Below are 144,179 nucleotides of genomic sequence, written 5' to 3' on the forward strand. Positions count from 1 at the left end.
AGCATGATGTTTAATATTCCGGGTGCTGCATCAAGAAAATAGAAGGTAAAGACCTGTTCGGGAACTGAAAAAGCAGTAATGCCTATAGTATTTCAAGCTGATATTGGTTGGACACAATGTATTTCAGAGAATTGACATCACTTCTACGAGTCCCTCGGTGCAACGTGCGCATGCACTAGGGCCAACTACCACATGCATGCACATCTGACTGAGCCACAGCATTGCAGAAGTGTGGTTGTAGCTATGATGGGAATGCATGAGAGACACAAATCATATTGGGTTGCAACTGCATCCCGTCTGAAGATAGTGTTTATGTTGTTGCTGATGCCAATGGATGTCCTCCCACCTCCACAAGCAAAGAGGCACCAAGCTGCTTGTCCCGATCATGCATAGGCTGGCCCTGTGCGATACTCCAGGATCTCCTGGAAGGGGTCTGGTTTGTCTGCATTTATTACTTCACGACTGCTTGATGTAGGCAGCTACTTACCTGGACTGCTGGCTGTTGCTCCGACTATGCCAACCTCAAAATAGGCCAATTAGGGCCATAGAGTGGACCCAATTGCCGCCTAAGCCTGTATGAATGCTACTGATGTGGCCACTTGCCACATGGCATGCTGCGAGTGCTGCTGCTCATTCATTCTTTTTGGCAACCCTTGGCTGTCCCTTGGGTGTGGCCCATGATATGGGGCCTAAAAACTGGGAGTGTACCCTAGTCTAGCTACATCGTTCAATGCCACCATTTAGCAAGAGGGTGCATGTGACATCCCCTTGTGCTAAAATTGATGAGCGTCAGAGCAACATGTCCTATGTTCTCTTTGGTCATCTAGCCCGAGTACCTAAGCAATTGTCTTGTTCTTTTGAGCTGTTGGCAGCAGTGGGTCTAGAATCCTTGAGGTATCGAGAAATTATCCAGGATCATTTGCTTATTATTAACTCTAGCTATATCATGGAGAACTCCCAGCGTGTCCTAACTGCATAGTAGTAGCCACCATCACGGTTCTAAGTCTATTGCATTTTGCATTTCTGCCAAAGGTTTGGTTCTTTTGTAATATGATTGGGTGAATTGGATAGTGTCAAAATGGTACTCAATTGTTCAGAGAGCTGGTTGCATTAGCCTAGCAAGATGGCTACAGCCAAGTGGTTGATTTTCCTGCCATCCTAATGGTCCCCATCTTCATAAAAGTGTGTCTTCCAATCGGTGAAGGCCTTGTGGTGGTCATGCCAAGGCGCTCCTACTGCAACCTCAGCCACCACCCATAGAGGAACCATGTTGTAAAGGTATTCAGATTAATCCTTCTGAAGTGCTTTGCAAAGCATTTTCTTAAACATTGAGCCAAGGTGCACTGTAGGTCATGAAACAATTCTAGTGGTCTTGGCTGCTACCTTCTCTATAATGATGTCCTTGTAACTTTTTTCAACAAACATTATTGAAATTTTTTGGCTGTCCATGCATGTACGAAGAAAGACTAATATTTACGGGGCATCCTCCTCGATGTTGACCATTGTCATCGCTATAGAAATGTGTGTAGGGCCTCTCTCTCTCTCTCTCTCTCTCTCTCTCTCTCTCTTTCTGCCTTACATTATGGAGTTTGAGGATTAGAGATTTCTGAGTCTCTTCTTGCTAGAGATTTAGTCGATCGGTGGAGTCGACCTTGGTCAACAAACCTGCTCCACCCAGCCATAGATCTATCATTGATTTCTTCAGAGTAGTCCCTCGATCGGTTATCGTGCCACCTACACCAGCAGTAAAGCCTCTGCACCAAAATCCCCCTTAGTCGCCAGCAACCATCATCCTCTTCAGGCGGGATCACTTTGGATAGAGCACTTGCACACAGTCGGACACGGCGTCCTCAACTACTCGAGCCACACCCTAGGCGTCCTTTGCATGGACAGATTCGGGCCATCATTGTGACATCAAAAGCGTCTGTCGAGATGTGCTAATCTCTTTTGTCTACATAGCATCATGATGGATCTACTGGGATGAGAGGGAGAGAGCAGTATCTCAGATAGTTTGTTTTTCTCTTCATTTCATTTTTACCCCTCGTTAGAATAGAGTTAATTTTCAGTATTGCCTTTTTCTCTTTCATTGATGAGACTTCATCGATGTATTGGTTTTGGTCTCATAGGCCATTGTGGCCTCTCGTAGACACTTTAAGATACCTCTCTCTCTCTCTCTCTCTCTCTCTCTCTCCATCCAAATAATCACCAAAACTCACAAAAACTAGTACTAGTCGTATTCTTTTTCTATCGTGGACCATTGTGGTTTTTTAGTCCATTGTTGTCATTGGAGTTGGTCACCATCTAGTGTAATTGAGCATTGTCTAGCATAATTGAGTTCTCTGCATTGTGTGATCCCATTCAACCTTGCCTTAAGCATCCTCCATGTCTTAGGTTGGCGAGTAAACATGTCCCACAATGGAGCAAAATGAAAAAATGATGGGTGCATGTCTATACCTCAACACATGGACAGAAGAACATGAAGCCTAAGGACTTGACCAGTGGGGCGTGGTGTAGTGGAACAACCAAACGACTGGCCTGCTCCAAGGGTCGTGTTTGGCTAACATTGCGCATAATGGGTATTGGTATCAGAATAAAGGGAGAATTGGGACTTGGTAATGGATTGGACGTGAGGTGCCATGACTTGGGGACTAAGTCCAAAATGCTGGCACCTTACACTTTGGCCATAGTATTTACAAAATTTGACATTTGTACGCTTTTTAGTGAATTTCTATTGACATCGTTATGAAGTCCTAGCAATGCCTCTACTTGGGATAAATATTTTTTATACTAATGCATCTCTCTCTCTCTCTCTCTCTCTCACACACACACACACACACAAACGCACGCACGCATGCCTCGCTCTGATATTTGTTGGAGTATTGGGATAAGATGTTTTATATTTCACCTCGCTCCATTTATTGAGAACTGGGATAAGATTCCTACTTTAATCTTCCTTGACCATGGAGCACTAATATAAATAAAAGAGTACATTAAGAGGTATATGATACTTTGATTTCTTTTGGGTTTACACTTTAATGCTTTTCCATTATGATGAATGGTTAGATCAATGTTTGGGGTTCACAATTCAAGGGCATATGTAATACCATACTATATATGGGCTTGCTCTATATTGAACTTTATACATGTTGAATTTATCATTCCATAAGGAAAAACTAATTATTATATGGGAAATTGTCCTATGGACCACCATCACCATAATGTCTTACATGGCTTATATGGGCTTATACACATTTTCTTGTTGAACTTTATACATGCTGAATTTGGCATTCCATAGAAAAAAGTAATTATTTTATGGGCATTTCTCCTATGGAACACCATCACCATATTGTCTTTACGTGGCTTATACTTGATTATATGCTAGCTTTTAGTTACTGTAGCATTTCTACAATATTATAGGATTTTAATAGAATAATTCAACGTTGGCTAGTATTTTGATGTGCTGAACATATTTGGTCCTAGATATGGTCAAAAAGATATTTACCAACATAAAACAAGTATATGCTTAAAAGAATCATGGATCATTTATATACACACAAGTACTTAGCCCCTTGTCTTGATCTCCATATATTGGGACATGAGACATTAACGTTTATTTATGATCCCTTGATACCAGGATTGGATATTAGCTGGCTTGACATCCTTGTAAACCATTGTGGAGGGAGATATTATTACATACTTTATTAATAACAGTCATGGAGGATCGTATGATCCGTGTGGAAAGTTTTTGGAGTGGCATGAAGACATTAATAGTGGAAAAACTAATACATATGGAAAGGGATCTACCATTGGATCATTTTAGTACTCAACCCAAAGAGCTATCTATGCTTACAACCATTACAAGTCCTGAAGCATAGTGTAACATTCTCGACAAGGAATTTTAGGGAGCTATGTGCAACCAAGCGAGTTGCTATGAGAGACACAACATATACCGAAGTACTTGTGCTCTAAGTACTTTTGTGCATGACTAGCTCAATTATTTTGCAACGACTTCTATTTCAACATCACACAAGACTATATTGTGGATTTCTCTTCACACTTGAATTTTATTGTGTTGAACTGAAGTACTCCAAAAAAGAGGAATGATTGTAGTTTTTGGGGTTTATATTTGTCATTTCATTTAGTATGCGTTGTTTATAAGTGAATAATACTTGTAGATTCAAGTTTGCCTATCCTTTTATGATTCAAGTTGCAGGGTTGAATATGCCAGACATTGATTGACTTGTGGGGCGCATGTATAATTTCACAAGTCCTCCTTTCTATTACGCTTGTAAACCGTGTTTATTATGCCTTGGATAAGAAAGTGGGAGGGCAACACATTGGATGACCTATTTTGGAATTATCCCTTGCTAGAATCAATCATGAGAGAAAAATATGACTTGAGTTAATCTAATAAGGCTTATGAGTGCTTATATATTTGAAGTTGGAATGTGGAGGGGATAACCTTTGAGAAGAGATGATCCATGTTTTCATAGACATTTTCCACATTTTTTAATACACATTTTTCACATTATTTTAATACATTATAAATTTGTATGGAGCTATAAAAGTGGGATAAAAAAGGAAAATTTGCCCTTAGAAAACGATATATTTTGTACCAGTCCTTATTTCTTTCTCTATTTATATTTCCAAAATTTTTAATATGTTTCTATTTTAAGCTAAGACCAATGTGAAAATTTGTTCATATCTTGTTATGGTTTCGTTCATATGTTGTTATTCTTTTGTGCAAATGGATATAGGGGAAAGTACAACTCCTCCCTCTAAGACAAGGGGGAGAGGAAAAGACAAAGTATCATTACTTTCAAAGAAAAGAGGGGGAAAGAGGAAGCCACCTATGTCTATATCAGTGATTGAATTTTTTGAAGGCATTGAAGACACATCTATAGATTTACATGATTTGAATGGGGGGGGGAGATGAGACTGACTCTTTTGTTGATGACATTACATTGGATCTTATTGGTGGGTGTGACATCTTTTCTAGGTGTAGGCTACTTACTTGGCGAGTGCCCTAGGATCCCCTTGTGTAAAATTATAACATATGCTAGAGCTAGGGAATTAAGAAGGGATGTCACTACACTTAAGAGTGCATTTTAGTACAAGGAATACCTCCGAAATAAGGGTGCATTTATAGTTTTTATCTGTATTGGAGTGGAGAAGAGACTGAGGTTACACCAGTAATGAGGCAAGCTTGCTCAACAATGTGGAGGGAGATTGATGACAACTAGGGGATACATGGAAATTGAAGTTGTTCTCCTTGAATTTTGAGACTGCAAAAAAGTTATCACTCTTTAGAAAATGAAGTGTGTTGCACTTAATCCCCTTAAAGTAAAGAAGAAAATTCAATATATGTCTTTATCAAAGGCTAGCACAATAATTCAAGATATGTATCACACGCCTCATGCAGATATTCCATACAAAGAGTGAACTATAGACTTATTTTGCATTTGGTATGATTGTTTTGCATTAAAAATGTTGATTGTGTTAAATCCATTGTACTTATTCATTTGTTTGCTGTAAAATAAATATGGTTTTCCCAAGATATATTTTTGAGGAAGATAGAAAACCATGCCATTTCTATGCCTGAGAGGAGCTCAAGATTGTGGCAAATATTCGGCGGCTATTTGCAATTCCTAATGACTATACTCTAAGTCCATATTTTGATGCCATTGACTTGGAGGGAAGAAAGCTCATTTTCACATATCTAAAGATAAGAGATTCAAATGAATGAAAAGGTGTTGAAAAGGGAGAAAATGTGGGTGCCTAAAAGACAGAACTTGATCAAGTAGCTCATCGGGTTGTTTTTAGGTAAATGCTTCATTTGATTCTTTGTGGTAATGTTGCTTTATGTTCTACTTGTAGATCATTAATTTGTAGATAAAAAGTAATAGCTTCTTTAATTGATGATGATTAAGGTATGTGACCTATTTAAAGAATGAAGGCAAGGTAGATGAGATCCCATGACATTGCAAAGCATGGATAGACATTGCTGCAACTACAACATCAATGTATCCTATGTCTATGCATGGCCGCCCAAACACTACAAGGCATAGGCCCTTTTCTGATGAAAATACCAATGTTTTTTACACTCAATTTTTTTTAAAAACGGATGCAAAGGTCGTTATTTACGTCATTATAAGCATAAAAAAAGAACGGTTGCTATATAAGCATCGCTATATAGCGACGCTAATAAATGTCGCTATATAGTGACACTGGTAAACGTCGCTATATAGCGACGATTAACAGAACTTAAAAAAAAGCATTAGTGGGCCACAACAAGCCCTGCTTAGCCCCACTAGTGTTTTTTTTATAGTAATTACAAAAAAAAATTATTACCAAATTTCCCTTGTGAAAAGGGTGATACAAAGTCGCTCAAATGAACCGATCGAGCAGCAGAAGCATATACATGTCGAAGATATACAACATTGTTTGTTACAAAATTACCCTTTTGAAAAGGGTGATACAAAATCGCTCAAGTGAGCCGATATACAAAAGGATATACATGGTGAAGTATATGCAAAGTACTACTACTACTACTCATTCAAATCGTCATCATCCTCCTCGTCCTCGTCTTGCTAGCCTGTGATCCTTGGCCCTCATGAGCTGCACCTAATCCTTGGCCCTCGTGAGCTACGCCTAATCCCTGGCCCTCGTCATCACTCGCCTCTGATGATGGGACACTCGAGCTTTGACTCTAAGAGTGAAACCATATTAATTGAAAATTAGATTGAAACTTAAAGAATAAAACAATTTAAAAAGTGAGATTACAAGTAGGAGTACACTTATACCGTGCGAGCAGCCACCTCATCCCAATCGACCGTCGCTCCCATTGCCTCTTGCTCAATAAACCACGACTTTGTTCCTACGCCAGATGCACGTCACGTCTCTGCATCCTTAGGAAGGCGACCCATCCCAGCTTGCTGTGGATCCAATTTATGAGAGTTAGATAAAGTGCATGTAATATGTAGTAAAACAAATAGAACAATACATTAAATGAGAAGAAGTAGACTTACCATGGTTGCCTCGAACGCCAACTATCCGCCTGTACCAAAGTGCGAAGTACCTACGGCATCCAGCTGTCTCCTTGCAGCCCTCCTCTAACCCTCAAACATTTCAAGATGGTCCCTCTTCCGCTTCTTAAAAAACTTCCAATTAGCTTTGTCTGCCCAGCTGGGTTTAGCCCTCCCCTTTGCGATGAAAGTATGCAAGGTTGATCTACGATGCTTCAAGACCAAACCCATGCGCTCTCACATGTAATTCTCATTGAACTCCCAATTTGGGGGACTAGGGTATTTTTCATTTAATTCATCGATGACCGCCTGATTCTTTTGGTCATCTTGATACCGCCAATCAGTAGCAATGCCGCTCTTGAAGTGATGGCTCATCAACCGCCTCATGGTGGCCATCACTGTTGTGCCTCTTTTATCTTCTATTATCTCTCTAGCAGCCGTGATTTGATAGGAAAGGTCCTCGGCTAGGTAAGGAGGACTCATGGTAGTGGCAGAGTCAGAGCGAGTGGTGTTTGTGCGAGCGCTTTCGGAGCAAGGAGTAACAGTGGGAGTAGGAGAGGACAAGGGACCTGACTGGTATTGGGTCTCGGGACCAAGTGGAGACCTGTAGGGATGTGAGTATGCTGACTCATCTACATCTCCTGAGTCAGCAAACATAAGCGATCCCTCCTACTCTTCCTTCCCTTACGATGGGCACGCCCAGGTGATGATCCCTTAGTCGAAGGGGCATGAGGGGACGGCTGGGCAGTAGGTCCAACCATCGGTGTAGGAGAGGGAGTTGTTGAGGTCCTCTGGGATAGCAGAGAGAAGAATCTCACTGCCTCCTCATCGGTCATTTGTGCCACAAACTCGTCGAGACTCTCGACAAAGCCATGGGCTGCTAGCAAAGGAGTTCCCCAAGGGATAGTTGCAGTGCTACACCCGAAAGGAGTTGGGCCAGGGGTAGTCACAGGGGTAGGCCCCTAAGGTATCGCCTGAGGGGAATCAAAGTACTTTGGAGAATAGAGATCATGATGTCTCTTCCTACGAGGGTTTTCGTACTCGTCGAATGTGTGACATGATCCCATGTCTAACGTAGACACAAACACGAAAATAAAAAACAAAAAACAAGAGAATACATCGAGAAAGCATATGAGAATACATTGACAAAGCATAAGAGAATACATTGAGAAAGCACATGCTTATGCTTATGCATAAGCATAGGCATAGGCATAGGCATATGCTTATGAAAAGAAGAGAAAAAGCGAGGAAAAAAGAAGAGAAAGAAAGGAGAAGGAGAAGGAGAAGGAGGACATGCATAGGTATAGGCATAGGCATAGGCATAGGCATATGCTTATGAAAAGAAGAGAAAAAGAGAGGAAAAAAGAAGAGAAAGAAAGGGGAAGGATATGCATAGGCATATGCTTATGAAAGAAGAGAAAAAGCGAGGAAAAAAGAAGAGAAGAAAAGGAGAGGGAGAAGGAGAAGAAGAGAGGAAAAGAGGAAAAGGAGACATATGTTCATGCATAAGCATAAGCATAAGCATAAGAGAAGGCAGAGGGAAACAGAGCATAAGCATAAGAGAAAAGGAAGGAAAGGATATGCTTATTCTTATGCATGAGCATATGAGCATAAAAGAAAAAGAGAGAAAGCTTAAGCATAGGCAAATACATATGCTTATGAAAAGAGATCGAAAGAGGGGAAAGAGGGGAAAGAGGGGGAGAAAGAGAGAGGAAAAGAGGAAAAGAGGAGAAGGAGAAAGAGAAGGAGACATTCATGCATAAGAGAAAAGGAAAGAAAGGATATGCTTATTCTTATGCATGAGCATATGAGCATAAAAGAAAAAGAGAGAAAGCTTAAGCATAGGCAAATACATATGCTTATGAAAAGAGATCGAAAGAGGGGAAAGAAGGGGAGAAAGAGAGAGAAAAAGAGGAAAAGAGAAGGAGATATTCATGCATAAGAGAAAAGGAAAGAAAGGATATGCTTATTCTTATGCATGAACATATGAGCATAAAATAAAAAGAGAGAAAGCTTAAGCATAGGCAAATACATATGCTTATGAAAAGAGAAAGCATAAGTATAAGCATAAGAGAAGGAAGAGGGAAAAAGAGCATAAGCATAAGAGAAAAGAAAAGAAAGGATACGCTTATTCTTATGCATGAGCATATGAGCATAAAAGAAAAAGAGAGAAAGCTTAAGCATAGGCAAATACATATGCTTATGAAAAGAGATCGAAAGAGAGGAAAGAGGGGGAGAAAGAGAGAGGAAAAGAGGAAAAGAGGAGAAGGAGAAAGAGAAGGAGACATTCATGCATAAGAGAAAAGAAAAGAAAGAATATGCTTATTCTTATGCATGAGCATATGAGCATAAAAGAAAAAGAGAGAAAGCTTAAGCATAGGCAAATACATATGCTTATGAAAAGAGAAAGCATAAGCATAAGCACAAGAGAAGGAAGAGAGGGAAGAGAGCATAAGCATAAGAGAAAAGGAAAGAAAAGATATGCTTATTCTTATGCATGAGCATATGAGCATAAAAGAAAAAGAGAGAAAGCTTAAGCATAGGCAAATACAGATGCTAATGAAAAGACATTGAGAGAGGGGAAAGAGAGGGAGAAAGAGAGAGGAAAAGAGATTGAAAGAGAGGATGAAAGAGGGAAAAAAGAAGAGGGAAAAAGAACATAAACATAAGAGAAGGAAGAGGGGAAAAGAGATTGAAAGAGGGGATGAAAGAGGGAAAAAAGAAGAGGAAAAAAGGGCATAAACATAAGAGAAGGAAGAGGGGAAAAGAGATTGAAAGAGGGGAAAAAGAAGAGAAGGAAAGGAGGAAGAGGGGAAAAAGAGATTAAAAGAGGGGATAAAGAAGAGGAAAAAGGAAGAGAAGGAAGAGAGGAAGAGAGGAAAAGAAGAGGGAATAGGGGAAGAGGGGAAGAGAGGGTTCCTATGCCCATCACTGTAGCTAGCGCCTTATAGCTGCAAGCCAATGCAAATAACAAAAATAACAAAAGGAAAAAAGAGGAAGGACTTTCTTACCTAGAATATTTTTATCCTAATCTGAAGTGTCCACTACATCTTATCGGTTCTGATGCTGCTGAAATCTATTTTAGTAAAGTTGGAGGCATGATTGGGCAAGAAAGAGCATTAGATCTTGGAGATCTTCTACATAGCATTGGTAGCTTGAATAAAATTGCCATGCATGAGTGTGCTCAAAATGGTCTAACTTTCTCATAAAAAGCAAGAGCATGTATGGACACATTTGAACAAACAAGAAGGGATGATTGAAGAAAAACTGCAGACTACGAGTCACTGCACGGAAGACGCACACTGCGGATTGAATGGTGCGCACACTGTGGGCTGACTGCGCACGATTGAGCGCACGTCACGAGGCACAGGGAGCTCAGGGCCAGACGGGGCAGTAATTCCAAGGGTGGTGTGAGTAAATGCGAGGGCACGTAGGGCCAGTTTAATGATGTGACGTGAAGGAAGGTTTTGTCCATCATCTCCACGAGTCGCTGCGCACCACGGGAGTCCATGCGTTTGTGGACAGATACGATCTTCAAGTACACTTGGGAGACAAGAGTCACCGGTATTTGTCACTCGTAGATCCATGTACCGATCTTTCCCCCCTCAACGAGCTTTGTGAGATGTTATATACCCAGGTCTATGCTGTAAAACGTGAGGATCTTTGGGCTTGACCAAAACCCCAGCTGCTATGGTTCCTCCTCCGCCCAACACCGGAACAAGGACCCAATGGTTGAAGAGAAATGGAAGAGAGCCCTCGAAACAACGTCAATCCGCCCTAGCTAGAGATGATGGTGAGATATCTCTCCACCTACACATGAAAGTCGCTTCTTTTACTTTCAGTAGCGGGGGCTATTTTCTGTGGTTTTTTTATCCAAAATCAATTTCCCTCCACTCACCATGGAGTCTCTACTTTCTTAGGCTGGTTTCACACACATCCCCCGCCAAAAACACATTTGGGCATTGTGGTGTTTCACACATTGGCGGACATCAGAGCAAATTCCACGAATGGGATTGGATGAGAGAGAAGATGGGCCCTAAAACACAGAGTGCTTTTTGGTTGTCTGCACCTTGGGCGGCTTGCCTAGGCCACATGGAAAAAAATCCAACAGACAAAAAATTTCCACCAATGACCTTCATGTTGCCTTGTCCGCCCGTGTGTGAAACTAGCCCCATATAGGCCCCCACGATCACTTTTATTCATGCATTACTATCACGAGTGAGTGGCAGAATGCTCGATTGCTAGTAGCTGTAGCTACGGATGTAGAGGCTGTGGATGGAACTGGGGCTGAAACTGAAACGGAGGCTGATGTCATCATTCACACATCCCCTATTATCGTGCCACATCATCTTCGACCCCCACTCCATGTCATCTGTTGTATTGCCACGTCATGCCATGTTAGCTAGTACTACGCCTTTGCTCTTTGGGACTGCTCCCTTTTGCTCTGTTCTCGGTGCTGCAGTGCAGCAAAGATGTCGATTTCAGAAACCTCTTCAGCCCCTTCTCTCACTTCCTCATCCCCCAGATTTCTTTCTTTCACTATGAGTGGAGAATAGAGAGGAGGTAACCGAGGCCGTCAAATATAAGGTGAGAGGAGAGATTTTTTCTTTTCTTGCAATAGAGATGCTAAAGAAAGCATCGTGGCATGGGGTTTTGGGTTTATCCCCACAACATCACTATATAGCAATGCTAGTCAGTCGCTATATAGCGACGCTGGTCAGTCACTATATAGCGACACTGGTAACAAAAAGCGTCGCTATATAGCGACGGAACAGAGCATAACCAAAGAATGAAAAAGAAATCAAGTTAAATGGACAAAGTGACAGTTATGAATATAAACAAATTTTTTCAAGAAGGTGAGTCTCTTTAAGAAATGTAGGTTCGTTTTTTGTGAGATTTCATTTTGTGAGTGTTGAAGCATGTTTCTCCTTGTATTGCTAAGGCTATGTGCTAGTTTTCATGCTTGATTTTTAAGGGTTAAAGACAAAAAACGAGATTTTGTGAAAGAAAGAAGACTCACCTCTTCTGGTCTTTTTGGTATTCCTCTTCCTCCTCTTTCTCCTTGTTTGTAGGCTTATGCTTTCTCCTTGTTTGTAGTCTTATGCTTGTCTCCTCAATCCAATCCCTTTGAGAAGTTGCTTCTCTAAACTCCTCCTTCCTCTAACTAGTTATTTGAAAAATGGTATATTTCCTCTCTTTTGTAAGGCCAGTCCACAAAACACCGAGCGGGAGATCTAAGGAACTCACCAAAGAGATCCTAGAACTCCCACGTACAAAAATCTATTCACATGAGATCTAAGAAACTCAACAAGGAGATCTTAGAACTCCCACAAACAAATTTCATAGACACAAAAACAAGCCGATTTATCACAAGAGATATAAGGAATTCACCAAAGAGATCCTAGAACTCCATGTACAAAAATTTATTCACATAAGATCTAAGAAATGGCAGTATAACCTTTTCGTAAGCCACTTCGTGCTCCCGAGCGTTGGCGCATCATCGGACGAGCTTCCACTCGTCCCTTCCATCTACACTTATAAAATCACAACATAAGCATGAGGAGGACATATTGACAATTATAAAAAAGCATGTTTGAGCTTCTCTTGATGCCACATCAAAAAAATGACAATAAGCGTCGCTATATAGTGACGCTTTCCTCCGTCGCTATATAGCAATGCTGTGGGTTAAAACCCGAAACGCCGAAACGCGCGGCGTTTCACTCATTCCATTCCCTAATCTCTCAAGTAAGCAACCCAAAATCTCCTCCCACCTATTTTCGACGACCTCCCACCTATTCCAAGCAACCTCCCACTCTATTTTCCACTCCTCACCCTTCTCCTACCTCTTGTACTCCCTCTCTATCTTTTTCCCTCTTTGGTTTCTTGAAAGAAAGTTCTTTAAGAGGTGAGTTTATTTCAACAATGTAGGTTGTTTGTTTGTTAGCTTTAGTTTTGTGAGTGTTTCTTCTTGTATTGCTAAACCTGTAAACTAGTTTTCATGCTTGTTTTGAAAGGATTGAAACAAAAAACGAGATTTCAAGAAAGAAAGAAAACTCACCTCTTTTTTCTATATTTCTCTTCAAACTAATTTAATAATTTCATAGACACGAAAACAAGCCCATTTCTCACAAGACACGAAAACAAGCCCATTTCTCACAAGAGATCTAAGGAACTCAACAAGGAGATCCTAAACTCCCACATACAAAAATCTATTCACATGAGATCTAAGAAACTCAACAAGGAGATTCTATAACTCCCACAAACAAATTTCATAGACACAAAAACAAGCCCATTTATCAACTATGAGAGTGTTTCTTCTGATGAAAAGATGATTGATGCATTGAAGGAGGGCTTACAACAAGCTCACATAGTATGCGAGTCTTTGGATTTGAAACCTAGTAAGGCTGAAGACTTGAAATGGTGGTTTCAACCTTGGACGCAGGTCTACATGGTGTAAGCTATATGCTGAAATGGGAGAAGCTGATGAGAATGATGACTTTGTGGAGCCATGTGGTGAAGAAGAATCTATGGATGAGAATAGCAATGAAAGTGAAGAGGTTATTGCACTTAGTGAGATTAGACATGAAATTGATGACATTTTGAAGGAAACAAGAAACACGCCCCATAAGAAAAACATTAGCCCCATTGTAGAGGTGGATGGAAAGTTAATTTTCAAGTCAACATTGGTGAGCCAACTCAATGGATGTCCAACCTTGTCAAAAGATAGACTCACAAGGGTAAAGCAAGGTGTATACTTCAACCATGAAGCAAAAGCACAATCATCAAATGGAAATTTATTTGGCATAGGTTGTGATTGTGCTGTATACTTTCATGATGACACAAAAGGATAAGTAAATCAACACATGAAAAGAAATGGCAAAGCTACAATCATGAGGAAGATGGATGCAACTCATGGTACATGGTACTTAGGAAGGGTTCAAAAGATGAGGAAGAAATTCGGAGGGAGGTACGTGGATTATAAGCGTGGCTTTGATTTAGCAGATAGGCCCCAAGGTTTGGAAGTTCAGCTTGGATGGTATCAAAGGGCAAAAGGAGCACAAATGTTTACTTAGGATTTGACAGACTTAAACATGGTGGACATTGAAACAATTATTGCATTAGCAAATTTGACATATATTGTAAGAACAGACAAGTACCAGCTAGATGAGAATGACTACAAAGTTTTTAATGACTTCTTGAAAAGTGCTAGGTAAGTTTACTTTGCATTTTTCATGCAAGGTGAAACTTTCCAAAATGTCTTATAATGAGCTAGATCATCTAAGGATCATCCTTGGCTAATTTTGGTTTCAGATAATGATACGTCACATGTATCGCATAAGGAGTTGAGCTAGTTCTTGAGGCAAAATTCTACATTTTTTGTAAATCAAATACCTTAAGATAAACTGGAATACAAACTTTTCTTGAGATATAATTCTATATTTTTTGTAAGTCAAAAGTAATTAAAATAAACTTGAGTGCAAACGTTTTCTAGCTTTATCTAACATTAATCATGAAAAATTATTGATTCTTATTGGTGAATAAACAAGGAAATACTAGATGGAGGGTCAAATTTGGAATCCAAGTGGCCTGTTATGGGGCCCTCCCTTTGCTATAATCTTTACACTATAAACAAGACAATTCCACATCCTCCATGTTATCCAACTAAGGTCATTCAAGGATCCATCAATGAGGAGGAGAAGTCTGTGTAACAACCTTTAGTCTAGCTATCTCTAATTAATTTTTTGCCACGTCTAAGTCTAAGGTTTTGATTAAACTCTTGATGACAAGTCTTGGTTGTAACTTGTATCTATTTTTAGATATCAATATGCTTGTACTTTGGATTCAACTCTACCTTTTCATTTAGTACTTTTGATGAAATTTGGCTATAGCTTGTGACCCTCGTTGTGTGCTAGAGCCTAAATATCAAATTGAGCATCTACAAAATAGAATTTATCTACCAAATTGTGCAATCAATGCAAGTGTGATATGGATCTCATCGAAGCTTGAAACATCCCAAATCTCTAACTAAACCTTCGTGTGAAATTCCATATTGTGCAGCAAAAGATGGATTATAAAACTCTAAAGGACTACTAAACGAAGAATAGACTATGTCTAAAATACTATGCATCCAATGTGTAGGTGGTCTATGGCTTCCCTTAAAGATCCACGCATTCTAATTCTATCTGCCAAAATAGCTCATTATTTTATTTACATATGGTCTCAAAATTGTGAGGGGAGCATGGGTCCTTCAAAAGTTTGAATTGAAATATAGTAGAAATGGAATAAAGGGTGCTTTCCAAACTGAAAAATTGTCAGATGCATTAATAATTAAGATCTAAATTCAATAAAGAAGCTATAATATTTCACCATTCTACAAAATTTTCTTTTATATCATATGCATCTAGCATATGTTTTGGAAGTTAGGATATTCAAAAATTTAGAAAAAAGCGATGCAAATACATAAATATGAAAGCATGTAACTTAAAGAAAAGTAAAGCGACATAAATTGAGAATTGAGTGATAATAAGCTTAATAACTTTGTGCACTTAACATGATTAAGTTGCATGCCTTTATGATGAGATGATAAACACTATCTTTTCCTAATATAGAGAGTGGCATATAGGCAACATGATGCTAGTGCATGCATCATATTGAATATAAACACTTGCACTACATCAACATATTGCTACTACATGCATCATATTTAATATAAAAACTCCCATTAGATTAACACAAGGTTAAAGTTCAAGCCATCTTCTTATAAGTTTGTGCCATTTTATTCATAGTTCAATTCAAGTTACTTCATGCAAATCTCTAGTAGGTAGTGATAGTTTGGGAGTATGCAAGGGAAACAAAATTGGATAAGGTGGAGTAAATACAAGAGAAATTGAGAATTGAAGAGATCAAAAGTTGAAAATACGTTCTATTAGGTACTAGTACGGATGTAAAGCGTGCATCTCGGCAACATACAATTTAAATGGTTTTATTCAATTATACATCAATTATACAATACAATTTCTCAAAAATAGCGTCTGTTTCAACTTATACTGAAATGTACAAGAGGAGGGCAAAAAATAGGCTTCTCAAAATTTTAATTTATTGAAGGGATATAATTATTGATCCAATAATTCATAGTAGGGGTATATAAATAGATAAAATGTAGTTACAAAGGGGTTTTTTAAATACTTTTCGAATGCACGTTGTATAGCTGGCTTATGTAAGGTGGACCCCCTGAGAAAATAGGCTAAAAAGTCCCCCCAAATAGGGTACATGCATGCCTACCCCCTCATGCACCATGCCTACTCTTTGAACATTTCTCACTTAGGTTTATCTAGATATCTCTCTAATATGTATATATCTATCTAAACATTTATTCCCCATATCTTCCTATGTATATTTAGATATCTATATATACATATATAGATATCTAAATATATCTACATACAAATCCCTACTGTGTATATAACAACCTACATATATCTTCAAATATCTATATTCTTCCCACATATCTACCCATCTCCTTAAACCACCCATGTCTAAAACTGAATAAAGATATAAATATGTTTATTTTTCAAAGCATTTTGCAAAATTTACCTCATATTGTATTGGAGATTGCATAAAATATGAAAACGGAGCACTTTTCAAACTTCATGCCCTCTACAATTAGGTAGGTATGTATCAATATAAATGTAATATGATATATGACCATGGTATGGGAGGAGAGATGTGGGTAACAAGTTTGGTATCTTGGAGGGCAAGATGTACCTTAAAAAGGGACACTTTCAAGCCCATTTTAAAGCCTAAATGTATTAGAAAAAAAGGGCTTCCATGGCATATATTTGAATACAAATCAAAACTTATGTAGGATAAATCAAGCATGAGGAAGCCCAACATCTGCCCTCCAACACCTATAAATCTGCATCACTTGTATGTTTGCAAGCTTTTTCAAGCACCTTAGATTATCTCTATTATCAGTGCTCATCATAGAGCTTTGAATAATGGTTAAAAATGCCTCTGAAGTCTGCTCACTGAACTAATGAACATCAGGTTTCAGGTAATGTGATGATGTGACCCAAAACTAGGATTGGACTAGATCCAATTGAGAGATCAAACCAGACTTGATTAAACCCAGGTTGATGGATTCATACTTGTCTATTAAAGTGAGGCTTAGCTGGGAGCCTCCTATTTTGTGATCAAACCACATCTAGGACATGCATTAGGCCAAGATCCAAAGTAGGTTGGCACCTAGACTAGACTATACCAACATCTAGAAGAATACCATACGATGAACTCAAATCTAGAAGAATCGAGACCTAGATCATGAATAGAATGGCCGAGATCATGATGAAATTAAACCCAAATGTAGAACCAGCAAAAACCAAGCTGGATGCAAATCTATGTTGAAACCTCTTATGTATTATATGCAAGACCTTTGACATGTATGTGTTTGTGGGTTTGGCAAAGCATAACCAACAAAATGTAGGTAAACATGGAGTTGGGGATAAATACCCTAATGTTTTTATATAAGTTTGAGTCACACATCTCAAGTGTGATAGAGAATGGAATTCCAATTTTGTAGTTGGATAAGGTCTTGTCTCTCCCTCTCTTATATTAATCTTTCTACCCATGAGTAGTTGCTATCTTGCCATTGTATTGCTATCAAAACAACCCCATTTTTGTTTCTCAAGGTGTTGGAGCTATTTTGTGGTATTGGAACCCTAGTTTATGTCTTTTTCTGGCTGGCAAGAAGAGCATTCCCACGCGTTGTGATCCTTCTCCTTGGAGAGAAAATAGGAGATCTGTTTACGTTTCTTGGAGGACTCCACATGGATCTGTGCATTTGAAGGATTGCCTATTTTTAAGAAACACCACGCTTTTGGGCAATGTTTTGCATCATCTCCACCTTAAGATGTGAGCTGTGAACTCGAGCTTGCCACAATATATGTCAAAATCTTGGGGAGGACCCTAGTCAGACTTGCTCCCATGCTTGATCCTATTTTCCATTGGGGAAACGCTCCATAAAGATTTCAAGGAGCAACTTGTGAAGGGAGCTTTGAATCCCTACTTCTAGCAATGAATCAGTTCTCTTACTCTATTTTCTACTCGGGGGGGTCACTATGTATAAACCCTCTATATCACGTGCGTTCAAGGCCTATATTTAAAATCCCTTATCTGTAAAAGATTTTGTTAATAAAATGTATCCCTTTTTAATACAAATCTGTAAATTTTTCCCAAAACTATTTTAAATAGTCCCTTATGTATATTTATTTCTGTAAATTTTAGAAATAAAAAATATCCTTCTGTTGAACTCACGTGATAGGGTTACATATGATGAGTGACCCCCCCGAGATTTTCTAGTTGGTTTCCTAGCTGCAATGCCAACATATTTCTCTACTTTGTAAACTTAAAGTGGTGGCTAAGGTTCCTAAGGTCTTCTAACTTTGTGACACATGGAAACTATTCTTTTAGCCCTATTGGCTAAGATCTTTTGGGCCAGTCAACCTTTTGGGTTGACTATGTTATTACAGCCTTTTGTGGTCTTGTTGGCAACTTAAATTTTTTTTTTTCTTGGTTCCATGTATTGGTTGTCTCTCTTCTATTTCTTATACATTTGCCATTAAAGCAACTCCAAATCATGAGACTGTGTAAAGCATGTCAACAAAGGCGCTTTTGATAATAAGCAACATCAAGCTGTTTGATGGAAAAGGCATTCATACTTGGCAGATGCAAACCAAGTATTTCTTAATGTATAAGGGATTATGTCCTTATGGGAAAAGCACTAAGGAAGTTGACATTGTTGACTTTATTGACCTCAACTTGTACCCCAAGCTCATTCACTTGGTTTTTGCAAGATTTATGTCCTCAAAGATGGCATGGGATAAGTTGGAGTGTCTATATGGAGTGAGATCCAAGCTCTCTTGAATTTCTCTCAAGGTCAACTTGCTAGTCTATTATTTTATGAAGTGGAGAAGCTTTGTGATTTCATAAACGAGCTAATAGTATCACCACCCAGTTGTACTAGTCATATGAGAGCTTGGTGACTAGCATCATCTACATCTACTCAAGGGCAGCCCTAGCCATGGGTCATTTATAATACTAATATCTTAAGTTCTTTTAAGTGTAACTATTGTAAGAAGAAGGGTAGATGAAGCTCATTACTTCTTAAAATATCCATGATTTGGGATGTTTTGGAGAGATTGGTCATCTTGTATGGTATTCAAGAAGCCCCGAGAGGCAAGCAATTATGAAAGCAGTCCACATAATAATGTGGGTGGACTTCTCTAACAGAAAGAGGAGTATGTATGCATGAAGCATTGGGTCTTTGATAGTTTCTCTCTATACATGTACTGTAGCCTTATATGCATTGAATATGAGTGTTCAATTCTCATCATGGTGTGCCATATATTGGTATTGAGAGGTCATGTTAAAACCTCTTGCATATTGTAAGCAAGACCTTTGACATGTATGTGTCCATGGATTTGGCTAAGCATGTGAAGCCTAACCAATGAAATGTGGGTAAGTGTGATAAAGGTCCCTAACCCTTTTTGTATAAGTTTGATTCACATACAAGTGAAGTGTGATAATGGAAATCCAAATGTGTAGCTGGAGAAGGTCTTCTTTCTCCATCTCCCACGTTGAGCTGTCTCTTGCATTGAGCACTCTATCCTAGTTTTCAACCATCTAGACTAGGGATTCAATTCAAATGTGACCTAAATTCAATACTGAGTGGATACAGAACTTGGATCTAGAATAGATAAAAAGAGATCAAATGTGCATCAAGTGGCTGAGAGAGAGAGAGAGAGAGAGAGAGAGAGAGAGAGAGAGAGAGAGGGAGGATTAGGGTGGATGTGATTTACTATTGTTGGCATTTGTAATGAAGTAGGGAAAAGAAGAAAAGGACTATGGTGGTTGGAACCGGATGTATGGGTCACAACTTCTAACATGTACCACCTCTGACTGTTCTTAGTTAAATATATGAAAATGTACAATAGTCATGTATTTTCTTTTTTGGTATCTAAGGTATGTGGCTCACAATTACCCACCTGTTTCACCTCATTAAAAACTGTCCCTATCAAATATGTGATTGGCAAAGGCTAATCTAGATCATCTTAATTTTGTATTGTTGTTTCTTGTTACAGTTCTTATTTAGCTCGTGTTGTTAGATGAGTATTTTTTTAAAAAAGGCCATATTTAGTTATCATCAAAACTAATAATCAAAATGTCTTTGGACAACCCCAAATCAGGACAAGAGGGTTGAATGAAATTAAACCTGGATCAAGAAGAAATCAAACTTGGATGCATTAAAGGGAGGGTTAGCTAGGGATCCACCTGTTCTATGACTAGACCAAACTGGATCTAAGACTCTACAGTATATCAGGATAGAACATACTAAACTAAGATCTATAATAGGCCTGACTCACAAACTAGACCCATATCATGCAAAAGACTACTAGACTAAGATCATGATCAAACTAGACCATGACCTAGAACAAGGCAAGGACATTGCTTTTTCCTTCAAGTAGCCTCAATCCTACGTAATTTATGCAACTAATGTTGCAACTTACTTTTATACACTTATACATGCTTAAAGACATTCTCCAATCCAAGCTTATTATATTATATTAATGATGTTCCTGTCAAGCTGCTTTCAAATGAATTCTGCAAAATGAAAATTCTGTCATTTGTATATAAAGTTCTTAAGCATAACCGCTAATTTTCTTAGCCGTGGTATGAATCAAGGTATCTGATATCACTTCCCTGTTCAAGTATTACATGGATTATAGTAGATATACCAAACCCCATCCAAGTACATCCACCAGGGGGCTTTCCAAAATGTTATCAAGGGGTGTCAAAATGTAATAAATAGCCGGCTCTATATGATAACCATTCCTACCTTCAGGAATATCATACAGTGAACCAATCTTGTAGGTACAGTCATTATCCTCCTTTCATTTCAACCAAAAAGCTGAGATAGGTAGCTGGACTCACCTGCATCCATCCATAAGCACCGCATGTTAGGACATGACTACTATAATGCAATGTGGGACTGCACGCTTCAAAGCCCAGCCACGGTTGTTATCCCTATCAAACTCAACATTTTCCTTTAAGAATGAAACATTATAATGACTTCTAGGGGTCACCAAGGTGATAGTGAAGAAATGATGATGTCACATGAAATGAGTCTTGTCCAATAGAGTTGTAGTGAGCTCATTAGACATATTAATCCTCAAAAATCCATTTAAGAACTAAAGCTATCATAAAATGTTCATAGCTAAAAACATTTCTTATGAGAGTACACTATTAATAATAAACCAAGAGAATTCAGCAGGTGTATCCTCTATAAGTGAGGCCACTTCTTTTGTGTATTCACGGTAAATAGATCCATATAGCTTGTCTAAGAGCTTGGAGAAATCCAACATACACAATAGTGTTTTTTCACTGCTTCCCATCATTTTAAGAAACTCCTTATCTACAGCCAACTTGGGAAACAAGAGAAACTTCCCACCAAATTTGGACTAAGTCCCAGTCAACCGAGGGTGGGTATAGCCCAATTAGTTCTCCTACAATGCATATATCCATTCATACAACGACCTAATAAGTATCGAAAGGGTTCTCTCAAGTTTTTCCAATGTGTGTAGATTCGTATCTATTGTATCAAGCAAATCACTGGCAAAAGATGCAGAGCGAGGACGATACGTGGGTATCAAATGGTGATAACTCCGCATGGGACTAATCGATGGCGACATGGGCTTCGGGATGCTACTGGGATCTCTTAGTCATCTTCTTTTGTGTGGCTTCCCTATACTAAACGTAGTACTCAGCTCTCTTCTAGAGCACGGGCTTATATGTGAACTCCGGACCATCTTGGGGAGAGAGAATCGAGGCTAAGGGCTTAAAGTCTGAGTATAACGAACAACCGTCGCTCTTTGTTCTTCGAAGTATATGGAGGAACAGCTGTGGGCCGAATTTGTCTAGCTTCTCTAATCCGAGAAGAAAATCATTACGTAGTGGGAGCTTACGTGTGATAACCATCTCGTGGCCTTACTGCCAGTCCTTGATGATGATCTCCCGCATGCATTCTCTGAGGGATCGGGGGCTTCCTGCTTCATCGGTGCGTGGCTGTGGCGCTTTGTTCTTCTCATAGTCCTCGGCGGCTCATCGTGTATACGCTTCGCAGAGGACTCTGTGCACGTTATCCTTCGTCGACGGTGCAGTGTCGCATACACATAATACGTCGCATGCAGACTCAGGCGATACGTGGGTGGGTCTTCCATACCTGTGAGTGAGAGGGTTCACTCTGGCCTGTTAGCATTCTACAAATTGATGTTGTAGAGCTCTGTGGCCGACGAAGTGTTCCTACTCCACGATCGTTAGGAAAACCAGCGTTAATCACGCAGTCCATGAGCAAGTAAGCTGGTTCTACAGCTTAAGGAACCTCCGGGGTCCCATCCTTTACAATAACGCTAACCAAATAGCCAAGCCTAGGAGAGCGGTGGGCTCCGACTGACAATGCATGCAAACCTTCTGGGCAAGGGATACCAAGAGGGGCTTCCTACATGCGCTTCTACTCGGCGGCTTCCCTGGGCTCGTCCATGCCCTCTGCTTTTGCAAGTAGGAGGTTAGCGCGTCGTTTCTCCTAATCTCTACCGGATCAATGCACTTTCAGGGGGCTTCCCAGTGCTCCGTTGAGCACTCAGCCGCCTGTAGCTCCCAACTAGCTACCTCCGTCATGCGGTACTACGACTGAGGGCCTTGCAGGACCGGGGCTCCATATTAGAGGTGGGAGCATGTAATACGGGAGGCGAGAGTCGTCCGTTGGCACATTTCATGCTGCGCGCAGCAACATAAGCGTTCTCCATTACTGACCTGGGTGCCTTTCATGGTCTTGCAGGGTCGGTGGCGTGAGCAGGTGGATGCAAGTCGTCCCTTCCGAGCAGTTCCTCGGTATCCCTGCTCTCTCCTCGTTTTCTGTGTATCCTTTCCAAGAGCTCTTCTACTCCACAGGGTATCTTGGATACTTTTCTCACGCCTCGTGTTTCTTGGTACCTGTGGACTCAACTCCCGAGTACTTAGATGGAGCGGGGTAGAAGGATTACTTGCCTCTCCTTGGAGTGTGTTTCTCTATTGGCAGGGTTCTTTTGCATTGAGTGTGCACATCCACCACCACCATCCATGCAGTCGTGTGAGTATTCCCTGGTTGTGATGGCGGGGGGCTTGATGCCATGCCCTTTTTGCATTTGCATATCTATAGGGGTTTCGTCCAAAGTATGTACATATATACATACTTCTTTATTTTAAGGGGGTTAGTCTCCCTTTTCGGATTTCTTTTTTCTATCTATGTAACGATATTTCCATCTCTGTGAATTATTTGGGCGAATTTTTCACCCTTTATTCATCATTTTCCTATGAGTCCAAATATCCTTCCAACCATGTAGGGCTCCATCATAATGCATATGTCCACCTCTAGGGACTTATATTCGGTCTGTTATTCAAGCATATAGGTTTTGTGGTCCCTGTAAGTGTGGGGTGTATACTATATCATCTCATTTGGAGTATTACATGTCTTAGCTTATATTTGGGTTTCAATCTAAGGGTCCCCTCGGTTACTTTATTATTTCCTCTTCCGGAGCAAGGGGAGGGTGTGTGTGTGTGTGTGTGTGTGTGTATGTATATGTATATGTATATGTATAGTAGATAGATAGATAGATAGATAGATAGATAGATTGAGAGAGAGAGAGAGAGAGAGAGAGAGAGAGAGAGACAAAGAATCTTAAAGTCTTCGAAAGATAGTGGGGCTGTGAGAAACCCTATACAAGCAAGTTAAAAGGGTCGAGCTACTAACGAGCATCAACACCCATGCAGAAAACAAAAGATAAATGCTACATAGTCATATTAGAAAAATAGTGATCTCCATCGTCACTATCATCATAATCACATTCAGATGATCTATCATCTAAATACAAAGTAAAATATGCTCCAATGTCACAACGACTGTGTTCCACTTTGTCCCCCTTTGTCAAGGGTGGGGGAGCGAGAGCATTAAACCAAAGATAGAATGCTATCGACTGCCTGTCGGCGTAGTCCTGCGCTGTCTCCTAGTCCCAGCTCTATGTCTAGCAAGCACATTAGTGACCTCTATCGACGGTCGCGATTCGACTTTTAACAAGCAAGGAATGTCCCCAAGCATAATTTGTGCATCACCCCTCTACCTGATCTGTCGTGTCACTGGTTCTGGATCTCGATCATGTCTAGGGCCTGTGGAGTGGGAGCCTGTATGGTCTAACTGGAAGAACTCCTCTCATAAGATTCTACCAGGGTGCTCCTATCTCTGTAATTGAGTTAGACTGAGTTAGACGCTCACGATGTGTGACTGCCTCATGAATAAACGCGACCAAGCATCTGTGATCTGGAAAAGAGAGGAACCAGAATAACAATCTGGAGCTATCTCTAAATAGTCAATAGAAGCATCCCCAAATCTCATAGTACACTGGGCATCTAAAAATGGAATGAGACTCAATCTCTTATAGACCACATAAGGTGCATATACGTCTCTCCCTGCGTAAACCCTCTCCTTGGCCACTCTCAATACTGAGTCTATGTGAAGAGACTCGAAACTGCCCAATAGAGATTTTCAGTAAATGGGGTAATTGAATCCGCATATATCCTAGTGGGTCAATAAACCCCTCATCTGAGATATGTAGGCAATGATCTCTGTAGAAGTTGAGCTTCACTAGGATCTCATTTGCTTCCAACCAAGTATGGAATGTGTGCCTACGGAAGATCCTCACATATGACCTACTTGACCTCATAATACCGTAGTGGAAAGAATGACACATCGATGTTGTACTAGAAGGAAGGGTTTCTGTCCATGTATAGCCCAAGTCGCTCAAAGCACCTTATTGTATGTGCAAACTAGCACCTCTAGTCACTTGCATTTGATAGATCCATAGAAGAGGACAATGCTAGCCATGATAATATGCTGCCTCCAAATGTGCAATCCCCATATGCCCTGACTTGATATATATGTAGGTGATGACATGAAATGCTTCATTGAGCTACAATGGAGATGGTCCAAACTCATCCTGGATGATTTGGTGAGGAACTAACGACTTATTGCGAAGCATCCATGATAACATGAGTACCTGTAGTCGCTCCACGCGAGCCCATTCAATATCTCACAGATCTGGCTCCCAACAAGGGCTGCCATACATCCCCGCTGGTCGGACCAAGGAGTTAAAAAGTAAGCACTTGGTTCGAGGGTCCTCAAAGTATGAGCGAAAGCACTAACTCTCTAGTCTAGCCAATGAGACATGCCCTCTGCTCAAGTGAGCCTGCATCGTCGGTCTCATGGTGGTGAAAATAGGTTTGGAAAAGATAACGTCCAAGTATGTGTACGACAAGACAATCTTCCGGTGACCCATCAAAGGTAAACTTCTCCTAATGCATAGCGACCTGAGATGTATTGAAGATCATAACCTTGGGTTTACCAAGGTTGACCTTCAAATCATGCGACTCACAAAAAGAATGTATCGCATCTAAGTGCCCTCTGCTAAGGATGATAAGAGTTCCACATCATCTGCATATAGCAAGATCTAAATCAGAGTGCCAGCAAGAGAGCAACGAGCCCCCTTGAGTGTCTACATAACTATCTCAAGCTCATCAATGTAGAGGCCAAACAAGGTTGGTGATAGAGGACACCCTTTTTTGACCCCAATAGTACTCAAAATCTCGTCCGTCCATCCAGACCCTATCCAAACTCTGCCAGAGACTCTCTCTTAAAGTGCCATGACAACCCAAATAATCTCTTGATCATAACCCAAATCTTGCAAGCGCCTGATGAGGCGGGCTCACCAAACTGTATCAACGGCTTTGCGGAAGTGCACCAAGCAATAATAGACCCTCTACTTCCGTGGCATTGACTCCTGAATAATGCATTTGAGTGTGAGCATGTGATCCATGGTCCCATGATCATGTCGAAATCCAGACTCTCTATATGCTCTAAGCCCCTACATCTGCGAATTGACTGATCTCTGCATCAAGCAATGATGCTGAAATCTTGGACATGACATGCCCGACATGATAGTTCTATAGTTCCCTAGGCTCACGGGATCCCCTACCTTATCGATGGGCGAGATAGTATTAATAGTCCAGGTACGTGGGAAGCCAAGGCAAGTAGCTTCATTGAAGAGCTTTGCTAGGATTGGGTCTAGGGTATTAAAACCATATGCAATGAACTTAGTGCATAGACCCTCATGATCTTTCACTCAGCCATTGTGAAGCTTCATCACAGGATCCATAACACCCCCTTTAGTAAAGAGTGTATAAGAAGTGGGGCAAGGTATGTGAGAGAACAAGAGCTGGCTGATTTGGGATGTTGTATAGTGTGCGTGCATAATCATACCAGACTTTAGTGAGAGAGAGAGAGAGAGAGAGAGAGAGAGAGAGATGGTTCAGTGTGTGACTCGCTAGTATTGGATTGTAGAGGTCTAATATTTATATTATACATGCTCCATCTAAAGTTCTCTCCAGAGATTTAATATGCTAGTCTAGAGCCCTTATATTTAGAATTACATTCTTGTATGTACGATGGTACACTCATCTTCCTCGCATCAAATTTCCATAGTTTGTTGTTTGATAACCTTTCTTTGTCATAGACACAACGCAAAGGCTAATCAACAAGGAGAGAGAGGAAGAAAGAGAGCGTGGTGATTGCAGCTAGATATATGGTTTGCAATTGGCAATTTAGTCTACTTGAGATTGATCTTAGTTAAACATATGAGAATATAAAAAGTTGGGGGTTTACACAATTAATATTGGAGTATGTTGCTTGCAATTACGAGTATATATCATCTTGATAACAATCCTTCTAATTAAATCTACAATCGACAAATGCTAATGTAGGTCATCTCATTTCATGTTCTTATTTCATGCTATAGTTTTGTTTTAGCTTGTGTTTTTGTTTCATGCTACAATTCCATTTTGCTAGTATTGTCAAATGTGTGTTGGAAAAAAGAGGCATGTTACTTGTATTGCTCTTATTTTATATTGAGTTATTGCATGGCTCTATGAAGCAAATGAGACTTATAAGGTTTTTATCATAACTGTTGACTTGGATATTACGAATCTGGCACATAAGGCAATATGGATAACAAAGCTATCAATGCTTGTTGATGAGCATACCTTACTAAATATTACAAATATGAGCAAGGAAGATATTTGAAAGACTATGCATATACAACAAGCTGTCATTCATGAGAGAAGCCACGGAAAGCAAAAGTCAAGGTGGTTGATACAAACCTTTGAATTTTCTTAGAATTCACTTGACATATGAATTGTCTGTCAAGGTGGTTGATACAAACCTTTGAATTTTCTTAGAATTCACTTGACATATGAATTGTCTTTAAGTTGCTCTGTGGTACATTGTGATTCACCTTTGGATTGTCAATATGTGCCATTTGCATCCAAGATATTGCAGCTCCATAATGGGCACATTTGACATTTGAAGGACCTCAAGTCCTAACATGGACCTCTGAATTGTTATATTTACAATGCATAGTTTTGTGCTATGTTCATTGAGTCTCAAATGAGAAGTACAATTGCTCTCTTTTAATAAGAAATGGTAAACGAATGATTTTCTCTTCCTCGTTATGCATATTGCAGCATGAATTATGCATAAATCACCTTGAAAATATGTTGTACTTATGCATTGCAATTTTCTATGTTACACTCTTTCCAAAGACGAGATGAAATTCTTCATTAATTACCAAGTGTAAAACTACAGCCTTCATGATAAATAGGCCATCCTGAATCTTTTGTTAAAAAGTTACAAATTTGCATTATATGATGGGCCTTACCCTTCACCATGAATGACATGACTAACATCTCATGAAAGTTTGCATATCCCAAAAAAGGGTTTGCACTTCACAATGAATGACACGACTAACATCTCATGTAAGTTTGCGTATTCCTTAAAGGTTCACCTTGAACCTTTGGATTTTACCAAGAGCACGCAAGACATTGCCAAAAACATTTTAATCACCTAAAATGACGTATAAACTATTTACTTTCAACTGTTTGATTCTTGGCTTTGTATTTCATTCTCCAAAATAAGGACACTTGAAATTCAGCTTAGCCCATAATGTGCCTCAACACTAATAGACATACAGCCATAGCCACGTTATTAGTATCAACACTATTGATTATAAAATTTGATGTTTACTTTTTATTTGTCTCACCCACATATCATACACAGTCATGGAAAAATGCAAAGGAGGATTAGTAGCTGAATGGTACATGGATCAATAACCTGTTCATAGTAGCTCAAGTGTTTCATATCAAAGCTCTAATCAATTCAGTGCAACTGTGCCCCCGATTTTGAAAATGGCCTTGGTGCAATCTCAAAGGTTTGGACTGTGTAGAGCCATTGTTTTCTTCACCATTGCTTCAATAGCACTGCTATGACAACCTCAGTAAAAATGGGCCGAGAACCAACCGAAACTCATATAGCTTTGCATTGAGCAGTGACAGAGAATACTAACTGAAAGGAGTTAGGTAAGTATAGCTTTTGTTAGCGCATTGAGATATAATGGAATGATCATCGGCACATTGATGAAGCTCCGCAAAAGAATAATCTCCTTCGGTTAGTTCTACCATCATTACGTTTGCTTAAGGTACACCAACTCTGACATTGGCAGGCTTCAAGCAGGACAAACCTACGAGTGGTCTTTGGCTCCTCCTAATCTGTTCACATCAAGTGGGAAGAAGTGGTTCTCGTTCGATCCTCAAATTTATCTTGTGGGACACCTGCATCATGTTGTAAACCCTGATTATTGTACCCAAAAATAAAGCCTAGCAAATTCTCTAATGTTTTTTGTTACAAACTTATTGACAGCAGCTTACTTCTTCTGAGGCACCTGCAGCCATGTTTAAAAGAGATAACTCCTTTGACCTGCAGTGAGTCAAAAGTAATGCATGCTCCTTAGAAACTACCTTCTCAAAAAGAGAAAAATCAATATTCCACACTCTTTAATCTGAGACGTGCATTGATTGTACATCAAAATGAGCACTTACAGGAACAACAGAATCATACCACCTATCAATGAAAAATTACCTCTAGAAACATGAAAAAAGCATAAAAGGAGACTCCGGGACATGGGCAGGGGGAAAGAAAGAGAAAGAGCTGATGGGCAGCCAGGGAAGAGTAGAACTATCTCTATGACCTCAAAACCGTGTATGAAACAATACTATTATTTCACACTTGAGGCTTGTGCTAGAGCCTCTCTGAAAGAAGATAGGCTGTTAAATTCCTCTTTTTAAGAAAGGAACATCAAGCAAATGTGCTGATCTTACAATGCTGAAGTCTAACCCGACCATGACATTCAGTGAGAGAATCTATCTATTCACACAAAAAACACAACGCTAGTCTTATCAGTATAAACAAGGATTGCACAGTTGCGACTGGAAAATGGCAGCTTGTTTACAAAGATAATGTTTTAATAAGCGTGGCTGACCGCCCTGCGTTTCTTCAAGTTGCACAATTGACTGCCACCTTGGAATGTGATTGTCCCCCTAAATACACCTAGCTAATTTCTTTTATGATATGCATCTCATACTGATTATTTTGACTTGTCAGCACCTGCAACGCTCGTTGCTTATATACTATGCGCAAGCACTGTCATCTCATAATAACTTGTACCAATTTGCACGAACTTCTCACATACCAGAGAGTTGTATCTACTTGCAATGGGGCTCTCTCTCCTTCCTCTCTCCCTCTCTCATCCCTCTCCATCACTCTCTCACACACACCTGCAATCACAGTCACAGTCACAGTCCCCCTCACCCCCCCCCCCCAAAAAAAAGCAAACACACACACACTTTTTTTTTTTGTTAAGCCATTGACTATATTATTAACATGAGATCAATATACATGACATTAGACTCAAAAAGGGAGCCTAATGGAAAAACTCAAAAACAGTCAGAAAACACTTCAAGGCTAGTAGCATCCAAGTCCCTCGCAGCATAACTATCATATAAAGATTGCTTGAGGGACATTCTAAGAAAGCATATGCCTGAGGAAACTGTTGTCCCATCCTAGAATGCAATCTCTGTGTCCACACACACACACACACACACTTTTTTTTTGGTAAAATCCAGTGCAGTGTATTTATATTGTCATAACTTTACAAGAGGGAAAGTCTCCAAAAAATGGAGAGTATCCCACAGATCAGAAGCATAAAAAGAAAAGCTCAATGCAAGATGCATGCAGATCACCCTCATGGCAGGCATCATATAAAGATTGCCGCAATGAGGCTCTAAAAGATTCATATGACTTTTGAAACTGGCGGCCCAAGTATGCCAAATTGTGCTCTTCCCAGATTGTCCAAAGCGCCCAATATCTCACCCATGAGAGAAAGAGGGAGTATTGAGATAAAGGCCTTCTAAATCTGCCAAGCCTGACATGAAGTGGCCAAGTAGAAATTTTCCAATATTCCAATTTGTGTTGAAGTCTTTGGAATATCCATTTTAGCTGCTGTTTTCTGGTGATATGCCATCCTATAGGATATCCCAAATGCCTGACTACATCTTTGGAATGCACAATCTGACCAGGCCAGAGAATAGAATGCCAGTCACATTGTTTCAGGGGAAGCAATTTGGATTTGTCAAAGTTGACATGCAATCCCGCTGCTAATCCATAAAAAGATAATGTGTCCACACACACACACACACACACACACCCACCCCCACCAACAGTCCTTCCATATCTCATCTCTTTAACATGAATTTCCACCATTCGACTGCACCTCTGAAAAGAAAAAATGTGAAACATGGAATATGCCGTGACTAGACAAATGATGTCCCCTCCATCTCAAATGCTGATTAATATTACAAAAAAGGAAAAGCCATCCTTCATGGCCATTGTATGTCAAAATGAAAGAGAAGAAGATTAGAAATAAATTTCCTTTATAATAAATTTGTTCTAATTCTCTTTCCAACTTCTCCCCTCTGAGTCCATGACCCCCTCCCTCATTACATATCTCATCGCCCCATCTGCTTGTCCTCATCCTTTGCTGACGTCCACTAACCTCACCACTGCCTTCTTTCAGCACCCAATCATTGCCCTATATACGCACCCTTCCCAGTCCTAACCAATGCCCACAAAACCCCCATTACCCCCCCCCCCCCCAAAAAAAAAAAAAAACTGCCCTGCCAAAAAAGAAAAGAAAAGAAGAACCAACCTCAAGAACAATAAAGATGAAAAGAGGGGAGCCACATGTACCCATGTGAATGCACATGCACATACGAGTGCTCTGCCCAGCAAGGACAAATGGGGGAGCGAGAGAGAGAGAGAGAGAGAGAGAGAGAGAGAGAGAGAGAGAGGACCCTGAATCAATTTGGCCATCCAGCCGATCATAATTTTCACGATGACCCTCTTTTGTCTTCGAGAGCGAGGAGAAAAACTGCATACCAACATTGTAATGTTTGTTTCAGAAAATGATAAAAATTCTAAGCTACACAATACATGATCGAAAGCTACAAACCAGCAATTCTGATTCTGTCAGAACAGCACAAACAGGGAAAGACATTACAATAATTAGTTAAAATCCCCTTTCGAGAGGTCACTGTTTAATACTTTCTTTTTCAAAATTTCTCCCTTTACTGTCCAACGTATCTCTGGACTTCCTTGCATTACTAGCATATGGAAAAAAAAGATCATGTCCAATCTTCTCTAGGAGAAAAGAATAACATAAATGTGCATCATCCCAAGTAAAGATTAGCTTTTCTTACCTGATGCATAGAAATGAAGACAATTGAAACACCAAGAATGAAGTTGATTGTCAAAGTGTGACCGAACAGAGCAGCAGAAGCCAACCCAGTAAAGATTGTTGCCACGGTCGAAGAGTACTTTTTCAGAATTGTATCTGTGATCCCCAAAGCAAAGAAAAGCAGGAAAGCCATGTAAGGGCAGACCCCTTGAGTTGAAAAGTTGGAGAGACGTAAATATGAATAGTAAGCAAGTCTTTTACATAATAACATCATAGTGAGGATTGTTTCTAATAGTGAATTCATATATCTCCGCAATAACAGATTGCTTGAACGACAATAAGAGAGGAGGGATGATATTTATTTTGCTTATTTGACTGATTGATCAAACATAAAATTGGAACCTATGTCATAATTATGACTGGCCAGCTACCTTCACTAATCCTTATGGCTGTACCCAAAAGTGTACAGATTCAATTTGCCCAAACTACCTGAGCAGGCTGCACATCAACCCTGAAGACTGAACCTCCTTCAAGCCTGTTTACTGATTCTCATACACAGAGCCTCAGGAGGTTTGACAAACATAAACACAAGTATTGTAGTGCACGTGCGCGTATGCACACACCCGTGTGTGTGGAAGTATTTAAAAGAAAAAACAACAAAATTTAAATGAATAAAAGATTTGAAATGACTACAAGATATAAATATGTAGAGGCCAAATAACCAAGTAAAATTTATTAAGGAAACAAGAAGGGTTTAAAGGCAAAGAACCATGAGAAAATGCTGCGTGGCAACATCAGAAAATGCCAGACACATGGAAGAGAGGTCTTGTTAAACTCCTTCCTAAAAAACAAATTTGTGAGTCTTTGGCAGACTGGAGACCTATCACTCTTATGCCCGTAATTTACAAAGTCACTACCAAAATGATTGTTGCTCGGCTAAAGGGGTTTTTACATGATGGGTTGCATCCTGCGCAATATGGCTTTGTCCCGCGTAGGCATATCACAGATAACATTGCTAATGCCTACATTGGAATTGAATATGCCAAATACACACAGCAGGATGTTTTGTTATTGCCAAGTTGATATTTCATTTCATCGACTATGCAGGCTTTGGGTTTTGGCACAAAAATGCAGCAACTCATCAATTGGCTATATCAAGATAGTGAAGCTGCCTGCATACTTTCAGGAGATATTTCTCCATCCTGGACTCTTGCTTGCTCTGTCAGACAAGGATGTCCACTGAGTGCTTTACTTTTTGCCATAGCCACTCATCCACTGCTTCAATATCTGGATCACCTCTTGGACACTGACCAGCTGCACGATTTGGAGATTCTTGGCAGTCGCAGCATGATTGCTCAAGCATATGCTGATGATTCATTCTTTACTCCAAAAAATACTCGGGCTGGTCTATCCATGATTATGCATGCTCTTTCTACATATGGATTGGCTGCTGGCCTTCGGGTAAATTTTCAAAAATCAAAATTGCTGCCTTTACATGCACAGGACTGGCACAACCTTCTGTGGCCTGGGGAAATTGTCCCTACTTCTCAATTCATTCGACATCTTGGTTATCCTCTAGGCTGGGGACTCACCCGTTCACAACAAACTGATTGGGTGCTAGTAAAGTTAAGGGCAAAACTTGAATATTGGAAGCTTGCAACTTGGCCATTACATGTTTGTCTGCGAATTACACAATCCATTTTGATAGCATACATACAATTTTATCTGCCTCTCACTATGTTCACTAAGGCAGATTTGGTTTCATTTATGTCAGCTATCATGGAAATTTTCTGGCGTTCAAAACATGGCAAGAAAAGTCTCAGATTACTCTCCATGCATTGTCTCTATTCTCCAAAGATGCACGGGGGTCTGAACATTCTCAATATTCAAATGCATTTACTTGCTCACAGGGGGAAAATGATGATGCAGTTTATACAAGGAGATCAGCCTTGGGCTTTCATGATCCGCTCTCTCTTATTACATCTTCATACATCTGCTTTTGGGAATTGGCAGCATAAAAGGGTACACAATCAGAAAATTTCAGTATAAGATACGTAGACAGCATAGTCTATCTGGTGAACAGACAAGCAATCGTAGAAAGATTGCTTGAGTGACATCCAAAAAAAGAACATGGAAGCAGTGGGCTCATGAAAGACAGTTTTGATTCCTATCTTTCCATATAGTCCAGAGTGCCCAATATCTGACCCATATAAAGAACAAATCAGACTTTGGTCGTCGCGGGTAAATCCCAAAGAGCTACAAAAGCTTTCCAAATGTAGCAAAGGGAAAGCATGCCTGAAGACGCTGCCAAAGCAGGAAGACAAAATCCAAAGTGACGGGGCAAGTCCAAAACAGATGAAGCATAGATTCCCTAGGAGCCAAGCATCCGTGGCATAATGCTGGAGCAATATGCCGATGAGCTAGGAGTTGGCCAAAGGGAATGACACCAAGCAGCACTCTCCATAGGGGCAATTTTTGCGAGACCAGATTTGATGCAATCTTTTACGCCAACATTTGGCACTACAATTGAAAGACCATAGTCGGTTGGCATGCTGCATGAGCAGAATCCTGTATACACTGAAATATCAGCCAGGCGCAAAGGGCGCATAGAAGAACCCTGGTGATGCAAAGACCAATTAGTAAGCTGATCTGTGAGCTCCAATCTAGGTGCCGGAGCAATATGCCGACGAGCTAGGAGTTGGCCAAACAAAATTTTCCTTCAATACTGATGTAGTATAGATGATGGCTCCGTTCACCCGTGTGCTCCCACAGTGGACTTATCTAGGAGTAGCTAGGGCGTGGCTTATGCGAGGTCAAGGAGCCTTGGCCTGGCTAGAGCGACAATGCTTCCAGGCACACTTTTAAGACCCTCCGATAAAGGTATGGCTATTTGATATGCTATTGAGGCCAACAGCCATGTATGCAGCACCCTTTTGGGGAAGTGATTTCTTTGTAGCTCACTGGAGGAGAATTAGGAGACTACAAGTGACTATGGGATCCCACATGATTCGGAGTAAGCTTTTAGTTCCTCATCAGATAGTACAAGCATAGTTCACCATGACATTGCTTTAGATTGATGCTATCTTTAGACGGTGATATTTCTTCATAAGGTCTGGACTCTACCTGGCTGGAGACTACCGAGACTGGCACTAGAGTCATCCAGGGGACTAATAGATAGTGGGGTTAGCACGGCATGGTATGCACAGTTGTCAAGATTGTTCACCAGTCAGGGTATTCAGATGGACCGACTCCCCCCTTTCAGTACAGCTTGGATGCACCAGACCCCCTAATCCCACGTGATGAGATCAACCGTATCATACTCCAACTCTATACGCTACAGACTTCTTTCTTTTGGGGGGGGCAACTCCAACCTCCAACTCTATACGCTACAAACTTCTTTCTTTTGGGGGGGGCAAGAGTTCCCCACCAAGATCTAGTTCTACCACAATTTCTTTTTGAGAGTATCAGAGGATGAAGTGAATTGAGAATCAAGGCAAGGAGAGCTACAAGTACACCCACAGAGCAGCGGATCAAGAGCTTATGCACGTTAGAGGAGGTAGAGACAAAGGAGCAACCTACCCACTTTAGTATGAGATCTAGGGATGATACCACTACCTCTTTTAGGAGGGACTCAGCTTTGGACCACTCTCTCGACTGACCCACTTTCATGACCATGTCTGTGTTGGCCTCTACTTATCGAGATGCGACAACAAGAGACTGAGATAGACAACGCACATCAACATGTCACGGATTTCTATGCTTTTGAGTCAATCCTAGGATATAGTATCATGGAGGAGCAGTAGATAGCCGACATGACGATAGAGTGGATCAGTGGGAGGAGACGACATGGAGCTATTGATCCAAAGAGGTAGAGACCATGAAGGACATAGAAGGTGACTAGAGCGTGTACGATGGAGGTTCAACCTATCTCAGCTCTCCTCAGAGGGAACCGTCCGAGCCAAGGGGTCACTCTTGATATGGCTCACCGGATACAAAGATCACGCAAACCGTGGCCCCCATCCCACAGCGAGAGAGGTCTCAACAGACAAAGATACGAGATATCTTTGGTACTCATCGGAGAGCCACCATGGTACCTAGATATGTATTTTAAGCACTAGTTTTGAGCTTTTGATATTTTTGAGTTTATTAGGATAGCATTCAACAAGGGCCTTACTATGCCCTTTACTTCAGCCGATAGTGGCTTGTATGAGTTAGTTTTTAATTATACCTTGTGCATAGGCCCACGAGGCCTCCCAAAACCGTTAATAGCTCTCTCTCTCTCTCTCTCTCTGCCCACACACACACACACACACATTCTTTTTTTTGGTGAAAATTTTGATGCTTTATATTACAGAGTAACTATCCCAAAATGGGATGTGCCAAAACACATCAAGAGAAGATCTCTATATAAGACAAGTATACATCAAAGTCTATGTAATGAGTTTGCAGACAATCATAGAAAGATTGCTGCAAGGAGTGCCTTAAAAAAAAGAAAGAAGAGATAGCTGGATCACCAAAGACTCTATGATCTCTGTCCTTCCATAGAGTCCAAAGTGCTCAGTAGCAAACCCAAGTGAAAAATAAATCAAACTCCTGCCTAGGTGGGTGAATCCCAAAAAGCCAAAAAAACTTCCCAAAAGTAGCATTTGGAAATCTGGTTCTCAAATGCTACCCAAGGAAGCCCAAGAAATCACGTGTGGGAGCAATGCCAAAGAAGATGAGCCATTGATTCCCGCGGAGCCAAACATTTGCGGCAAACAGCCGGAGTAATATGTCTGCGTGCCAAAAACTGCCTAGATGGAAGAACTCCTATCAAAACTCTCCACAAGAAAACCTATTGTTGAAGGGGAATTTTAGAATTCCAAATCACTCGCAGTCTCTTTTGCCACCACTTTGTAGGACAATTCCTTTGCCAAAGATGATTTGCCTTGTGTGAAACCTAGGGCGAGGGTAGAACTTTATATAAAGAAGATACAGTAATGTGAGACAACCTCAATGGACAGCATGTCAACCCTCGCGAGTGAAGAGTCCAATCCTGAAGCCGGTCCTCAATCTCTAGTGGCGGTACTAGCTGAAAATGCTGAAGCATATGAGTAATAGTGTGCCATATAGGATGACAATGCATGCCAAGACCATATTTTGCAGCAGCCAAAGGAAAAGAAAGAAGGGTTCCATCATCATGAAAGACATCTGCAACCAAGTGGATCGCTTTCAAACTAATGAAGTATGAATGTCTAGGCTCTTGCAAAGCCAACGGAGGGACAAAAACCCTTAACCAATGTATGCTCTCAACTCTCAGAGAATTTCCCTGCAAGGAATCCCGGCCATACCATTCTTAATGCGAGAGGATATGTTTCCAATCCATCAGCATGTTGGAGAACAATGGACAACCTTTGATCTTACCATCAATACAACCCAAAAGAAAATCCCAGTGAGTGGGGTGCCCGTATCCAAAGGCAGGGTGGTGAGATCTAAGAGCAAATGGCGCATCATGGCAGCCCAAGGCTGAGAACCCTGCATGAATTGCAGCATCATTTTCCCTTTATGAGCAAGAATATGCACATGAATGTTAAGAATATTGAGACCCCCATGCATCTTTGGCGAACAGATAGACTTTTCTTGCCATGATTGGACGCCAGAAGGTTTCCATAACTATAGACATGAAAGAGGTAAGATCTCCCTTGCTGAACATAATCAAAGGCAAATAGAACTGAATATATGCCATCAAAATGGATTGAACAATCCGTAGTCTGACATGCAATGGCCAAGTTACTAACTTCCAATATTCAAGCTTTTTCTTCAGCTTTGCAAGTATCCAATCAGACTGTTGACGACGAGTAATCATCCAACCTAAAGGGTAACCGAGATGCTGAACCAGTTGAGTGGGTTGGACAATTTCCCCCGGCCATAAAAGAGAATGCCAGTCTTTGGAATGCAAAGGCAACAACTTAGATTTCTGAAAATTGGCATGAAGACCAACTGCCAAACCACATAAAGTAGAGCATGCATCAGGGAGGATAGATCCCGCTCAGTATTCCGAGGAGTAAAAAATGAATCATCAGCATAAGCCTGAGCAATCATAGTGCTGCTTCCAGGAATCTCTAATGCATGCAGCACGTCTGTTGCCACCAGACGATCCATGTATTGAAGCATAGGATGCGTGGCAATGGCATATAGAAAAGCACTAAGTGGACAACCCTGACGCACTGAACAACAAAGAGTCCACACACACGCGCTTTTTTTTTTTTCAAAGTGAAATCTTTACATGCTTTATATTATAAGATAGCTAGCCAAAAAAACTCGGAAGCAGAAATAGTACATCAAGTGAAAATGTCCATGTAGGACAAATATACATCCTGATCTATGCAGTGAGTTTGCAAACAATCGAAGAGCGATTGTTGCAAGGAACGACAGAAAAAGATAAAAGTAGCAAAAAATGGATCACCAAAGACTCCGTGATTCCTAGCTTTCCAGAGAGTCTAGAGTGCCCAGTAGCGAACCCAGGTAAAGAACAAATCAAAATCTGGCTGTTTGGGATATATCCCAAACAACCAGAAATGCTTGCCAAAAACAGCCTAAGAGAATCTCAATCTCAATTTGTCACGAAGGATACCCAAGAAATTATCTGTCTCAGAGCAATTCCAAAAGATATGAGATCACTCACACACACACACGCACACACACACACACATACACACAGAAAGAGAAAAAAATTCCTAATAATTCTTGGAAAAAACCAACCTTACAAATCAGCAATCCATATTGTGCTAACCATGGAAGAAAAAACTGGCTGTCAACCAGCCTGTTTTTAGAGAGCCATCCCTAGGGAATCTCTGAAACGAGGGGTGACAACCAAGGTAGGGGCATATACATCCAGTGAATGCCTCGCTCTGTGGATACATAGAAGACACCTGCAAGCCCAAGGCTTGCAGAAACATGCCCTCCTATCAGCTCTTGTCTGAGATCCTGATGTCCCGTGCTCCCATAAGACACGCAGGATGTAGATAATGTCTCACCAAATGACAGCGAGCATGGCTTCCAAGGGGACCTGGTGGCCTCCCAATCCAAAGCTGCAACATAACCCAAATGTTCCAAGCATTGATGCTAGACACCATCTCCCAAACACTATACACTGTCGAGGAGGATGAGTTGCATCATGTACCTCGATCTAGAAGACCCTCTGTCCTTGGATCTTGTAAGTGGTGTACGCCGTCAAGCCAAGCTGCCATACCCCAACTGCAGTCCCACTGCATCATTTGCATCCTAGCCATAATCCAAAGGGCCCCCTTGCCAAATCCTCTATTTTGTTCAGGCAACTCTATAGACTGTGTGGGATCATCTCGAGATCATTGTCCGTGCAACGGTAGCACCCTCCCAACAATGCGCATATGCTCCATCCCTAGGCCAACAGATAGACCCCATGGGCAAACCATCCAAAAGAAATAAGTAATCTTCCATGGCCGACGGCTGGTCCACAAATGCCACAAAAATCTGGAGATGACCTCTTGGGGCATTTGTTGCTCGCTTCAATCTTGCTCTCAAAGGAGTCCAAACTGCCACCTCTACTAAAGGCGACAACAAATGTGTCGGTATGAGAAGAAAGGCACCTCAACAACCCTCTCCAAGTGCCGTTACTCGCCCGGATCCCACAGCACCTCGCGGAGGGCCTAGCCATCCCACAACCAGAGGCGCCACCGCGACCCATCCTAACCCAAAGTGATTGGCGTTGGGTCGATGGTCTAGTCCTGCCCTACTTCGATCCTCTTCCACTCAAGAAAATCTAGGGCCCCATCCAACTCTGGGTCTCCTCTGTCTCAGCCCCACCCAACAGTCCTTGGGTGGAAGGGATCCATGGACTCCATGCAAATACTACATCCTTACGGACACCCCTATCCTAAAAAATTGTCCATACCAATGCGGGGACATTGAGGCAATTAAGACTCGGGGATGGTAGAGTCTATCTCTATCATCTGCGTCTCCTCCCCTCAGGACAAAGAGGGTCCGTGCATGTGCCTCGGTCTTTGTGGGGAGACGACTCCATGCTCCAAAAGATTTGGCCGAGCCACTAACCCACTGTGCCCAAACAATGTGTATCATAGACCTAGAGATGCAAAGCAAAGCCCTTTTGGGCAAGTTGATAGAGCGAGGTCTCACTCCAAGCTCGGAGCCCTAGAAAATCCTGCTTCAGAGAGTGCTTCTCAAGAACAACCCCCAGCATAGGAGATTAGTGACAATAGTCTCACCGGTGGATCTTTTTAGAGGGCCCAGGAAGGGCTCACTGTTGATGACGAGTCTACATAGAGTTTGGCAGCGGCTGTCAAGGAAACTCATCCGGACCAGCCCTTGGTGTTGTGAGGAGTTTGAGTGCCAGCCCCTTCTTTGGCATCTAGAGGTCCGAGATCATAAGGGCTTCGATCCTCCCTCTGCCTCGGGGAGGGTCATTGTTTGCTACCCCAGCTCTAGTGTTTCTTATGCCATGCGATCGTGCCCACAAGAAGTTTCACACCAATTGCTTGAGCTGTCCCACGCAGCATCTGTGAAAATACCATCATGAGGCTATCCAGCAGGCCATGGCCAAGAGGGCATGGTTGGCCACAAGGCCCGTCTTGCAAGAGAGAATCAATATAAAATATTGCCCCAACATAGCCTCTAGCATAGGCACAATCTGCTGCTCCACTGAAATGTCAAATGCCCACTCAGCAACCTAAGTATCTCACTGTCTGACCTCGTGGGATCCAACCGAAGCCAAGGGTGGTACCCCAATCCAGGATCTCTTGAACCTCCTTAGTCATGGTGAGGAAGATAGCCGATTTGGTTGAGTTGATCCTAGCCCCGGATGCCATTTAGTACACCTCAAGGGCTCCCTGGACTCCCTCTAGACTGGCTACCCTGCCCTCCACAAAAAGTGTCGTGTCGTCATTCTATGAGTCCAGTAGCTCCTCTTGGCAGATCGGGAAACGTATCCCAGTGACGCCCTCCGCCTCTAGGAGCATAGAAAATAGCCAAGAGCCTTTGTCACAAACGGAAAAGGAGCTAGAGGGCATCCCTGAGAGGTGGAAGCATGGACCTAGGGATTAAGAGAGATTCCAGCCATTTCTATGGATAGGGGTATGCATGCCGTTTTCAGCTCCAACCTGCTTCTTTCTTCCCTCTTTCAGCTCACCTACATTGCAGGCCCTTTTGCCCTATTGAGAGTCGAGACGGAAGCCTGGGCTGGCTGCTTTGGACAACCAGCTAGTTTTCCCATATACCTTCTCCATTTTGAGCCATTCCTCTTTCACTTTCTTCCCTCCACTTGATTTAATCATTTATCGTGTGTATGTGTGTGTGCACTGTGCACTACACATACAAGTGTGCGAGTGACTGTATGCAAGCACATGTGTAACTGTATGCGTGTGTACTTGTGTGAAGAGAGAGAGAGAGACCATATAATTAATAGACTCTATATATTAGTAATTAAGTATATATTATTTTATACACTTTGAATATTATGCATTTTACGTGTATAAAATAGAGCACATTTCTAGGCAAAATTCCTACCAAAAATTATGAAACTTTCCTATTCGAAACGTATGAAACATGTTCTTGAAACGTTTCTGATAACTAGTTGAGTAACTGCAACAGCAGCAGAAAAATGCTAAGAAAGTACAGCTACATAGCAACGAGTACAAAATAAGAAACTCAGCCAAAGGGCTGGAATATCCTCTGGCAGATGTCTGCCATCAAGAGATAAAGATTTAAGACTGTCATTCACAACTATGAGAACTATTTTTGCTTAACAGGCTCATGAGATGGAAAACTCAGCCTTTCAAATGATGAATTCAAATACTAGACCATATGTTGTTTGAACCAGATGGCACTCTCAAATATGAGAGTACCTCCTGAGGCAACTTTCTCTATTGTCACTCATAGCTACTTACCTTTGCTAGTCCCTTTGCTGGTCTAAGTAGGTCTAGTTGCAATATCATTTAAACTAGATCTTGACAGTTTGATCTGACCCACATAACCTACTATAGCACTTCACGAATGAAATTTCTGGCCAAAATACCCCTCCATGCACTCTTTTCAGGCTAGCTCAAAGGCTCAGGAAAAATTTGCCCTTGGACTGGTACACCTATGACTTTAGCATGTAGAAAATAAAGACGGATGCTTCACGGATGCTTCCAGCCTTCCACTGAATTTAACTACTTTCACAAAAGCGTCTTACCCTTCTGTCCAGGAAATTAAATGGAAGCTTGCAAGCATGCCCAAACTGTTTTAGCACGCTCAACTCTCTTTTTTTAAAAAGGTCAAGACTGACACCACATTCTTAATATCGTAGCTACTCTGAAACTGTGAAAATTCATCCTAAAAGAGAATGCTACTTTTGTGTATATGGACACTAAAACCTCTTATATTTGATACTTAGTCAGGGCACGATACAAGGAAGAAAGGGGATATATCAGATTGATCATCAGAAGAATGGGGGAACCCCCCCCCCCCCCCAAAAAGAAAAGAAGAAGAAGAGGTAAAACAAAAATGGGCAGATTAAGACACCCTTAAATATAAGTTCGTGAAAGAGGTTCTGAAAGGTCCATACCGGCATACTTGAAGAAGAACGATGAAAGTATGCCTTGTGCAGCATTATTGAGGATAAGAAACATTGTTGCTCTTGAATGCCCATGCAAAATGTCAAAATCATTGCCTCCTAATAATTACAAAAGAGCAACATTATCAAACAGAAAAAGCATACTTTAAACATAAGGGTGTACAAGACAACAAAGTTTTACCTACCTTTACTTTGGGAACAAAAAAATTTCCAGTAAAACGAAACTTTAGGAATTGGAAAGTTATACACCATTGCTGAAGCTTTAGTCCAAAAAATTGTAATTACAATACTAAGACATAAACAAATGTCGAAGATGAAACTTCGTCAGTTGTAGAGTTGTTTGCATTCCTCTTGTACATAGACACATATGTGAAGTGTGTGCGCACATATATGCATACCATGTGTGTGTATGTGACAGCATAGACGTATCTCAACATATAGTCTCTAAATATTTGACACATAAAGCACAACCTACAGGTCTATATGCATGTGCATGTATGACCCTCTGCCTATCACATAATAGAGAAACTAAACACTTGGAGTTGCTAAAAACCTTGGCTCGATGTATGTCCAAACTGCAGAGCAAACTGTTTAATAAAAGAAGAGAATGGAGGACATCAAACACCTTTGAAAGCTGTTGTAACTACAATGGCAATGAAATTGAAGATTGCCCCATAGCCATAAAGGAATAAGTTCTGCAAGACAAAATACGAATTTTTTTCATCAGATGCCACAAACAACATAACAAGTCATCTCCCATCCAATGCTTGTCTGAGTCTGACTCCATAACCAAGACCACAAGGAAGAATTCAAAAACTGACACTAAGATGGCATAAACAGCTTAAACACCATCACTTCTCTTTGAAAACTTCGACACTCATGGTGCGACATCACATGCACAGAGAGCATACATAGGCACCCTGCATTTTGCTGACCTGTAGATATATGCTAGTATCAAACTGGCTCTTCAATGCATATTCATTGAATACAGATGCTAAGGAAGGCACTGTGACCTGCAAAAATTAGGGATGATCAGCTGAAGAGATTAAGAATTTAGGGCTGTATCAGCTGAAGAGCTTAGGAAACACTCAAGAAGATACCTAAATGTCCAGCATAAGAAAATGGATTCAAGTTAAAATAAGAGACAAATTGATTTGCCACTGCTTTGCAAATGGAAGTAAATTATATGAGTTTTCTATACTTGTCAGCCTTAACTTAAACCAGTTTTTTTAAAGGATATAAAACTCCTCCAAACAACGTGACAGTCATAATGAAGGTTGGTTTTGGACTCCAATCCAAAAAAAGGCATGTGAGACTACAAGTGTGGATTAGAACTAAACGCTAGTACACAAAGTGTGCAATTTCAACAAAAGCAGGTTTTGAAATCATAACATCAATCACGATTTCTGACAGTCCAATTCCCCACAATACAAAAAGCACAAAGCTGACACTACAGTTAAGTACATAAACCATAATAGTATCCATCCTAATCAGTACATCGCTTTCTCATTTCTTTATTTTTGTTTTTACTTTTTTAAACCTTCTGCAAGCTCAATCAACTCAAGTGTGCATAGACTTACAAAAAACAAAGTATAAACGTAGGCGATATGTGCTTCTGGTAGGCCAAACGAGGTGCCTGTAGGTGTTGCCCGCAGTTGATTCACACTGATTCCAATCAGCAACAGCGCTAGAGCTTCCCACTGACAAACATACAACATACGTGTCTGTCAGACGTGAACTTCATTGTGTATCTCAGATGGCATGGCAACAAGCTATTCCAGGCAATGACACAAAACAATTATTCCAGACAACCATTATTCCTTTGAAAAGAACCTACAAGGATAAACAGATTTAATTGTGAACATGCTCTTGAAGAACACATGTATTTCAAGTTTAGTTTACAAACTTGGATAGCCAAGGCTTGTAACCAAAACTATGACTTCAAAAGAACAACTTCTTAGCATCAATAATATACAGATAAATTCTGCTAAGTATCTCTCAACGGTTAAAGGATGCCACTCTGCATATAAGAGACATTTAAAACTACCCCACTGCCTTAAGGCTTTCATAGGTGGAACAGAATGCAGTTTCCATGCTCCAAGACAGCAGGAACATCCACTTACACTGAAGCATTTGTATTACCTTAGTCCCATATATGTAAGCAACTCTCCCATTCACTTACACACGGCTGAGAGATAGTTCCTTATTAAACTATCTTGAAATAACTAAAACTGTCTAGGGATTTGTTATTTGGAGTCTTTTGGGCATCCCTTGCTCGCATTACTACTTTTAATTGAAATAAGAATATGGAATGGAATAACTCTAAGATCTGGGATCCAACAATTGGCCCTTAATAGTATGTCTTGCAGATTTTGTGGAGGGACATGGATGACAACTGTACACTCGATGACAACTCTAAGATCTGGGATCCAACAATTGGCCCTTAATAGTATGTCTTGCAGATTTTGTGGAGGGACATGGATGACAACTGTACACTGGATTTGAAGCTTGTCTTCCCACTAACGAACTAACTTTGGTTGTTTGTGGTGGATGGTGACAGGTGAATTGGTGTACTTTTCTACAAGGTTTGCATGATATCTATCCTCGAGCCTATGGTTGAATCTCATTGCAGCATCAGGACTATATCCTTGGAGAAGTGTCTTGCACTACTTTATCTTGACTTTCTATAGTTTAGTCCTAGCAAGAGGACTAATAGGACTTGGTAGTTGTTGACTCCGGCAACTGAATATATAGTAATTGATGCTCTGGTATTAGCCTTTGGCTGGGATATTTGAGAAACTGTTACAGCATAAGGCGATATTTTATTTTTTTTGGGATACTTTTTTAGTAATGCTCTGAGATAGTGTTGGTTATCAGTTAGATGGACTTGATCTAGGGAGCAGGGAATACTTGAACATATGAATTATACAGATTTTAACTTTCTGATATTTATTCTCTCTTTGGATTATAAATTTGTGATGGTGTTTTGAGATGGAACTGCAGTTTGCAGGAAAAGACTATTAATGTAATGTTGGTTACCAGCTATGTACAGATTGGGATCTATGAAATTAAAGTTGGGTTTGTAATGGGTTGGTTAAGTACTCTTGTGCATTGAGGGGAGGGGTCCTCCTGTTAATTGGGTATATTCCCTTTCTAGAAACCACTTTTCCTTATATTAATGTTGGAGGGAGAGTATTTGATGGTATTAGTGGTGATATGTATTCAGCTTGGTGAAGCTTTAAGATCCAAAAGGAGGGAATAGAATGGAAATGACATGATTCTATGGTAAGTATGTAGATAAGGTTAGGGCAAACACACACACGCATATATGTGATGTATGTCTGTATGTGTGTGTGTATGTATACAAAATACGTTTACATACGTTTAATCAATTAAGCCCTTTTGGGTCTTCAACTAATTCACTAACATTGTTCTTGCCTCTTGCTCCTAGGCACATACACCTAAGTGCATAGTTAATAATCTAGCCCAGACTAATGTGCATGGAGAACTCAGAGCCTTCTAGCTGCCTTAGACCTCAATCGTTATAGCACACCAAGACAATCAGCTATCTATATTTATATACATAACCATAAGTCTCACTAAGGACTTTCTGTCATTGACCAATCTGAGGTCATGCTACATTCTGACTCGAACGTAATAACACCCCCTAGTTAAAGCTAACCCCAAGGGTTGGGCTAGGAGTTCAGCCCAGCTCGGGGTTGGAAAGAACAAGCAAAGGCTACTACTGCAGGTGTGTTGAAACGGAGGTGAAGCGGGAGGTGAGGATAGAGGATATGATCTTGTCTGACAATCGCCCCACTAAGGGGTTTCCGACCTCCCAGAAGGAATGCATCAAGTTGTACAAGAGTAACCACAAACTCTTCTAGCAGCATATCGAGTGGGAGCAATGGCTGGATGATCTGTGCATGAAGTAGAACCTATAGTCCCTCGACTCCGGACCAGTCTGTCTCAAATAGATTTGGTCCCCAAAAGGGGCTACCATCCCTCTCCGCTAGGCAAACAAGAGCGTCGAAGAGGAGAGACTTGGCCCTAGGATCCTAAAAATGGAACTGAAAGCACCGAATCTCAAATTCAGCAAGTGTGGCGTACCCTTTGCTCAATCGGGCCACACAGCTGGTCTTTTCTTGAAAATTGGGCCCGAAAAGATAACTCCCAAGTACGTATAAGACACCATAGTTGCCATTGGTGCCCTATCAAAATTGAACTACTCTCTCAATGGGCGGCTGCCCATGAGAAAGAAACAAAGTTTATTAAAATTATTCAAACGACCAAAGGGTCTATGAGACATAAAGAACTAGATACAATGAGTCTCTAGATGGGCATTGGCCCCAAGACAAACACAACATAACTATAGAAACATGCGGTGGTCCTCTTAATGTTGGCGGAGGAAGAGAAGTCAAGCCCATAAGAGGTCTTAGCACTATACAAGGCTGCCTATACCTAAAGATTCACCTCTCCCATGTGGTTTAAATCACCATGGCCAGCTCAAGACATCATCCCACTCATTTCAAATTGAGTCAAGGCACGAGATGAGACATCAGAGAGATTGCTTTAGATCTCAAACTTGTTCTAGAGACATCAAGATTCCTAGTAGGACTCCACTGGGACCCACACGGGACTCCGATTGCTCATGATCTTTACAAGACAAGACATAATAGGAGTTTCTCCCAACACTCGGAGCTTATGCTCGTTTATGATGTTTCCTATTTCCTTTCCTATTCAGAAGTAGTTTCTGAGAAGGTGTGATAGACACCCCCACTTCACCCATGGGGGCGTACTCTCATGCTGTTTTCAGTTTCCTAGGTCTCATGAGATTTTTTGGCCTTCCACAACATAAATAAATCTTTCTTTGTTTCTCTCTCTAGCCACACAAAAGTACTACTTGTATGCACCCATTTTATACATGACACATCAAGAGGTTCATCGCATCAACAAGACAACCTACAATAGGGATACATTCATCAAACTTGGGTCTCCTCATGACAACCACATGACCAAGATAGCATTCTTAAGAGAGCATTTCCTTCACTAGATCAAGTGAATCTCATAGTTACCAGGGAAGGGGGACGTTCCAGAAATTCGGGTGTCAGAACGGGAATGTTCGGGGAACAGGGGAACTGGAAATGGAACACCACATCAAACACAACGGGTCATCATATGACATAAAACTATGCTAGAAAATGAAAGAAACTAACATTTTACAGCTTTAAACATTCTACAATACCCATTTGAAACTTTCAAAGAGCCCAAAAAAAAAACAATTGGGGGATGTTCCAGTTCCACCTTGCTTCCCGGAACACCGTTCCAGACGTCTCGGATGTCGGAACGCCGTTCCCTAGTAACAATGCCGAGGATAGCTTCTATCAAGCACTAGGACACGTACAAATCCACCTGTTGCGTGCAGCATGGACAGCCATGGGCCAGCCCCGAGCATGATCTCATTGGTTCTAGGTCAACTACAGGCCACAAGAATGATACCACTAAGATTTGGAGACTATGCCTCTATGTGGTTTGCAAGAGGTGGAGAGGAGCACGTACAACACTGATACCACTGCATGTTCGCCTAGGGATTCCTAGACATAATTCAAATCATCGATCACCCAAACCAACAAAGCACCACCCTCTTTGTATAAGACATTACCAGGCATAGATTGACTCACTAACCCGATTTCTTTTTCACGAGTGAGCAGCACACAAGCTGGCCACCACAGGATGCAGGAAATCAAGCCCATTCTCCAGAAACCAAACTTACAGGAGGTTGGACATTGGGCCCAAACAGAGGTCAGTTTCTGAGAGATGATCCTCAACAGAATTCCTACAATTCCAACATCCATTATATCCTTAGGTGTCTAATGGTCTTCTGCACTCCACTTAATAAGATGAACCAGTGGGTGTCATGAAGTGGCACGGCCTTGACATGTTGCTATGAAGGTGCTTCAAATGAAATCAGAGGTGTTTTTCCATGATGTGACTCAGATTTGGTCTGATAGGCCTTTTCAGCCTACACACACAGTATTCTCTTGTTTTCTTCCTTCATTTTCCGAAAAATTCTCAATCTATAAGATTGGAAATATTCTAATCTTATGAAGACCCACGCACAGGCACACGTGTGCATGCATGCACTTGTTGGGGATGGGGGGGGAGACTAGGTAGTGGGAATCCTTGTTGAACGGGCTGCAGCAAGGGGTAAAAATGGGACTTGGACATCCAGATTGAAGAGAAGGAGCACCCGTAGGCCTCCAAGGCCCCATATCTACCAATATTTAGCTTCGGTCATGGCCAAAGACGGCATGGTTGCACACTAAATCCCGCTCTAGAACTTGCTCATAATAGGTCCATGGGTCTTACAGCTAATAATTATCACCACATGTCCTTAGATATTGGTTACCTAAGCAACAGCATCACAACGTGAGTGTCCCTTACCACAGTTCCAAAATACAAATTATAATTTTACAAGCTGCCAGGATTCACATGCTGCAGTTAAGGAGCTTCGCGGATTCTTGCCCAACAATATAAATATCATAGCAATGTTGAAGCACAAGAGTCCTCAATTTAATGGGAATGTTTATTGCAACAAGCGCAGAGTAGCTCTTGCACTAGGGGGAGGAACTGGAAGAAATTCTAATTATACTCACAGGTCACAGAGTAGCCCTTGCTATGGGGACTATGGGGACTATGAGGAAATACACAGCCTTCCACATGAAGCACATTACGAATGTCATTCAATAGGATGTATGGAATCCGTGTTTGATATATGCAACTTTTCAGTTTTTTCAAAGGGGTATGCATGGGCAAGCATTGGAACTTTCCTCACCAATGATAATTCACAGTATCCAGTGTCATAAGAAGAGACAAAGAATCAATGAGGATGAAGTCAAACCTGCATAACACTAAAGCGACGCCTCATTATAAATTTTAACAGCACAGCGATCATGAGAACCTGCAAAAAATGCCTTCAGATTTCAGCTATCAAAAACAAATGATGCAGTAGACCACATTCAGAGCCATTAGCAAAGCTTCGAACCATCACCAATACAGAAAATCATTGACTATCCTCTCAAATCATCAGCTCCCAGTCATCACGGAAAAAAACTTAAAGAGGATGCTTATCCCGTGCCTTCAAGTTGCTCAGCATCTTTGTCGTAGCCGGGTTAAAATATAGCTGCAAACCAAAAATGCAAAATTAGCTTTATTGTAAGGAAACCTCTTCATGGCCCTTATTAACATGAACAGCTATCTCAAAAAGCCCAGAAAGACCGTAGACGTCACAGCATGCTCTCCCACAGCTCAATCTTAACAGTTTATTCAGATATTTACATAAGCATCTACTATCAAAAGCACCCCATCTAAATACCTACAGAGTTCTGCAAAAACCGTTATCACTTGTTCTAACTTGTCTATGAATGAAGCGAGCAAAGAGAATTAGTGCACAACACCACCAAGCGGATCAGTGCACTACTGCCCCTGCTCCTAGCTGCTCCCGAGGCCTAGATCCTTCACCACTCCTGGCTGCTCCCGAGGCCTAGATCCTCCCTCGCTTCCAGGCCGCCCTGTCCCGCAGCACTACACCCACTGACTCCCTTCCACTCAGCCCTGTCCCATTCAGACCCAGTCCACTTCTGCCTTCTCACAAGCCATCTCTATCTCAGCTTTGCCCTCCAAAGAGACTGAGAGAACAACACCACCAAGCGGATCAGTACACTACTGCCCCTTCGCCATGGAATATCGCCATGCGGGGTGGATAAAGCGATATTCCAGAATATAAGATAGGAGCAGTGTACTGATCCGCAGTTGCACGTCATGCACTAGGAGGCCAAAATGCAAAGTCATAGATACGAGAAAGTGAACCGATAAGCGCAAAGAATAATCCAAAGCCATCTCACAAGTGAAATCATCAAATTGCCCTGTATGGAGCATGTACCATCGGTCTAATCGAGCCCAATGCTAAGTGGATGCATTATGATGGAAGGTGTATCCATTATAGCAGGCATAAGGTGTTGCATAAGTCACAAGCATGCTAAGTATCAGACATACGAATCCAAGTATCCTGTGTGAGATCTATGAGTACTACTATCATCGATGGCAAGGGAATATCTCCATTTAGGAAAGCATTTCCCCACCAGGGATAACCAGCCAGGATGCCACATTTCAGACCGAGCCGCGGAAGCATATGAAGCATAAACCTAGACAAATTCATAAATGTCCCATTTATCATGCAGTAAATAGTAACGTAGCAGCCATGGGGGTCATTATATGACATATGTAGCTGCAAATCATGATGAATCAACATAGCAACCCTTGAAAAGGAAGAAAGGCCACCATAGAATATGTGAAACCCCACAAAGTAACGCCAGAGAGAGCTGATTATGTTCGAGCAGACAATATGCAGCTTTTGACTAGTGATGTAATCCCAAATCAGCCTCCATTTATTTATATATTAGAAGCCTTGAACGTTATACATAAAGCATTTGATCGGTATATACAATTGACAATCAAGTATATGTACTACAACATCAAACCTCAAACTGTGTGGCTGCACCAGGCTGTTGCAAGCCAACATACACCTCAAAAGCATTCACATGCTCATCATTTGAAATAGGGGCAGGGGAAGAAGCAGGAATGTCTAACATCACGTGTGATGGGTAAAGTGGATATGCACGAACCACGATAGACAAGAGCCTTCCAACCCCAAAACCATCTTCTACCAGAGCCTCTTTAAAGGTGGATGTGGTCTCCGTCCAATTCCTACTAGCCATTGCTCTTGGTTAATTCCTTTCTTAGGCAGCTACCAAACTAAAGAAGGGGCTTTAACCCCAACTGTCAATTTGTCCCCTACGTTGGAGGGTGTGTCGTAGGCATTTTAGCCTTGCCCTTTTCAGTAGCCATGGAGCAGGTCCTACAAAGCAAAAAGCACCAAGAATGTGGGCACCTACTTTATGGAGGACCCCACAAGTCAAAATCAGCAAGAAAATCCAGTGCACTTTTTAATAAAAGCCTCCTAAAGCTGATTTTAGGGAAAGCTCAGCTTTCTGAGAAAAGAATGCCTAATTTAGGCTTAGAAAAAGCTAAAACTTCACCCCGAGCTTATAAGAAAGCTCTTGCTTTTGGGAGGCCAAGTCTATAAAAGAAGAGCCTCAAAGTTCTAGATCATTAAGATTGTAATCAGTTCATGCTCTTGTGAGAGCCAGTTGTACAAAGCCTTATTATATTGCAATAAAGACCTTCGGGGGGTCCAGCCCTTATTTCTTGGCCCTAGTGCTTTGTTTTGCTCCTTACCCTTCTCTCCCATCACTCTATCTTGATGACGATTTGATTCCCGCAGCTTCAGCATGTTTTCCAAGGAGTACGGAATTTCCAGCACCAACTATCTCGGGTACCGCGATTTACTCCAGAGGAGTCCTGCATTGATTGCAATTTGTCCCAAGGTGCCAAAAGTGAATTGTGATTTCATCTGGAAGGTGCTGCCTTGATGCTAATCAGGGCTAAAAGTCGTTCTTGAGGTCTGGTTTAGGTTTCACATATCTGAATCCCTCAACATCTGTTGAACCTACATAAATTGCTAAAAAACGTCTTCATGGGTGGTTTCCAAGACTTCCACTCAGCAAGGCTCCAAAGATGGCTGCATGGAGAGAAAAGGTACCCTAAGGCAGTCGTACACTACGACCCAGACAGGGCAGGATGCCCAAGGAGGCTTCGCAGCAGAGGTAGGGACCCGGCAAAGGGGAATAAGCAGGCTGAGAGTACCCAAGGAGAGTAGAACAGCAAGAGGGGACAGTCTAGGAGAGCTTGCAGCATGGAATCGCCATAGCTTGCTCAAATCTCTGCCTCTCCACATGTATATTCACACACACACACACACTCTTTCTTTATTAGGTGAAATCCAGAAAATTATATTACAAGAAACAGTCCCAAAAGCAAGGACCTCCAGTTACAAGCATCAGAAGATATCATTATATGACAAAAAAGCAAGATAATCTAAATCCTGTGCACGTAGACAATCATAGAGCGATTGCCATAGAGATGCCCCAAAGAATTGATATTTAGCAAGAGAGCGAGATAATCTAAATCCCACACACGTAGTAAATCATAGAGTGCTTGCGATAGAGATGCCTGGAAGAACTGATATTTAGCAAAAGTGGGCTCACCAAAGACCCAATGGTTTGCAATCCTTCCATAGAGTCCTTAGAGCCCAATAACGAACCCAGTAAACAAGGAGATTGAAACCCTGCCTGACTGAATTCTAAAAGAAGCACTGGGGAAACAAGCCTGAAGTAGTTATTGTAACAGAAGCGAGAAATCACATGACTCAGGGCAATGCCTGAAGAGATGAGGCATAGACTCTCTCAAGGACAGGCATCGTCTACACACACACTTTTTTTTGTGAAACCCATGTGTCATAATATTATAGAAACCAGTCCCAAAGAAAGGGACTAAAAATTACAAACATCAGAAGACATCACTATATGACAAAAAGGCAGGATAATCTATGTCCTGTGCATGCAGACAATCATAAAAGGATTGTCGTAGAGATGCACGGAGGAACTAATATTTAGCCACAGAGGGATCGTCCACACACACTTTTGTTTTGTAAAAGAACCTTCCATTAAGAAGAATGTACATTCATAGCTGTCCCAAATTGGGTTACTCATAAACTAGTAAAAGTTGAAAAAAAAACGCACGCACACACCTTTTTTTTTTGTAAAGAAACTTTGAATTAAGAAGAATGTACATTCATAACTGTCCCAGAGTGGGACAACTAGTACACAAAACTAAAAACAATTGGAAACACACACACACTTTTTTTTTTTGTGAAATCTTTGATTGATTATATTATATGAGTAGCAACCTCAAAATAAGGTGCTACAATTACATCAACTGAAAATTTCAGTATATGCCAAGAAGACCTCATGATCTATGCAGCAGGTCTGCAAGCAATCAAAGAAAGATTGCTGCAGAGAACGCCTAAAAAAGCCAAACAGAGAGAAAGTAGGATCATCAAAGACTTTACAATTCCTATATGTCCATAAAGTCCATAGTGCCCAGTAGAGAACCCAAACAAAGAAAAGATGAAACTCCAGTCTGGACGGATGAGACCCAAATAGCCAGAAGAACTTCCCAAACGGAACAGATGGGAATCTCGCTCGCATGCGCTGTCAAAGCAGATCAAAAAACACACACACACACACGCACGCGCATGCCCGTCTGCCAAATACACACCACACACTTTTTTTTTTTTGGTAAAACCAAGATACTTATATTATGATACATTCATTTACATCTGGGCAGAGCTCAAAAGAGAGCCAAAGCCCTATCCATCAAAAGCAGTAAAAGAAAAGCTGAATACAAGAAACATCTAAATCTTCCTCATGTAAGGCATCATATAAAGACTGCCGCAATGAGGCTCGGAAGAACTCATATGGCTGCTGAAGTGGAGAATTCAAGAATGCTTGATTTCGCTGTAACCAGAGGGTTCATAAAGCCCAGTATCTGATCCAATGGAAGAAAAGAGAATACTGTGATAAAGAAGCTGATAGTTTGCCATATATCCAGAAAAACCTGTAGAACCTGTGAGCTGGGAATCTGAGAGATAAGAAATAGGAGATTTTGTCAAGAAGGTCTCTGGAATATGAACAAAACCACAGTAAATGCGGAATACTCTCAGATGTAAGATGACATCTTGGACAAAGGGGCGAAGCTATCCTTCTTTGAGCCAATTTCACCCCTACTGGAAGAATACCAACAATACATCGCCATAGAAAGAGTCGTTGTTTCAAAGGCATTTTCAATTTCCATATCAATTGCAATCTTCCTTTCTACCAGGCTAATGACTTGTTCAATACACACCACACACACACACACGCGCATGCACGCACGCATGCATGCCCATCCACCGGATACACACATGCGTGCATGCATGCCTGCACACATGATTTTGTGGCAAACAACGTGATTTCTTTCAGACTTTGGTCTGGTAGACCTTTTGGGTTTTTTACGATTGTTAATAATTCTCTCTCTCTCTTTCTTTCTTTCTTCCTTTCTTCCCACCCTCACATTTTCGCTCTCCTTACATTTGAAGATTTTGAACTAAAGTACAACAATGGCCACAAGCCCCTCCTTAGAAGTCTCCAAATGTCTCAGGCCCTACTTGACTTACGTGCTGCCATGACCACGCCTTACCCATTTTTTGTAGAGATTTGATGATGTATTCAGATTTTGGTCTCATAGGTCATTTCGGCCTTCCACAAACATTATAACATAAAGCTTTCTTTCTTTCTCCCCTCCACTGGCTATCTTTTCTTCCCCGCCCAAGAGGCAAATCGGTGGTTTGTTCATCATCAATGTTCTCTCCAAGTGTAAAAAGCCCTGCCCTGTGAGAAGTCTGAAAATCTTATCCTTCATCGTATAATGTACAGACCTTCCAATGAGCAGGAAGTCTTGAGGATTAGTCATTGGTATGGCCATATATGTTACACATATGTGTACATATTGGGTCATAGGGTTAGAAGTATGGGGAGTCCGTGGAATAGTCCATATGGACTTACGGCAACCCTTCTTGGGTTCATTATATATTGTAACATGTGTTGTTTTTGGAATAGAGAATATTGTTAACATTTTGTATAAGAACTCAAGGTGTCTTCTCTCTTCTTTGTGTGCATGCTCTTCATCACAATCCAACAAATGATCCTATAAAAAAGAATACTTTTGTTTGATGGTCCAATTATAGATAGAAACGCCCCCTTCGGCTCTTGTAGACTAAGTTTTCTGTAAACCTCTGCATCTTGTTTGCTTGTAAGTTGTTGCCTTAAATACTTTCGACGATTACATCTGCTATATCAAAATACAAATGCCTTGGTAGAAAGAGTAAAATGTGGAAACTAGCTGTTAAAAACACCTATACAAAGGCTTTGCATTACATAACAGGCTTGCCACAGAACGATAGATTGAGCCAACTCATTAGTTCTCTATCAAATTGAAATGCCTGTTCAGATACACAGTGTCTTTTGCAAATACATATAGCTTAGTTATTTGATAAAGGTGGGGTTTTTTAGCAATACAAAGTTCAAGCACTAATGTAACGTCTATAGCCCAACAGGAACATTCCCAAAATGAGAAGACTATTAGGGGGCCTCAAAATTAAGAGTGATCTGTAAGGAACTTTGGAATTTAAATAAATCAACACCACATGATTAATAACCATTCTGAACCCCTACTAGGTGAACCTTTTTTAAATGTTAAAAACATGCATCAACAGACTCAATGCTCACCCCTCACTTTCCCCTTGCCATGACCACCTAAATGTCTATGAAACATAACCTTATGAAACAATAAAAGAATACATCAATAAGACTCAGTGTTCACCCCTCAATTTTCTCTGAGATTTCTTCTTTTGACATTCTGAAACGGTTAAACTACTTTATACTTCTTTTAGTAGTCACAATGCAGGCTCACCTGCATGATAAATTTAAGGTAGTTGTTAATTGCATACAGGAAGGCTGGGACAGCAAGTAGGTAGTTAGATCGTGCTGCCTGCAGAACAACCACCAATTACAAATAAAGTGGTTATGAGAATTCAAGATGGCTTATTCATTTCAAGAATCATAAAGGCCATTTTTTATGTATGCTTAAGCTAAGCCTGTTCATCACATTAAGTTTGGACTGCCCTCACCAGACTCTTTATCCATTATGGCAACCTTGTCAGTAGCTTATACAAATTTAAAATTAATTGAACTAGCACACAAACAAATGGACCCACAAAACTCACCCCTGAACCCTTTGCTCCTTCCTTTATCGTTCTTGTGTGCAGAACCCAGACAGCAACCTTTAACCTAAAAATCCTGGCATACGCCAATCATGCCCAAAGCTGATTCTTTCCTTTAGACATTGACTAGCTATTCCTCGAGCTTCTAAATCTTTCTGGACCCTACTTTTGATCATGATTTCCTTCAGTGAAACCTATTTCTTTTAGGCTTTGACAGACATATGGACACAGAACCAACGTACAACTCAAAGAAGGATATGCAATTTACTTGCACGTGCATCCTACTCTTGGTTTTACTGAAGAATGTCAACTTCAATCAAAGGACTCATTATGATATCGTTGATGTGCAACAACGTTTGACTTTCTCCTGCAAGTAAATATCTCTTGCTTGCATGAGTCAGAGTTTCAACTTAAACACCCAGGGTATGTATTCTTGTTGTTTATTCATGAATTCAGTAAAATGCTGTGGAGTATCAGGTCATCTTGGAGTTCTCAACATGAAAAAAGTAGGTTGAAAAACCACCAAACAGCCAGAGGGGACAGCTTCAAAGCAGACGATATGTGACACCTGTTGCTTGATGACTCTAACAGTTGGCGTTGTTGACTTCTTGATAGCTGAGAAGTTGACAAGGTCAGTTGCCAATGGATGTTACCCCAAAGAGATCTAGTTCCAGGATGCTGGAGACTCAAGTGCTGGACTCGGTCAAAGACTTCATGCTGGAGACTAGAGAGCGTGGAGAGTACAATTGGTACCTTGGAAGACGTAGTCCTAACCTGGAGAGTTCTCAGAGAGAACAGCATTCCAAAGATAGATGATTTTAGAGTCAGAGTTTCTAGATAGAACCTTGGTGGAGAGGATTGACAGATATCAATTAGATGGTTGCTATACTTTGAGGGTGACATCATGAGATATGTGTATTTGTACCAGACCTTTGACGTGCTCCTAAGCACCCTTCCCAGTGAGCAACGGAGCACATTCTTCAAGGAGTGCATTTGCAGCTCACATTGGCTCCTTGAGAGGTGCTGTTTAGCATGGGTCAACTCCCCAAATGTAAGCCCCCATATGAGAAGAGCACAGAGGAGTGACACCTGTAGAATGATAGGGGCTTGATGAGGGAAAGAGAAGCTACCACATGGGCAGCACATCGGCTGTCCTGTGGGCAGCAGGTTTGGATCCTTCTTATGGGCATGGTACTCTATATAAAGGCCTCCCTGGGGGAGCAGAAAAAAGACAATCAGTTCCACAAAAATAAAAGTTCGAAATTTGATGAAGCAGTCTCTTGCAATACGTTGAAAATTCAGAGAGTAACCCTCAAATTCATGCATACTCTTTGAAATTCATGCAATACTCATGCTAGACAACTGGCTGTTCATGCTGACACATAGATCGGGTCTCCTTCTTGTCGTAGGCTAAGGTTGCATAAATTCCAATACATTCAATTCCATGAAACTAAGTATTGAAAGCATAGTGATAGGGTAGCCTCTGAGTAGAGGAGAAGCTAGACAACCTGCTGCTTTGCATGTTGCATGAATTTCAATACGTTTAAGTTCCATGAATCTAAGTGGTGAAAGCATTAAGTGGTAAGGCAACCTTTGATCAGAGAAAAAGCTAATGGGCATCGACACCCCCACCTTTTCTTTAGGTTGGACTGCTTATTCCAACTGCCACATATTGATTGCAGCAAATGCTGGATAGCTACAATATAATCAAGATCAATGGGGGGATACATCTATGACATCGTTCTATATTATGCTTGGACAGATCATTAGTATGCTAAATTTGGCTACGATAGCTGTGAATAGTTAAGTCAGTTGTGTAATAACAACAATTAGGACTATAAAATGGTGATCATCAATGAGAATTATATGATACGTTTGTTCAAAGTTATCCTTTTCAGAAGCTTGTTATACCAGAAGAATTCCTACATCAGGTCCTCTATGTGATAAGAAAGTGGGTTATAATGACAAGCCTTATTAAATGATGGCTGTTTCTAGGATTTTAATATTTTATTTTACGAGTTAAAGAAAGACAAAGGTACAACCTCTTACCTGTAAAATGTTAGGAAGAGAGACTAAAGACTTTTCTCCTGGTCGTTGATTTCGAGCCTGTCACGAAAGGGCAACAGCCATCCACACTTATCAAAAGATGAGTTTAATAGAGAACAAGATGTCATAGCAAGTATCAAAGAAGCACTAGCAAGAGTAACACTAAGAAGACTGCATGTAGACCAATGTAAGTTTCATGTTAGGCGAATAAGTTTTTTAAATCATGAACATGGCACCAAGTATATAGTAGAAACATGAGAAACTCGCTAAGAGTGATAGGGCAGTTGTAAATTGCAATGGTATATGGTCCCCATTGAAGTGTCGATGTGCTAATATCAAACATATCAGTAAAAGAAAGGTCATAATCCTGAAACCATTAACGTGTTGGACACAACCATTCATGCCCCAACTTGTCTGCATGCCTACCATAAAGAGTTCAAGTAGAGAGAAAGAACACAAAGAGAGGCCAGAAATACTCAAGTTAGACCACAACAGAGACACCAAGCCTGGTGTGTGCCCTCTTGGACCACCACATCTTTCATTAATACCATACATGAAGGAAGATGTCACATCAACACTACAGGATAGATAACCTCCAAACTCCCACCAGCCACTTCCTTGTTTTAGATTCAGTCTATGGGTGAGAACGGTCCTTACCTCACCAAGACGTCCTCCATTCCCCCTTCCACAGGATACACTCCAGCCCCCAACCCACCAGCCTCTCCACGATATTCTCCACTGGCGAGATCTGTGACATACTGTAAACATGACTACTGGACTCGAAAGCAGAAAATCGTGTTGGAAAAGTAACCTCTCCATCTGTAAGCCCCAATATGAAGAGAGAATGGGGGAGGTGGACTTGAGTATGATGGGTCTGCCACATGGGCAGCACACAGGCTGCCATGTGGGCAGCACACTCACAAAGGATAATCATGAAAGGGGGCTGCCACATGGTCGGCACACACAGAAAGTACCTGGCAGTGTTGGAGATCCCCAAGTGGACAGGGACTGTACGGAATTGCCATGTAGCCAGCAGGAGCATCACAGGGCAGGTAGATGCTTGAAAGATGATGTCAGTAGGCTGCCACGCAGCAGTTAGGCGTGGCTTTTGGACTCTGGAGGGCTGTTGTAGGACAAAACAGTCTCTGAAGGTTGACCTAGCAAAGATGCTGCAACAGTACGGCCAGGTGGCAGCACCTCTGGAGCAGATCAGGATCTTGTACAGGGCCTGGAAGAGGCCTGCAACGGGTCAGACTGTTAGGGGCTGCTGCAGGGCATCCACGTGGCCAGAAAGGAGTGAGATAGGGCTGCAAGGGGTAGGCCCAGGTGCACTATATGGAGCTCTACCAGGTCGGCTGGCTAGGGCAGGTTGGCTGGCTGGTTGGCTGGCCAACCAGGTCGGTTGGGTTGGCTGGTCCAGTCAGCCAATCCAGAGCTGGGTACCAGCCTATAAAAGGGAAACCCCAGGGGATCACTATTCATCCAATTGAGGAGCACTTCAGGAGCAGTTTGGACTATGTTGCACACAACGTTTCCATGCAGGAAACGTGGTAGTTTTGAAACGTTTCTAAAACACCACTTGAGTTAATAGGAAACAGCAGGGGTAAAGGCTGAATAAAGTATATTTCTGCTCACATACAGAAACTAGCAATCAGACAAAGCATGCACCATATAAGCTAGACGTGTGTGCAAGGCAAGCAATTGGATTCTTGGAGGGCATGAAGCAGATGATCCTTGAAGATGTGATTCGTTTAGTGCGAATTAGTCGTGACCCATGTAGATCGTCTACTCCGAGTCTTGTGTTACTTCTAAAGCCTTTGCTATGCATGCACCATGATAATGTAAGAGCCCGCCATCATCTCTTGTCAATACCTGCCCTTGTTGTCTTTTCTTCTGGCGCACTTGTAGATTAGGCGTTACCAAAACGTTTCCAAGTTTCGGAAACACCCCAATTTTGGGGAACGTTAGGAAACAGGGTTTCCTAACTTTTTTGGACGTTTCCTGCAACTAAGAGTTTGGAGCAGTTTGGACCAGAAGAGGCTGATTGCTGCAGACATAGCTCAGAGGGAGACTTCACCCTTGGCTGACTTCCAGGGCAGCAAGGAGTACGGATCAAACGGGGAGCTTGGGCCTCACCATTGGTGCTGCATTCCAGGGCAGCAAGGAGGTCAAGCATCAGGGGTTTAGCACTGCCTTACGCGTGGCTGTCCGGAAGGATCAGCCTGAAGGTGTGTTTGCAAGGCCCACCTAAGCTCATAGGAAGCATGCAGGCCAAGTATTTTGGGAGTGCCACGGAGGTAGGAGAGCAGCATACGGGTCCACGCTTTGGTGGGGCAATGGTATTGTCTTTTGTACTGTGTCCCATCTCTTGGACAGAAATATATTCTACTGGTTCTACATCTCTTTCATGAGCATTGTTTATTTACTTGCTTGCACATATATGTTGAGCACACCTAAGAAAAGAAGTTTCGGATTCCACATAGCACCATTGTGTGAGTTCCTGGGCCACAATATCTATCTTCCACTGCGTATGCCCTCTTTTGTGGTTATTTCTAACAAAATGCTGATATGCTTTTAAGGTCAAAGGATGGACTTAGTAATGCAGCTACATGTATGAGTATAGCATAGGATAAGGAGGTATTGAAAAGCATCCTGTATTCTTCCAGATCTGAGTGTGTTTTCACCTCACTTGTGTGGACAGAGATCTAAGAGTTAGTGTGATTCATGGAAAACCACCATTCTGCTGTGAGTGACACATGTGCTGCCCGGATAAAGAGCTTAAAATAGCCCCTTCAAAGCTTGAGATATGAGAAACAATCAGACGCTCAACAAGATGAAACTAATGAAACTCCATTGCAAACAAATGGAAAGAGATTGAAAAGAAACTAAACCTGACGTGCCAGTGAAAGGGGAACCCCAAATCATATTTCTTACTAGAACAGACTTTCAAATATATTAGCAGCAGCAATGGGGAGCACAAGCAATGTGCATCTTCATGCTTCCTATGCTCTATTTTTCCCTGTCACTTCTAGAAGCTTTTGATACTAATAACGTAATCAGAAGCCCAACAAGATGAAACTAATGAAACTCCATTGCAAACAAATGGAAAGAGATTGAAAAGAAACTAAACCTGATGTGCCAGTGAAAGGGGAACCCCAAATCATATTTCTTACTTAGAACAGACTTTCAAATATATTAGCAGCAATGGGGAGCACAAGCAATGTGCATCTTCATGCTTCCTATGCTCTATTTTTCTCCGTCACTTCTAGAAGCCTTTGATACTAATAACGTAATCAGAAGCATAGGCACAACAATACAAACATGCACATGCACTCATGCCTGATGGATATGCAAAAATGGATACACGTGCAGGGCTGGAGCTAGAGCAAACGGTGAGGTTAGCACTATATAGCATGGCTATTCAAATCCGGCTGTTTTAAAAACCACCTCATTGTAGAAGGTGAATTCATCAAATTAACATGCTCACTAAGCTTAAACCAGTCCAGAAAAGTAGATAAGACTGAACATCTTTTGAATAAAATAACAAAAGAAACAAGAGAATGACACAATCTCATCAGATGATTGTGAGTTGAGTGCGATGTGTACAAACCTGAATCCCAAGCATGATGATAGCAAAAGTAACCTTGGTTAGTTCTGTGAGAAAGTTCACGCTTACAGGGCTGAACAAAAATTTTCCATCTACTTTTGATATGTAAACCAAAATTGGCTGCATAAAAGCAAGCAAACCGGGTGTTAGTTTATATCCACAAGTATCCACACTTCTTCAGAACATCTTTACATCAATGAAAGAAAAGGTGGGAATGATAAAGTGAGATTCAATGCTTCAACCTATAATTTCAGTTTCTAGTCTGGATAAACATGTTTACATATACATGCCATGGAGAGCCCAATCTGGAAAGACCAGAAAGCTTCAGACCTCCTACAATAATACGTTATGGAAGATTGGAGCCACAATGCTTAGCATTGAGAAAAATGGCAACAAATAAAAATATAGAGCATTTATCCGATGAAAACACACAGAGAAAAATTAGATGTAATTAGACTAAACAAGAGAATAATTTTTTCTGGTCCGAAAACAAGAAAACCTCGTTCCCTGACATCAAATGTACAAACAATGATTCACAATAAGGTAATTGGATTATCAACAAGTTCAAAGAGAGGCAAAGAAAAAGCATCAATTACAAACAACGAGTAAGATTAGGCATTTGGTATAAGCAGAAGCAAATGGTATATCCACAAAAAGCTCCAGAGAGACATGCATACCCAGAAATAGAACAGAATCGAGTATTACTATAGCCAACTCTCACCAAGCAGAGCATATCAAGGAATGCAACATTTTGACTGAGCAAAGGTCTATTTCATTAAACATTTTCGGCATTGTGAATACAGATTTGCAGCAGCTATGATCACCATAAACTGGGAAACACCGAGAAACACCATGTACCAATAGCCATCAATAACTGTAGGAAATACAAAGATCACTGAGATGTATAGAGATCACAACCTCCAAGCGACCATGAACTCATACGGAAACTCTCTGCAGAATCAGATAGAACCTTGCTGCCAAAGACTGATTGGATGCCAAAGAGCTTTGAATGGAACCTCGGACCTTGCTTTTTAATGCACACTCCTTATCCCCCTTTGCAACCTTTTCCACGGCTTAGAATTCTTGAGTCAACCAAAGAAAACCTTTCTTCACAATTGCTACTGGTTACTATTGCCAAGAAGCCAGCTCCACAGACATCATCATTAGAGGCCCCGTACCTGGCCAATCACATGCAATCTTCAAATCTGTGTTGCTGTAGGCTTGTAGGAGCCACCATGGAGAGCAACCACTAAAGAGCTGCCCTTGTGTTACATGTGACAATAGTGGGACAGTGCGAGTCAGCAGGTAATGCCTTTCAACTTCTGGCTTATGCTATCTCCTGATGGAAACCACCTTCAATGCGATGATGCATGGGAATTGTCGACTGCACTGTTGTTTTCTATTCTCCTAACACAAAATTAAGACTTATTGTTTCAAGGAGATAATCGGCTCCTTGTAATCTTTCAAGATCTCTTTTAAAGTCTATTTCATTACGAATTCCTCTTCAACTACGCTAGAGAGAGGCTTGGCTGTGATTGTACAAGTCACCTTTCCGAGCTCTATTGCAGAGAACCTCAGCAGATGAAGGCTTCCAGCACTACTCAAGACTGCTTTTCGCTCCTGGTAACAGCCTACTGCTCATATATGGCCAATCCCAACCGTATTCTTCGCAGCTCGTGTACAAAACCATTGCCATCTTCAGCAGCACCAAGCGACTGCTCCTAGGCCGGCTCCTCAAAGCAAACCATTGTCTGTTGCCCGGCCAGCCAGATCTCCAAATACTGCGCTAATCAACAAAGCCTCAAAGAAGTCGGACTGCTCCTCATACCAATAGGCCCGAGTGGCTTCCCTATGGCTTCTCTCGTACAGAACGGGCTGAACCCGACGTGAAACATTGCTTTGTAAAAACTCATGTAGATGAACCTAAATCCATCACCTCTGCTGTGCTGTCTACAGAGACAAATAAACTAAATCTTGCTGTGCTAAAATCAGCTCTGTCGAGCTAAGCCTTCCCCACTGACTTGACTATCGCCAGCGGCTTCGTGAAACTCTGCATGCACTCGACTAAGCCAATCTCTGATTATTTTGTCATATATCAACCTTCCTTGTCTCTACACGATCAATCGTGCACCACGGCTCTCCGTTGAACTGGAGCAAACAGTAGTCTGATATGAACCAAGATCACCCACGAACTATTGGAGCACACAAGCTCCCCTTATTAACTTGGTCACCTTGAAAATCTGATGGCGCATCCACAGGTTTACTTAGATGAACCAAAACTCTTCTACATTGAGCATAAGCTCATGAATCCTCCTCAACAAGAATGAAAATGAGCCAAAAGCTCATTGAATCCTTGATCATCTGCTCTCTTCGACTTGACACGAGCAAGAGGATGATCATTAACCGAAGCTGGCCGCCCTTCTTATAGATAGCCAACTGGTAGGTGCTTTTCACTTGCTTTACTTTTCATCCCTTGCTTTTCCATGCAAAAATCCAATTGTGGATTGGTGCTTTTCCCATCATCAACATGGTCCATTCTTTCAGTTCATTTCCTTGTGGCCCACTCTTTCCGTTTGTGGACATACAAAGTGCTTCTTTCCTGTAGTCTTTTTTAGAAAAGTACCGGTCCATCTTCAATGCCTTGGTGCTCACTCACTTCACTGCCTCTTCCTTTGAAAGCGCACAGTCCTCACTCAGTTCACCATCCGTTCCATGTGCCAGGGCAAGATCCAAGGCCCACATCCAAGCACTATGGGTCATCCAATCATCAAATTGGCCGCAAAGTTCTTGTCATCATTTCCTGCAATCAGGGTTCTCAATACAAGCAAATTTTTATTTATAAAAAGCATAATCAATACAAAACATTATCTCCAAAAAAAAAAAAAGACTGTTGTTGTGCTATACAATAGCTACCATCTCCAACCCTATCCGTGCTAGCTACAAGTGTGCCTATCAGTATTAGGTTCTCCTACACATATGTGCTCCTATACATAGCCTATATAGCATTTTCCTTCTTGTACAAAAAGATATTAGTTGCACAAAAAAAACCATCAACGGCGAATGATAGTTTCTCTTACTCCTCAACAAATGGGGTAGCAAATCACAAGAAAAGAGTCATTATGTAGATGGCAAGAATTGTGATGGAGGTAAAGAACCTTACAAGGATTTATCAAGCTAAGACCATTGTCACACTAGAGGAGGCTTATTCAAATAAAAAACCTTCTATTGAGCATTTGCATGTTTATGTTCATATCCCAGCTCAAAAGAGGAAAAAGTTGGATTCAAAGTCGAAAGAATGTATCTTCATCCAGTACAACATGGAGACCAAAGGAGATCCGGCTACAAAGAAGGTTTTTGTGAGTAGAAATGTTGTCTTTGATAAGGGAGGGCCCACGACAACACTTCATGATAGGGGTGCCTAAGTCAAAAGACAAAAGCAAGGGTGTCCAAGAAAACTCCCTCTCTGCATACATACAAGGACTCACATGACGATGATGCTCTAGTTATTTCAACCCCAACTCCCTCCAATCTTTGCCCAAATGGTACATATAGACAGTACAAGAATCCAAAGTTACAGACATACGGGGGTGAGACATTCTATATCAGCCGCTAGTATAAGTCTAACGACAGTCTGGGCAAACACACGGCCAAGTTAGTGGTAAAAGGGTATGCTCAAGCTAAGGGGCTGGATTATGATGACACGTTTTCTCTTACAACCAGCATGAAATCACGTGTTGTCTTTGGCAGCCTACCATGATGACCATTTTTGTAGATCGATGCGAAGTCCGCATTCCTCAATGAAGAATTCTCCGCATTCCTCGATGTAGAGTGATACAAGAACATGTATGTTGAGCAGCCTCAAGGCTTTGAGGTTAAGGGGAAGCAATTGGTGTACAAGCTAAGGAAGGCATTGTATGGCCTGAGATAGGCCTCAAGATTGTGGTAACACACAACTGTCAATTCTTCACCACTATTGGGCTTACATGGAGACTAGAGGATGCCAACCCATACACACTAGTATGGGATGGTCCTATCATGCTCATTGTGTTGTGAGAGCCGGGTCTTTTCGGGTGTGAGGAGGCATGCGTGGCTATGGAGCAGGGTCTTGATACCCCCGGCACTCCTTGGGCATGCCATTTGGCGCACTGACACATTACATGTTTTCATTTGGGTCAAGTGCAGCAACTTCAAGTAGGAAAAAGAAACAGACAATTGAAATGTGATCTATTGAAACAAGATGTCAACAAACATGGCAATATGTGAATCCAGGCGGTTGAGGCTTATACTTATGGCAATTAGGATGCCATAGAATGAAAGTCCAGCAGTGTTTTTTGATTAAAAAAGCTATATATGCCTTGCAAAGAAATCCTTTGTTTCATGCTAGGCCAAAACACCTTGAAGTGCAGTTCTACACAATGTAGGAAAAGGAGGGAGCACAGGCATTGGATCTCATTTTTCTGCACCGCAAATCAGCAGGTAGCTGATACCTTCACAGACCACGCAAGAAGTTTAAATGGTGCAAGGACATGCTTGGGAAGCAGAGAATAAAATTGCATATTAAGGAAAAGTGTTAGAGTTAATGCCCAACTAGAGTACTTACTACTTCTGATATCCTTTTTAAAGGAACCACCTATGCATGGGCCTAAATAAAAATTTGGTGTGCCACGTGGCATTGCCATGTCATCTAGAGTTGTCAAAACCCCTAATTTTGCACTACAAACACTCAGACTTGTTGTGCCTTATATCTTTCATATGCACTATAAATGTTGCCCCTCTAAATTTGTCAGAAATCGAAAGCCAATCGTTTTCTCCCTTTCTCTCCATCCATCTCCTCCACAACACACTCCAAAATCCAGAACCTCATCCCACAAGACAAGATGCATCTAGCATGACGCCTTTCCCGGATTCTTACGATCCGGCTCAAGCTTTTTGGCTACTTCCCACAAGACAAGATGCGTCTAGCATGACGCCTTTCCCGGATTCTTACAATCCGGCTCAAGCTTTTTGGCTACTTGAGAAGCAAACAAAGTTGTTAATAGCATGCATTGTACCATACCTCTTATGGATCTGAGTACGTCAGCATCTTGCAAACCATTGGGTCTCCTTGGTGTGGGGTTCGGGGATAGTGATGGCTCTTCTTGGCTTCTTTGGCTCTCAGGCTGGTCCACCCCTTGTCCTTTTTCCAACACCACCTTCTCAACTCCTTCTAGTTGGCTTTGCGCTTGAACATCTTTGTCCACTAAACATGGGTTTGCATCAGCATCTTCCACACCACCAACATCACACAAACACTTGGAAACATGCATATCGAGTTCAACAAACCCTGATTGCTGAAAGTCCATCCATAGAGACAGATATTCAGCCGCACCATTGGCTGACTTTGGCACTGCATCAGTGCATTTGCAGACTTTGTGTCGCTCTTGGTTGTACTTCCTAGTGTTTGGCCACTGAAAGCCTTGGAGGTGGCAACCACCACTCATCATCATCATTTTTATTATCCTCATACTGATTTGCATGTCTCCATCACATGTTCAACATCTTCTTGCAACATGGAGAATCGGCGTGCACTAGAACATGATTTGTTTCTCTTCCCATCACGATCTTCATGCTATTGCTCTGCCTTATCCAACAAATCTGAAAACTGGCCCAACTTTTCCTTTGCTTCATGCATTTCATCATGAGATGATGCATTTCAAAAAGATTTAACAATGTGGTACAACCTCTTGCATTAAAAATTTGATGCATACCTCTTCCTTTTGACATAGGTCACATAGATAGGAACAATCTCTTGTCCGATCACGATGTAGCTAAATACAACACTTCTTCTTCTTCTTTTTACCTATATCTTACACACACATTAGATTTCAAGGATCCATTTTTTATCCCTAAAAACAGATGTAGAAGAGACATTGACAAGATGAAGAATACAAGAGAATCAACATGCAAAGTTATGTTCATTTCTTCTATCAAAAGATACGTACGATACAATATACATCATGAAAAGGTAGGTGAGGGAGTTGGTAACCACAAAGGTCTGCCCCACTTCACATTTCATAGTGTGAATACGATTTATTAAGGAGTATTCCCTAACCTTAAAGTGAGTGATTATTTCCAGCATTAACAAGCTAACAAGCATCTAGCTGTACTAACCTCCTAGACACATTAATCTGAACTACTATGGTTCAACATGATCCTATGACGATGAAGTTCAACTTGTATAATGGCTACAGTAGTAGTAAACTGGCTCATCTAGGTGGAACTGTAGGATACCTTGTGCTGTCCTCATCCTCATCTTCCTCCTTTCTTTGTGCCAAATTTTGCCTTCGGATATGTGTGTTACAAGCTCCCTTATGGCAATATCTTTGCCAAGGCAACCTGACACATATCCCCCAATAGCCCATCCATTCAATTCCTGCCTTGTACCGACCGACCAATGTATTCAGTTGCCTCTATTGCCATGAGGAACTTTATCCAAGTCCATTTTCGCGATAGTAGCAATAGAATGAATGTATTCAGATGTTGCCTCGAGTGGCTGCTTTATTACTCTTTCATGCTCATAGAACTGCCCCAATGGGATATGAGGGGGATGAAATATTTTGATGACCGATGGCCTTTAATAGGCCAACCAATCACCCTAAGGGGACACTAACGCTTGTTACCAACCTTTGCACCTTTTTATCAAAGGCTCAATTCACAGGCTGACTGGAGAGATTGGTTTGTTAAAGTGCAGCATAATTTAAAACAGATAGAGAACAGATCTGCTAGTAGAGAGAGACAGCAAACTGCAACTAGAGAGAAAATAGACTGCGCAAGAGACGACAACTAACTTGCTGACATGGACGACTCACCCAACCAGGTCTGGTTGGCTGACCCGACCTGATCTGGTTGGGTTAACCCGACCCTGGCTCAGGGTAACTTTTGGCGCCAAACCAGCCTGGTTACCGGCCCCAACTGTTGGCTCTTACAAGGCCTAAATCAGCTTTGTAACTAGGCCTACTTGCTCAGCCATTGACCCTGACAATGTGCCCTGGCCAACCAAACTCCCAGCTAGCCTGCAGAAATAGACTGAGAAAGGACACAAACAATACCCCTCTCTGGGCGGGCACATCAACATAGGAGCCCTCTCTCTCCAACTGACAGACAGGAGATGACTAACTCTAACATGGTTCCCCTTCCCTGGCTGTTTGTAGAGTATTGGTACAATACTGGTCTGTGTAAGCATAAAATAACCATCCTCATTTCCTCCTGAATTGACACTCTTGAAGGCCAAAGGGATGAGAGCCAGTTACTCAACTTGATGCGTCTTTGACAGCTCCCTGCTGAAAGGATGGGGCATCTAGAAAACCTCCTGGCTCAAATTAATGGTTGACGTGCCAACTAAAGCAGAGGCACGATCATGAAAGCAAAAGCTACGCTTCTTTTCCCCTTTTTAATACAAAGGTACGCTTTGATGAAAATGGAATCCTTGAACCATGAAGCGGTCCTAGAACCTTTTTCATTCCTACTGAATGCAAGGCTTACAATTGTGAACATGAGCCATGACGTATCCCTTGTCTACGATGAAATATCCCTCCATGATATTGACTATCGATAAGCCATTAGTCTAGCTTACAAACCCTGCCAGTACAAAGCTTGCTTTGAGAGTCTCGTGCAATGTATAGCTGCAGTTGATCCCATTGGTTCTGTTAATCCCAATGCTATAGCTTGCTCTGAGAGTGATGCAATGTATAGCTTCAGTTGATCCCATTGGTTCTCGTCTGCCTGGATAGGTACCTGGCCAGATTTCCAACCATAACCAGACATACAGGTTCAAATTCTGCTCCACGATGGGATGGGAACCGTGGGCCTACTGCCGATATTGCCTAAGATACCTCCAAGTTACCCCAATCATGACCATGATGTCCGGTGACCAAGACCAACGCCAGACAGCTGCGAAGGAGTGCTCGCTAGGTACCAGAACTTTGAATCTTTGCCTTCTTGAGAGATGAATGAAGCTGGATTGAATGCAATAGTCCGAAGATGACGTCCAAATAAATTCCCATACTTGTCCCGTACTCTATAGTAGTCGTCTTCAATGCTGCAAATAATTACGAGAGGTATCCCTAGCACTAGGAAATTCCTGCTCTAAGAGATTTCCTTGCCAGCCAAGAAGAATCAAAGTGTGAAAGGAGAGTATAGCACGACCTCACTTGGCTCTGCCCAACTGACAAAAAACATGGGAAGCAGAATAATTTAGGATTCTTTCCGGTACTCCAGTGATCCGGGTCTGAAAAAAACAGTTTGACTCTGGAGACTTAAGGAAAACGCTGGGTGGAGATTCCTGACGGCCTTGGAGATGTTTTCATTTCTACCGGCTTGTTTTTGTTTTTGGCATTCCTTCATCCGACGAAGTTCACAAGACTTAACTTCTAGTATCCGATGCATTCAAGTGACCTGAAACCCCTGCAGGTCTTACAAGCATGTGTTAAAGTTGACCATTATACACGATCTGGAAGGATGCAAGTGTTTGTGAAGTTTTCCTTCATCCAACAATACTCCTCAACATCCAGTACATCGCCTCAACGAGCTTATTATCTCAGACACCAAAGTGCTATGCCAAATCAATAAATCCACTTAGCTTGCCGCAATCTTGTAGGCAATATATTGCACGCTACATCAAAGGCATTGTCGACCAATTCGTAAAACTATACAACAAGCTAGACTTCGCGATTCACCCATCTAAGGATGCCGACGACCAGCTTAATAAGTAAAACAAGCAGGGGTAACGAAGAATTAACTTGTGAGATCAACCAGCATTGCAACGCATTATTTAGTCACAGAATTCCCCCTCGATGTAAAACAGCATTTTAAAGGCGGAGCAAATCTCGAATACCTGCAGACCAAGCAAGCAGCAATCTGAAACCACAAGCATGACATTCAAAAATTGGAGTTTGGACGAGAGGTCATTGCGGCGGCGATCATAGGATTTGTCGTAAGCTTTCGACACGGTCCGGAGGGTTGGAGACGAATCCACCTTCGATCCACACACCTTGCATTCTACCACCCCGTTTCTCATTCCGAGTCGTGGGCGATCGAGAGCGCGAGATCTGAGGGAAGCTGGCGTGTGCGAACTGTGCAGATCCCGATGGGGAGGAAGCGAATTACGAAATTCAAAAACAGGATAGCAAAAGGGGAAGGAAGAAAAATCTAAGAAGTGGGCAAAGGAAGGAGGTGGGAAGAATAGGGGAGCAAAGGATTGAAATGAAGGGAAGGAAATGGGAAGGGAAGAAGGGGAAGCTACTGAGATCTTAAGGGAGGAAGAAGATGAAGATCAAAAAGAATTCATTGTTGATGATCCAGAAAGCTTTAGCTTCATCAACTGCACAAGAAATGGCTATGATCTTGGGGGAGGAAGAAGATGATCAAAAAGAATTCATTGTTGATGATCCAAAAAGCTTGAGCTGAATCCATCAATTGCACAACAAATGTCTATGGAGAGGTTGCTAGTGGCTGAATTCATCAATTGCACAACAAATGTCTATGGAGAGCTTGACACTAGCATTTTCCTTTCCCCCCCAAAAAAAAGTACTTTCTCTTTCTCTCCCAATTTTGACTAGCTTCCTTTTGCTCGTACCCTTAGAGTGTTTTCCCTCATCTCCTAAGGCCTCACCCCCAGTCGACTCCCACATCCCACCACCAATCAATGACCTCGTTTGGAGATTTGATTTATCAGCTCACATCCAAGCAAACGTTGCTGTAGTACTCGTGTCCTGTTCATCACTGGAAAACATTTCTCTCTTCATTCATTGCTCGTACCAATGTCGTGTTTGCAATACTAGTGTAGTGTTCGCACAAAACGTTTTTTCTTCTTCGTACATTGCTAGTACCACTAACGTTTTCTTCATACATTGCCGGTGTAATGTTCATAAAAAAAACATTTTTATTCATACATTGCTAGTACCATCATAGTGTTTGCGTAAAACTTTTTTCCTTTATACATTACTAGTACCACTAACATCTTCTTCATACATTGTTAATACCAATGTAGTGTTCACACAAAACCTTTTTCTTCATACATTGCTAATACCATTGTATTGTTCACAGAAAACATTTTTCTCAACAAATGTGAAAACCTTTGCGTACAAGTTTCTTGTGTACAGTAGCTAGGACCTCTCTTTTTGGGATTATGCAGGGCCTTACAAGTTTACATGTGTAGTTGGTCAAATTTACCAATTATTGGCATAGTTGATGTTTGTTATGGTGGAGTAGATGTTAAAGATTGCCTTTTTTAGTATTACCTCAACTACTCTTCCTTTCATCAAAGTAGAGCTAGAGCAGTTTTGCCACGTTGTTTTTACCACATTACTTCCATTAGTTCAACCACATCAAGATGGGTGCTACGTGAAGCGATGAGAGTATACAATGACAATGAGGAGTTAACTATTAAGTGGACTCTAGGTATCAGATCCATAGATACTAGTTGAAAAAAGGGAGGCTACACCCAAAAGCTGGGTACAAAGTGTGCTTATAAGACATGTATCTGTGCTCCCCCGTGAGACTGAACTCTAGTCCTTAAGGTAGACCTTATATATACTCGAAACATTTCCATCATCATTGCCTTCATGCATGTGCCAGCTATGTGGTACTAAATTGGAGCCTTTAAGGAAGACCTTACAAAAAATCGATACATTCCCATTTGTACTACTTAACAGCAATGCTAACAAGTGTCTCCCCCTACTCAGGATTTTTCACACAAGTGAGTGGAAGGGGTGTTGCTAAAAACTAAGAGATGGGTTTGGAAAGTAGGCTCCATATTGGTTTATACAAGATGAGTTCGACAGGCAAAAGGGAGTGCTCTCATTCATTTCCAAAAAAGTCAAAAATTGTATTAAACGAAAAATTTCTATCAATTAGTAGAGAATGCCACCAAGAGCGAAAAGGAGGGGATGGATGAGAAGCTAAAGAAAATAAGGAAGCCCTTATCATTTGCATTGTATGAGCATAATTTTGGCCCTCCCTCTCATAGTCCATAAGCAAACAAATATCTATCATCACCTAAAAATTAAATAAATTACATAGGAGTCCCCTATGTCATATTGATACCCTTAGATGCCCTTCTATTGCATAACCAAAAATATGTTCCCCTACTTTGAAAACTTCTCTGATTAATTAATTATTTTATGGTAAAGAGACAAGTACATCATCTACATTGTATTCGTTTTCTCCTCAAGTATTTGCTTTCTCCTCAAGTTTTTGTATCTACATCGTCTACATTGTATTTGTTTTCTCCTCAAGTTTTTCCTTGAAAGCTAGACAAATTTGCATTTTGTCTTTTAAACTGTGGTTCTCATCTAGAGTATTATAAAATGGAAACCTCCCTTTGATGCTACATTACATTAGGAGTGTGTGTGTGTGTGTGTGTGTGTGTGTGTGTGTGTGTGTGAGAGAGAGAGAGAGAGAGAGGGAGGGAGGGAGGGAGGGGGAGAGAGAGAGAGAGAGAGAGAGAGAGAGAGAGAGAGAGAGAGAGAGAGAGAGAGAGAGAGAGAGAGAGAGAGAGAGAGAGAGAGAGAGAGATTCTTTTAAAAGAATTTATGGTCATCAAAGCATGTCCCCTACTTTTGAAGAATATTATTCCCCCTTGTATATATCATGATCCACCCTTTGTATTTCCCATGAGGTTCTCCTACATTGCCACTTCGATTTATGCCACAATGATGGATGACAATTTACACCCACTTTGAAGTATATTACTCATGCCTCCTCTCCCCTTGTGTATATCATGCCCCACCCTTTGTATCCCCTATGAGCTTCTCCTATGTCGCCACCTTCAATTATGCCACTATGATGGGTGAAGATTTATGCCACCTTTGGACTATATTACTAACTCCTCCATTTCTTTTTCATCTCATGCCCCACCCTTGGAGCCTCTTCTATATTGCCACCTTTGATTTACACCATCAAGACAAGCGATGAATGTGGTGTTTGTATGCCATGGCATGGCTCACAATCCCTATATATTTTGGGTGAGCCTAGTAGACTATGGTGGTCATTATATTCATGAAAGGGTGGTTCTATTTGCTTAGCAAAACTTTTCGTTTCCTTATTGTATATATGGAAGGAGCATATTTATCTCCTCCTATTGGGTCTCCTAAATTCCTAAATTCCATATCTCCTAATCTAAACATCAAATTTGCATCAAACCTTTTGCATTGGGTTTGTAATTTTATGTTTCAAATGTCTTTCCATTCAGAATTTGGATTGGATTCACAAAAGTTATAAAATTGGAAAGATTCATTGAAAAAATTGTGATTTAATTAAACAATTAACCTAAGCTAATGCCCATACTTTAATTTAATTAAAGTAATGCAAATTAAACTAACTACCTCCCAACTTGGTTCTCCTAATCCTGCTCCTCCTGCTCTCCTCTGTGTCGCTGACCACCCCCCTCTGCCAAGCCCGGCACCACCCTCTCTTCCACTCCCTCCGTGGCCCCCTCCTCCTACTCAATCCCTTCACTCATGCCATTTGGTGCTTTCTCACTCCTTCCATTAAATCCCGAGTCATAGTCTGGCCACCATCGGATGCCTTGCAGTTTCCCACCCCCTCTCCCCTCCCTTATTCCTCTCTCTACCTCCCGAGTCACAGTCAAGCCATCAGCTGCCTTGCACAATTCAATCGCCATGGCATGTAGGGAGAGCGTAGGGGACTTCTAATAGAATCGGCACACATGAAACTTCCAATAGAATCAATAGTAGCTGCCCTCTATGCATGAGAGCGAATTGGCAATACATATGACTTCGAGCAGAGCAATCGACACGCTAGAGTATGTATTGCTCATCTCCCATGCCCTTGTTCTACCACACTACAATCCTAATTGTGTCATGCACCTCGAGCTCTTTTTCGCCAAGAACTCAGTCCATAGTTTCCCCCTGTCCAAAGAAAGACAGTCTCTTCTCCTTCCTTTACAAGCTGCTCAGGTAGAGACTACCCTTCTGGATGGGACTTCTCCCTTCAACATCCTTATTACATGCTCCTCTAGAGACGATGTAAGCCAGTGTGCATGCACTCACAAACAAGAGAGAGATCTGGTGAAAATTGCGAGCCAGAGAAGGCATCTTTATACTCACAAAGGGCAGGTAAAAGATCTAGAAGTAGCTTCAGCTCCTTACCTCTCGGTTCCCCCCCTCCCCCCCTTCCCCATCTCATCATCTACTAATACTCTCTTTTTTCTCTCATAGCCCCCCTGGTTTGCACCCACTCCATTTGTGGTTGTTTTATGTAGATCTAGCAATTACACATTTGCAACACAAGCAAGCAATGGCTGCATCAAATAAACCATTGTGAAAAAGAAGCAGCAGCAGCAGATCAAAGCACCCCCATAGCCACTACAGCTTCTCCTCCTCCTCCTCCTTCGCCATAGCAGAGAGAGAGTGTGTAGAGAGAGAGAGATGGTAGCAAGGATGTGGTGAGAGAGCAAGTGGGAGAGAGAGAGGGCAGCAACAACGCTGAGAAGGTTTTAAGGGAGAGACGATGGTGGTGTGGTAAAGGTTTGAGAATTAGCTCGAAAGTCGATTGCAGTGGAGAAGGCTTTTTTACCCCACTCACACTCCCACTCCTCAAGTAATAGGAGAATTTATTTTTGGGAACGTTAGGGGCCCCTATTCAAGGGACATTGGCTTTTGATATCCTCCCTTTATGTCATTTTAAATGCACCCCCCCCCCCATGTCACTTTAAATACCCCCTAATGTCATTTTGAACACCCCCCTCATGTCACTATAAATATACCCACCTTTCCCTCTTGTTTCTTTCCTCCATCTTCTTCCTTCCTATGGCTTTCTTTTTCCCTTCTCTCCCCAAAGCCTCATTTTCCTCCTAGTTTCTTTTGTCTCCCCATGGCCTTCTTTTTTTCACTGCTTCTTTTATTTCCTCATGGCCTTATTTCCCTCCTACTTCTTTTGCCTTGCAGCTTTCTTCCCCCCCTGCTTCTCTATGTCCATGTCGCATGATCCTCTTAGCCTCTTTATTCTCTTCCCATTCTTTTTGTCTCCCCCCAGCCTTTTTTTATCCCCCATTGTCCCTCAACCCATATTTCTCTCTACCACATCCACCCTTTGCCCCTACTTCTCTCTCCCATAGCATCGTTCTCCGTCCTTACCCCATGCCTAGTTTCTATCTCAAAGTATGTTATTATAAAATTCTCTCTCTCTCTCTCTCTCTCTCTCTCTCTCTCTCTCTTTAAGAAAATGCTCCCCAAGATTATTAATATGGCCCTAGAGCCTAGGTTTTCCCTCAAAATGGTAGCTTAGTAGGTTTATACTGATCCACAAGGTAGGAGATAGCAAGGTGGAAAAAACTACTACACAATCATTGTGAGAAGCCTAATGGCCAAGTTATCATTGAGCCAAAAATCACCAAATAGGCAAAAACACAAGGATCGATGCGCCATCCCAACAAGGTTCCATCCCAAGCACTTGACAATGGAGCATTTGGTCATTGTAAGGGCCACACTAGACAGAGCCACACATAACAAAGAGGCCATCTACTATTGATTTATAGACTTCAAGAATGCCTTTTACACACTCAAAAGCTTCAAGTTCCTCAAGAACTCAGAGACGCCACATTTGGACTATACGAGAGAGTATTAGACAAATCTGCACAACTGCTTATAGATGGATCATGCTCGAGAGGAAACATTGTCATAAAATTCAACGTAAGGTTCAAGTATGGTTGCCCACATCTCGACTACTCTTTTTGGTCTCTTTATTGATGAGCTAGAAGATTGGATGAGAATATATAGTAGAGAAGGAGTGTAGATTGGAGGATATGCCCTACTATGGCTTGTTTACATAGAGGTTGTAGTCTTCTTCACAAAAAGCAAGAACGAGTATAGATTGCAAAATATGCCCTACTATTCCTCATTTTCATAGAGGACATGGTCTTCTTTGCAAAAAGCAAGAAGGACATCCAAGCACACTTGGATGCACTGGGAAATTTCTATAGACACTCAAGTATGTAGATCAACATAACCAAGACAAAACAATGGTGATTGGGACTTGAAATAAAAAGATGGATTTCATTTTTGAAGAGGATCCTAGTCACCACACAAATATATAGGATTGGAATTTGCAAATAACCACAAGTGCAATGCATGTGTGGAAATAAGAATTATAGGAGGTTTGAAATCTTTGTATAGCTTCCAAAAGAAGTGCAACAAGGAACACCTATGGAACTGGGAAATGAGAAAGTTTCTATATACTATGCTTGTATGATCCTTTAAGGGTGCCTAGCCTGGGCTCCAGGGATCTCTAGAGCTTACTAAAAAAGAATAGAAACTTTACATAAAACACTTTCCCATAGGAGGTTTAGGGGTCAAGGTACAAACACCCTACCCCATCCTGCTACATGAGACTACAATGATACCTCTCAAAGGGGAACCACTAAATACAAGCCACACAAGCAAGAAGGCTATGCCCACTTTGTTTGATTGAGTTCCAAGGTTCTTTGTATATGATTTTTAGGCTTGGAAATGTGATGGCCCCATAGTGGCTTTAAGCTCTTCAATCTTGCAAACAATAAACTATTGTATCTGCTGGCATTTGCCATCTACTTGAATATATGGCATCCACATATTGTTTGGGCTCTTAATACTAGCTCTTGAGATTTTAATATTGAAATGTATGCACAACATATTCCAAGTTCTTGATATTGAAATGTCTATACAAGAGCCTAGGAATAATCTCTTAGGAATCCTACATGCGATTTCTACATGCAAGTTATAGATGCAAGTTCTACATGTGATTACTACATGCACATCCTACATGTAAAGATACAAAGTCCTATAGTTACTACATGCGAAGGAAGAAAATCTACAAACTTGTAGTATAAATATCTCATGATAGAATCAAGCCTATGCTCTTTGGGGCATTGTGTTCAGTTCAACTCTGGTGTTCTTGTGCAATTATCTCCAAGTTTCCATGCTCCCTTGCACTATCAATGTCCAAGAGCATGGAAGTTTGCCATTGTCAAAATGTCTTCTCAATAAATGTGGTCAAGGCCTTGGACTTCCATGATGTCAACTGCCTTGAGATCAAATCTTTGCAGCTTTGCCTTCCGTAGAGTTTGATTTGTAATATCTTTAAATGGATTCCCCTTCCACAAATTTAGATTTGTAATATCTTCGAATGGCTTGCATTTACCACTTTAGGTCTGCAATAGGAATTTCTTTCATAGTCTGATTGTCCCCGTCTATAGGAAAATGGTCCGGTTCATTGAGAGGTGGTTGTTGTGGAAAAGACTCTTTTGAGAACAAGGCCGGTTGTAGTATACTTTGGACTTGGGCTATCTCAACAAGCTTGCGAAGCTGGAAGCCAATAGTATACCACATAAGGCAATGGAAGCTACTCAAATCATTGGATGGCATAGAGAGGGAATGAAACGGATGGAACTATGGGGCATAGCGGCTATACTAGAAGATGCATGTGAAATCACTGATTTAGTGATGCAAAAAATGCTACAAAAATATGGCAAGATCCGAGGGCAAAAATGCTTTACAAACAAGAAATTAATTGAATGGATAGATATGGAAAGAAGACATATAAATGTTTAAAAAACGTACCTAATCTACAAAACGAGAAGAAGAATGGCTCTCTGATGAGACTAGAAGATTGAAGGTGCTGCAAAATGCATCAATAGTGAGATTGAATTGGACTTCCCCTCGGAATTTTCGATTAAGGTGTCATTTGTCTTGACATTATAACTCACAATGAATTGTGACACTACCTTCATGTCCAAGTAGCAAGGGAGTTTAATGTGAATGGACTCATGCCTAGTGCGGCTTGTAGGTGCGATTGTACCTTTGGTTCTATTATGGCCTTGTAGCAAGTTGCACTATGGTACATCACCTTGAATCTGGCCAATACCTATATTTGGATGTGGAAAACTATTCCAGCCAAAGCCTCCATCCATTGTGGTCCTAAGAGGGAGAGAGAGAGAGAGTTGCAAAGCTTGTTCTAGTATGGATCATAGGAGGAGGTGGTGGCTTGATGTGCTTGCATGGTCAAGATGTAGATTGTTGTGCAGAAGGCACAAATGGCTTACAACATATGCACTCACCTAGACCTATAAGGCTAAAATGGATTCCATACAGACAATGGACTAGGTTGACTTAGTGCATGTGAGGTGATTTTAGTGAGTGACGGACATGAGATATAGGGACAAGATCTTGTCCTAGACCTAGTAGAGTGATCGGGATTGCAGTAAAGTTGCATACCTTCTTGACAACCATGAGGAATATAAATTAAATGTCTCCACAATTTGGGCCTTCATCATAGTCAAGTGATTGCTAGGAAGAAGTGTCATTGAGATATCGATGAAGATCTTTGTGATGAAGAGTTCATTTTCAATAGTAGCAACATTGCCTTAAGATGTCTTTGGTACCCAAATTTGAGTATTGCCTCATCATATGCTTAAGATTGCAGCAGTGCTTTGGGAGCCCATCGAGGTTGCAGCCTTTGCATGGGTACTACCTTATTGGAATGAGATTTCCTATTTGGAGTACTAGTTGATTGATGAAGGGAAACATGCATAATCCCTAGTTGTTATGCTCCTTCAAGGCAGTGTTGGCTTTATAGTAGATCCTTCCTTATCACAAATTCCTATGCTTTTGTCCTCTTCATTTGTGCCATCTTTGTGCTAGGGATGGGATTTTCAAACTCAACATGGAAGTCACAGCGCAGCTGATTGGGAGGAGGTTACTTCCATAAGAAGTGTGACCATGGTATTTTTTGCCTCTTTGCAAAGGGAGACCACCAAGGTGTGACCATCATCCATTAGTATGGTTGATCTCTCTCATCAAATCAATTTGACAATTGACACTCCAACACCATGCACTGCCCAAGATGACCTCTTCTTGGATTGTAGTCTTGGCCTAAGATGAGGACACTTGTTAGTGGGATGATTCTTGATGCACACTCTTCACCATACATTGTCACACCGTGGGTACAAGTGAGGGCTATCGGGAACTTCCTTTGATGCTCCCCCTTTCCACTATTGGCTAGGTTGATTTAGCAGATTCGTATCCAATTCCCCCATATTCATTCCGTTAGATCCCATGCTTGCCTCTTTAATTTTCATAAAGTAGTTTCCTTCTAGGTTTGTGACACATCAGATGAAGTTGAAGAACATTTCTCCCTTGGGGATTTCTCTATCACTTAGATGAATCATCTTTTTCTGCACAACTCAAATAATGTAGGATTCATTGAAATAAATGACCACAAAGTTTAAAGTCCCATAGTCCTATGAGAAACCACGGTAGTGGTCGTGGATCACTCACTCTCTCACAAGGTTCATATTGAGAGTTCAATTACTTCATCCTGGTGATATAATCATAAAGGGATTTATTCTCTTTTTGCTTCACCTTGTACAATTGGTTAATGGGGCTCCCATTTCTGTCCACTCAGGGAAACCCCACTATGGAATGACTTGCATAAGATGTTTCAATTGATCTTTTCCTCTAGGTTTAAATCCCTAAACCATTATCTAGCCTTGTCGTCAGGCTCAAGCCAAAGGTGTGAACCATACCTAGGTCTCCAATATCACCAAAATGTCTTACAAATTTGTTCAAATCATTGCACTTGAGAGACTTGGTCTCCTTTACCCAAGAATTCAATGATCAGTTTGACCAATTTTATGATTTAAAAATGCATTAGGGATAAGCTCTTGGTTCCCATATAGCAAATTTAAATAGCATCATGGCTTAGTTTGGCATCCATTAACTCAAAGGTGGACATAAAAGACTCTATAGCAGTTGTCCTCAAGTTTATAATGCCTAAATATGATAGCCTTGTAATGACTCTCAAGAATCTTTTAAATTTCACATTTGAGGGAATTATTTCATCTCTTTTAGAGGAAGAGAAGAAAGGTTGGGATAGGGCCTCACCACATCAGCACCCACCTCCTCAACAACAACTTTGAAGGATGTTATCATGACCGGGAAATCATGTCTAAAAAGGGTCTAAATTGCACCTTTTGCAAGAAGAAGGGGCACACTGAATCTCGGTACTTGAAGAAGGATCCAAGAAGTGTGGCAAATGTGGCATTGTTGTCCATATTTCCCATGAGTGTATGAGAGGTATTTCATCTAAAGAAGAAGGCAACTATGCTCAAATCTACTAGAAGGGCTCCTTTAAGCCTATGTTTTTTTATAACCCCATGGTAAAAGCATCTTTTATGAAAATGACTATATCTATAAAGGTATGGTTTATAAAGAGTCAGGAATGTGAGTCCAATGCAATGTTGCACTGAGGGGGCATGTTAAAATATCCCTCTCGTAAGAACCATTCGTTAATAGGCATGTGGTGTAGATGCATGAACCATGTGGGCTCATAAAGGCTTATTTTCATCCTTATGTTGAGGGAGATATCTCTCACCTACACCTATAAAGGGAGAGTAGCCTTGTGGCTATGAACCACTCATATGGGCTGAAGTTCAATTGGGCTAAGACTCCTTTGGATACTTTTTGTGTGGTCACGCTCCAATCGAGTAAACACTAAGTCATTAAAAACGACAACAAAATCATGCAAACGACAAGTCAACTCCATTTTTGGAAAAAAGCCCAAAAAATGTGCATTTTTTCAAAATTATAGGGACAATATAATCTTCATGTCAAACATTTTTAAAAACTAGTAGTTTTATGAAAAAAGAATGCACAAAATATTTACTAAGTCTTACATTTTACTCCAAAACACAATAGTGTCTAGTATCATCAGTTGAAAAAAGTGTTCTCTTCTTTAATTTGAAAAACATGACACATTAAAAAGGAGAAGAAATAGCTTCATTCAACCAAGAGAGTTGTCAGAGCTTTTGGCTTTAAAATACCAATTATTTTCAGTGCAAGTGCCCATATATTTTTAACTCAAATCCACATACAAGAATTTCTACAGCCTACAAAAATCAAACATGTCCACACATAATGAATTCCATTTTTTTTCTTTTGTTGTGCTGTTTAAGCACCTCTAGATGATATGTCCCCTTAAGTCCATTGGTTGAAATAAATTTTTATGAATTTCATCCCACATAAGTAAACATTGCCCTCATGGATAAGTATACATTTCTAGAATACTTGTTGTGCATAGCATGCTATCCACAAATTGATAGTTGGTAAAATGATGCTACTTTAAGATCTAATACAATTTGATGAACCACTTTTAGTGTATTGTCTAATAAAACAACTTTTCTTTTTATACACAGTTGATCAAATGGTTGAATTTTAATATATTTTGACATTAAGATGGGTAGGTATATATGGAGTCCACGACCATAGAAGAGGTTTATTTAAAGCAAGCATGTCATAGATTTAGATAGAAGCCCAACGACTCAAATGGTTAAATCGTGATTAGTACAATTTATCATTTACTCTATTTCAGGCTAGTGGTTTGATTGAGAGCTCTAGCCTTTGCAAAAATATAGTTTTTAGTTTAAAAAGGCTAGATTTGGAAGCATGAGTAGCAATTGTCTTTTTGAGAAAAATTGATGAAATTTTGGACTACTATGTTAACAAGCGTGAACATAATAAATATTTTGTTTGAAAAAAGAAAAAGTTTCATCAATAGAACAAAATTTTCATATGAAAAAAGATAAATTTCGATTCCTGAATGAACAAAAATATCTAGCGCACTTTTTCATATTTCAATTAACAATATGTACATTTTTTAAAAGAAATTTGAAACTATGTTTATTTTGTAAAAGTTATGAAAACAGTTCTCATTAATGTCTCCAAAAGATTGTAAAATTGATCAATATTTAAGACTAGTGAAAAATCATAATAGCCTACCGCAAACGATAACTCATGACTCGTTGTCATTTTTCATGACTCGCCTATTAGTAGGGTTTTACAAACTTTCATATTCTTGGTAGCCTTCAATAGAAGAAGGCCTCTTTTCAACAATAAGGAGGAGATTTGTCCATCAACAAAGAACATCAAATACACATAAAAAGAAATAATGCCACCACTAGGCACTAATCTTTAGAAGACAGTAAAAATCATCCTCCACAAAATAGAAAGGATCTATACAAGGCTTTGGAAGTCTCTTAGGAATTGAAAAATCACCCTTTTCTTTTGGCTAAATCTAGTACTAGAGGGATTGTAGTAAGTTAGTGGAGGTCTAGATTTGGGGCTCTCTCTTTATTCTTGCATTGCAAGAGGTGTCCATTCAACATTGCCTTTGAGATTGCAGGTAGGCTAGGGTTGTTTGGATAGAGATTCTAGGTTTTATATTTCTTTTGCTACTTCCGCCTTCTTCATCACCTGGATTGGATCTCTTTGTTGGGGCCTGGTGTTGTAGGAGATGCATAGCTCTTTGCGGGCTTTTTCATTTCATTGTTATTTGGTTAAGTTATGCCTCAATTATGCTCTCTTGGTGTGGGACCAATATGTCTTGGAAAAAAATTCCCCCTAAAAGGGACTACCACATTGGATTAACAAGAGAGTAAACAAGGAGAGGCTTGGTCTTAGGGTTCGAAAATGGGGCTAAAATCATTGACTCGCAATTACAGCATATCCTCTACTTAACCCATCTTATACATAATGAAGATCACCCCTAAGAAAAGGACTCCCTAGTATCTATAAGGTGTAACAATATCAACTAGTGACGTGCAGCTACTTGAGATGGTGTTGGAGGGGTGATGGGGTGGGAGGAGGAGGAGAGCAAGAAATTGTAGCAAGAACAGTCATGAAAAGCTCCGATTTTTCCAACTTTTCTATAGTTGAGTGATGGTATAGTCACCAATATGTCTGCAAGAAACACGTAGGTTGTTTCATCAATATGTTGTTTAGTCATGAGTATATCGACGACTTATTGTGTGTTTATGAAATAAATACACTAGCTTCTTACTATGTCTTTTTAAAAAGAACTCAATTTCTCTCTCTAATTTATAGTGCATTGAGGCTCAACTCATGGAAGCTCAAAGTGGCTATGTAGAGAATCCCATGCTTGTACAACCATTGCAAGTTGCAGATTATACAATAGCATCAAATTGTCATGGGACATTTCAATGAGTATGAGGAGCTCACAAGGATAGGTTTCAACCAAGGCATGAAATTTCTTGGGTAAGAAAATGCCAATTTTAAATTGGACATGCATTTTATATTATTGGATATGTGCTTTGACATTGCATTAATTGGTGTGCATTTTGTAGGATGAGGACACATCAAGGGGTTCAACCTAACATATCCATGGTCATATCAGTTTTGACAAGCATATCAACATTGGCAAGATGTCACAATTGGATGGTGATGAAAGGGTGGATGAGGAAACAAAGACACATGTTCATGATGATCATGATCATGATAGTGGCCCCTAGATTAGAGACACAAGGATGGATAATATGGCGGATGCCTCTTTTAGACCTCTGAGGGACTGTGTCCATGTCGAGTTTGGATCCGAGAGGGTGATGAGAGTGTTTGCCTTGACCCCCTTGTATAATTGTGCTTCCATGTTGAAGCTATGAGCTTGCTTGGTTATGTTAAACTTGCAAGCTACATATTGGTGGTCTAATACTAGTGTCGCATCTCTCATGAGATGAGTAGACTAATTTCTTGTCCACATCAATAGGTGGTTGCTTTTACATTTTCTCTAATTTTTTCAATTTAATGGTACTTCTTTTGTAGTAGGTTGGTCCAAAATATGTTGCCATCCTCAAAAACTTCATCAATGGCAAAGGGCTTGATGGCAAGGGCTAGCATGGACTATAACTGTATCCATGCTTGCCCCAATGACTGCATTATTCTTTTGTCTTAAGTAGTAGGGATTGGATTCTTGTTTGGATTGCAAGGCTCTTAGGTATAGGTCGGAATTCTAGGGCCAAATGGTCCCTATGAAAGTTTTGAGGCACTTTCTATTAATCAATAGGATATGGCGTATGTTTTGGTGCAAAACCATTGCACAATTGATGACTTGGTATATAGGGAATCGGTCCACTTATGAGACTCTAAGTGTTCTTGCATATTATGCCACCTATAGACACATAGAAAAATTGTGGCTAGATTTTGTAGAGGATCCACAAAGCTTGCATTTAGGACTTGAGAAGGATGGTGTGAATCTATTTGGAGTATGCTCCACTTTATTTGTGATGCTTGAGAGGTCTCTTTGCTTCAATATGCTGCATGCAATATTTGAGAGTTGAGCATTAAAAAAGGCAACCAAAGCGTCGACAAATGAGAGCCTTGGTCTAGTCACATAGTGTCTAACATTCTCTATTTTCAATCGCTAGAAAGAATAGGGAGGTTTGAGAAATCGTTTTTTAGTCCAATTGGCTAGAAATTTTCATAAATCTATTCTCCAACATCCCAACACCACCTTTCTCTTCCTTAAACATGTACATGAACTATTCCATTGCCTTGGCATTTAGGCACATAAAGAAGGCATGCCATTATCTACTATCAACCCACTTACTTCTCACATATTTAGGAAATACTAGAAGTATCTTATATGGTCTCCCTTCTCGTTCTATTTTGCATCAACTTGTATAAACTATAGGGGAGTATGGATTTTCCATGATGCATATTGGCATTTAGACCTCATGTTATGGCCTCTTCCATCTTGTTTTCCATTGCTCTCAATGCACGAGAACCAAAGATCTATGGTGTTAGTATTTACATGCATTTCTAGTGCTTTCTTGCACAAGAAAGCACTAGAAGTAACTCTCTATCTCCGTCTCTTTCCGGTGCTCTCAATGCATGAATGCCATAGATCTATGGTGCTAGTTCATACAAGCATTTCTTGCTACTATGTGTTATTGCACAAGAAAGTACTAGAAGTAACTCTCTCTCTCTCTCTCTCTCTCTCTCTCTCTCTCTCTCTCTCTCTCTCCTTTGTGCCTTGGGGGCCAAAAAGAAATTGTGGTGTACTTTACAAGAGGGTTTTTGAGTTTACCCGCAACCCTATATCTCAAATTATATACAAACCCTTTTGCTACTTAGAAACATTCCAAATACCATCAATTCTTCCTTGGCATACATCAAGGATGGATTTATCCATATTAATTTAGCAGAAATGAAACTTAAGGGGATTTTGAGGGAAAAAAATAATGATAGTTGGAAGTCAATGCTCAAGTCCAAGAATTCACCAAATGCAAATTGTAGGAATTGCAATTTATCCATCAATCAGTCTCACCAATAAATGCTTTACAAGGCCTACACCAATAAATGATTTACAAGGCGTACACCAAAAGAACCCATGGATGGAATCAAACCCCTCATTAGACACATAAAAGGCTTTGGTTCAATGGCAAATGCTCCTCTTTACGAATACCAATGGAGGAAATTTGATACAAAGTACAAAGAAATAAATAAATAGAGTATCATCAAGAAAATGCATGATATAGTGCAAGATAACTAAAAACATGGTGAAAATTAAGAACATGTAAGCAAATGAGACATTTCCTCTATCAGCTAGCACATGTTCATACCATTCATTGACTAGATCAAAGAGATAGCAAAAACATTCATTTCCTCTACCAACTAGCACATATTCATACCATTCATTGACTAGATCAAAGATATAGCCAAAGCAATGCATCAATCTCCCACATATTCCAAACCTAAACTTCGATGGAACATTATCTTTATCAACTAGTACATGTTCATATTAGTCATTGACTAAATAAAAGAGATACCAGAAACAATGGATCAATCTCTCACGTTTTCCAAACTTTAACTTAGATGGTCAAGCCACCAAAAGAAGGTAATTGAAACATTGAAGAACCATCCCAATTTTAATATTAAGTCACTACAATTAAATACACTCACATGAATCCTAAATAATGATACAAAAAATTTGTAAACCATTGCCAACAAAATTCTACTAGAACAACTAAAACTTGTGAAGCTAAATTGGTAGCCAAAGGTTATGCTCACTTATGCAACAATCAGTATAAGCTCTTTTGACATTGGGATGCAAATGAGATTTACCTTCATCAAATAAATGATAAAGAACTTGATTGTATTAACTCTAGAAGGCAAGAAGAACACAAGTTTTCATGTATGCTTTAAGAGCCAAACCTAATAAGTCCGTTTGAGATTGGTGGCTAACAAGAACTACATGAAAAAGAATTTCATGTCATCGAATGCAAAGATGTCTCTACTTTCATGAGGTTTTCAAGGGAAAAAGTGAGGTTTTGAGAACTGGACAATATAATGAAAAGCCATTAGAAATTTGAGATTGGTGTGGATGGTGGTCAAGGAGGAATGCATTAATAAGAATTTGATGTCATACAAGGTGTCTCTGCTATCATGATACTCTCAAGACCAAAAGTGAAGCTTTTGAGAACTAGACACAATATTGAAACAATTGGAAAGTAAATACATCTCATGCTAGTAGACCATTGGAAAGTAAAGAGTTCAAATTGTTCTACCTTAAGGAATTTGGAGAAACAAAAACATTGCTACTCAACTAATTTTATGATTCCAATTGGAATTTTATACTTGATAGAGGCTTTTTTTCATGACCAACTAAGCATAGTCCCATGTACGATGGAAAATAACATCGTCTCCCTTTTGACATGGTTAACTAAAGCCATTTGGTTATCAAACGCCTTACAAGATACGGATCCATTCAAGAGCATGGAAAGTTGAGCTTTTGTAGCATTGCTCTATCAAAGAACTTGAGAGCCCATGGAAAATTCAAGCACATGCACATAAGAGAAGCTCAATATATTTTTTGGATCTATTGGAAAGCTAGTTCACAAAAGCACCCCCTAGAGGGAGATTTAGAAATTGTGTTAAGTTGTTTGTGTCATCATCCTCAATGGTGACTTAATATGTGTGCTACAAACTTCTCAAGAGATTGGAGCATGGAGTGCACTTGTGATGTATGCTCCTTAGGTTTCCTAAACCCAGGTGCATCCTATGTCTAATGCATTGGTACGTTTAACTCAATCTAATGTGAAGTCCTCTTATAGCCACCTTATTGAAAGGAAGCTGAAGCATGAGTGGCAAAAGATACGGCTTTCTTCGAAGCATTCATAGGAGAAGGAATGTGTATGTGAATCATCGGAAGTATCATAGATGGGGGTATTTGATTTAAGGTGCCCCATGGGCAAGCTCATGATTTGTCAAAAGATGAAAGGAGTTGAACATCTTGCAAGCTACACACTATGTTGTAGCACTCACAATAAAATCCCCATGCATCAAGGTCCTTTTTTCCCCTTAGATCCTGTTGGGTCTACAGTGGACATGTCCCTCCCCTAGTTTCTCACAAGGAATTCCTCGACATAAGTTTTATTGTAGTCACCCCCTCCGCAACTAATAAATATATGCCTACCTGTGCGGTTAGCCAGCCAAAATGATCTGGTTTTGTGATACAGTATAGATGGTGCTCCCTACTTTTTAAAAGTTTTAAGTTGCATATATAGGTTATTGTTTTCATTATTTCATTTTCCTCTCTTTTAGCTAGTGGTAGACTTTTAAGACAAATTGATAGTCCATAGGTTTTGAGGAGAATGATCGAGGGCAAGATCTAATATCTCAACATGCCCTTGGAAGATCAACAATAAAGATGAGGACTTCAACTTCAATAGTACTGTGAGTCTTGGAAGCCCAATTTTCGCACTAGAGGTTGGAGAGAGAGGTTAGAATGGTGCATTTAGGAACTCAAGGCCTACATAGCATTAGATGGAGGCATTTGAATATTAGGAAGTAGAGAAGCTTGCAAAGCTATTAGTCAGTGCTTCGATCATTCAAAGTTGATGGGCACAAAATTAGCCAAGAAATGCACCGCACTAAAGATGCAATAGTGGACATAAGGAAAGGCAATCAAAGCTTGCAATTTGGGAAAAATTGGACATCAAGTCATAGAGCATGATTCCAAATAAAAACCATGGGGATAGCCAAGTTAGCAGGATTGTGGAGCTTCCTGATGATGAACCATCATGTCTGATTTTAGTCTAGCATGACCAAGGAGGTGCCGCATGATTAGGACCAAAGGATTTTATGGCTTTTCCTTTAACCTGCACAATGCATGATGGGTTATCCCTAGAGCATTAGGGTCCCTTGACCCAAGGTATGTGGTATCCCAAAGCTTTGGGCTCTAAAATCAATTGCTATTTTAAGGACAATTATTCTTGAGTGGTTATAGTAAAGGCCAAGAATGGTCCAAACTAGAAGATGTTTCAGACCCTCTCCCCTTTTCTCTCCACTTGCTCCATATGCTACTTCACCCCCTCTTCCCTTCGCTTTAACTTTCCACAGTGATACCAGTTTTGAAAGCAATTCCGATGAGGGGACTCTGAATTTACTGTCAGTGCTCATATCCCGAGGAGCTCAAGGGAGCTCACATCTCGTGCTCTCATCCCGAACCCAATCTTGAGGGTGGAAGGTCTACCACTCGAACGAGCATATTGCACTTGTGTGCCAATCCGGACGCCAAAGTTGGGAGTTAAAGGAGCGGCCTTGTGACTATCTCGCCACTACGCGTGTGGTTCTTGTCGACCATCTGTTTGTGCTAGTGCTAGATAAATTAAATGGCGCAGGGCTTTCGTACAACGCAGAGCGATACATGTGGAGCACTGTGAAAACTAGTCTACCGGATGGTAGCCTAAACTTGGTTCTCAATACAAGTCTTTCTCATTCACGGTCAATGCATTACCCCACCAATATTGGCATAGACTGCTAGGGCCAATACATTGCTCAGTCTCCCTCCCCTTGCCTTTTAAGTCCATCTCTTCTGTGGAGATCCTTCAGCGACGACTAATCACAGCTCACAGAAACAGAGAATATTGAGGATACCCCAATTTATGAAGGACCAGCCAAGACAAAGAAAATGAATCTTGCCTTGGACGGAGAAGACGAAAAGCCTATATACGATGAGTGGGATTGCGACTTTCCACCACCTTCAGTATCTTATATAGATACAATGTGGGCCTCGTTCTTAATCTTAAGGGTAGACAGAAAATTCATAATAATTACAATCAAATGTCTAAAATTTAATGCGAAGGTTAACGATCTGCACACCACGTTTCTCAAGCTCTCAAGTTGGCTGTGGAATTCAACTGATGCAACAAAGAGGGATGTTCGTTCGTGAGCTTTCGACAAGGAGAAGAGTCTCTGCATTTGCCATTACAACTTTGCAGAAACCGCGGTTGGAGAGAATAAAAGCATACATGCATACACGAGTATAGAACTGATGCCTCCTCCCTTTCAGATAGAAGAGTATAAGACCTTTACATATTGGTTCAAGTGAACAAGCATTAAATTATAGCCCCGACATGGGCAGTATCTGTGGAGGTTTACATTATGAAGCACATATCATGATCATATAGATTTACCTCTGTTCCCTATGAAATCCCTCACTTTGTGTAATGGCCTTTCCTACCTTTTGTAAAACGTAGCCTTTGGGATGCCCTTTGCATAGGGTATGCCAAATCTGACGAAGGCATTCTATATTTTGCTTTGCCTGAGGTCTGCAATAACAAAAGTACATACGGTTGTGGCCTTGCCCAACATTTCAACCACCTCGGCAGCTTGGATTTTGCAAGTTTTAATAAAGTTCTGACGAAACAGGCCAGAGAAATTATCCTGTACTACACCGTTACCTTATTCTTGCTAATAGAGGGCAAGGGACTTAAAACAAAACCTTCTAACAGTTGGATGAGAGCAGCAGCCTAGATCACATAGTCAGACCATTCCAAGACGAAGGAAACGTGATCCATGGTCTCACTGGGCACCTCTGTGAGCAGAGATGGCTGCTTCTTGCCACCCACCAGCCTAGCTGGGTTCCCCACAGCAGTGGTTCTGGGGGGCACCTCTATCAAAACCACTGCTCCAGCCCCTATCTTGGCCCCATCCCCTACCTTGATGTTGCCCAACACAGTTGCCCCAGCCCCAATCAGCACGCCGTTGCCTATCTTGGGATGCCTGTCACCCCCAGTCTTTCCTGTTCCTCCCAGGGTTACATGGTGCAGAATGGCAACATTGTCCCCCACTACTGCTGTCTCCCCTATCACCACTCCTGTTGCATGGTCAAACAGCACTCCCTTTCCTATCCTTGCACCTGGATGTATGTCCACCGCAAACACATCTGAAATTCTGCTCTGTAGTGCTAAGGCCAGCGGAATTCGTCCTTCCTTCCATAGCCTGTGGCTTATCCTATACGCCTGGCATGCCTGGAAGCCTTTGTAATTTAATAAGCAGTGGGCATATGAGACACAGGCTGGATCTCTCTCCTTTACCGCCTTCATGTCTGCCCTCACGGCTTTTTGGGCATCTGTATCATGCAAGAGTGTCTGCCAGATCAGATCGTAAAGCTTCGAAGAATCCAAAGTGACACAAGCAAGTTTGTTGCCAAGCAGGAATGCGACGGCTTGCTCTAACGTTTCATGAGTCAAGATCGCCGAATCCAGGTACGGAGCTAAGATGGGTTCACGTTCTGCATCACGGCTCGCTTCAGCACGCAGCTGGAGCCAGAGCCCATCTACCTCAGCCTCCAAGCCATCATGAGCCAAAGGGTCGGCAGGGAAAGGGGTAGAAGCAGCAATAGTCGAGTCTCCGTTGGCCATATGAGGGGATGAACCTGCAAGAGAAGAGATGGTGAGAAAAGGAAGCAAATTGGGGGGGAAAAAAGGGAAGAATGGTGGGAAATTAGAGTACCGGGGAGAGATCGATCAGGGAGAGGCTGAGCAGAAGTATTGGGAGAGCCATCGATGGGATCCATGGTGTTAATGAGAGAGCAAATGGACTGCGTGTACGAGGAAAGGGTCAAAGGAAGACATAAATACCAAGCTACCTTTGCCAATTAAGTAGGAGAAGGCTATCCTTCATACAACTGTAAGCTACCTTTGCCTTTTCGGACATAATTATGTGAGCTGTGGCTTTTCGAACATATTCATTCCTTAGACCAGGCCCCGTGAGAATGACCCCCAAGACGTGCCCCTCACTCATTCTCAAGAGTTCCACCTTCTCCTGAAAATGACCCTTCGCCTCACATATTCTCAGGAGATCCCCTCATCCATGACCCCACCTACAACCATTGGCCCTTGCCTTATGGTTGGTGCTTCCATGGCTCTCGCTTGGACGGTTGCTACCTCTATGCTTTGAGCCTGTAACCTTTACACGAGAAATCCAATGCCCAAACCTTTAAGCCAAAGCCTTGGAGGCTTCACCACACGACTCTTCACACTCAGCTTGATCACACTACCTTGAGGAGCAGCGGTAGCTCAAGCAAGAGGGCGCTTGGCTACGTTAGCGGGCTGCTGCCCTCATTCCAGTCTTGCTCAGAGACCGTAGTTCTTGGGTAGATGTGCCCCTCATAGTGGACCATGGGTGTCTAAGTAGGTGGGTGCATTGGGGAAAAAAAAACTTGACTTGACTACCTTCATCTACTTGTGCTCCAAAGCATCAACCTTCTTGTGAGATTGCTACACTCATTGAGATAAGTTGGTTAGTACTCCCAAGGTTATCGTCCCCCAATCCTCGATGCTCCTATGCATGACCGAAGCTCATAATCACTACCTACCCCTGTTAAGTGAATGCAAACCTATTGCAATTACCTCCTTTTCTAACCACAATCCCTCCTTTTTCAACCACAATCCCTCCTTTTTCAACCACAATCCCTCCTTTTCCAACCACAATTCCTCCTTTTAAACCACAATCTGTCCTTTTTCAACCCATATGATATGAAATTTTGATTACCACCAGAATGATGCTGATTCTGATTTCGATTACCTCCTTTTTCAACGGCATTGAATTGGTAGTCCACCCTACCCTAGAGGAGGAAGAACAATAAATGATCCACTCATAATCCAAAAGTCTATACCTCCAGTATGTCCCCACCACAATGTTGAAAAAATGGAAATTCTTATTAATTAGTTGTGGAGAAAAGAAGAGGGGTGAAAAAGAAGAGAAAGTTCTCCTATTTGTTCAAAATGATCTACAAAAATATGGGGGCTACCACGATGTTCAATCAAGACAAAAAGAATAAGCAAAATAACTAATAAAAAATTCTAAAAATTCTTGTTACGCAAGGCAGCCTATAGAAGGTTTTGGTTTTCTCAATCCTCATGAAGCCACTTGGCACCTTCAAAGAAAGCTCACCTTCCAAATTTGCAACCATTGTTTTCCACATTTGCTTTTATTCCAAATTTTCTTTTAAAAGTCATAAACCAATGCTTTTCATTATGGTAGCTCTATAAATCCATAGGGTTCTCTTCTCTCGCTAGTTGCTATTGTCGCCGCAGTTTGCCCTCACAAGATGTGGCTCATCATGCAACTCAATGCCTACCTCTACACGGAGGGTAACCAACTTGTTGCGTTTTGCTTCACCTCCAACAAATGGTGACTTGTCCCTTGGCATCTTTGGAGCCACCATTCCATGTATTTTGTCCCTCTAACCTTACGTTAATTGCACCACCTCAAAAGTTCCTTATGAGCCGTCAACACGAGTAGAATTTGGAATTGGTTTTTTGGTCTGAGTTGAGCGAGAGGTGGTGAGCTAGTGCGTGTCGATTCTCTCGATCTATGTAAAGCATGGAGTAGAAGGCAGGGGCATTAAGCGCCGTCTGTGTGAGGTTTTTGTCAGGAAGGATCCCGAGATATTTTGGATGAGCGAGTCTGAGGGGACGGGCCAAGAGGGTGAGAGCAGTAAGGTCTTTGAAAGCTCTGACAAGAAGGCGCCCTAGGAGTCGGAGGTTGGTGAGAAACCTGTGGAACTCCCGTCATATGTGAAAGCGGTTGCATGCAAGCTACAAGGAGGCTTTACATCGCTGCATGAGCATGAACTGTAGGAGATTGTAAAGCTTGAACTTGCATGGTGCAATAGGGAGGATGAATGGAAAGGTCACCTAGAGAGCGGGAAGGAACATGCAGTAGTCTGTGAGGTGCCTTACGATGAAGCCCGAGTTGAAAAGGATAGCCAAGGGGGGGGCATACTTGTTCTTTATGGGAAGAGTGCCTTCTTACCAAGAGTTGAGGGACTTCTTGCTGTACGAGTGTGATCTACTGGCATCTGCTTTCTCGGCCAAGTTTGTATGGAAAGGCTTCTTCCTTCTAAGGTGTGCTTCTGAAGGTATACGTAATGAGCTGGTGGACAAATCATATCTCTTTGATGGTGCTATGGTGTTATCCCAGCCATGGAGCCCGTCTTTCATTGTGGGGGGAGTTCCTGTATCATGAATGCCCAGTGTAGTGGCTAGGTGGAGTGGTGGACAGGATGGCTAGCTCGATGGGGAGATCACTTCTGGTCCCTCCTCCCTCAAGAAGAGAGTCGTCTACACAAAAGCATGGATCCTCTGGGATCGGAGCTAGGAGCTTCCTGATGTCATTCTTTTGGCCTTCTCGGACGGTGGTCTTTTGCATTAATAGGTGCGATTCGGCCCCTTCCTAGATGCATGCTACGTCTGCAAGGAGTCGGGACACTATGTTAGGGAGTGCCCTAAAAGGGCAGAGAACACTAAACTTTCTAGAAAATCAGCGGAGGAGGAAGCTAAAAGTGATCAAAGGGAAGAACCAGGAGGCCCTGAGAAGAAGTCGCTCCTTTCTTCGAAAGAACTCGAGAAGCAGAAACAAGCAGAGGCCTGTTAGTTGATAGCAACAGGTTCCAAGACAAAACCCAGTGTGATGCCAAAGATGGGAAGGCCTGTGTGCAAGGAGAGGAGCAGAAAACAAGATGAGGGCCATCAAGGGATTCTGTTGCAGTCGAAATCTAGTCGGGCGGCTCAGAAAAGGGAAAAGCCAGTCTACAACAGGAGGAGCCCCTTCGGCATATAGCCTCCAGCCAAGAAGTTCAGGAAGCTCCTCAGGTGGGAGCCAGAGACCCAAGGGAGAAGGAGAACGAATGGAAATTGGTGGGCAAGAAGGGTAGGACACATGAGTTCTATGATGGTTCATCACCCCTGTGCAAAAGGGCAAAGTCAGGTTTGTGAGACAACAATAATCCCACATGAAACGAAAGATGTGGTACAAGAAGAGTTGCAGATGGAAGATGATCTAAACAACTCCAGTGCTAGTATGGAGGATACTACGGCCGACAAAGACGAATCACTACCAGATGCGAACCACAAAAAATGGGTTCTAGAAGAAAGAACAAATGCGAGTCGACTGAAGGAGCAAAGCCAAGCATCGAAGGGTGTCTTGGAGAGACTTAAGGATATGGCCCGTGGGGCGTCGCTAGGCAAAGAAAACCGTCTCCAAATTTTCAAAAATGCATGCAGAGCCTTGGCACAGTAAGAAAGGTAACAAAGCCATTTGGAACAATGATATCCTCTTTCAAAACCTCGCCACTTTCTATCATTGCCTTCACAATCCTTTCTTTGAATTCCTTACTCAATTTTGTCCAACATCCTCAAGGACAAAACCTGCTTTTATCAATTTAGCTCTCTCTTCAATACTTAGAGAGGTTTCCTCAGCAACCTTCCACACACTAGGTGAATCCCTTGGCACACCTTGAATAGACCGATCCACGTTCCAAATATGAATCACCGTTGTATTGCAAAACCAGATAAATTGCTCTGTGATTCCATTTGGATATTGTCTTCTGCCTTTGAAGCATGGTGCAAGCACTCCATGATCAGTCCCTCTACCTTGTGCATTAATCAACACCCCACACCTCCTTCGCATATCTTTCATGTACCCAAAGCATGTGACAACACTGTGTGGATTAGTTCTCTGTATTGCCCAATTAGCAACATGCACATCTGTCTCTTTACAAATTGGTTGACCTAAATGGCTTGCTATATTTGGCTTTCCTCTTTTACCAAGCACTCTATTTGTTGTCACTGTGATGTATTTGGGACGATGACTATCTAGTTCATGCTCCTCAGTAGGTAATCCTGAACCCCTCTTTCTTCTTGTTGTCAAGGGTTCAGTCATGGGTCTCTTCAACTCTGGAGAGTTCAATCCAGCCTCTTCTAGCACAACCTCTATCAAATCCACAAGCTTATTTTGTTGTGCTCTACTTGAATTACCCTCAGAAACTCATCTTTGCAAAACCTCCAAATCTGGTCCAGTGCCGAAGTGCTTTCCTAACATGTATGTATGATAATGGGCACTTTGTGAAGCACTCATTGCAAGATATGAAACCGAAGCTTCGTATAGAGACACATATTTTTGCAACCCACGACCCGCTCTAATGCTAGAGTGCTTGTTCTCAAATAGATTCATTGTAGGGACAAAGCCAACATTTTCATGTTGCATTAAGAACATGCCTCCCCATTGACTAACACGAATGTCCCAAAAGGCCATCCACACTTAGAGGATAGTCAATTCACCTTCCTTCACATGGGTAGGAGACCAAAACTTTCTAATCCTATTTTTCCATTCATCTGCTGTGGCATCTGTGGTTGCATTTCTCCAACTTCGGCACAATGATTTGTGTTCCTCTTGAAACTGGGAGGTAATGCAATGTCTTGTGTGATCAACCATACTCATTTCCCAATGGAAAATACAAGTTCTCTCCTTTCCCTCCATTCTATTTTTTGGCCCTCCATTGTACACAATCCTTACAGCCAACAAATTTGAACCAGCACTATCTGCTATAAACCCTCGAAAGTTTGGTTTCTCAAATCCATTTTGCAACATTTATTCATTTAACATGTGCCAAAGATCATATACATGAGCAGCCATAGTGGCCCACCCTTTAACACGTTGTATGCGATCAAAATGCACCCACATTTGACCAAGATTTCCCCCAGGCCTCATTCTATTAACAAGATCTACTCCAGAGGTAGGCCTATAGAGGACATTTTAAAAATATGAGGTTGACTCTTATCTTGTAGTTGGCCAGGAAACAATATAGTTTGGAGGAAAGGATAAGTACATCTCTTCTTCAAGGCTAGGATTGCATCCAAGCCTCCATCACCAATGGAAGAATTCTTTCTTGCACACTCAATAGATCTTTGCCGATGGCACAAAGGGGTTATTGTTTCCAGCATTTCATTAAGCCTTGTCTCAATTAATTCTTCATGCTTAGTGTCTTCATCAACAAGCAACAAATCCATCAATATGTCTCTTGTAACTGTCATCTCAATGTTCTTACAGGACGCAATTGGAGACACCTTAGCATGCATCAAAACCATGTCCTCAACCTATTGTCTTTCTGCCTTGAGATCCCTTGTTCCATAGGGTGGTTGTGGGTGGTTGTGCATACCCATATGAATTGCGCATCTGGTAACTCTTTCACGGTCATGCGGGAGACAATAGCACATGGTTCTACACACTTTGGTGACTCACCACAATGCTTGCAAACTAATGTTTGTATCTCCTTGTTGAGTGGCCCTACAGAGTGTGTCTTCTTTAGCTTGCCTTTCCACTGTGTTTCATTTACTAAACCAGTGCGCTCATTGTAAGCACAATCCACATTATAACACCTCAAATAACCTCTACATCTGGTAAATCTTACAACACCTCTAAAAAACTCTTGTGTGCTTGTCGTATACTCTATCCAAATATGCCCATCACACCTCTAATCTATTCCTTTCATAGGAGAGCCTAAACTTATTAGTGGTAGCTCAAACAAAACATATCCATCATATCTCACTGGAAGTTCTTGCACGACATGCATCGATTGCACACTTGAAAAGGCGATATGCAAAGAACTAGACAATGGAAGCCTTTGCAACATTGTAAGTACACTCACCTCTTCAATAGAAGTTGATGATGCATTTGACACTATTTTTCTTATGACCACCATGAAATGTTGATGGGTTCGGCCATCCAATCTGAAGTTTTCTCTCCCCCTTCCAAATCCACCAAAGGTTGACAAATAGCAACAGCTTCAATTCCAATATGTTGATGTACTTGAATCTCTTGATCTCCAATGGCAAAATGGTCCTTAATGTCTATTAATGCAACCTCACAAAACTCAATATCATATCTAATAGCAAGTGTTTGAGATTGCAGATATTTTAGTTGAATAGTTTGAGGTGCCATTCTATTGTCTTAGATAGAAGAACATAAGTGCAAAGCCAGTAGAAGGTGATGAGAAGGGGAGGCCTTGGAGAATTGCAAAGCCAATAGAAGGTATCAAGAAATGGAGAGCTTTGAGAATTGCAAAGCTACTAGTAGAAGGTGACGAGTAGTGGAGAAAGGTGACAAGAATGAATACGTGTGTTAATCTTGAATTTACAATTTTAAATTTATATTATTATTATATTGGAAAGGTGGATACGAATTTATTCTGTGAACTTGTGGATGATGCGCTATATTTATTAGTAGGAGAACAGTCCAAAAAAATGGACCAGTAAATGGTACACATTGCCAGATATGTATTAATTGTCTGAATCTCTACCCATCACTTTGGAGGTAGCCCACCACTCCCTTTCTTCATGCCACTTTGGAGGCAATCTACCACTCATGCAATGAGCTACCAACTGATGATGTCAATATTGAAGCTCGAGAGTGTGAACAACTAACTTCATGTTAACTTTTAACATCATGCTAACTTCTAACTTCATTTTTATGATCTTGTAACTATCCATCAACAAAACTATGATCTTCTAACTTCACGCTAACTTCTAACTTCATTCTAACTATCATGATAAAGATCTAACTTTCCATCAAGCTAACTTCTAACTTCATGCTAATAATTATGCCTAACTGAGTGTTCTGCCTAACTGGAAGAACTGAGCATTCTGCAAAGCGGCTAGTGATAATCTAAAGCGGTTGCCATCTTCATGTAAAAATGACGCTCCACCTATCAGCTTTCATGAAAATCTAACGCTCCTAACTCAATGAAAACTGACGTTCAATGAAGCGGCTTACTCATGCTGTGAAACAAGGCAATTTGTAGGTTTTAGCTCAGTGTATTACTATGCTGTGCAAAAGGTTGTTCCTCATGTAGATTTAGGAGGGCATATCAGTGTTGTGTTCATGCTTACTCTTGGAGCCATTTATTGGGGCTTGAGCAAAAGGGTGAATTTTGGCTTGCCTTTATATAGCAAATGCTTGAAAAATAACAGATTGCTTGTTTTTTCATCATGGATTGTTGTTTGTTATTGGTGGATTTCAGTCTTGGAATCATGATTAAGAGAGGGTTTTGATAAATTTTTTCAATTGTTGTGGAAACTATTTTTGGTTGCAGATTGACCGATTCGATTTACTTGCACAGTTGTTATAGAGATTCCAGCTCGTGTTGATAAAGAACTTCAAGAAAGCATTGGCCAAGACCAAGGTATAATCATTTCTCCTTTCATGAATCAATTGCTCTATATACAATAACTCATTGTTATATCATTTTCATTACTGCAAGAAAAGGTTATATTGTTATATTTGTGATATTGTATATTACAAGAAGTAGGATGGTTGTGAAAGAGATGTTCACTTATGTCTTTCATCATCCATCACCTATGGATCCCACTGTGTGTCGAGGAGACACACTGCTTTGCAATTGTTCCATTGGAGATTATATTGCCATGGGCTTGGACTTTGTTGATGGGAAGAAGAATGGTGTTTACATGCAGGCTCATGAATTTTTCTTAGCAATGGCTCAAAAAGAAATAGACTATAGGAGATTCAGCAAGAAGGTGAAGTGGGTAGCAAACTTTATGTTGCTTGACTTTCCAACTGGTTTTGAGATTTGTGGAGATGTTGGCCTCCCGTCATGGAACAAAATCATAGAGGATCACTTGAAGTATGGCATAGCTGTAGCTGCAACGACATTGGATGATGATGGGTGGTTGGTCCTCATCTGTCCATTGGCAGGTAAGCTTCTATTGACACCCATTTACTTCCTTCTTTCACTTTACTTCCAGTTAAGACTTAGAGCATGGATGCTCTTTGACAATATGGATATTTTGTATGATCTGTGTATGAAGAACCATGTATTACATGGATGGAATGATATGTTCATGCACAAGGATTGGAGGTGGACCGTCGTGTATTTGTGCTAGAAAAGCTTGCATATGGTCACATAAATGTACATGAAGGAGAAGATATGTTGGTGAGTTGGGTTCATGAAGTTTCTTCTTATCATTGTATGGTGTGAGAGATAAAATGTCAATGACATATGTTCCTTCATCTTGCAGATGTGATCCTTCATGCTTGTGTTTGTGAGGCGTGTGGGCCATAAACCACCAACATTCCATGTCGAGAGTAAACCTCTTTTTGATAAGTTGAATGTTTGCCAAATGAGTGACCACTGGACTCATTATCTCCCTGACATACAAAAGACAGCTCAAGGAGCATTAGAGAAATCTGCTAGTTTCATTGAGTGTTTGTTGATCCTTTTGTGTGCTCCTGGTGGTTTGTGCATGGAGATAGGATGTGGTGTTGCACCTCTCATGAGAGCATGCTTGGCAGATCGGCATGCATGCTTCTCTTTTGAGCTTTCATTGTGAGTAGTGTTGTGGAGCCACCTGTGTAGACCACCAATGCAAAGAGAGCTCGATTGGAACTTCTTGATCAAGACATTGAGGGTGATGAGAATGCTATTGAGCCTCTCAAAAACCCTTATGACTCATAGTGAGCTACTTTTAGCTTGACTTCTTTTGTGCTTGTTTTGGTGATATTTAGTGACATTTTAGAGTTGTGTGATTAACATGGTCAGGGTAATGACAAATTATGGTGATTGGTGTTTTTAATACTTTTGATTGGAGAGAGACACATGAATTCTACCACTCATCTAACTATTCTCTTATGCCACACTTAATTAAAGACTCACTCCAGGTGATCTTATGTGATATTGGTCAAACTATGAAGTGCAAATGATAAGTAATTTCTTTTGGAAAGTCAAATGCAATGCTTTAGGATAAGTATATCTTGTCATACATGTTGTTTTGAAGGTAGGAATGAAGCATGGTGTGCTTGGGTGTAGAGTTCATTGCTTGCATTCTTAAATGTGATATGTCGCAAAAATACTTCAATAATGTTCAATAGTCAAATAGTCATATAAACTTTAGTGCTATTTGTACATTCATATATATTTACGGTGTATATTGTGTGCGTAGTGAGCTACCATGCTATGCAGAAGAAATGGCAAGGGAAATGGTGAAAAGAGATAAGACTGTTCAAAGGATCAAAGAGATGATACACTACCATCTCATAGAATCATCGCCATACTATGCCATACCTCCAAGCCCCCCACTTGTCATCTTAGCCATCCTGCTGGATTGTCGCTATGACACTACCCCCCTGGTCAATGGGATATTGAAATCTATAAAAGGACCCCTTATGCCCCCAATTTGTTGCCTTAGAAAAAATAGCCAAACTCTCTGCGCTTTTTGCCAAAAGTTCTACAGCTCCCTAACTCCTTCCACACTACCCACCAACCTCCATTTGAATGTCCTTTGCCTCTTCCTCCTCCATAGACTCATTTATTACATGCCTTTCCTCCTTCCTAATGAATCCTAAAAACAAATACTTTGAATTTGAAAGGGACTCGACCTCCAACCAATCTAGCACGTGCCAATTCATTGCCCATCGGCCCATTTGAGTCCCATAGCACTCCCTCAAGATCCATCAGGATGCCGCTCCATGTACCTACAGCCGAGCTACAAACTGAGGAGGATATCAATACTCAATAGACCTCTCAAGAGCCAACATGAATGGCTACCACCCCGCCTTCTCGATCATCTAGGAAGCGCATGCCAACTCTAGCAAAAGGAGAATACAAAGTCATCATCACACTGGCACACTCTCTGCTCGGCAAATCTTGGCTCCAGCAACACAATGGCGTGCCATTCACTCCAAATATGTCTATAAGGGCCAGGATTATACCCTCTATTACCACAATGCAGCCGCATACCAAGCGATGAAGGATCCGAAGGTGCAAGCATCCTTCGTAATGATAGGTCTAAAGATTGCCATGCCACCTTAACATGAAGTTGCTCGAGGAGTTCATCGGCGCTTCCAATTCAAATATGCATGCCTACATACTTTGAGATGCAACAACGACCCCCCACTTCCACCACCTCAATATGGATGTGATGGTTACAGAGAAGTATACGCACAAGAAGAATTTGAACGAGCCCCTCAGTAGAATCTGCAACTATGATAGAAAGAAAAGCAAGGGCCACGTCAACTTCCTAGAGTTCTTTGTGCCAAAATTAGACAGAGTGGCAAGGGTCCTTTAGCTATTGACATAGGTCGAACATACCAACCACCACCCATCTATAGTGTCGAACATACTCGCTAGGATGGTAGAGCCACAAGTCACAAATTGGGCAGATTATTTTTGCACTCAGATGAGGAAAGACTTCAAAACACATGGAAATGTCTTGGGCAACTCAATGCTTTACATCCCCATCATCTACCACATGTTGGAAGTGTAGCCACCAGTCGGGTTTGGACTCGACAAACAAGCCACAAGAGAAGTTTTGATGGAAGAAGAGACATTGGCGACCAATGTTACAAGGCTCAAGATTTATTTGGGTGCAATCCCATCAACCCATCCTGCTCAATCACCACTTGATAGTCAAGTGTGGGAGCAATATGAAGACCATCAATTGCAGGAATTCCTAAATGAGAGAGAGATGTCTTGAGGCCTCACACCATCAAAGGCAAGGCAACAATCTAGGTCCCCATTGAAGTGTCCCAACCATCCTTTGCTGAAATCCCCGACCACTATCGCCCTGTTCTAGCTATGTCCTACTTTCCACTAGATCTTCAACCTGCCAGCCTATCGCTAGTGCATCCCTCTGATCTTCAGACTTTATCTACCTACCCCATTCTCTTAAATTTCTAGACGTGGTGTCGAAGAATCATTGAGTCCACCAATTATCCAAAGGACAATGACGTGATGCAGGTAGACCAGCCCGAAGAACTAAGCCCATGGGTCTATACTTCCAAAAGCATACAAGCTGACATTGTCTAGATGAAGACCTATGGTCGGATTCAGTAGTTCAAACTAAGAGCCATTTAGTTGCCTATCACTCCATGACCTACCACCCCCTTAGCATCATCATTTTATACAATAGGGTTCTACAAGCTCTCCAAGACTCACATGAGTCCTTGGTGAGCAATTTTGAAATGATTCCTGTAGCGTATCCTGAAGTTGTCACCATGGAGGATGGTTAGGAAGCCATCTCAGTTTTCAATGCCACTGCCCCACCCGTGGATATTCCTAAATCCGATCCCACACACCCCACAAATCCCACCCATCCCCCTTAGCCACGTGCCAATCCCATCCCTCCTCCCCTTCCCCACACAAACTAGCCCAAGTAGTCCTCCAATGCCTCCAACACTAGCACCACATAGCACAAGACCTCCCAGTCCATGTCTTCCAATGCTCCTATCGACCTACTAGTCGAAGCATCAATACATTGCTACGGTTGACTGATCTAGGTGACAGGCTGACTACAGGGCATGCAAAGGAGGATGCCATGCAAAATGTCAATGATGATGTTCCTCCAATGCCCCCCTCATCACTGCTAGAAGACATACAATGGTAGATAGATCTCCAGTCCTTCCAGGACTTAGCTAATAGTGCTCTCATGCATCACTGCTGAAAGGACAAACTGGAAGGTTTCCTCCTTTATCCCTATGAAATAATGGAAATTTGCCCCCTCACTACTTTTGTCACTCAGTCCTTCAATGATTGGAGGCAAGCCAACATGAAGTGCACATGTGGTAGCTACAACTTAGCTCCAAATGCACCTATTCCCCTCACTGCTGACATAGATGTAGGTCTCTAATCCCACTGGTGCATCCCCTTTTTGAAGGAGCAATTTTGGTGCTACTATCACAGTGCACCCAACGGATCCATCCCCTCTATATGCCCATGGAACTACGACAGTCCTGAGCCCACTTAGGAAGCTACAAAAGAAAGATCCCAACATTATATACAGCTTCCCTAAGTACAATTGTTGTCTTTGTGCCACCATGGACTTAGGTAGTATGGGGGTCAAACTGTCATGAAAACTGCCCTCCACCCATGCTAATTTCGCCTGAGCAGGATGCTCCCTCAAGACTCCACCTTCATCAACAATTGACCACTCATAGAGTTCTCCTAGAATAGGGTAAGTAAATCCCTTGGTGGCTCAAAAAATGGATGGACCATGTGTGTGCAATGAGCGAATAGAAAGAACTTTTAAGGCTTTGAAAGAAAGAAAAGGAAAGAGAGACTCAAGAGAGGGAATACGAAGTCATCTTCATTGTCAATAGAGTGAGACTCCACTCCAATGCAACTCAAAATACTACAAACACAAGAGAGAAGAAGAGGTTTCCTACATACAAGAGGGAGCGGAAGCTCCAAGACTATTCATAGAGAGAGAATGGACTCAAGAGTTCACATAAGAGAATATCTACAAGAGAGAGAGAAGGCTCATGGAAGAGGCTTGAGGAGGCTAGAGCTACAGCAACATGAGGCCTAATGGTGGAAGAGATGATGAACAAGGGAGAGGAGGGCTCCTTTTATAGAGATTTTGTCACCCTCCTTCACCATTTACAATTGCTGCCTATAGATTTCTTTCTCCATCAATCACATAAGTGCGTATGTCACCATCCATGTCCTTTTTGGCTACTCTTGCCATGTGTCCCATCAAAAGATGCTCAAGAGTCTTAAAATATTGAGAAAGTCAAGAGGAGCCTCTCTTTTCTATATGCCCACATCCTCCTTATTCCACATGGGAATTGTAGAAGGATTCCTCTTGACTCTGTACTCCTCCACATGCCTTCCACACGCTTGGCATATGGCCTCTCTTATATTATTGGAACATAGGGACATGAGCCCACCGAGAGCCCACCTCTTTATATGACTCACTCTTCCTATTTTCTAAAAACCCCATAATATCCCATACACAAATATCTCTCACCCCATACGAAGGTAATTTATAATTCATACATACCTATGGTATTTACAATGATCCATTCCACTCATCCTCTCAATCCCATACAATATCTTAGAAAATAGAAATAAGTGAGAGCTGCTAGGCTATCACTTGATACTCAAACTCCCTACCAACCTTCATCAGCATCAAATTAGTGAAGATTGGATAAGCAAGTTGGATTCACAATCTGATTGGCACCGTCCCAAGCTCTTTAATGTAATTTTCTTGAAAGAGTACCTACGTGCACCTCCATGTCTCAGAACCCATCCCAAGTTCTATGTAGTTCCACGACGTAAAAAATGGGAAGCCAACATACACACTTTGGATGAAGGTCGCACCATTAATTGCCCAATGATCGAACCATACTCTGGTGTAGGATGGAATATCCAAGGCACAATGATCCGAGCACTTCAGCAGCATGAGCAAATAATACGCGACAACATTGATTGCTTCCTTTGCCTAAGTGCTATCTTCTACAAAACATTGGAATACATTTTGGAGGTCCCATGCTACCTTGATGGCCATTTGCCTCTACTCAATTTCAATCCCAATGAACGGGTCGATGCTCAGATTACAAACCGACTCTATCAAAGAGTGATCTTCTCAGAAGCATGCCACGTATCTCTGTTCGAACAAATGGTGGATATAGGCTACCTGGAAACTGAGCAAAAATTCTACGGTGCCAAGGTTTTACAGTAGGATCGACTAGCACGACACAAGTTCCACAACCACTCGACTAAAAGCATGGCAATCTAGCTACGTGTTTGCAATAAGCCATAACCCGAGGATGGGTAATAAAATGGATCCAGGAGAATGTTGTCTTTGTGCTAACATGGACTTAGGTAGTACAGAATGTGTGTGTAGAGTAGCGGCAAAGCTCCTCTTGTCCTTGCATAAGGCTAGGAATAATCTCTCTTAGGAATCTGTAAAAAGCAAGTTCTACTTGCAATCCCTATATGCAAGTCCTCCATGCGATTCCTACATGCATGTTCTACTTGCAACTTCTACTTGCAACTCCTACATGCAACATGCAACATGCAAGTCCTACATGCGATTCTTACATGCGAGTTCTACATGCGAGTTCTACATGCAACTCGTACATGCAACATGCGAGTTCTACATGCAACTCCTACATGCAACATGTGAGTTCTACATGCAACTCCTACATGCAACATGCAACTCCGACATGCAACTTGCAACTCCTACATGCAACTTCTATATGCAAGTTCTACATGTAGAGAGAGAATGTCTTACAATTCCTACATGCAGAGAGAGAAGCTCTCCAACTTGTATAAATACGCCATAATGGAATGAAGCCCCCACTCTTTGGGGCATTGTGTTGAGTTCTACTTTGGTTATCCAAGCAATTGTCTCAAGTGTCCATGCTTCCTTGCACTCCACGTCCAAAAGCATGTCCTAACTCCTCCCCTCTCCTCCAACCTTGCAACCCATCCTCTCCCTCTCCTCCTTCCTCCTCCTCCTCCCTTCTCCTCCTCCTCCTCCTCCCTCCTCCTCCTCCTCCCTTCTCCTCCTCCTTCCTCCTCCTCCTCCCTCCTCTCTCTTCTTTCCCCCATGCTCTTACACCTTCTTCCTCTCCCACTCCTGTTCTCCCCCTAAACCCTTAGTTTCTCAACCCTTAACCTCCATGAACTCTACCTTGAACCTTGGATCCTCCTTCTAGCCCAAGAACCTCTTCTAAACTCTAGAGCCTCTCTTCAAAGTTTGGAACCTCCTTCTAACCCTTGAACCTCTTCTAAACTCTGGAACCTCTTTCTTAATCTTGGAACCTCCTTCTAAACCCTGAACTTCCCTCTAACCCTTAAACTCCTCCTAAACCCCTCAACCCCCAATGAAGGCGAAATCCTTCATTACCTCAACCATGATGATGCATGATCCTTTTACACATGCATGCACTATGTTTGCTTACCACACTTAAGCCTACATCTCTCACCGGAATATGACTCGAGGTCCTAAGCTACACGTATACTACAAATGACAACCCCAATATATCTGTAGTTTACAAAAAGTCTCAAAACCCTGCATACTGAGAATACCATGCTCTTTCTGCGGAAACCATGGGAAAGAGCCAACAATAACTTCCCCAAGGAAATGAAGGATTTTGCTTAAGCTTTCCATCATTAAATGATCCCTATGGCTCGGTACCCAACCCCGTGTTATCTTCCACTACCTTATCTTAATGCTGTTGTAAGATTTCCCCACTCACAATTGTCCAATCGATGACAAACATCACAATCTAAACAACCAAATTGTCTTCGACCACGACATTGGATCCTCCTAGTTCTAATACTTGCGCATGTACCTTCTTGTCCAAAATCTCCATGGCCATCACATTCGAATGTTTGAGGACATGCATGCCACCAACTTCTAGAAGTATCGGCCTTATTTCGCACGGATCACCCCATGTCAATTGGATCACTACGTAGTATCCAGATGATCCTCTCCACACACTTGTACTACAGTGTGGCTGATCCAAGGATGGCTCAGCAACAACAACTCGTATATGGATAACACAAGAGCCATTTAAAGACAGAGAGAAGGTTGTGAGAATCAGCATATGCTCGGCACCATATGCATCCAAGTAGTTGTAACAAAAGAGAGAGAGAGAGAGAGAGAGAGAGAGAGAGAGAGAGAGAGAGAGTGGTGCAATGAATAGGATTGGCCCTCCCTTCAAAAGGTGACATGTATAAAAGGCCAAGTGTTTGACTTTGGCCTTCATTGTTATATGCAACCTTTAATAAATACAAGCTCTCCTCTTGCTCATGTGTTGAGATTGAGGTTTGCTTGCTCTCCTTGTTTGACTGGTGTGTTTGTCATGATTCCCTCTCACCTTTGTCTCCGTCTCCACCCCTTCCCTTCTTCCCTCCCTCTCCCCTTTCTCTTTCTCACCTCCTTCTTCTAGGTGGAAACCCCATTGCAATGATCCGGTAGGCACTCGAGTGACACAAGTGAAGGCTTCACTATGCAAGGCTCCCACAAGGAGTAGCATGGGAGTTAGGAGCTCCATCGACACACTTCTAGCATCCCATGACACGTGTGTCTATGCTAGACAACACAAGAACATAAATGGCAATGGATTTATGTGATAGCCTATAAGCCCTCATTTATAGATTTTCCCAAAAAGGTATGGTGGTGCTAATGAGGTAAGGTATACATACTCTAAAATGTCTTAAGCTATTGGAACATAGAGCATAACCTTAATGCATCATTCCATACGACATTATAAAAGAGCCCTGTGTTTACTTGGCATGCCATTTAGCATTATAAGTAGTTTTTATGATATAGTATAGACCAATGAGGAAACTAATGCCAATTAGCAGATAGTAAGAGGGTTGCACACTTAAGATTAACTATACATGGCATTCAAAACAAAGAAAATTGGAATACATATATCTAGTGTCTCTAGGGTTTGGGTTAGGTTTAGGTTTAGGGTTTGTTTCATGAGCCTTATCTAGTCCTCTATGGATAAGTCCAATTTATACTATACTTAACATCTCTTCTAAAATTGCAATAGATAAAGAAAAGGGTGCTTTATTAACGACATTTTGTATCTTCTAGAATAATAACGTTGCATTATGGAAACAAGAGTGATAAAGAATAAAAATTAAAATAAGTGCAAAGAGTGCAACAAAAAAAGTATGTACAAAGCGTAGAACTTAAATGTCACTTCTCCCTCTTAAGTTGTAGTTAGTTTTAGTAAATACCAGTCATAGTGGTGCCTATGTCCATGTTTTGGAAGACCTTCACCATCACCTTTTTGGAAACTTGACTCATCTCATGAGGGCAACATGACATGTTCTTTGGACCACATATTTTGCACTCACCCAATAGACATTGATCACAGTGGAATGTGGCTTCAACAAGTTTGGGGCACACCATAGAGGGGAGTGACACCTTGTAAGCTTGTCCAAAAGCTCTGCAACCTTTGCTATTTCCACATAACTGATAGTCACAGTTGCAAGATGCTCCATGAAGACCAAAAATTTGGGTCCTTAGCTGATTGATGGTATCCTTCATAAAAATCATATGCATGTGATAAATTCACTAGTATGTATACCTATCCTTCAGCTTTCACATGAAATAGGGCTTCAAGCACTCAAATGAGTGTTGCTGAATTCTTATCTTTGGAAAGGAGTCCTTGAATCATTGGAAGAGCTCAACCTATGGTAGCATACAAATAAATAGTGCTCTTAGAAATAGTAACATAGAATGTCAATTATCTGCTTTCAAAAAAAAAATCACCAGATTGTGCTCTCATTACATAATAACAATAGTGCTCTCATCATAGACTCGCCTACTTTACAACAACCAAGGTTGACTCTAGACAAGTCCAACATACATGCCATCCCATAGGTTTCTTTGTGGTGAAAATTGACAGGGACGACCATTTTTTGAGAAAAATTTTTGGAGCATCGGAGCAAAGGGAAAACAAATGCTTCCAACTATGTAAAAGTATGGCAAAAATGGAGTGGAAGAAGACATAGTTTCACTTAGAAATATGCAAAGTATTATAGGAATGCCTATTTCATACCTAAATCTTTACATGAGGAGCTCTGGATCAATGACCCCCAAGCCACCCTCAGCCTGCGGAAGAATGACTATTTGCCAGGCTACCCTGGCTCTGGTATCTCTGAGACCATCCCCTCCGCACCATAGGAAATTCCGAACCATCCTGCTGAGTTGTGCCACGCAAGATCGCGAGAAGCACCAACAAGAGGCCACATACCAGGCCATGGCCAGGAGAACCTGATTGACCACAAGGGCACGACCTGCGAGAGAGAGCTTAGCAGTGCTCCAAAAAGCCAGCTTCCGTCGTATGAAATCTAGCACTGGGAGAAACTGCTGAGCTGGCGTGATGTCCAGGCCGACCTAAAAACCGAGATATCTAGTAGTCTGCCCCCGCGGGATCCATCTGAAACCCAAAAACCTCCCCCACTGTGAGCAGGCCCTAGGGTCTATGAGAAAACCAACTGATTCGTTCCAATTGATTTTCGCACCGGCTACCGAACAGAAGACCTCTAAGGCCAACCTCACCCTCTCTAGTGTCATCTCATCATCCTGAACATACAGCACCGTGTCATCTGCATACTCCGAGTCCAAGAGCTCAGTGTCCTCCCTGATGGGAAGGCGAACACCCCGAATCCCTATTGACCTCGCACGAAGATAGTGCATCATCGCCTCGGCGAAGAAGAGAAACAGGTAAGGAGTAGTGGGCAACCCTGACACACTGATCTCTCCAATCGAAATCGCTCTCCCATCCTACTGCCGATGATTACCCTGCTGGAAGCTATCCTGTATAACACTGAAATACCCTGAATCCATCCCACTGGGAATCCAAATCTCTCCAAAGTACCCTCCAGGAAGGACCAGTCCACTCGATCGTAAGCCTTCTCAAAGTCGAGAAGTAGGATGGCCAAGTGAAACCCGCTGTGTTGAGCCCACTCCGTCACCTCTGAGAAGGTGAAGACATTATCCAGGATACTGCGATCTTGGACAAAGCCTGTCTGAGTGTCATGGATGAGGTCAGGAAGTAGTGGCCGAACTCTGGCGCTGATCATTTTGGCAAGGATTTTATAGGCAGTGGTGAGGAGAGTGATCGAGCACCACTGATGGATCTCCTGCCGATCTCCCCCCTTCGGGATGAGGCAGATCAATCCCGAAGAGAGGCTCTCTAGCATATGTCCGCTACTGAAAATCTTCTGGAGGGCTGCAAGGAGGGGCTGATGGATCTGATCCCAGAATGAAGTGAAGAAAGCTCTAGAGAGCCCATCCTCACCAGGGCATTTCTGCCCATCGATAGCCATCAAAGCCTCCTGCATCTCGACGGTGGTAAACGGTGTCATCAGCGTCGTCTACATGCTGGGCTAAATAAGGGCTGGAATGTGCCTCCACACCTCCTCGCAGGAATGTTTGGTACGGGGGGCAAGCTGCTCCTACTGGAAAAGAGTCCTATAGAAGTCGGTAGCCAACCCCATGACTTCCTCCTGGTTGGTAATGATGTGGCCCTCCGTTGTCCTAAGACTCTGGATCTGGTCACCTGCCGCCCTCTGACCATGCATCCTGAAGAACTCTCTGCTCATCCTGTCACCCTTCCTAGCCCAGTAGGAGAGGGAGGCATGATAAGAAAACTCCGAGCGACACTGGAGAGTCTCCTCAAGAAGGGCTCTGGCTCAAAGGGCCTAGATCCAAAGCTCCTTCGAACCTGGAGCTGCCTGCTGGAGCTGCTGAATGGAGGTGAGGTCCCTACGACGAGCTCTCTCTCTGCCCCACCACTCCTGATGAACCTGAAGGGCTGCTAGCTGGCAAATCTAGCTGGACTCCTGCAGAGCCTGTGCCACCGACTCTGCCAGATCCACGCACTCGCCTCAATCTCTGTCCCAAAGGCTATCGATACTACTGTGCACCTCCTCCCTAGAAAAGATGGAATCAGGAATCCTGCACGAATGGGGGGCAAGGGGCTGAGCTACCGAGTCTAGTGTCAAGAGCACTGGTGCGTGGTCAGAGAGCGTCGTCCCTGGCACTACACCCACCTGACCACCTCTGCTGATGGCCCAATCACTGACATAAAATCTATCCAATCTCTCCAAGAGTCTGCCCCCTTCCCTGCAGAAACCCCACGAGAAGTCCAAGCTCCCTTGCCATCGACAGAAGGTAGGGTCTCTCCAGCTGTCCCTCCCTCCTGTCACAAAGAGAAAGGAGTCCCAAGCGGACTGCTCTGCCTGAGCTATACCTGTAAACTTTGGTCCTCTACCGTGCTGGTCCTCCAAGGTCTCAAGATTGTTGAAGTCACCTCCAACAATCCACGAATCCATGTCTGGGAGAAGCTTTGTAAGTGTCCTCCAGAAGGTGGCTCTACGTCGGAGATCTATGGGTGCATAAATGTTGAGGACTCCTATTTTGGAGCCCTCGAACTCTAGGCCAACCCACAGTGCACGGCCTGGGATCAACATACCATGGTCAAAAACTCCCTAGGCAATCGACTCATAGACGGACGTGCAGGCACTGCCACTCCTCCCCTGTTCACCGATCGAGGGCTCCCAATAAGTGTGAGAGCGCCCAGGGAGGATCTTCCCACAACTACTGGTATGAGCCACTGAAAGCTTATGCTCCTAGAGTAGGAGCATATCTAAGCGACCAATCACTGCTGGTTGAAGTTCCTGTCTCAAGATAAGCTTCCTAGGACCACGGGTGCTAGAAGAATGAAACCCGTTCACATTCTAGGAAACAAAGTGTAAGCTCATGGTGAGGACTGGTAGGCTGCGAACAACTGTCTACTCACAGCCGAGGTCGATGAAGACGATGGTAGTTCGGAATGAAGGCGCAGACGCTTCTGTGAGGGTTTTGAGGGGGAGGCGGGGTCATCCTGCCTGTTCTTCAAAACTTTTAGCAAAGGCGTGAGGCCTTTGGTGCCATGGACGAACGCTTTCTCGAGCCAGCTCGAGATCTCTGAGGTTATCCCATAGAAGGCGTGAAGTTTCTGTGCTATCTAGACTCTGACATCCTAGGGGAGGGGCCAAGGCAAAGGGGGCCTGAGGATCACAATCAATCTGAAACGCTTGGCGATGCATCGCCACCGCAGGTGCACGTCACCCTCGGACCACTAGGTCTCGAGAAGCTGTCCACCTGTCGGGCCTATCTAGGAGCAAATTTGAGCATGTGTCTGCTCTCTGAGAGCCTCCTAGACTGAGTCGTCTATCCAACTCTCAGTGCCGTCGCTGAGAAAAGTGAAGGCAAAGCTAGGTCCATCCCTCGAGGCCAAGACTGCGATCTTCCCATCCACCCCTTTGCAGAGCAGGAAGATACTGATGTTGAGGCAAGCTGGGAAGGTCCCGAGGTCAGCCACATCCAAGTAATCCCAGGGACTAGACCTATAGAAGTCATGAGGGAGCTCTCTCTCCTAGAGCTAAGGCCCGCCAGAATCTGCAACTGAGGGGGCCGGGCTAGCAGACAAGGAAGGCTGCTCCTGGGGTGGTGCAGTCTCGGGGTGCCCTGCCTGGGATGAGGAGGGGGGAGGAGGCTACGGGGTAGGAAACACTGACTCCAGTGAAGCGACTAGTAGGGGGGCCAAAGGTGGGAGAGTAGGGGCTGCACGTGTCTGAGATACCACCGGTGAAGCTGACACTGCGGGAGAGCTGAGAGGGGTGGGGGGGGGGAATGGGGCTGGGGCTGAAGGGGAAGAGGCAGGGGTTGAGGCTGAGGGACGGAAGAAGGGGACTGCGGCTGGGGTAGGGGCTGGGGCTAGGTGAGGGGGGGCTGGGGACTGGGAGAGAGGGGGAACTGAAGCTGCAGGGGGCGGGTAACAGACGAAGAAGAAGCTCTCCCTAGACCTTGGGGCGGTTACCTGTCAGGTCTCTGAGGCACTGCTACAGGCTGGGTAACCTCTGCCTCCTTGCCTTTGTCAGAAGTCTTCTTATTCTTTCCCCTTTTACTTCTGACCTCGGTCCAGCCACCAACCACCTCTAGACCGGACTCCTGCTGCCTCTGCTCTGCCTGGCGTGGCTGCCTGGATGGAGGGGGAGGGGGCTGCGGGGGAGGGGGGGGCTGAGAGGGGCTGGAGAAGCGCGGGCAAGCAGCAGCCAAGTGCCCAAAGCCATGACAACGTAGGCACTGGCCTGGCTGTCCTATGACCACCATGCTCTGAGTAATGCTGCCAGCATCTATCACAACCTCGATCTCTGCAGGGAGGGACGCAGGATCTACCACAGCCACACGGACTCTGGGAGCTACTGCCACAGCAAGTGCATCGACAAAAGTGTCATGCATCACCCAGCCAAAGTGGGAACCCAAGTCCCTGACTATCGATCACAACTCAGCAACAAGGCCAGGAAATACTAGCATCACTGGGTGGCGAGGTATGCGGAAACGAGCATCAAAGTCCATTGCGCTGAATCCTCGATACCAAGGGAATATCATGATGATCTTTCCATCCACAGATGTGGGGGAACCAGCAATCAGGTTGCTCGCAGCTTTCGCAGTGAAGAGTTTAAACCAGAATATGCCCCTTCCCATAAGGGCCACCTCCTTGATGTGGCTATCCTCTAGCATAAGGGTAGATTGTAGCCAATTCCTGATGGCTGGACTAGAGGGAGAGTGTCCAATGACTCTGCCATAAATTGAAGTGTGGGCAAAGTCATTAGCAGCTTGTTTGACCAGGGAAGACTGTTGCTCTATCACAATCATGTGGTAGGCTTCTAAAGAGGGGGGGTCCATCTAGGCCTCCGGTTCTGGGCAGGGAGCCGCCATACTGCAGAGACAAACTGCGAGAACTCCAATGAGGAAGAGGCTACCACCAAAAAGCAGAGCTAGACGAGGGGTGGAGCCTGGGGGTGGATGAGGGAATGAGGCTCACAAAGATGCGGCTCCAACAGCCAAGCGAGGCCACGCCGGGGGGAGATATCATCGAGGTAGCAACCGGACTGCCAATGCACTGCAGCGAACTGGGACCTCGATCACTTGGGCAAAGCAGCGAGCAGTTAGGCAGCTTCAAGCAGCTAGACAGGGGGGAGGCCCTGAGCTATGAGTAGGCGGCAGCAACAGCGGCGTACTGAAGGAGACTCTGTGCACGGCGAGGCACTGAACGGGGGGGAGAGGTAGCTAGCATGAGCTTGAAGAGGAGATGGCGACGGAGAGGGAGAAGCAGACGTGTGTGAGGGGCGAGGGTTGGCGAGGCGAGGCGAGGTGACGGGTGGTGGCGAGGCGAGGCGAGGCAAAAGAAGCAATGGCGAGGCAAGGCGGAAGAGGGAGATGGCAAGGCGAGGCGAGGGGCGGAAGAGAGGTGATGGTGAGGTGAGGCGACGGGCGGAAGAGGGAGATAGGGGCGGTAGATGCAATGGCGAGGGGAGGAGGGCTCACAGGAGCATTTTTTCGCTAGTGCGAATGGACTGCTCCCTTTCTGCTCCTTAGAATGCTTAGCCTCATATTAACAAGGAAGCCCATATGCTTAGCCTCATATTAACAGAGAAGCCAAGAATGGATTCCTTGACAAAGGAGGCGAATGTTTATCTTGTATGTACACGCATGGAATTTGAGAGCCATCCTATGATTCCATCCAAACATAGCTTCCCTCACAAAGCAAGGAGGCCCATAGTCATTCTCACGACCCAAAAAAGCTCCTGCTAAGAAATTCTAGCACAAGCACGGACAAATGAACTTACGATATTGAACGGTGATAAAACACAAACCCATAATTGAGGTTTTCAAAACCTTAAACTCAAAATAAGTTCTCTCTTAACCAATACAACTAAACTAACCCCTCTATGATGAGCTAGAGACCTGCTCTGCTGGGTCTCAAAATTGCGATAATGGATTGTGTTTAACAAAATTTAAGGTTTTTTTTTAAAAGACGAAGAGAGAAAAGTTTTTAATTAAGAAAATAAGAAAAGTATAGTCAAAGATCAAGCAGCATCTTTCAATGCTCTCTAAGCAATCTTTAAGTTTTCTGTGGGGGATGATGTAAGCCTCCAAGCCTCATATTGGACCAGCTAAGGAAATATAGTCTTAAGAGATGTCATGATGCCAAAAATTGATATTTTTTATTTGGCATTGGTATTGTTTTCTTCTATTTTTGATAAGAGTTTGAGTATCAAGTAATAGCCCAACAGCTCTCACTTATTTCTATTTTCTAAGATATTGCATGGGATTGAGAGGATGAGTGGAATGGATCATTGTAAATACCATAAGTATGAATTATAAATACCTTGGTATGGGGTGAGAGTTATTTGTGTATGGGATATTATGGGGTTTTTAGAAAATAGGAAGAGTGAGTCATATAAAGGGGTGGGATCATGTCCATGTGTTCCAATAATATAAGAGAGGCCACATGCCAAGCATGTGTAAGGCATGGGGAGGAGTGTGGAGTCAAGAGGAATCCTTCTAGAATTCCTATGTGGAATAAGAAGGATGTCGACATATGGAAAAGAGAGGGTCCCTATGGGCTCCATGTGGGGAGACTCTTGACTTTCTCAATATTTTAAGAGTCTTGAGCATCTTTTGATGGGACACATGGCAAGAGTAGCCAAAAAGGACATGGATGGTGACATATGGGCTTATGTGATTGATGGGGAAAAGAATCTATAGGCAGTGATTGTAAATGGGTGAAGGAGGGTGATAAAATCTCTATAATAGGAGTCCTCCTCTCCCTTGTTCATCATCTCTTCCACCATTAGGCCTCATGTTGCTATAGTTCTAGTCTCCTCAAGCCTCTTCCATGATCCTTCTCTCCCTCTTGTAGATATTCCTTATGTAGACTCTTGAGTTTGTTCAGTTCATTCTCTCTCTATGAGTAGTCTTGGAGCTTCCGCTCCCTCTTGTACGTATGAAATCTCTTCTTCTCCCTTGTGTTTATAGTATTTTGAGTTGCATTAGAGTGGAGCCTCACTCTATTAACAATGAAGATCATTTCCTATTCCCTCTCTTGAGTCTCTCTTCCCTTTTCTTTCTTTCAAAGCCTTAAAAGTTCTTTCTATTCAGCCGCTCATTGCACACACATGGTCCATCCATTTCTCGAGCCACCAAGGGAGTTACTTACCCTCTTCTAGGCAAAATCTATGAGTGGTGGATCATTGATGAAGGTGGAGTCTTGAGGGAGCATCCTGCTCAGGCGAAATTAGCATGGGTGGAGCACAGTTTTCATGATAGTTTGACCCCCTGTTAGTGTTTTGCTCATAACTTTCTGCTCGGTAGTCTGATTTTGATGAAACTAATATCAACATGAAGATCTATTTAAGATGCATGTTGTCATGTGATTAGACCTTGAATCAAATACTATTGTAAAAGGTTATGAGTCTCTGTGTTTGACAGTCTATTTCATGATAGTTTTTACCCCCATCATGAGTAAACTACCCGTAACTTTCTGGCTGCTTCTTTGTTTCTTATGAAATTATATCAGTGCAAAGCTCTCTTCAAGGCACATGTTTTCTATATGATTAGACCTTGAATCAGATACTATTGTAAAAAGTTATGAGTCTCTATGTTTGATAGTCTATTTTCATGACAGTTTTTACCCCTGTCTAGGAAATCGCCCATAACTTTCTGGCTGCTTCTCTGTTTCTTACGAAACATATATCAGTGTGAAGCCCATCTCAAGTCGCATCTCTATTGGCTTGCTGAGATTATGGCCTCTACTGATCCTTTCCTGATCCTTTCCTTCTCCCTATGCTTGAGTACAATATCACTTGGGATGTTACCATCTTCATTCTCATCTGAGGGAGGAAAGTATGGTGTGGTATCTTGGCATAAAATGTCCCTTTCTAATTATAAATATCTTTGTCACTCAGCTCAAAAGTAGTAAGAAGTGAAGAGGTGCGTGAAGTTTATTACCCCCAACTTCATGTCACAATGACTTGGGTAGGGATAGTTGCCTATTGATCTCATCACATCTACAAATCTCAAATTTTGAGGAATTTAAGAAAATTTGTGAAAACCACATATATGCATACCAACATGTGCACACACACACACACACACAAATATTCAAGAATTTTTTGTTGTCTTTCATTAAACCAAACTTCTAAACACACACACTCAAAACACTAAATATATTATATAACTCTCTCTCTCTCTCTCTCAAAATTAACCTCCTTTGAAAATGAAGGCACATGATCTCCCACCAACTCACACATGATTGCTAGGTAGCTTCTCAACATGATAGGATCTAGAGACTTGCAAAGAATTCAAAGATAATGATGAGAGACTATTGCCAAGACATCCAAAGCATGTATCACAGGGCTTTATATTCAAGTTCCAACCTTATGTTGTATCTTAGGTCACCCAACATAAAAATACAGGCTTCATTTGACATCTTTTGCATCTTGTGATTTAAAATTTCATAGAGGAACAAAGAAACTCTAAGCACATTACCTAATCAAAGTGGGGAACACTTGTCTAACTACATCTTGCACATGAGTTATTTCAAATCTTGCCTTATGATTCTCATGATGCTCTAACAAAAAAAAATCTATGTAACAAAGTACTTCAAAATATTACATCCGAAAGTGGAGTCACATGTTTGAGCATGAAATATCCACTACCAAGAACCGATTAATATGTCCAAATACACATCCACAAACAAATTCATAGCTAAACAAAAAAAGCATCCCTAGAAAATCTTGTAGCCATAAACATCCTTGGAAACATCCTTAGAAAAGCTTGTGGCCATGTCCGCCACATCCGTGTCGGTGATGAACATACATGGACTATGAGCAATCGGATCTGGATCCACATCAAAGAAAAAAGAAAATTTAAGGACTATAATTATTGAGCCATAAAACATCCTTAGAAAATCTTGCAGCCATAAACATCCTTAGAAAAGCTTGTGGCCATGTCTGTCACGTCCGTGTCGGTGATGAACATACCACTACAAGCAATTGGATCTGGATCCACATCAAACAAAAAATAAAATATAAGGACTATAATTATTGAGCCATAAAACTTTTATAACTATATGTTGATAAAACTAGGATAAAACGTAATTCATTCATTCGAGTACTTACTCTGATGCAAAGGGATGTGAATAATGCGGACAAAGGTGTATGTATAGTCCTCATATTGCCCCTCAGAGTGCATACCTGGGAGGCGGCCATTGATATGAAGCTACTTAGGTGGTAAGAAATGGTGCAGCAATGCCCATAGAGTCGCAATAGTGTGCAATATGTAGCCACAGACACCTAGCATAGAAGATCCTAGGGACAATTGATTGAGCAAACGTTAAGGCGGGCCGTAGAGCACATAGATAAGTGGTGTAGAGAAGGTTCCCAGTCAATGGTGCTTTGTTCAAGTTGCCAACCTCCTATCGAAGGTGCAACGAAAAAAGGTAATGCATCACCACTTGCTGACCTTGAGCCACATGGCACTTATGCCCATTGGTATTACCATTATTCCATCTAGCTAATACTAGCAATGTGTGATACAACCATCCCAAACCATACCAAGCAATACCCAAACAATTGTTACATATGTGGGCATACCATTTATACCTTAGTATCACATACCACGACCATGAGTATGAATATGTTGGACTATAAGCAAAGGGGACACTTTATTTATGGAGATTATGTTAAAACAACCTCTAGTTATAGCCGAATGGAGTTTCAAGTGACCTTGATGTCATGCTTAATGATTACATCACACATGAGCTACTTCAAATTCCCATAAACTAGCATATACATGTCACCTTCACCAAAGTTGTTGAGAAGACTATCAAACATTAACAATACTTAAGTGAGAGTTATAGGTTCCCTAATATCCACATGTAAATCCACACCCGCAATAAAACTCTCAAACATAACTATTATAGTATCCCTATTAAAACGTCATCTTGCAGCATGTAGCTCATAGTCTATCTATTTCCCATCCAAGAGATAGTGTCAATTGCAAGGTCAACATTTAAGAGTAGACGGCGTCAGTAAATCAACCTTCCAGCGAGGAAGTAGTCCCCTACCATAATCAACAAGTAGATCCAACAATACAGATGTGAGAACTAAAGTGTTGTTGGCATGATATCCAACAATACAGTGATTAAAAAGGTGTAAAATTGCAATGAATGTGTATGTGTGTATATGTTTTCGCGTGAAATCCAACAATACAGTGATGAAAAAGGTGTAAAAATGCAGTGAATGTGTATGTGTGTATATGTCTTTGTGTGAAGCCAAGTTGATAAGAGGGAGTGTGTGTGTGTGTGTGTTTAAAAAAAAGAAACCTATAAACAACACGACACACGATGCTCAGATAAAGGTGGAAAAAGCTTTTTTCACGTTGTAATATAGATATATGAGTACAATTAGTAATAAAATGTCGAATCCATCTGGTAATCTAGGTTCTGAGGTCGGGGTCCACTTACCTGCCACCATCCAAAAAAAAAAAGTTGTTAGAACAATAGAGTTTTAAATGGGTAGATAGGTAATGCCTATACACCCCGGCTTGTTATTTCTTTACCTAGGAAATGTAGACCCATCTAGATTCATAATTGCACATAATTGACATGTTAAGGGACATTATGAAATGTTAGAGATGGAAGTGTTGGCCAGCCATATAGGAGGCATTAGGAAGCACTACAAAAGTTGCCTCCACCATAGAATCCAGTTCTACTTGTACCACCTGTTCCAATAGTTCCACCTATATATCCGATGAATCCCAATGCAGCTTTTAAAGTGCAAGTTTTCAGAGTTCAAGGTCACAAAAAATATGATTTGGACAGTCATGTCAGGAAATTTGAAAGGCGATAGCAAGTGAGCAGTTTTTAGATAATCTTCGAGGATGTGGACGTGGGTACGTTGAAGGGTAAGGCAATGAGTTGACTTAGTCCATACAGTGTTGCTTATTTTCAAGACTATAACACTCTAAGAACAACACTTTTATACCATTTTAGTGAATTAAAAACACGAAATGATATTCGGAAGAAATTAAGGGAGTTAAGACAAAAGAAGTTGCTTATCAAGGATTACGCACATAATCTCAATGCACTATTGGATCTAGTAGAAAGAGCGATAATTGAAACACTTGTTGAATATTTCTAAATGCCATAAGACTCAAAAAATTTGAAGAAGAACAAAAAGAAATCCAAGAAGAAAGTACATGAAATGGAGAAGTTGTTGGAAGAAGCATTGAAGAGCTTGGGAGTTGCCAAGTCATCCACCAAAACTAGGATACAAATTTTTTAAAAACCATCCAACAAAAGTCTGTTGGTATAACCTAAATGCCAAAATGAATCCAACAGAAGTCTGTTGGTATAACGGAAAGCCAAAATGAATCCGGTGTAGCAAGCACCCCATACACCAATAACTGGAGCAAATTAGGTGGCTATTGATCCAATTGCAGAATCACAAAACGTGATTAGGGATACACAAAAGTAAGTATGAGGCACTACACAAGCTACATAGGTTACTTTAGAAATTTTACTTGCTCAAGCTGAGTGAGGCACTTTGTTAGGTGAATTTTGCATTTTCCTTGCTTTCACAATTTCATATGCAATAAAAGAGCAAGCTAAAACATATGGATGAGGTGCTTGAGGAATTGGCTATTGAAAGAAGCATGCATCAATCCTTAGAGTAGGCTATGAAAAGTTTGAAAATCACATGCACAATAAGATTACTAGGCTTAAAGATAAATTCAAACACTAATTGAGGACAAAATTAGCTGCATTAGGAAAAAACGGAGCTCATTTTGGGGCCTTTTAGGGTTTTAGAAAAATGTCTCTCAACCAATGAGGAGAAGGCCCATGTAATGTAGAAATTTCACAAAAATAGACAAAAATATGAAAAAGAAAATAGTACTTTATGTTGTTATAAGCGTGTGACATTAATGAGAAGATTTGTTTTTTATTCTTTTATGATTCGCCTATCATATCAGGAGATGTGGACCCAAAATCTAAACAGAGCTCCATTTTGAAACCTTCTCGTGTGGTGACTTAAAACAACCATCCACTTTCTCTTGTTCTTTGGTGCCATTCCTCTACTTTCACCCATAACGAGCTATTCCATCCTCTCTTCGACAAGCATTACTCGTTGTATCACTATTGGGGGACGAGCATTTTCCAAGCAAAATCTTCTAAGCATCCAAGCGAAGGAAAAAAAAAAGCTTCCAACTATGTAAAAATATGGCAAAAATGGATCGGAAGTAAACATAGTTTCATTTAGAAATATGCAAAGTATTGTAGAAATGCCTATTTTATACATGAATCTTTACGTGAATCTTTGGGAATGGTGAGAACAAAATGGGATGACTTTTGAAGAAACCCACATGTAGAGTAGACTTCTCCATGAAAATTCCCTTATGATCCTTCTTAACAACTTTTACTTAATAGGGGGTGACATTGAAAAACCTCTCTCAACCTATCTTCATGAAAGGGATTCTCCAAAGAAAACTCATTGAAGCAAGCCATCAAGGTAGTTTTGCTAGCGAAACCCCTTTGAAGTAGTCTTCCAAGGTAGTTTCACTGGCGAAACTACCTTGGATAGTACTTTTAAAAGTGACATAACTTTCACATCCAATGTCCAAATATAGTCATTTAGCCACTCAAATTGATCGAAAAGCCCCATTTGAGCACATCGATACTATAAAAACACTAGAAAGATATTGCCATATGATATAAATGTGTTTAATAAGTAATTATTTATGTATAATATTATTACATTGAGAGTGATTATGAGGGATGTTTCTTTAAAAAATTAATTTTCAACACTTTTTTAAGGTAATAACAAGGGTACAAATAGATGTCTATGAATAAGAAGATTTATGTTATGTAAAAATGAATGAGTGACTAGTCTGTATAAAATAAAAGTGAAAATAGCATGTTTCCTAAAGAAATACTATTTTTTAAATCACTTGAAAAACATGCTCGGATAAACCTCATCCTCACTATTGTTGTGATGCTCTTAGACTTTCAAGACAATAAGCTCCTTTCACTATTTATTCGCTTGTTCTTAGTTTTAATGTCTTACTATTTTAGTGTGTGTTTCTTTGACTTCACATGTATTAGAGTAAGGATTTCACATGGCAACCAAAAACTTTGGGCGTGCCACTAGGAAGCAGTCTGTCGCTCTACCTGGCAAAGATGTGGATGTACGAAGTATCTCTTTGCCCCACGAAGACTACCTCACTAATCTCATGTGTGGAAGTTTCCAATACTATAGATGTGGATGGTAGCTGGAAAAGGATAGCAGTGAGGTGAAAGGCAATTGGGTTCTAATGCAACCCAACAAGCGAAGAAAGAAGCAATCAACTAACACTTTTTTTGCTTCTTGGAAGGGTAGAGTGAAAGATTTTAGAGTAAAAAGGAAGGCACAAGATGCATCAGAGAGGTTTAGATACAACATGTCTACATGCACCGAGAACTTGTATTACAAGATCATCCTACTTATCTTCCACACTAAAGACCCAATTGTAAGTGTATTTGTGTAATGAAATACTTGAAATGAAATATCTGTTTCTTTCAATGACAGACAGGCTCTTTGTTTTCGTTCAAATATATTTCCCTCGTCATATGAAGAGTGGCAACCACTAGAGTGCATACTGGGATTCTTTGATGCTTTACATGGTGCTATTGGGGAGCTACAGTACCGAGGTAGAAAATCAACCCTGGCCAAATTGGGTTTTTTTTTTAATGATCACTTTCATCAATTGATGGACAATGCTCACTCACACGGTTTATTAAAAAAGCAAGATCTCCTGACATGGAATACAGTTGATTGGCCAGTCCCTAATGGTAGCATCACAGAATCCTATAGAGCCAAACTACTTTCAGAAGCACAACATTCCTTGAAACCAAATTTCTGTTCCTTGATAGCATGTGCACAGGCTTCCCCTTCTTTGAAGATTTGGACCTAGATGGAGCTGTGGCAGCCCTTGCAATGTCTGGTCCTTTTCCTTTCCTTCTGGTTGCTACTTTGCTTCTTGCCATAGTATATTGACAATGATCTTCTGCTGGAAAAAAACCCAAATATCACAAGGAAATCAACAACCTCATAGTTTGCTTGAAAACGTGATATGGTGTAAAAAGATAGAGAAAAGCCTCAAATCATGTTTTTCAACAAATATCTTTGGACATACCCCAGGAACACCCAACATGCTAAAATTTTTTTAGAAAACGCGATATGGGGGAGAAAAACAAAGAACAAGCTCAAATCGTGTTTTTGAGCAAATATATTGAAGCTACTCTAATCAATCAGCTTGGACTCTACCATCCTCCTAAACCCTACAATGTAGATGAGATGTGCTAAAAAAAACAACTCATAGAATGCCTTTGAGAGAGCTATGGAATGGTCATTTCACCTTATTAACAAGAAAAAACAATGACTTCTGATAGATTGCTTACTTGGGCTTATGTGTACAACTAGAGCTTGAGCTATGGAGGTGTGAGATGGACCTGGGGAGGTTGTGGTTAGAGCTGTAGTGGGTGGTAGAGCTAGTGAGGGAGGTTGGATTTGGATCTGCAGTGGGACTTTGTGATGGAGGTGGTGAGGTAGTGAGGTTGGAGCTAGAGGGTGAGGTAGTGGGGTTGGAGCTAGAGGTGGTGAGGTTGGAGGCAATTGAAACTAGAGATAGGGATGAAATGAAGGGTAGCTCTACTTAGAGGGGGTTTTGTCTCAAAATCTGTGCAAACAATGATGAGGAAATAAATGCACACGAACCTAGAAGACCATTTTCCACACGTGTGGCTGACAAGACAAATGTGGCATTCATTCGAAACTGTGCCCTTTCCTCTTATCTATAGTTTTGATATACACTTTCCTCCATCCCACTAGTAGTTCTGATGTGCATTATTGCCATCATCATCCCCCCAAACCCCCCCCCACCCTTACTGCACCTGTGCAAGTGCCACAGACAAGTCACTAGGGCCAATCATGTGGGGGTTAAAGGTCATTGTGGCTTTACCCCGGTTATGTACAATACTCAAACACATATATAAATGAATGAAAAAGAAGATTAGGGTGGTTCTACACACACCAAAGCTTGTGGCTCTCTATCTCTCTCTCTCTCTCTCTCTCCCACTTCTGTTCTTGCTTCCAATGAGAGCACTCTCAACTGGTATCAGAGCTTGGGTGATCTAGCCGAGCGTGAGTGAATGCTTGAAGCTCAGCAGCTCTGTGGAAGGAAGGAGAAGCTCTGTGGGAAGCTTTGTGGGTGACTTTACTTGCATCTGAGTGTGCAGAGACCTTGGAGGAACCTTTGGAAAAGTTACTTTGGTTTTGTGAAGTGGTTTTGAGAGCCTGTTAAGTGTTTTCAAAGAAAAAGTCATTTTTTGAGCTTTTCCCTGTTCTGTTCGATGACAGAGACTCTGTATTACTTGTAGAGGCAACTATTACTTGCTTTTAGTGCCCACTTCACTTCAAGAGCTTGGAAACACCTTCATTCTTGAATCTGGGATCATTTCATTGGATTTCTGACTCACTGTGTCAGTTTCTACGTTTTTTGCCCGGGTGTTGGAACTCAAGTTTGGAGCAACCATTTGCAAATCTATCAGTTCCGGTGGACTTAGGAGGTCCTAAAACTTTTATGTTGCTCATCATTCGCACTCCGGTGGAGTTTACAAACAGCTCTATTTCCATAAACGTTTTTTAGTCCGTGTGTTGGACCCAGTGATTGAGACCACGGTTTCCAAAACCGTCTGTCCCATTGCATTTCAGATGCCCAAAAACCCCTACCTGTCAGTTCTTGCGCGATTCAGTGGAGGATTTTCAGAGTTATAGATCTCTGTGTATTCAATTTCGTCTCTCTGTTATGCATTTTTCATTCTAAAGTTTTTTGAAACCTTAGATTTATGCCACATGGCAGTGGATAAGTGTTGACTCCCATTTCTCACTCATCGGTTGACTCCCATTTCTCACTCATCGGTTGGGATTTTGGAGTTTTGGCAGAAGAGAGATATTTGCAAATTTTCTTGCTGAGTCCGATTATGCAATGGCACCCATGTTTTGAGGCATCTCAGGTTCTATTTTCAATAGCGGTCATCACCGTGGGACTATGATTTCTTGAGCATACCTTATGCAAATCACTCTGGTTGCAATTTGAGTAGTGTGCACTCATTCGTGGTATGAATTGGGTTGCAGTGGATGATTTATAGGCCATTTGGATGCATTACGGTCCTTATTGGATGTGCTGATAGGCCCAAATTGCCTTGTGGGATGCTATTTTTTATGGATGCTTTGCACATGGATGCTATTTTATGCTGAGGGACAGCTTTGACACATTGCAGGTGATGCACTGATAGTGCTATGCTCTCTTGGATGAGATATTATTGATGCATATGCCAGTGGACGGTGTTTATGCTTGAGTCATTTGGCACTTATTGGCATTTTCTTTTGGGCTAGATTTGCTCATATGAATGCATAGTATATGCACATGAGTCAGTTGCATCTTTTGATGCTTTAAGCTTTGAGTTTTGGTGATATTTCACTCTATTGTGGCATACACATTTGGGTGCACCTGGTATTTGGTGTGATTCTCTCTTGCAGGCACTAGCATTTGGGATTTTGTTTCATTTGCATCATGGCATCCTCTTCCATGTCTGAAAAGGAGTTTTTCAGCATTAAAAAGTTTGATGGGACAAACTTTTCTTTGTGGAAAGAACAAATAAGGGATGTGCTTATTCAAAAGAAGCAGATTAAACCCTTAGCAGTTATTGAAGCTAAGCCTGCAATTATGTCTGGGATGATTGGAATGAGTTGGATGCATTAGCAAAGTCTACTATTAGACTTCATCTTGCAGAGTCAATTTATTTCACAGTAGTAAATGAGCAGACTACGGAAGATTTGTGGAAGAAACTGTGTGCCACTTATGAGAAGGAAACTGCCTCTAATAAAGTTTACCTCATAAAGAGGTTGTTTGAGCTATAGATCAAGGAAGGGGTCTCCATTGCTTCTCACTTGAATGAATTCATTATTATTTTCAACCAGCTTCAGGCTCAGAAGATGAATTTTGATGTGGAGACTAAGGCAATATTTCTCTTATGTTCATTGCCATCCTCATGGGATACCTTCCGTACAGCTGTCAATAACTTTGCACCTGGTGGAGTACTGAAATTTGATGATGTTGTGGGTAGCTTGTTGGCTGAGGAGATTAGATGAAAGTCTATGATGGCAACAAGCAGGATGCAGCCTTAAATGTGCAAAGGGGTAGATCACAAATCAGGGGGAAGTCCCAAGAAAGAGGGAAGTCTCGTAGCAAATCCAGGGCATGGAACATTGAGTGTTACCATTGTGGCAAGAAGGGCCATATGAAAAAGGATTGCTACAAGCTGAAAAGAGAGCAAAAAGATAAGAAAAAGAATGCAAATTGGGGTGCAAATAAGAAGGAAGAGAGTCCAAGGGAGGACAAAGGAAAAGTAAAGATCGAGGAGATCAATGCAGTCACACATGATAGTGACAATGACGTTCTCTTCATGTCTAATTTATCTGCAGAGTTACTTACCACTTCAGATGATGCATATTCCTAGGATTGGATTTTGGATTCTGGTGCTTCATTCCATGTTACTCCCCATAGGGAATGGTTCTCCACCTATGATAGTGGAAAGACAAATTGTGTGCATCTTGGAAATGACTATGCATGTGACATAATCGGAGCAGGTGACATAAAATTTTCTTTTGCAAATGGGTCTGCATTTATTTTGAAACATGTGAGACATGTGCCTAAGTTGACCAAGAGTCTTATTTTAGTGGGTCAGCTAGATGATGCTGGTTTTCACACCACTTTTGGCTTTCAGAGTTGGAAAATTCAAAAGGGCTCTATGCTTTTGGCCAGGGGTGCCAAGTGTGGGACTTTGTATGCCTTACATGTATCAGGGGTATTTGATCATGTTGTTGCAATAACTGAGCAGCCAAGCACTTCTTTGTGGCATTGCAGGTTGGGGCACAGAATGGAATGAAACTCTTATGCCGTTTGGGTTATGTACCGCATTTGAGTTTCTTTGATTTTGAATTTTGTGAGCATTGTCTCTATGGGAAGCAGACTAAATCAGCCCATAAAAGAAGGGGAAAGAAAGAGTTTGAAATGCTTGATTTGGTGCATTCAGACGTATGTGGTCCCATGCCTACACGGTCATTAGGCGGGGCTGAATACTATGTGACATTCATTGATGATGCAACTAGGAAAGTGTGGGCTTATGCTATAGCTCATAAGAGTGATGTGTTCCAGGTATTTCAGAAATGGCTGGCCTTGGTTGAGAATCAGTCAGGTAGAACGCTTAAATGCCTACGGACTGACAATGGTGGAGAGTATCTCTCTCATGACTTTCAGCATTTCTGTGATACACATGGGATTAAGAGGGAGCTCACATCCCCTCGTACTCCAGAGCAAAATCCAGTTGCAGAAAAGATGAACCATACCATTCAAGAAAGGTTGCAATGCATGCTTTCCAATGCAAGTCTTTTTGGTGGTTTTTGGGCTGAGGCAATGAAGACTACAGTGCATGTGATCAATAGATCACCTAGTAAGAGTTTGGATGGTGGTATTCCTAAAGAGGCATGGAGTGGCAAGAAGCCCTCTTACTCTCATTTGCATATATTTGGGTGTGAGGCATATGCACATGTCCCAAAAGAGCTTCGAAAGAAGCTAGATCCTAAGTCTAGGAAATGCATCTTTTTGGGTTATGGTGAAAGTGGAGAGATGGGCTATCATCTCTGGGATCCAGAAGCAAAGAAGATCATACGCAGCCATGATGTAGTCTTCAATGAGAAGAAGATGCATAAGGCACCCATGAGGGATGTGGAAATGAGGAAAATCACTTTCCAGGATGTGAATCCACCTGCATTTGTTGATAGACAGCAAGCTGTCCATGCACCAAATGTGCAAGAAATGGTACCACCAAGTACTCCCACAGGTATACAATCAAGGGTAGATGATGGATCATCTATTGGTGGAAATGATGAGCCAAATGTGGCTGATATGCAAATGGGACAGCAAGCTGAAATGCCCTTGAGAAGATCATCTAGAGTGTCTAGACCGCCTGATAAGTTTATTCCAGGGGTAGACTATGTGATGCTTACGGATTGTGGGGAGCTTTCTTGCTATAGAGAGGCTATGATGCGTGAGGATCAACGCAAGTGGGAGTATGCTATGCAATCAGAGATGAGTTCACTTATGAAGAATAAGACTTGGAACTTGGTTTCTTTGCCACATGGAAAGAAAGCATTGCCATGTAAATGGGTCTACAAGATGAAGGTCACAGGTGATGATGTGCCTAGGTACAAGGCCCATTTGGTTGCTAAAGGGTTCAAGCAAGAGAAGGGTGTGGACTTTGATGAGATATTATCTCCGGTTGTGAAGATGACCACACTTAGATGCATGCTTGGACTAGTGACAGCAGAGGATATGGAGCTTATGCAGATGGATGTCAAGACAGCTTTCTTGCATGGGGATTTGCATGAGGAAATTTACATGGTGCAACTGGAAGGCTTTGAAGAAGACAATGGGAATGATTAAGTCTGGCAGCTTGGTCTAAAAATAGGTGCAAGCAATCACTAGATACTCTAAATATAGTACCTTGAAGACTAGTTTTGGCATGTGTGCCTGACAAGTATGACTTGAATAGATATCTCTGCCATCTCCTCTTATCTTCACTTTTCTCCATCCATTCAACAGTTTTGAATCTTCATCTTCTTCCTCATTTTCATCTGGACAATACATTAGACCTTGCTTTTTTCCCATCATCATCCTCACCTACCTATACTTGTGCAAAGAACCATGGAGAGAAATGCTACTGGTACTTAAATACACGATAGTCTTTATCTACCTTTCCAATTGTCTTCTTCATCTATCTAATTCTACTGCATCAGGTAGTAGTCATCTGCTTTATCTTTTGAATGATCAAGGTAACTATCTTGCAGATTCACCTAAATTTTCTCTGGACATGATGTTTTTGCATCAATAGGACTTTTTGCTAGAAAACGCGAATTCCATCTATTTAATCATAAAGACAGTCATATTGTGTTTTTCTACAAACTTTCAAAGAGGAGGAGCTAACCATCTAGGTGATGCAAGTGATGTACCAAGACCTGTCAGGAAGACCATTGACCTCTCAGCTTATGCTGTAAAAGAGGAGGAATCTTTTGGTAAGAATTTCTATATGAGTGCTTCTGTTTCTTTTTAGCTATATGTGCAAGACTCATTTTTTGATTTTGTATGATGCAGTGAAGAGAAGAAAGCCCAACGACAAGTGTTCAAACAAAGGTGGACAACTAGTTCGTAAGGGAAAGGAGGAGGAAAAGAAGTCACCCCAATTGCAGCTCTTTGAATTCCTGCATAAGTCAGAATGCCAAATGCACAGTCACAAATGCCATGATATGTTCAATAAGGAGCTAGATTTGCAGTCTCTTCTGACACAGCACAAGTATTTTCTTGGAGAGATGTATGAATCCTTCCACAAGCTTACAATTGAAGGATCAAACGTTGTCAATAGCAAGACTTTTGTACATGTCAAAGACATTGCTGCAAATGATAGGATGAGGTATCAAATGCACAAGGTGTTTGACGGTTTTGAAGACTACTGCAAGGGAATCTGCATTGTACACAAGGGCAATTGCAAGATACTTGAAGAGGCACTTGCATTTGCCATGTATGTACACTATGCTAATGGATCAGTTGAGGACCCAAAGGATAGTGATGAGGAAGAAAAAACAAAGGGGAAAGTCAGATCTACCAGAAGTGGAAGAGAAGAACAACCCAACAGAGGAAGAGCTTGCAGTTGCAGCATTGGACCTAGTGGCCTTAAAAAATGAGACCCTAAGAGATGCTATCATAGTGGATGATGTGGAGGCTGAGAGCTCTAACCTCACTGTGCCCATTCTTCCCTCATTCAATATTGAGGGAAAAGAGTATGTCTTGTTGTATGACGTACATTGCCTATTTAATTTGAGAGAAGATTATGCAATTGCCCTTATTCCACAACCTTGTAGGGCTGACAAGGAAGTAAGGATTGAGGACGATCCTTTGTTAGAGCTGGAGGACAAATTCGATGCTTCGAAAGCATTGTCCATCTGTTTTGAGCAAGCCAAAATGTATGAAGAGGTGGATGAGACAATCTTCCAGGAAACCCAAGCACAAATGAACGTCATAGCAAGCTTGGATATCAGTGACAGCTCCGAGGGGAAGGAGGAGATGGGTATCTCCTTGTTTAACGAGATGATATACTAGAGAAAGATGAGAATATTGAGGTAAGGAACCTAGCTTTCTTGCATTTGGAGTTTAGATATGCAATTTGATGGTTTGTTTTAAATCAAAGTGTGTTTTGCATATGGTAGTTGTTCGTTGAAGATGACACTTTCCTCCTGATGGTGGCTGGAAGTAGAATTCCTAGGCTTGGTTAACTATCAAGCCTTTCTCATTATATTAAAGACCTATCTGCTCCAAAGATACTGATTTTTAGCAAATTGCTTAGCAACGATGTGGTTGCTCTTACTTATTTTTTCAAGTGTTTCTCAAAAGTTTTGCGTGGTCATCCTATATTGTGGCAAACAAATAAGATCATACTGATGTATGGTGCATGTAAGTTTCTTATCTCTTGACGTAATTAAGTAATTATTTGTGGCAATATATGAAGCGGTCTGCTTTACTTATTTTTTGGGTGTTCTACTAGAAAGCAAGGCTTAAGAGCTGGCTACTTTTTGACATATACTGCCTGGGCACTAGCTTGTGGTGTAAAGGATCCCCTCTCCTTGGAAGCTTATGGACAACATAAGCTCATTAGGAATCGAGAGCCTTCTTTGGTGGCCCTTCCCGACAAATTAGTTGAACAGCAAACTGCGACCACAACAACTCTTGCACAAGATGAGAAGAGTTCAGTTGCTCCTCAAGTCAAGAAAAAAAGGTCTCCAATCAAAGTCAAAAGAAAGATTCCAAGCAAAGTTGGCAAACCATTGGAAGGATAGCCTGTATGGCATTGTATATTTTACAAAATAGAAGTAAGGTTGAATTGTGAGAACAGTTATGTTTATGTGTATTTGTGACAAAAACAATGTACATTTTGAAATAGAAATATATGTAGTACATTTCAAATATTTCAACGGTTGCATACAATGACTTCTTATGAATGAAAGATCCAAGTCTTGGTCATTGCAAAAAAAAAAATCGTTCCATTTGATGACACCAATTGATGATCAAGGTTTAGCACTTAGCTTCTATCTACCCATTTGTGGTTTACAAATATCTCTGAGTTCCTCGTGAGGGCCCAGATGTCTCCATCCGAATTCGAGGGACAGAAGTTGACAATTTGTTGCATCTCGAAACCCCTTTCCTCGACTTGTATGCAGATAGTGTTCTAGCCAGTAGATTTTTTCTCTCAGGCATGTATCGTATGAGAAGTTTTACCATCAACACCTCCAGTCATCTGGTTGCATTTGAGAAAAATGTGTAAACCTGTCTTCTTCATGTACTGCTTTGTTTCATTAATCTGACAGTTTTTGTGTCATTTACCTGCTCTCATGTATTTTTATATTATTCAATCTTTCGCAAATTTGCTTAGATGAGTTGCACATCCTAAGAAGAAATGAACACGAGCAATGCATTGAAGGACCTTGACTTGAATAAGCTAAAACATTCAAAGAAAATTTCCCACAAAACAAGGACTTGCTCAGATGCTTACTTGAACATTTCCAGACACTTGCATATGACAATTTGGTGGAGATTTTGTTTGAAAAACTATTTGTAAGTGTAGATTGTCTTCCTCCATCTTGGGCAAACCTTTGTTATGATGCATATTGCTTGTGCACAACTACAACCACTCTCGATCTTCTTCCTCAGACCTTGCAAAACATCTCCAATTCACACTCTTTGATCCATGATTGTTTGGTTCAGATAGGCACAGTTCTAGATAGCTCTTTCGAACTACTCGCAGCATGAAACAATGGGGTAGACACAGTAATGCATGCTAGCATTACAAACACATTTCTTGCTACTAGATGAACTCACAACACATACAAAAATTGTTCCTCTTCTTCCAAAACAAAGGAAGCGGAGATATGTTGTATGGACATTGTCCCAAGAGCCAGCCCTTGCCACCTACATGGTGCATAATCTTGATGCAGCTACTAAACACATTGCCACATAATATGTCATGTAGTATCCAAGACATAACATTATTGTTGCAAATGTAGCCAAGAAGATATACCGTGCACGTATGTCTGCTTGCAAGACATTAGCAGGACATCCCAATGTGGTGCAGCCTGCTATTTTGACACACACAAGTGTGAAGTCAAGGAAACGTTATCACAATGAGAATATTAGCTGGCCGGTTGCAAAATATCTTGAAAGCATTGAGGACACCCCTTCATACCCATGCACCTATTGTGGGTCCCTCTCCTTTAGATCAAAACTCCTAGCTGTGTCGTCTATCACTAGGGAGTTCTTGGATTTGCATGCAAAAGATGCCACCAACTTTGAATATGATGAACAACTCACTTGTGCACTATGTGAAGGGCAAATATGCAAAGGCTGTTTGCCAAAGTTTTTCCTACATAACATGGTCCTCCCTCCCAAAAAAAAATACACAAGCACTCTCAACAACATAGAAGAACGGCTCATTGTGATTCGGATACCATTCGTGCAGATGCACGAGCTCATGTTCGATGGACAATATAGACTTTGTGGCGCGGTCGTGGATGTCTTCGCGAACATTGATAGTGCACAACGTGTTCTCCCTCATTTTCTTGATAGCAGTGCGACCCTAAACACAAGCTTTCATATACCCACAACTTCATGAGTGGGCTTGTACGACCAACTTTCACATTGAAGGCACTACACAAATTGGCAAACACCATTATATAACTGAGCAGGTGTAGTGCTCAATCCTTTATTGGAGAGACACATAGAAACCCTCAACAAATCAAACAACTTATAGCAAGCACTTGACATTGGCACTGAGAAAAATGATGAAACCGATGGGACGGATACACTTGTGCACAGTATCTACACAACAACACCAATTATCGACTTTAAGGACAAAACACTCTCTATTGCGCCAAGTGAAGGTTTTCGGCCATTGAGTATTTCAGAGACATGCACTAGGAATAATTTTCTTTCCCCAAAATCTTTTATGGCCATCAACAAAACTACAACATTCCAGAACGTGTATCTTACCAAGACATAGCACATTGGGAGCTTGTGAACAAGGACCATCAATTTGCTTATTCAATAGAAAGCCTTTTTTTTCAAAACCATGAAAATACTTGTGCGCCAAGACTTGTCCTTGACATGGGTTCGGATGAGAGAGCAAATTGCAAGGGCACACAATTCTCACGAAAGATGTTGCAAAGGACATGAACGTGGAACGCTTGTGAACGCTTGTTGCAATCCCACATAGGCTTTCGCGACTTCATGTGCATGTGAACATTAGTTGACTACAAACACAAACTCCAACACTGTTTGTAGACAATAGCTTCCAATTCAGCCAGCAGCTGCAAGAACAATCTATCGTGCATTAGGTCTCTCAATGGACTCTCTAGGCTTCAATCCAACCCACATTAAATTGCACAAGCTCATTTACATGGCGTTATCAAGAATTAGAGATCCAGCATTCCTCTACTTAGTCTAGCCTTTACAATGTAAGCACATAAAGGTAGATGTGGGTACTGAGGCATGAGCAACTCTGAAAGGAGTGTGGGGAACATCCTGGAGGAAACAAGACTCCACCGAATGTCACCGAACAATAAAAGTTGGATCTGGATCATGTCCCTCGAAGAACACTTGTGGGCCAGTAAGAGATAACCAAGCCACTGAATCCCATGTCATATAGAAAGGTGTTGTATGAAAGATGTTGAAAATCCTAGCAACACCTTTCCATATCATCCTCGCTTGTCTGCACTCCCAAAGGCAATGCTATATAGACTCAACTGCCATGTGACAACGAGGACAAGTAGAGTCAACCCCGAACCTGGATCTCCATAAGTTCACTGCAATCCCTCCATGAATAGAAAGCCAAAAGAAAAGAGTGACCTTTCTATTCCTGAGGGATTTCCAGAGCCTACGCCAAAAGTTCTTCCGCACAGTTGTGGAAATCTGTAAACTATCCTAGTGTGCACTCTGGAGAGCCTCCAACCTGATGCAACTGTATTGCAAGAAATCCATTGCCTTTCAACCATACAAGCATGAAAACCAAAGAAAGGCTCTCAAACACATTGTCATTGCAATCCCTAAACACAAGGTCATTCAAAGCGCACAAGGAAGATATCATCGCTACCAAAGTATGCTAGGTGCAACATTTCTTTGCCTACAAGAGCTTCACATCTCCCCAAGAGATGCACCATGTATTCTAGACTTCGATCACTCATACACAAATGAAGGGCATGGACTAGCTACATTCTACAAGCATGGAATAGCCATCCTACATGAACAACTCTCCAGCAAAGAAGGTGTATAGTGTCTGTTAACCACACTAACATCACCATGGACTAGTGCTGTGGCAATTGTCAATGTCTACAAGTCACCCACGACTGCCTTGCAAACACTATTGAAAATCTTGCACGAGTTGCTAAACCAAATCGCACCGTCTACGTCGACCTTCATAATAGGCAATTTTATCATTTGCTACCAAAAACAAAGTAATTCGCTTAACAAACTCAAACAATTCATGCAAGCCCAAGAGCATGCCTCAACTCATCACGACAACAACAACAATCCATGGGTCCACACTAGACCACATTTGGGCTTATAATCTAGGCATAAGAAACTCCACTGATGGCACTAACTACATCTACTAGTCAGACCACTCCCTCGTCTACACAACAATCTCAAGAGAAGATTCTAGGAAGGCCCTCTAAATGTAATTTATATTGTTCAAGGTTTTAGAGAAAAATAGTTTAAATAGAAATAATGTATAAGTAGTTTAGAGAGTATAAAGATGGGGGGGTGTTTTGCGGTTAAATAGAGGAGAGCATAGAATTAGTGAAGGGAGCCATGAAAAGGAAAGGGAAGGTGAAATAAAGAGAGAGGAGAGGGGTAGTTTAAATTAGAAAATTTTCAACAAAAGAAGAAAACTTGGGAAATTGTGAATCCATGGTCGACTGTCGATGGCGACGCATGTGGAAGAAGGTGTGAAAGTAAATGAAGGAGTCAGGTTGGTGCTAGCAATTGAATGAAGGAGGAGGCACGAATACTCTCATAGAAGATCGCATGGGCAGAGGAGAGTAAAGATGCCAAATCAAGTTTGTGGCATTGAGGATGATGAGATGAGGCATGGACTGCTGAGCAGAGCAGTAGACTGTGCAAAGTGCTTGAGTATGACCGTAGATAACGAGCTTAGAGAGATAGAAGGGCTAGACTGTAGAGTTACAAAACAGGTAGAGAATGTAGATGCGCATAGCGCGGCAATTAACTAGCTGAACCAGGGGAGGGCTGGTCGAGATGGTGGACCGAGGTGAGGAGGGGTTTTTTGTAGCCTGTTTGATTAGTCAAGAGGCTAGGCAATGAAGGCAGTGTGAGCATATTAGGATGTTAACACGTCTCAGTTCAGCACTATTTGTAAGGGGAACCCTTGACTATATTGCTCTAAAAATCCTTTTTCATTTGATCGTGTCGAGATGAAGCCTTGATGCCTACATCTTTGGAATGGTCCTCCTAGAAATTATTGTGCAACAAATGGGTGAATTTCCAAGAGCCTAAGAACCTTAGATCAAAGGCATGAATCATTGTTTCATCACGGATCATTGTTTCATCATGGATAATCATCACGAAGTTGAGGTTAGAGCCTTCACAGTCAATTCAGATGCTTTCAATTGGTAACTAAGCAGTCTTGTAGCAGTTTAAAAAAAAAAAAAAAGTGCCGAATCTATTGATAGGGGGTCCATCCCCAAAAAAGGAGCCTAAGTACAAAACTAGACCAACTATAGGGGCTAATTGCTCGAGGCTAACGCATATATGCATGTTTTACCTATTTGAGCCACCAAGAGACACCCAACAGGTAGGATCCCACTAAATCATGTGAAGACATCAAATCTGAACCCAAATCCTACAACTATGTAGAAGTATCGAAGAGCTAAACCATGGCCAATCTGTTCATCCATAATTCCTTTCCCAAATGCCAGTTGGTTTCTCCTTCCCCACATCACCAGGCAGACCATGGCTTTGAAAAACGGCCAACGTGCTCGAATACACGGTGTTGGTTGGCCATCCATCTAGAACCTGCCCAAGGCAAGTAGCTAGGAAAACCACCTCCGAAGGCCATACTGTACTTTCAACACCTCCCCCAACTTCCATCCTGCTATTCTTTTATCCTAGAGATCAATCCACAACCTGTTGCCTTTCCAATGGACATGTCTCACAATTACCATATTAGACTCGGCTAGAGGTCCGTTTTTGAATGGTACAACCCTGCTCCACCAAATCCACTCCCCCCAACTTGCATCTCCACAAAGCCCACCACTTTTGCCTCTCCATTGCATGTGCATCCTCGCCTCTTTCCATGCCTGTACCATTCCCTCAATCAGATCTGAGCCCTTAATTTTTAGAGGGAGCTCAGAGAAAAGCTTATGGTACTAGTAGGCACCCGGCCAATTTCCCCACGTTCTTTCCCTTCACCATCTCCACCGACCATTTTAGAATCTGTATCCATGGAGCATTTGCCTCAAATAAAATAGGCATCCATTTACAAAGTAGAGACTTGTTTTTGACTTCAACATCTATTACGCCCTTATTCTTCGGTGTCTTGATCACCTCCCAGGAAACATAGTGAATGCATATTTTCCCATTCTCTTCAGCCCATAAAAAGGACCTAAAGATTTTTTCTACTTCCAGCCAGTGGCTTTTTCTAAAGTGCCACACTGAGGCCAGATAAGTGGTGGATGCAAAAAGGATATGCTGCAACACTAATAACCTTGCATTCTAGCCTAGTGGGAGACCAGTCCAATATAACAGCTTCTGCTTGAGCTTATTCTTAGTCCACTCAAATCTTTGGTGCAGTGTGATCCCTATTCCAATTGGAGCACCCAAGTATTTGATTATCGCCCCTTTTTCCACCCATTGATCTCCCAGGTCCCTCAACCACTGAGGCATGACCCCCTGATCTAGCCTGAAGGTGAAAGTCTTTGCCAGGCTACACACTGAGCTTGAGTCCTGACAGAACACTTGAATTTCCCTGAAAAGATTTGATACACTATCTTGATCTATAGTGAAAACAGAAAGCATGTCATCGACAAATAGTTGAATCGCCCATTGGTTGCCATTGGGTAGCTGAAGTCCTTTGATCCTTCCCTAACTCACATCGTTCTTGATCATGGCCATCAGTGGGACGGTAGCCAATGCAAATAGGAGGGGGTCTAATGGGTAGCCTTGCCTCATAGATCTTTTTACTTCATATCTTCCAACCTCACCCTCGTTAACACAGAGGATGGCCGCAGCATTACCAAATAGCATCATCACTTTTTTACTGAAGCCTTCTCCAAATCCCAAGCATTTCAAGACAGTAGCAATATAATCCCACCTGATCCCGTCATACGCCTTATCCAGATCTCTGCATAGTCTATAACAGGGGTATGCCTGCTAGTCAAACAGTTGGGTTCTAGCCTAGTTTATAGCCCATGGGACAGAATATGATGTATGCAAATGTTGGAGCAGCCCCAAAAACGCAAACACGTATGCCTAATGCAATAGTAGGTAGCCTTGGTTTGGGAAATATGCAAAATATGGGTGCTGTTCTAAATAATACAGCTTTCCCCAATGCTAGTAGAGCTCAAGGTGATATTATAGGGTTAAGTCTTCCATTGAGGCAGGAGGATGAGCTATTGGATAGTGAGTTGGCAGATGATACGGCTGTTTTTTTGGATGCCACACCATAGACACTCATCTCGTTCAGGACTGCATCAAGGGCTCATATTAATTAGAACAAGTCCAATGGTTTTTGGATTAGTGATGAGGACACTCCAGATTGGGGGATTGACATAGGATTCACTTGGATTCAGAGTGAATGTATTCCAAAATGCCTGTCTACTCTTTGTCCACAATAGAACATCATATCTCCCTTATTTTTAGGCCAAGGACTTGGCAATTATCTTATAAGAGAGGTTCAGCATAGTTATGGGGTGCCAGTCCACAATAGCTAATCTAGCCTATCTCTTGAGGAATAGCTTAACCAGGTTTGCATTGGATGCCTCAGAGAGGGAGCCTCTATCCACGGCCTAATTGGCCATCTTGACTAGATCTACTTTGACTAGGTTCCAGAAGTGGATGAAAATTTCCACTGTTAGGCCATCTGGACTTTTCTCTTTCTCCATAGTTGACAAGGCATTCCAGAATTCCTCCTTAGTATACCATGGGTGTGCCAGCATGTTTCTCTGATCTTCTGAAATTCTGATGTCCACATTCTCCAGGAGCGTGTCTAGGCTCTCCAATCAACTCTGATTTTCCACACCCTCTTCACTCACAATACTGCTCAATTGATCCAAGAAAACTTTGGCTATGTGCCAGAACTCAGTCACCAAATTGCCATTTGAGTCTTGAATCCTATCAATATTCTCTCTCATGTATTTCCTTTTCACAGATTGGAAGAATAGTTTAGATAGGAAATCTCCACCTTGTAACCATGTTAGTTTGCTCCTCACACAGGCTTCTTGAGCAGCCTCCAACTCCTGTGTGCGGAGGTAGCCACCTCGACTTCAGCTAAGCACGTGGAGATAATAATGTCCTGAGGTACTTCTTCCACTGCCAAGTGCAGTGATTTGCGAATCTTGGCTATAGACTATCCTCCTTGCACTTTATCCTTTTCTCCTCTACCCACCATGCTCTTGCCTTCAAAAAAATAGCTCTCAATGATGTATCCCATCTTGACATGGGGTCCGCTACACCCACTGCAGCCTCTTTCCATGTCCTGCAAATCATCTGACCGAGTTTCATGTGCGGACTCCAGTCTCAATAGCTAAGAAGGTTAGTTATGCTATGATAATTGCAGAGTTTCCACATTGCACCTGTTTAGACTTCACACAATGTGTTTCAAAAAAGAATGCATACATGCCTTGCAAACACATATACTTCATATTCATTTCAGTGCTCGGCCTCATTGTAGAAGTCCATTAATTCATGCATCAGGCTGCACTTACAAAGGTGGAGTTGTTTCATGCCTTAGCCGGTGGTAGAAACCTTGCATGCATGGAGTAGGTGCACAAGGAGATGGCAAAATCCTAACATGTGCAGAGTGTATGGAGAATGGTAGCAATGTATAGGAGATGAAAAGAGATCCCTGTATCAATTTTGGTAATGTTTTACACATACAATAACAGGGATTTGTGGGTTTGGTATATCAATACCTTTAGTCTTTACAAATGTTTGAAAGTAAGTAGAGCCAAACAAGTGTGGAAGATACATCTCTATATTTCTTCAATATCTATTGCATAAACATGTCATGGACACTTTTTGTAAGTGCAAGGTCGATGGGTTGTGATTTTCATATACATGGAAATAATGAAGATCTTTTGGTTTGGACTAGCTTCAATACCTTTGGTATTTCCCTCTACTGTGCATGAACTTTTTTTCCATTAAAATACTGGATGCATTATGAAATATGCTCCACTACATAAAGCAAGTACGTGAAAGTGGACTGATGGGAATTGATTGTTTGAGAACTAATTTGGCATCACTGCCTGCCTAGCTTAATTCTTTGCATGGCTTCCTTGCTATTACTAAATGCTTTCTCTAATGGCTTACCCCATTTCCTTAAATTTAAGGTGCCATGATTAAGGAGACTGTAAAGCTCTTCTATCCTCAGTTTATTCATGAAAAATGTGTGTGGCTTTGAAGTATAATACAGTGTCATGCAAAATCCAAAATAAAAGTTTATTTCTATGCTCATATGATGTTCGGGTAGACGGATAAAAGTTTAGGAAAATAATCCAAAAATTGAAGCTCCTTATGCTCCTTTTATTTGTTGTAAATAAGAAATAGATACATATATAGAAAAATTTTGCTCATCCATGTGAGAGGTAATACATATATAGACAAATTTCGTTCATCCATGTGAGAGGTAATAAATCTTTAGAGGTGCCTATAATGAGAAATAGGATGCATAGAGTCTATAGAAACAAGTAGCAACTTTCCCTACACACACTTTTGGCCCTTTCATGTTTTTGGTTGTATTTGATGTTGGTTATAATATTCTTTCCCCAATACAATAAATGAATGATTTGGATGGTCTGCTCACTTTTTTATGCTTGATGTAATAGCTCTACTCGGTTTTTCTTGCTCGCTTTTTGGTATCCCTCCATCTTGACCTAGCTTAGTGAAACAATTGTCAAGTATGAAAAGGTTGAGATTAATGAAGTCTTTAAAGTTGACCGTACACTTTGTATTTCTTTGTCAGTACAAATTATTTTTTGGCTTTTTTAAACCCAAGATACTAGCTTTACTGAGGATATTAACAAGATTTTGAAGCAATTCAATAAGGCTATACCTACCTTGGTGGGGAGTAGTGGTGGGGAATAGCCTCATAGCATGACATGATGTCAAAGGTAAGTATTGAGAATATACTCTTTGGTAGATTAATCAAAAAGTCATACTAGTTGTGGATAATCCAATATGCATTAGTATAAGTGTGCGTAAAGGTCCACAAATTTTTATGAACCCTTTCAATATATTCTTGAATTCTTATATCAAGGCCAGTCAACATTTTAGTGATAAGGGTAGTAATATTGGTAAACATACCATTGTGGGCATTAGTGAGCCATCTAAATGTCTTTTTATGTGCCTTATACATTCCCATGAGATAAGGGAAAGTTACATTAGATGGTTGCTCAATCTTGTATGATAATGAATATATTCCAAAAGTTTTTGCAACCTCATTTTTTGTGACCCAAGATATTGAGAATTTCGGTGAATCAAGTCTTTGCTTGGCAGCAAGTCTCATTAGCTTTTTACATATGAAGGTCCTAGGGTCTGTGAGGATTTATCTAGCCTCAAAATATACAGATGGTGTGTAAGATAATCCACTCCACCCATGATATTTTTGTATAAAAACCATGTTTTTTGGTTGAACCTATGATTCAGGAAAAGCATTTTGAATTTGGTTAGGACAATCACCTTAATGCACTCCGCATGTTCTGGTAAGACCCTTGTAAGACATTAATGCCCAGGAACATAGCTTGGTCCAAGCTATATTTAGCTCTTTAATAATTGGGTGGGGGTTGATAAGCACAAGGGGTATATGATTAAGGCCTTTCTCATAAAGTCTTGCCTTTCTCATAAAGTCTTGCAAGGTAGGGTGTCTACAGATCAAGGGGTCAGTAGACAAGACATGGATACCAAAGCTATTAAAAATTTGAGAATCCAATGTTAAAAGTAGACCATGACTTTTTAATACCAAATTTCTCAAAAACTTCCATAAAGACCGATTTCAGTGATAAAATCAAAAAATTTATTAACGTAAAGGAGATGAATAAATCTTTTTGATTCCTTTTACTTCTATTGAGCACAGATAGATCATTGGTTTTTTAAGAAATAAATCTTACCTGCTCATCATCATTGCTGAACTCTAGTGCTTTAGAGGTGTTGCCAAAGTCTTCCAAACCAAGAAAGGACTGAGGTTTCTTGGTGGAACTCTTTATGGTAGAAAGAGTCATCGTAAGTCATTTGAGATCCTTGTTTTTTGATGGGAGGAGTATAGCTTCAATAGTGTTGGCTACTAGAGTATTGATGAGTTAAGGTAGAAGTGGGGAGTTTAGAGTGAAAATAAGTAGGTTGCGAGCGGCCTCAAGCATAAAATCATGAAACTAGAAATACACTAAGAGTGCAGTTTTGATCTCCAAGGGGAAATAGGCAACCCAACCAATGAAGGCATACACCAAAGCACGTCCAGAGGTAAAGGGAAAAAAGCTAGATAAGTTTTGGAAAACAAACCATAAGAGATGATCTAGCCAGATAATGGAAGAAGAGCAAGTAGAATTGGGGTCAAATCTTTTGCACGTGCACTTGAGAAAGAGTCTATAGGTATTCCAGCAGTTTTTCAGGAACTTTTTAGGCTCCCAAAGTTTGTCTTGATTGATGGGTCCCTTAGTTCTAGCAATGAGGGAAGTGCTAGAACATTTAGAAGGATCTACATTAGAGAGCTTGTTTTGTGGGATGTCAAAAAAAAAAAAAAAAGACAATAGATGTTTGGATTGGATGGCCAGTGTTTTGCAATGATCAATCACCTCCACTGAGAACCGCAAAAGGGAGCCAAGAAAGAGATCAATAAAGGGGCTCTGTGATTGATGACTTCAAAATCCCAAAGCTTATGCTCCAATTTGATGGAGTCCAGTTCAAGTTGATGATGAGGAAGGAGGGGGATAGCACTGGAAAAGGCCATGGAAATGACTTTTTGAGTGGGAAGAGAGGAAGCAGAGGACCCAAAATTTAAGGAGGACAGAGCTTATTTTTCACTATGGTCAAGGAGGTCAAAGTTTAGTAGCGGGTTAACAATTTCTAGAATGCTCTTAATTTCTAGAGGAATAGCTAGAATACCATTGAGAAGGAAGAGTTTATTAACAATCAAAGGTAGGGTAGACCAGTAAACGTTCAGATCCAAAGTGTCTTGCACATCAATCAAAGGAAGGTATGAAAGTAGCTTGTTGAAGGCTTCCAAGAAATCTAGTTGGTCTTTTTTGGAAATAACGAGAAGTGCAATCCAATAATTCATGGAGGCAATGGTAAAACTAGAGTGGTGTTTCTCAAAGGAAGATTGCTTTTCAAAGTCCAAGAGCTTCTTGTGGAATTATGGACCTTTAAAGCAAGAAAGGATGCATTGAGTACCCAAAGGAGGGATCGGGATATTGGGTGAAGTAGCAATATACCCAAGTTTAACAAGGGATAGAATCCATTGGTTCTGTTAAAACCCAAACACAGTTAGTATCAAGAGATAAGAAGTGCACAACATCCATGCTTAGAACATGCTAACCAAACCTAATAGTTCAACAAGTGAATCAACACATTTTTAACCATCCACAAACCATTCCACAATAAGGAATTGACTATATGGTACTAGCCCAACCAAGGGTTAGTTGGGAAATAAGAGTGTGTGTTCAAATTTAATACTTCCCTCAAAATAGAACCATATAGTTAATTCCATCATTAGGATGAAGTGAATTCAAATTTTTATAAATATTTCTAAAGAAGCTAGAAATAGAACCTTAGATAGATGAAATAGATTCGACGGAAATGATATTCAACCAGACACTATTTTCATGTAAAACCTCAAATGTCGGATAACATATTAGACCATCATAGTAGCCAAATTTTGAATAAGTTTAAATGATGAATCCTTCCGAAAATTTGAGATCCGAGGTCGAGGTCAACTTACCTGCAACCATCCAAGAGTAACTAAGTGATAGAACATCATAGTCTCAAATGGGAAGATAGGTAATGCCTGCTTACCCCAACTTGTTATCGCTTTTACCAAAGAACCAAACTTCCTTCTGAATTCACAAAAAAATATTGGGTATGTATGAGCCAGAGGGTAATCCATCTCAATACTAGGAACATTTGAATGATCAGGGTTTATGGTTATTATAAACACATTTGTAACACCAAAGGAGATGATGGGTAAAGGGGGATTTCCTGAATCGAGGACAGCAAAGTTAGTATTATTGCTCAAGAATTGACTTTCATTTCTTTAACATTTTGTAGCACTAAAAATTTATAAATGTATATTATCAACTTCGATCTAGAAAGAAACCCATGATTGGTCAGGACCTGGGTACTATTGGGCATACATACTTTCTACCCTTGTTACTCTGTGACGATGACCATGATGGCATCACGTAATGCATTAGCTGGTTGCATGATTCTCGTGGTAGCGTTGACATAGGTTTTTGCAACATTTTTACATATGGTCACTCGTCTGCATCGCTCCATTTGCATACACACACACATACTCCATTTGGGTAGGTATATATATCTTAACCCTCGTAATGCATGCTGTGCCTTTTATGGTTACGTATTTGGTTAAACTATGCAATATATAATTTTCCTTGTACAAGAAGTAGGTTAAATAGTTAAGTCTTGTACACAAATTGCAGTATAATTTTGTATTTAGTATATATTTTATTTCATGGTGTGTAAGAGTACATCATAGTTTTGGTTATATGTACTTATGAGCATTTGCATTTTTAAACATATGTATGGTGGGCGTTTATATAAGTATAGATGATTATCTTGTTTGAGAGATATAGGGTAGTGGATAAGTTG

General features: G+C 41.5%; 2 protein-coding genes across 3 annotated transcripts; both read right to left on the reverse strand.

The window, feature by feature from the left end:
• Positions 1-27,952: 27,952 nt before the first annotated feature.
• On the reverse strand, positions 27,953-71,286 carry LOC147883915 (CMP-sialic acid transporter 5-like). Of its 2 annotated transcripts, none has more exons than XM_087398398.1 (14): positions 70,839-71,286; positions 61,814-61,930; positions 58,207-58,263; positions 55,848-55,925; positions 49,516-49,560; positions 49,279-49,338; positions 43,958-44,077; positions 43,313-43,390; positions 43,003-43,072; positions 42,369-42,476; positions 31,812-31,945; positions 31,407-31,483; positions 28,926-28,974; positions 27,953-28,829 (listed from the first exon to the last, which is right to left on the reverse strand). In XM_087398398.1, exons 1-14 carry the CDS (start codon positions 70,863-70,865, stop codon positions 28,776-28,778), a joined length of 1,074 nt encoding a protein of 357 aa, XP_087254524.1. In that variant the 5' UTR covers positions 70,866-71,286; the 3' UTR covers positions 27,953-28,775. The 2 variants fall into 2 exon arrangements, with proteins under 2 accessions (XP_087254524.1, XP_087254523.1); XM_087398397.1 differs by having other exon boundaries at positions 70,683-71,286.
• Positions 71,287-89,801: 18,515 nt separating this feature from the next.
• Positions 89,802-91,647, reverse strand: LOC147883916 (serine acetyltransferase 5-like). Its single transcript, XM_087398941.1, has 2 exons — positions 91,432-91,647; positions 89,802-91,354 (listed from the first exon to the last, which is right to left on the reverse strand). Exons 1-2 carry the CDS (start codon positions 91,493-91,495, stop codon positions 90,447-90,449), a joined length of 972 nt encoding a protein of 323 aa, XP_087255067.1. The 5' UTR covers positions 91,496-91,647; the 3' UTR covers positions 89,802-90,446.
• Positions 91,648-144,179: the final 52,532 nt, after the last annotated feature.

Source organism: Dipteris shenzhenensis, chromosome 27, assembly GCF_047967505.1.
Source record: "Dipteris shenzhenensis isolate YYH24624 ecotype China chromosome 27, Dip_SZ_1.0, whole genome shotgun sequence".
Lineage (NCBI taxonomy): Eukaryota > Viridiplantae > Streptophyta > Polypodiopsida > Gleicheniales > Dipteridaceae > Dipteris > Dipteris shenzhenensis.

Bases quoted from the DNA above. Each gene is read 5' to 3' on its own strand.
- LOC147883915 (XM_087398397.1), bottom strand. From the start codon at position 70,865: ATGAGAAACGGGGTGGTAGAATGCAAGGTGTGTGGATCGAAGGTGGAT. The intron at 58,264-61,813 runs GTTTGTACACAT...CTTTCGTGACAG, and splicing joins TCATCATGCTTGGGATTCAG to GCTCGAAATCAACGACCAGG. The intron at 28,830-28,925 runs GTAAGCTGCTGT...AACATGATGCAG, and splicing joins CTGCAGGTGCCTCAGAAGAA to GTGTCCCACAAGATAAATTT.
- LOC147883916 (XM_087398941.1), bottom strand. From the start codon at position 91,495: ATGGATCCCATCGATGGCTCTCCCAATACTTCTGCTCAGCCTCTCCCT. The intron at 91,355-91,431 runs GTACTCTAATTT...CTTCTCTTGCAG, and splicing joins CCCTGATCGATCTCTCCCCG to GTTCATCCCCTCATATGGCC.